Source organism: Agelaius tricolor, unplaced genomic scaffold, assembly GCF_023055355.1.
Source record: "Agelaius tricolor isolate 1412-34295 unplaced genomic scaffold, bAgeTri1.0.p SCAF_26, whole genome shotgun sequence".
Taxonomy (NCBI): domain Eukaryota; kingdom Metazoa; phylum Chordata; class Aves; order Passeriformes; family Icteridae; genus Agelaius; species Agelaius tricolor.
In genome coordinates, this window is record NW_027269286.1 from 8399978 (window position 1) to 8544156 (window position 144179).

General features: G+C 36.6%; 1 long non-coding RNA gene across 1 annotated transcript; it reads left to right on the forward strand.

Moving 5' to 3' along the window:
* Positions 1 to 2041: 2041 nt before the first annotated feature.
* Positions 2042 to 79484, forward strand: LOC139600296 (uncharacterized). The gene is made up of 4 exons (XR_011682473.1): positions 2042 to 2419; positions 47584 to 47656; positions 76037 to 76079; positions 77183 to 79484. It is a non-coding gene; the product is annotated as an uncharacterized lncRNA (long non-coding RNA).
* Positions 79485 to 144179: the final 64695 nt, after the last annotated feature.

Here is a 144179-nt window from a genome sequence, read left to right on the forward strand (position 1 = left end):
AATACTTCAAAACCAAAGCTCTTTTTCCTCAGAATTGCAGAAATGCTTGTGTTGCAAAGGGTCACTCACTTTATTTACCTGGTTGAGAATTAGAGGCTATGAAGTTCCCATAAGCTGAAGGAAGGACACAAGTCGTGTTTCTACCTCCTGGATCTGATTTCATAGTTAATATGTTCCCTGACACATTTCTTGATTATCAGCATAGGTGTGGGTGTGATCTGGAGCAGCCCTGGGTGCGAAGGACAGGGGGGCCATTCCATTAGCAGGAAGAGAGCTTCCTAGCTGTGGGGAGGCTCACTTTGCCTTGTCACTTCCCCTCATGGCCAGAGAACAGACAGTTTGACTCATTTCATACACTAGTATAGACATGCCCAGTGAGTTCTGAAAACTAAGTGTTTTACCATTTAGAAGGATTTTCTGCATTCTTGCTGCCAAAACTCCTGCTTGTTTTTAAATTGGCGTAACATTAATCATTTCAGGATAGCAAATGCTTTGCCAGAACTGAAGGTAGTGTCCCCTGACACAGCACTGATTATTTATTTTGAATCATTTTCAACATCGCTTCTTCTGTCTTCTGTTAGGCAGCCCTTACAATGTCATTTTTATAATAAATTAATTTATTATTTTGAATTCACAGAAGTAAAATATGAATCGGGTAGAATGAAGCAGATGAACAAACAAACAAGAAAGGATGAAAATTGAAAATTGTTTGGGAATACATTTTGAAATAAATGGATTTTAAAATACTCTCTTGGTTGCTTGAAAAGCAGTGACAACCCCAATATCTAACAAATACAGAGCAATTCATGTTGTAAAATAACAGTGGAGATTTTATATCTTCTAGATTCATGGGTGGAAAGGGGGATATGCATGATGGGGATTTTCAGGGTGTGGAGAGAGGGACTCTGACCTGATATTACCTCTCATATTACATGGTGAGTCATCCTAATGCAGAGAGTGTAACTACTTGGCTTTTAGCTTGAGGTTTACAGCACAAAGGCCTCAGAGACAAGGATTTCTTCTGGCTTTAGAGTAATTTTCACTTTGTATACATCCACATACAGCTTTGATTAAGTGACAAGTGAAAGGTGGTTTCTGAGGGTGCACCGAGGACCTACTTTTGTCTCCTTGACTTCACCCTATTCCTCAAAACCTTGGCTTCAGGCAGATGCATAGCACACACTGCAGTTTTGCAAGGCAATGATCCAGTGCACGGTTGGATGACCTTGGCTCCCATTGGAGTCAGGGGTCCCATACATACAGCACAGCACTAATGCCCATGAGTAGTCTGAATACAGAGAAATACACACACGATGGGATCACCTCCATGGAGCCCCTTGATTGTGCAGGGATAGAAAGCAATTGGCCTCAGCTAAGGGAGGAATCAGCCCTGAAGGCCTGGAGCTGTTGACCTTGCCACTGATAATACACTGGCTGTGTATGGAAGGGAGGACAGGAAGGGAAGGAGGAAGAAAGAGGAAGGAAGGAAGGCAGGAAGGAAGGAAGGCAGGAAGGAAGGAAGGAAGGAAGGAAGGAAGGAAGGAAGGAAGGAAGGAAGGAAGGAAGGAAGGAAGGAAGGAAGGAAGGGAGGGAGGGAGGGAGGGAGGGAGGGAGGAAGGAAGGGAGGAAGGAAGGAAGGAAGGAAGGAAGGAAGGAAGGAAGGAAGGAAGGAAGGAAGGAAGGAAGGAAGGAAGGAAGGCTTAGGGCTTCAGGACATCATGGCGATAGAAGAAATGACTGTCTATTACCTATTCCCCCCAAAGGGAATAGGGCTGCAGATGGGCCATAAAGCTGCCCTCCTCTTGCAGCAGCTAAAGCTACATCTGTGTAATCCAGCTCAGACAAGTGTTCTCATGTCCCATTTCAAGGGAAGCAGACAATGATAAATTGAATGAAGCAGGTGAATTGGTGAGAGAGAATAATGGGTGAAACAACATGCAGTGGGGCAGAATAGTCCTACAGCTCTCTCTGCTTTGTCTCCTTTTTCCAGCAGCTGGACTTGAGGAAGGATGTGACTTAGGTCTCAGTAGAGATAGTAAGGGCTGAGCATTATTTGCATTAATGTTTTTAAACTTCTTTCTCATTCTCTCTTTTTTTCTTTTAGTTGACCTGAGCCTCATATTCTCAAAGATCCTTTTAGTATCTGCAGAAAATAAGCAAAGCACATACACTTATATTAGTATAGATGAAAGCCATTTCTTTGGATTTTTATTTGTTACCTTTTTGTAGGTATTATTTTTTCATTTATTTTCTCTTTTAATCCTGTTTTGTTTCACTTGGCAGCTGTAGCAATAGTTTCTGGCTTCTGGCAAGGAAAACAGATGAGCAAATATTCTGTCTTGAAGTTAAATGCATTGCTGCAGCAAAAGGCCTCTCCAGCTTTCCAGCTACCATGAATCCTGAGCCTACTCTTAAACTGGTAAGTCAGCAGCCATGCCAGCACAACACATTGCCAGAATTGTTCAATCAGGCCAGTCTATATCGATTTATTTTTAAATGTATTCAGCATCAGTTCCTCTGTTTTCTGTCAGTTAGCGATACTGTCACTGCTTTGATTCACCACCCCTTCTCCTGCAAATCCTATGAACACATTATCAAGCAGCCAGTGCACCTTGGTTTTGAGGCTGACAATAGAGGATCAATGTCCCAGGGGTTCAACCCTGAATTTCAATAATTCAATTAAATTCCTTGAATACTGGATTCAGCCGGATCGATTCCACATTGCTTGCATGTTCACGTACAAGACATTCTCCACAGAGAACCTGCATATAGTCCCCTTGTTGGTGTATAACAAAAGGAAAAGAGAAGATATTGAACTGGAGGAAAGATAATCAAGCATTGAACCTGCTGAGCCTAACAGTAAAAAACTATTCAGGAGAATTCTGCAGCAGCTGAAGCCACTGGAGGATGCTGTATGTAAAATTGGGGTCCTATTAAAAATGTATAAACATATCCAGGATTAGGTTTTAAAGCTATTGCTGTAGGTATGAAATGAGCTTAACTTAGAACTCCTGGGCTCCCTCTAGGCTCATTTACAACTAACCAAGGGAAAAAATAAACTCTTTTATTGCTTGAATAATTCTATGCTACCTATAACAGTAGTTAATAGTTAATAAGGATTTATGCCTCTCATAACTGAAAGGTGTATCTAGATTCTATAAGTGGATATATACAGATGCTAAAAATTCATCACCTGTACTTTGTTCACAAACAATATAGGAAGAAAGAAGAAGAAAGAAAGAGTCTATGCAAGCCGCAGGTTGTGACTACATAGAAAGATTCTTTAAAGAATGCCCAATCTTCCAGACCTAGTTCCAGACATCTGTGTATGTGTTCCTTTGGATGCAGAAGCCTGGAATACAGTGCCCTCCATCATGCATGGTACCCTGTGTGAATTCAGGCCAGGTGTAGGTGCAAAAACCTCCCTCCCACCTTAGATTAGCAGCAGATGCAAATCTATAACTTCAGGATGTTCTGCTCAGGGATAAATGCTCCTCATTAGTCTGCAGCTGAAAGTTTCTTGGGACCCTCATTAATTGTTGGTGGTTGTTTGTATAACATCCAGAATGAGAAGTTATGGTTTTATTTTAGCTGCTGCCCTTGTGTAATGGAAGAAGGTAAAATAGCAATAATTGATAACTCTGTGAAATCAACTTCCCAAACAACAGAAAGTCTGACATGACTAGATGTTCTATATGTTTTGGAGAGGGAGAGGATATTTGTCCTTATGGTCTAATTCACTGGCAAGTTTTCATTGACCACTAAGGGACAAGCCAGTCCTCTTTAAAAAAATTTACTAGGAACTCAATTAAGAACGAATTCCAATTGTTTCTTATTAAGCATTATGGTTTTTGAACACTTAAGCAAAAGATCAAATAATAATAATATTCTGTGATAAATGATCCATACAGGATATGGCATAATAATACCCTGGAAAATAGTCATTTATAGGACTTCCAGTATCAATAGCCAGCCCTGGAATAGCCAGCAACAGAAACAAAAGATCACTTTAATTTTTAAAGGAGAACTTTTTTTTTTTTAATAAACTAAAGCCATTTCAATTTCATAGGTTAGGTTCCTTCATGACTATTCTATTTCTTATTCATTTATTTCTTATTGTAGCAGACAGAGACCCATTCTGAGCTATTTCACAAAGACTCAGAAGCCCCCCAAAATTATTTGTATAAAGCATAAATGAAGATCAATGAAAGCTGTAAAGTATAGAGATTGGAATGCATGCCATTATGAGAAGGGTAAAGCCATTTACATAAACAGAAATGAGCAATGTTGGGTAAAATGAACTGTGTAATAGTTTCAACTTAAAATTTTATTAACATGATGAAGGGGAGTAGGATAAATAGATGACTATTTTGTTCTTTTCAAAATAATAAAAAAATTAATAAATTCTTATTCATTTTGTTGACTTATTCTCAAACCAGGGTGAAATTTTCATTGACTCTATCTCTAGGGTCACCATTTTAATATCTTTTGACAGTGAGTACCTTCCCTCTGACTAGCTGGCTTGTGTAGGATAAGCCTCCCTTCTATACCCTATTTCACCATATAGTTTTTTCTTTCATTTCAATCATCTTATTTGCATCCCACAAACTGAATTGTAATGTTGATGCTAGTAATAATACTTGTTTGAATGCAATTCCAGGATCAGTCCCCTACTATAAAAGTGCAGTGATGGTTCATTATACAAATATGCCTGTGCCTCAAAATGTTGTCCTTTGTGGCTGAAGCAGAGCTAATCCAATTAATTTGTTCATGAAAGACAAGCTGGTTTTAAAACAGGGTCTAGCACAAAGAGGAAAGGACAGTTTTTTATTAACTTTCTCCCTTGTCTCAAGACATATTTATTGCTTTCTGCTCAAGCAGAAATAATAAAAAACTAAGAGTACAACAACTTGCATGAAAAATCTTTCAGCTCCTGTGCATGTAAATAGATTGGACTTTTGATTGAAAATACGCATTTCTTAAGGCTTAAACTTTAAAATGCCTAATTTGGAAAGATACCAGTATGTGCAAAAGAGTGACTTTCATAATACATGGCAGCAACATTATTAATTAAAGCAGAGGACACTGCAAGGATATGTCAAAGCAAAATAACCTTCAGCTAGCAGAAACAGACTGAGCTATAGGTCAATTTTATTGTGTTATAGAGCAGACACTGTTTTTCACATTGTGTTACCAGAGATACCAGTGAGATACTCAAGGCAGGTTTTTGCTAAACAGAGAGCCCACCTAGAAAGCTTCAGTCGTCACACATAGAAATTATGTGATAGATCAAGGATATTTTTTCTTACTCCATTATAAACACTCTTACCAGTGATGATGGCCTTTATGTGTCTCTGAAATAAAAGTTGAACCCAGCAAAATGGAGTAAAAGGGTGAGTGTACATTTACAGGGCACAGAGGCAACATGCATTAGCAATTGCTCTGCTGGGAGAGCTGTGAATTTGAGCTGCAAGCTCACAGTCATAGAAGATAATCTCTTCCTGGGTGCTGAACATGTACTCTGACTGGCTGAAAACTTCCAGGAGGATGCTGTTGGTGAAAGTGCTTTTTCTTGGTCCTAAAAATAAAGACATGTTTGTCTGAGTGTCTGGCAGAAATTTCTTTCCCTCTGTGTTATGACACTAATAGTCATTAGCAGGTTTAAAAAGCTTTACCTACTCTAGCAAGGTAGGAGACAGGAAGGTGGCTGCCTCAGTATATACTAGTTCAGGAGTTGGAGTAGTAGTCCCAAATGTATTATTGCATTCAGAGATAGGGTCATGCTCAGAGAGTTTTATTGTCTGTCTAAAACAGCTGCTTTGAGAAGTATTTGTCCAGTTATGAGCAAACGGGCTTCTCTAAGACTTGTCCTCCTTGACCTTTATATATTGCAGCTATAAACAGGACAGAGCTTCTGGCTTTATTTGCCATGGGTACACTGAAGCTCAAATACTTAGAAAACTTTCATCAGGCATAATCTGCACTTGTGTTGAGAACACATTTCTGTCACACAAACAGGCTGTCCTGAGCTGTTCTGTGGCACCGACTCATGATGCAGTCCATTCTGGAATGTTGCTAATTAGGAGCTGCTGGAAACATTGATTGATTGGCTGATACATGGCTTTCAGGGAGAGTGTATGCAAGCCCACAGCACAGCCTGAAGTATGTAAGATTCTGCTGTCTGGACTATGATGTGGTTCAGGCTGCTTTCTTATTAGGAGCTTTTGACCTGTATTGGGTACATTAAGTAAATATCATCAAAGATAATCCAATTGTAATACTCCTGTAGACTACTGTGTGAATACCCCAGATCTTCTTGATTTGGAGATAATAACAGAAAAATAAAACCCTAAAGATAATTAGATTGCCTAAACTTTGATTTTGAAAATAAAAGGAAACTAGGTAACATTCTAACAATAAAATAATTATTTAATCTGTCTGTGGAATATGAATATGAAAGTATTTATATGTTTTCACAAGTCATAACCAGAAACATGGTAACAATATGGAAGTTGAGGGGTACATGAGATACACAAGCCTCTGACTTGTGTCTGTGACTGATTGAGAAGACTGGATCATCAGAAGCTGCTCGCCTATTACAGGTGGGCACAGCTACACATCTTGTAGGGAGCCACCTCTTGTGGGGACCTCTTCAATACCTGTGCATATTTTCCCTTGCTTGGCTGAGCTCAGTGCGTTTTGGATGAAGTGCACAGAAGCGACAATTCTGTACATAGTGTGCAAAATGTTTATCCAACCCTACAACATCCCTGTGTAGACTCAGTCCTGCACATGATTCTTTCCCCTTGTGTTCTGACCTGTGTCACTTGCTTTTCACTTACACTGCTGGCTGAGGGTCATCAACCACAGGTGACTGGACATTCATTTTCTGAGTGCCTCAACAGCAGCAAACTTGTCCAAATTATACAGCAATCCATTTTCCAACAAATGCATCCCCTTCTCTCTTTCTGTGGCCGGGTTGTGCTTAAATCTATTTCCTCTGCTACTAGCCTTGTTTAGAACTGCAGAGATGAATACTGAAGAGTAAAAAATTGAGAAATATTTAAATGGTTACCTGGTATACCTCATCAGCATTAGTTAAATAGTTAAATAATCTTATTTTACATTTCAAGGAAGCTACTTTCCTCTTGGTTCATTGTGGGCATCTTTTTTCTCTCTTTTTATTTTCTCATCTATAGTGACATCTTAGACCACTCATGTACAGATTTTTGTGAGCATCTTTTCTGTAAATACTTTTTCCTGGATCTACAAGTTTGAGTGGAGTGAAGAATATATTTTACAGGAGGTAGGGCTTTGAAGTAACAGATGTTCTACCATGTTGTGAAATAAATTCTTCTACTAATTGATAGCTTTATTGTTAAAAAATCACCTACTGCTACTCTAAATTTGTCTAGATTAACTTCTAAACCAGTGGAAGATTTTTTAATCATTGTTTGCTAGCCAGAATTTTTTCCCTGACATGCACAGTGATCAAACCAACTCAAAATGTTTCCCATGTACATTAAAAGGATTCAGCTTTAGGTTTCTAGGAAAAGTGAGATTTTCCAGGTCTTAGGAAGTTATTTCACATCTTCACTAAACATTTCTAATTTATAAGCATCCTCTTTTGCAGCCAACAGATTTTTTTTTTTGCTATATTGTTAATATTAATATTGGTTATATACAGTGGAATAAGTAGCTTGTACTTCTCGGTATTATTTTTAATTTCTGAATATGCTTGTCTGAACATTTCGGAATTTAGCTTGGCTTTTTTTCCTTTTTTTTACCAGGAGGTCGTGTTGGAAACACTGTCTATTTATCACTTCAAAACCAGCACTTTTTCAAATACATTCCTTCCTTCATCTTTGACCTAAATTCCATTTTCACAGATGCTTGTCCTTAAATTCAATTGCTTTAGAAAGCATAATGCTCAGATGGTCTCATCTTGCTAAGTGAACTTGATTGCTCTGTCAAACTGACCTATCCTTATCCTAATTTACCCCTTTACTGCTTTTGTGTGATCTGTAGACCTTACCATTAATGATGTTTTCTTCCAGATCATTGATAACAGTATTGACTAGTGTGGAGGCAAGAAGAGATCATGGTGAGATGTGACTAAAAATATTCCTATTAGGTGATGGTTATCAGCCACTTTTAATTCATTGAATATATATATATACCATAATGAATTTTTTTGGTAATATATCAAATTTATTATTTAGAATGTGATGAACTTCTGTGTCAAATTATGTACTCTTAGATGACTATGTCATATTTGTGATCTCAAAAGCAGTTCCTGTCAGTGAGATCTGTTTCCAATTAAGCTCTATTGATTAGCATTAAAGGTACTATGGTTTCTTTTTCATCCATATATCCACCCACCTATTAATGTTCCCCAGTATGCTTTTGTAGGGTTATATCTCCAAGAAGCTGATTCTAGGTTGAGATTACTTTCCCTTAGGTGAGTTTTCAGGGAAGAAGTAGAGTGTGAGGGGAAGTAAGAACTGGATAGAAAGGTTACATGACAGTGTATCCAGCATGCTGCCTTATTTTCATTTTGCTCCTTGGTGAGTTGTTTTTTTTGTTTGCTTTGTTGTGGGTTTCTTTGGTTAGTTGGAATTTTTTCTCCTCTTAAATGTTTTGTGGCTCTGGTGCTCTGAACTGGGACATCTGTGGCATTTCAGGATTCTTTTCAATAATTTTTCTAATTCTCAATATCCCACAAGAGTAGGTACATCAGTACATGTGAATACTAACCAACTTGCAAAGGAGTAATTTTTCTTAAAGTACTGTGAGCTATATCATAGAGGTTTCATAGCTTAATGAAAACATTCAGTTCCTCTGCATAATTTTACCACCTTCCCACTCCCAATTAGAAATAAATATTACAGGCTCCTGTAGGTTTTCTTTAGGAAACAATCTATAAGAAAACTGAATTTGAGTAGTATTTTAGGAATTTATTATAGACACATTACAGTACAAACATTCAATTTTAAAGACCTTTTTTTCCCTCCCAGCCACCCAACTCCTAATAATCTGGCCCCAAACACCACCTCAAAATGACATTTCTGGCTTAGGAAAGCCAAGAGCCACATATTGCTGGAGGCTGAGAAAGCATCATTGTGTGCTTGACCTATTTTACTCCTTTCTATTGGCATCTGTTGCTGGCCATTGTTGGAGATGAACTGTTGGGTATTTGGTTTAACCCAGTTTATTTTCCTAGTGGTCTACATTTCTCCAATAATTAATACATATTCTTTAGGGGTACTAGCTTATTAACTTCAACTTGGCTGCACAAGTTTTTAAGCCCTGACCATTCAGGCTAAGCACAACACTGTAGCACTAAGGTAATGGCTACATGTTGCATGTATTCCTTTTTTCTGTTGCTACAAATGCAGTTTTCATTAAAAACGGAAGCACCCTACTTATATTGCATGTTTCAGAAATTCCTCTAATCTCAAATATACTCAAAATCTCTTCCTATTTCCACCACGCAGAATAGCTGTCATTTTTTCTGTATGTATATTTTCAGAGAAAAAACAAAGTGGTTTTGGGATAAAAAGAACCACATAGAAGGCAGGAAAAAATTATAGAAGATGTCATTTTATATTAATGGAAGGTATCATTAGCTTACATATTTCTTAGAATGCAACCTGAATAAAACCCATGCTATTGAGTTAAAAGCAGAAGTACTTATTATACTGCTTTTACCATCCTCCATGATCTATGATTTTGTTCAGTTTAAGTTACTTGCTGGTGGATGTGTACATGAGTGCAGTGGTACCCCTAGGCTCATGGTTTGAGGACACTTCCATGTGCCACCTAATGAGACAATTGTTATGAAATTCAAGTCACCAAAAAACTTTGAGAAAAAGACTTTGAGAAAATTCAGATGAAGAAAGGCTTCAATTTGGCTGTTTAATTTTTTTGTTTTCAGTAGCAGTAAACCCATCTGGTACAGCTCACTGTTCTTGAGCAACAGCCATCTGAAAACTGAAGCAAATTTGGTATAATTTAAATGGATCTACAATTGAGTAAAACAAATAATCTAAATTATATTTTCTTTGTCACTTGATTAGAGATATGCAAGCCATCAAGATACAAACACACTCAGCAGGAAAAACCACCAAATCAATAGAGCACACTTTAAAGGAAATGTAGCAGAGTCACTATCTCATAGTCCTTGGCAGCCCATACTATTGGCTTGTACCTTTAGTACTCAGGCATACTGATGTAAGAGTGTAACATTGCCATGGGTCTGTAGGTACCCAGGTGTGGGCACTGACAAAAAGAGAAGTCTTAACACAGCAGTAGAAACCACATCCATGCAGTGATATTGCTTTGTCAGTAATTTTGACTATTCCCTTTAGAGAAAGGAACATGCTATATTCATTCTTTCCACTTCCTCACAAATTTTTTTCAGTATGCTGCTTAGGAATCAAAACATTTCCAGTTTCTATTCGCTGCCTTCAAAAGGAAGAGTGGAAAATGCAGCTGGACATTCAAACCTGCCTCTCATGCACATTGAAAGTTCCAGCAGAACGATTTCTGCACAATATAAGGATGTGGTTTATGCCTCTACTCTCCTACTTTGCACTGGCAAGCATGCTGTGCTGTCCTTTGCTTTCATGCAAACTGTAATCTGTACAAAATTCTCTGTTTTCATATTGATAACTGAGGTACCTATTTACTTCAAGCTTAGAAGAAAGTAAAATAAACAATAGAAGTCCATGAATATGAAAGATTGCACACAGGCTTATTTTCCTTCCTAGAAGCCTCATACAGAGTTAAAAGTGTGGCAGCCTGGCAGGAGGACAAGAATTTTTAGCTGTTCTTAATGTAATTAAAGCCAGTCAGACACAGACATGAGGTGGCTGTCCTGCAAATTGTTATGCACATTGATAATTACAGAATTTTATATGAATATATGTCTGTGTTTGTATCAACCCAACAAGCTGCTTTAGTGAAGCCAGTGTGAATCTATTTGTATGACTAGGGTTCAGCTCTGCAGGTCCAAGGAGAAAGAATTCTGCTGTATCTTTTATTGATGGGAACTGTGAGACATCTTTGTAATTTTAAAATAGCCTTTGGAAGAAAAGCAGAATCTATCAGTAGACAATACAAAATTTCTTTTCTACTTTCTTTTCTTCTTTTCTTTCAATCTTTCCCTCGTCTCCAAGGCAGCAGGAGAAATCTTAATTTGGTACACCAAAAAATAAAATATTTAGAATCTAGACACAGACTATTTCCTGCTTCTGTACCCATTGCAGAATGGATCATGTTGGAAGGGACCACAGGAGGTCATCTGGTCCAACCTCCCTGTTCAAGCAGGACCATCCCAGAACACATGGCATGGGATTGCAGCCAGATGATTCCTGGATATCTCCAGTGAGAGAGACTCCTGAGCCTCTCTGGGAAATTTTTTTCAGTGCATGGTCACCTGTACAATGAAGAAGTTCCTTCTCATACTTGGGTGGAATTTCCTGTGCATCAGTTTCTGCCCATTGCCTCTTGTCCTACTCCTTGGTACCACTAAAAGAAATCTGGCTTCATCCTCTTGGCACCCTGCCTTCAGATACTGATAGATATTGATGAGATCCCTCTGAGTCATCTCTTCTTGGTGCTGAACAGGCCCAGCTCCCTCAGCCTTTCCTCACAGGAGAGATGCTCCAGTCCCTTGTTCCTCTCTGTAGCCCTACACCAGACCTGCTCCAGGAGCTCCACATACTGAAGAGCCTGGAACAGGACACAGTACTCCAGATGTGGCCCATAGCAGGGCTGAGTAGAGGGACAGGATTCCCTCCCTCGGCCTGCTGGCAATGCTCTTCCTAAAATAAGAAATTCTTATTCATGGCTCAGAAAACAAAGAAATACTCTGTAAAATATTTTACTTCAAAGTAAAAAAAAATAGAAAAAAATCAAGAGATTCTGGTTATGCTGCAAAAGGAAACTTGGCTCTTACTGGTAGGGCAGTGTCTGTTGGTCTCAAAAGCATGGCTTCTTTTGAACTAAGCAATAATTTTGTAGTCGAAAAACTACAATAAAGCAAAAATTTAATAATTACCCTCCTCCAGCTTAAGCACTCTAAGATTCTTTTCTTCACATATTTTGAGGTTTTTTTGCCTTTGGATCATCACTTCCTTACTTGCAGAGTAGCTCAACTTTGTCTAGAAAAGAGATAGAAACTAGTTATATATGTGGAAGTATCTTACATATCATGCAGAGTTTCAACACTCTTTAATAAAAAACTTAAATAAACCTGTCTCACTTTTAAGACAAGTTTTGCAGTGAAAAACAGTGCTCTCTTATGTGTCTGGGTGGTTTTACTTTCCTTTTGGTTCTCAATGTTTGCTTCCTTCTGGAAAATATTGTGATGTTAAATTTACTTTGTAATCAGCTATAAAAGTATGTTATTACTGAATAGAAAGAACAATTCCAGAAATGAAAATTTTAAACTGAAAATGGTAATGTTTGCTTTGAGTTGCAGTAATTCACTTGTGCGAGGAAAAAAAATCTGAGCTCTATGTCAAATTCTGGTATTCACATTTAATAAACTAATCATAAACCACATAAGAGCTACAAGTTGATATTATAAATTATAATTTTTAAATTAATCCAAAGATTGTTTAGCTGTTTGCATAATGTGTATCAAGTCACTTAGGGACCTGGTCCCTGACCATGCAATGCTAAAGTATTATATTTAATAATCAGAAGGACAACGAAATCCAACAATTTATCTTGTGTTTCAAATAAGAACTCCAGTTGCTTAGTGGTCAAATGCAAAGTTTTAGATTATATCTTTTCAACAGCCTTTTGCTGAAAGACTTAAACTCATATATGACTAGAATAAAGGCTAGATGGATACTGCTCCCAGGCAAAAGAGAAAGAAAACAGCAGATAAAACCAGAGCACCTGTATTGTAAATGCTTACATGAGAATCCAAATAAACATACAAATCATCTGGGCTTAGATCACTTTCAAAGACAATTGTAGGACTTCAGTGGTTTTATGGGTTCTCTGTTAGTCTCTTACTCTTGAAGAGTGGCATCACTAGTGAATGGTGCCACTTTTTGCATAAAAGTGTTCTTGAGTAATCAGGTTTTGTCATTTCCCCAGTAAGGATTTGTAAAAAGCAATAATACTAAAACTTGCAGTGTTTCCACAGAGCTTCAGTCACCTCTAAGCTTAACTGAAAACTAAGAGACAAAGCACCTCTGAGAACATAGTCTTACAATCCAGAATTGGAAGCAAAAAGATTTGACACTGAAGTATCAAATTCCTTGGACATTTCTGACAAGTTTAGCCCATTATTTAAATGCTAATATCACAATATGAAAGGTAGAAGTTTTTTGGGGTTTTCTTTTTGTCTTTTTAAAATGTTTTTTATTATTAATCTCAATTTATAAACAAGCAGTGCCTGAAGACAGACTCCAAAGTATTTTGCCATAACTTAAATGGGACTTGGTGGAATTTAGAACTTAAAATCAGACTGTTTCATTAGTATGATACCATGGTTCTATGAACCTAAATTTAAACTTGCACTTATGAAAGTGTTGTCTCAGATACTAAGTTTGCATTTTAAGGTATTTCTGTGAGTTAAGAAGACACAAGATTAAGATAATTAGCCAACATATGTCTTTCTCACCAAGCAGCTAGGCTAAGCAATCTTTTAAGGTTTTTCCTATGGGAGAAATGTGTTGGTTGTTTTTTTCCTTTAACAAATGGTCAAATATGAGAATTTAGTTAACTGAAGAACTGAAGAGTTACCAGCAAATTTAGACCTTTTTCTCTCTACATCTTAGTGCAAAACATTTTACTCAACTTGAAAGAAGAATTAGTAGGCAGTGATGTTGCAAGATTGAGATGTAGACTAATTTCTACCATATGGTGTTTTTGTTTTTATCACCATCTTTGGAACAAAGGGTAGAACTTCCTAACTTGTTTGGGTGTTTTTGAAAAGATTTAAATGGCTGACTTAAATACATAAGTTCTGTTATTTTTTCCCTTACTTTTTTTTTTTTTTTTTTGGTAGCTTTCACATATTCAGCACTGCATAAAAGACCCATTTGTAATTATGTGTAACCTTTGTAAAGCCTCTGGGTAAGGTCTACTCATTAATCTTTAACCTGACTAGCCTTGGGGGTGGTGAAATTGGTGCAGCCATGTATTAGAGACCCAGAGACCACAGACTAGAGGTACAAAAGGGATAATTAAGTGATAGTATGAAAGGAAAGTGAACAAAACTAAAGGGATAGGATGATATTATGATACATGCCAGACAGTAGTAAGGACAAGGGAATGCAAATTGCTATAGATAAGAATCAAAAAATAACGACCTTTTTCAAAACAAAACCTATTTAATGTTCTCATTTCTTAATCAAGCTCAGATAGCCTTCACTAAATTAGGCCTCAAACATTGTAGCAATCATACAGCACAGACACAGGGTTAGTTTTTAATAGTGAGCCCCTATTTATCTTTTGTTTGTCTGTTTAATGAACAAGCTGCCTCACAGTAACTGTAAAAGGTGCAAGTTATAGTATCTCAGTATGTCTCAGCAGAAAACACCTGGACAAGTGTCAAGCTGTAACTGAGGGGAAAATCCTGTCCCTGGCTACCAGGCTGTGAATAACACCTGGCTGCTGGGCATCTGCTCTGTGCTGATCCCTCTGTGGGCTAACAATGAAGGTGATCATCAAGGCTCTGAGATGTGAGGCATTTTTGGGAAAGGAGACAGGGCCAGGATTCAAAACATTAGCTCTGATGAGGCTCTATGGCTTTTCCAACACCTTGGCAGGGAATTCTTTGAAATTGTGAAAGCTTTTCTCTTTGCTGTCCCTAAAGGACAAGGTCCTGTCATCTTTTGACTGCATGTTGAGAAAAGTGTCTAATTCTAAATTTAATAATTATTTCATTAAGTACAGATTTCATTGGGTACAGGTCTCTCCATTTGATTAGACACTTGCCTTGGCATCCTTCTCGGTCTGATCTCCTCTGACCAGTCTCTAAAGTGCTGTCATTGAGTGGTGATTTTTTTCCCAATTTCCTACAAAAATCCTCATCATTCTGTTGAGATATTTAGACTTGGCTTCAGGGACTGGGTTTCCTTTAAAGAAAATTTCATGTTATGCTTCTGTAATCCTTCAGTGTGTTACTGAATACAGCAAGACTGTCATGCATTCATAAACTGATAACATTATAACCAGTAAGTTAGAATCTTCTGCACTGGGTAAGGATGGGGTGGGATAAAAAATTCAAGCATTATCAACTTTTGGGTTTTTATGTACACTTTCACAACAAGTGACGATTACTTTCCAGATGGGTAAAGCTGTTTTTATCAAGAGGTTACATGAGAATCTAACTTTTCATCATAAATAAAAATTAATTTTTAAAAGAGCTATCCTTAATGTTTTAAAAGAGCTAGCCTTTATGTTTTCATAAAAGTGATGCAGCTGTTCAGAAGACCCAGCATGGTTGTCTGTACCTCTGCCCCTGTGCATGAAAGGAAAAGTCCCCATGATGGGCATGTAGTGATAGGACAAGCGGGAATGGCTTTAAATTGACAGAGGGTAGGTTCAGATGGGATGTTAGGGAAAAATTCTTTGCTGTGAGGGTGGTGAGGCATTGTCACAGGTTGCCCAAAGAAGTTGTGGATGTTCCATCCCTGGAAGTGTTTAAGGGCAGGTTGAATGGAGTTCTGAGCAATCTGGTCTACTGGAACTGGATGATCTTTAGGACCCCTTCCAACCTAAACCATTTTATGATTCTATGATTCCACAATCTCCAGCATACTGGAGTTGTAATTTTGACAGTCCTTTTAAGGAAGGTCATATGCTCTGTGAGGTGGAGGTCTATTAGGAACTAATTCTATATTTGAATATGCATCTAAGTGACTCATTAACTTTTCAAAGTTGATGTATATCAGGAATTTTATTTTAAATTCTCAATGAAGATAAAATACTTACACTCTAAAGAGGAAAAAATGTAAAAGGAAATGTGTTCCCACTGTACCTCTCTATGTGTTTATCTAGATAATTATGTATGTATGGGAAAGTAGAAAAAGGTTTGGAAAAAAATAAAGAAGAAAATAATCAAAATGTTGAAAAAAATGCATCTTCATTTGCCTTCTCAAGAGCAAATACTATAATTGCAAATATAACTAACGCTCCTTTTAAAAAATGCAACAGAAATGTTAATGAGCTGGTAGAATGATACTTCACCAGTTTGCATAGGATGGCCTGACACACAGTGTGGAAATAGCCAGCTTTGCACAAAGAGTACATAGAAAATCTAATAAATCACACACTTCAGTTTGACAAGAGTAGCAAAAAATAAAGGATTAACATTTTGCATTATTTTCTTTCTGCTTTACTTCTTGCAAGGGGCCTAGGTAACTATAGTAAGAAGACTGAGTACCAAGTGCTACCTTTGTTAATGGTTGAAATAGTCTCTCTGTTACTTAAATAAATGTATAGGTTTTTTCAAGGCCAGCAACCAGCATTTTTAAGATCAAGATCTGAAGTGCACATTAGTGAGGCACTCTTATTATGACAAAGTGATTTGAAAAAGTAGATTTATAGGGAAAAAGTAAGATTTCGTCCAGTAATTTTTAAAAATTTCATTAAGGATGCAAACCTCATATACTGAGAAGTATTCAACTTCCTTGGTTTTGAATGAACTCCAAAGTTTGTTGAATGTAGTTACTTTAAACAGTTAAACCAGAATAAAACCAATTTAACAACATAGAGAATTATGCCTTGGCTTTTGAAAAGATCAGTGTAAATAGGAATAACCCTTCTCCTCCTTTCTCCCCTTAACCCAGCAGTTTTCATTCCTTAATGAGATAGAGTACATGTGTAGGACCTACTATGCTTATCTTTCTCAGTCCTTCGGGGCTCCCAAGAGGAACTAAATCAAAGCTAATCAAACAAATTCTCACTAAATTTAACAAATAACTAGGAAGCCAGAATAATGGATGCAACCAATATGTGAACTTCAGATATAACTGTAAGACAATTATGGGAAAGAAAAGTAGGTCAGAAAAAATAAGGCAGAAAATGCTGCGTTTTTAATGCTGTATTTATTAGCTGTCTGGGTCAGCTACTTTATCTCTTTCTAATCATCTGTGTAAATAAGACTAGCAATGTCATATTCTTTCATTCCTGTGCTACACTGACAATATTCATTGCTTAATGAGATCGAATATTTCTGGGTTCTACATATGTATACTCATTCTCCTCAACCCTTCAGGGCATCTTCCTTCCCATGATGAAAAAATCATCAAAGAATAACAAATAGTTTGTCGTGAATTCAGCAAATAAGTATGATATACATGCAGTGCTTTAAATTTTCAGTTATAATAAAGTTACACTTGAAACATGCAACATAGATCACTGCTCGAGATGCAGAGTGTTACAAATCAGTGCACTGGTCATTTACCCTGGAGTCTACAGTGTTGGCTACTGTTGGATACAGAATATTGGATTTAATAATGTTTCTTTATGAACACAGTGATAAATACTGTGTTACCTTAAACAGGAGTAGTCTTTTTATCAATATAAATAATTGCTTATATTGATACATGGTTATATTAATAAATGGTTATATTGATAAAAGCTTACAGTGAAGATTTTTAAAATGAACAATATGACGAAAATATAACAGTATTCACCTCTGCACTTTTCCTACTTCCATGCAAAGCAGTTTACTCATAACTTTCTTATAATTTATTTTCTTGCCTTTCTCAAAGTTATCTTGCAAATAGAGCAGCTCCTTTGATTCACAGTCCAAACAATTGAAAAAATATAAAATATCATCCTAAACAAGAATCTTTTCAAGACTCTGGTGTAATGTTCCTAGAACAAGTTAAGGTCAACATGATGCTTTATTTGCTTGGAGTGGAAGGGAAGCAGAACGTAAAATATTTAGACTCAGAGGCAGACTAAAATAACACAGAAAACAAATATCCAGGAGCAGCGAGATTGGAACCACTCAGAGTTGAATATTTCCATGAGGATAGGCATAATCCTTAGGAGAAAGTAGAACTCCCTGTCTAAAAGACATTAATATCAGATATAGAGATGCTGATATTATCATAGGGATGTTGGTAGTGGGGGGAAGAGAGGAGCTCTTAATCTAGCAGAGTAAACCACATATCTTACAAATCATAGGAAATGTGAAAAAATAGATTCCTCTTTTTGTTCTAAATATTAATTCCTGGAAAGTGTCTGTAAGTCTCTCAAACACATTTGGGGCAATTTTGCCAGGAACAAATACTTCCTACCTTGGAGTTACCCATTGTAACCTTCATACAATTACATTTTTAGGTTTCTTAAACACTGTCATCAAAGGCTGACTGGTTAATTTGACAACTGTCTGGAACATTAATGTCTTTTTGCTGTCCTTAGTCTACATTTAAAATTTTTTTTCAACCTTTTTCCATTCACATAGATTAGTTAAATACATAAAAAAAGAATGATTTGTCTCTGATGATGCTAATTAAGTTAATACATATTTCATTATCACATTTTATATGTACCTTTTAAACTGGTTTTACCCACTCACATGCTTAATGACTGTGACTCCTAGATCTTAACCTAAGTTCTCTCTCTAGGTTTGCCTCCCTCTGCTTATTTTATCAAGGTGATGCAGAAATCTGACATCTCCTTGTTAGATTGCTGCCAGTTTCAACTTTACAAGTCCACGTGTGATCTACTGTCCTGCCCTGTGACTGCTTTCACTCCTCCTCTTTTTCTTCTGTCACTGTCACCTCCATCATCACACTCTTGATCACTAAGCTCCATAAATAACCCATTTATTCTCTTTAAGACTTCTTTCTCTGTGGATCTGTACAGGTGTACTACTTCCAAAGGTCTCTGTTTTCCTCATTCAGATAATTTTCAGACTGTAGATTTCATTATGTCTACCTTTAGGAATTGGGCATCTAAGCTAATCCTAGACACCCTAAAGACTTTCTATAATCATTGAGACAAAAAGGCGTATACAGAAATTGACTTACTTCTATCTTAAATGTCTCATTTAGGTTTAGATTAATTACCCACAACTAGCACTTACAGGGAGTATTAGGTGATCTTTCCAGACTTGGAAATATCAAATTTCTAGATTTAGAGCATAAGACTTCTACTCCTGATGCAATTTTGCTCAGTTAATAGCTGTCCAACTTTATCCATGGCTATACTTCTAAAATTTATGGTAAATATATTTGTTCCAGGTTAGCAATACTGTTCCTGACCCACCTCAGCACAACAATCTGTTTTCTGTAACCATGGGAGGATTTTTTTTTGCTGTTATATTTCTTTCTACAATGCACCCTCTGATTTTGACTCCTTGACCATAGATGGGCCAGAATTATGTGTTGCCATGGCTGCAGGGATGACATGAGTTCAGACAGGTGGAAGACATAACCAGTCAATAATATCTTTCATCCCCTGGGCTTACTGTGGACCTGTGATATCTGGGCAGCTATGACTTATCACAGCAGACCCTGTGTGGTTGGCAACAGGTGAATTGCTTTGCTATTTAGCACTGATAAATTAAAACATGATATAATGCATTTTAATATTAACATAACCTGTTAAAATTATAGGCTGTTCTGGGCAGTTGGGTGGCCAGGGATGTGGAGAGAAAACTGGCTGAGCTACCTGGTTCAAAGATCACTGGCACTAAGTCTAGCTGGAGGGCAGTCACCAGCATTGTATCCCAGGGGCCAATATAGATTCTGTTTAACACCTTCATTGATGACCTGGATGATGATGGGATCAAGTATGCTGCCAGCAAGTTTTCAGAGAACACAGAGCTGGGAGTAGCGGCTGATAGACAATGTGCTTGTACTCTTATCCAGAGAGACCTACTCATGCTGAAGGAATGGGCAGATGGGAATCTTATGCAGTTCGGCAGTCCTGCAAGGGAGGAGGAAAAGCTCCATGCACCAATACATGCTGTGGGCCCACAGACTGGAGAGCAGTTTTGCAGAATAGGGCCTGGGGGTCCTGGGGGGCAACAGGCTGCCCATGAGCCAACTGTGTCCAGAGCAAACAGGCATAGCGGGAGGAGTGCTGCCAGAAGATCAAAGGTGGTGAGTCTTCCCCTCCACTGATGAGGGTGAGACAATGTGGAGTGACTGATCCAGTTTGGGGCTTCCTCATGTAAGAGAGGAAGGGATGTAGTTCTCTTCTCATGTAGAGAATCCAGGGAAGGACTACTGAGGTGATTAGAGGACAGGAGCCTCTGTCATATCAGGAGAGGCTGAGTGTGCTAAGTCTGAGCAGCCTGGAGACAAGAAGGCTCAGGGGATCTTATCAATGTGTATAAACATATAACTGGAGGGAAAGAAGACCTAGCTAGACTTTTGTCAGTGGTACACAATGACAGGGCAAGAGGCAATGATCATAAATCAAAACACATGAAATTCCTTCTGAACACAAGAAAACACTTGTTTTTACTATGACAGTCCTCAAGCCTAGAGAACTTGTATGCTTTCTATCTTTAAAAATGTTGAAGACTGTTTTAATCATGGTCCTAAGCAACCTGGTCTTTGAATATGCTGGGGATTGGATTAGATGATCTGCAGTGGTCTGTGTCAACCTCAACCATTCTGTCATTCTGCAAAATTGGAATAGGATTTATTAAGTATAATACATGTAATACCCCACTTGCCATGAAGGAATAGGCCATAAATTATCATATATTAGTGGTATTTGGACATTTAATTTTTGTTGCAATTCAGATAATTACAAAGTTCCTGAATTGATAGTGTTAGAGAAAGTGTCACAAATGTTCAGGATGGTTTGTGCACCACTTAGAAAACTTGCATTATTTTAATTTTCTGATACTTGATATATAAACATAGTTATTGATGTACATGCTCTTTTGAATTGGGGCTCATATCTTGTCTTCTGCTAAAGGAGAAATGGATATATGTGATTTATAGCTGTTATTAATGATTTGGAAATAGATCTTTTGAGTTGTGCATGTCTTATTCAGAACCTGCTACTGTGGAGAGACATAAGTGATAGTCTGGACAAAATTCTGTCAAATTTGTTTATAGTGAAACAGAAATGTACATTTTACTGAGTTTGCTTTTGATTTATAAGATTGGAACACACAAGTTGATACTGAGGCATATGCAAATTCATAGCTGCTACTGTTAACAAACACAGCCTAGGAAAGACAAGACAGAGAGGGAAATTACAGATTCCTTACAAGGACGGATGCTTCCTCACAAGAATTGAAGTGAGGAAGGAAAAAGAGGCTCTGATCTCTTCTCTCTGGTGACCAGTGACAGAACCCAAGAGAATGGCCTGAAGTTGTGTCAGGGGGTTTAGGCTGGGTATTAGGAAAAGGTTCTTCGCTCAAAGGGTGATTGGGTACTGGAAAAGGATTTCCAGGGAAGTGGTCACACCACCAAGCCTGACAGAGTTCAAGAAGCACTTGAACAATACTCTTACACACGTGGTGTGATTTTTGGGGTTATTCTGTGCAGGATGAGGAGCTGGACTTACTGGTCCTTTTAGGTCCCTTTTAGCACAGGATATTCTGTGATTCTGTGATTCTCAGCTGTGACACAGGAGATTTTATTTGCATGCTAATTGGTATGTAAACACCTAAGATCATACCTAAGGCCTGGATATTGATCATATTCTTTAATTTATTATCTCCCATCCTATTTTACTTGTATTATGGCTATAGATACAACAATGAAAAAAGCCCTTTCTGGACTAATCCACACAGTCTATTGCAAAATCATTCACATCTCTCATCACAGGTTTGATGCTTATAATTAATCATGAGCAAAATAAAAGATATGCTTAAGTGCAAGGTCACTTTGAAATTGGATCTATACATACTACTTGCCTGTGATTTAATGTCTCTGGCCCTATGACCCTCACCTTCCCTCTATGATCTCCGACTACTTGCATTGTTTCACAAATTAGATCCTGACTCCTTGACTGACTTTTCCTGTCCTTGGACAATGTCAGTGTTTGGTGCTACTGAGTACCATTATTCTGCAAATGAACAGAAACAGGAATATCTGATGGATATAGCCTATGGTTTGAAGCTGAACAGTTCAGATTCTGTCTGGGAGAGGATTCATGAGCTTTGTCTTCCTTTGTGCTCTTTTGGCCTAGTCTATAAATCTTTATTCATGTCTGCAGTATCTTCACCTATACAAGATCTGGGTCATAGCACACAAAGCTATAAGTGATTTAAGATAAACTGTTATTAGTCAAAATTTTTTATTATTTAGATGTGAAATGCAATTAAATTAAGATGCATTTTGAATCTTAATACTTAAATCTGAGCTTTGGATCTTCCTTTCTCATTTTTTCTGATGGTGGGTGGTGAGACCAAATAAGATTTTGCTTTCTCATCCATCAAATTTACCTCTTTTCTAATTAATGAGTGTGAATATCTACAGAACTTGTGACTCATGGGGACATTTCATTTATTGGTGCATATAAAAGCATTCACAGCACTAAAGCATCATTCCAGATGAACTTAGGTGAATGTCTGGCAAAAAAATTCCTCCTAAATGAGCAGACCAGAACAGTATCATTAAATCACATCTCCTCTTCAACACTCCTCTGTGGCCTCATACCTCATTGCATTTTAAAGACTTTGGGTTGCTGGACTTGATTGAGCACAATACAGAGGCCACATTCATCCTGTGTACTTCACATACATAACCAAGATGACTGAGTCAGAAGTGTGTTGTCTTTTGCTCTGTCTGTGGGCACAGAGGCAGGCACTTCTAGAAGACAATCCAGACCTTAGGTGTGCTAAATCACACTTTAGCATGGGCTGTTCTCCCTATATAATAGAAATTAAGGCTAAGGTGATGATGAAATGCTTGCTTCAGCTTTTCATTGGAACCACAAGAGCTGCATAGTTAACAAGTCAGTGGAGTTCATCCTTGGATCCTCTTAAAACCCCAGATGCTGTGTAGTTACAGATGTTGGGAACAGATGTATTCTGTCCATCAGTTACAGTCTTTGAGAACAGATGTGCATTGTCCATCAGTCAACAATGTTGACTGCCAGGTGGAGCATCCCACATTGCCCTAATGGAGATAATGCATCATAATGTGACAGTAGCTAGTCATGAATGAACAGTTCCTACAGCTGTTTGTACCTTCTCATGGTACAATTTTTTTTCTAATTCCTAGTGCAAAACTATTTCATCTCATGAAGTCAATTTATATAAACTCCCCAAACATATGGTTGAAATTCTCACTTGTGGTACTTTATTATGATCTTTACTGGTTTTAGCTCTCAGGTTTTTCCTCTTGTTGATTTGCCTTTTCCATATCTTCTACTGCTAGTTTCATTCTGCATTAGCTACATTCAATATCTACTTTAAATCTGTAACCTAGACAGGCAGAATTCTAGCTATCACATGGGCTTCCTCTTGGCATATTTTGTTCCCTGGATGCTGTTCAGAAAGGTATGAAGATTTTTGGTTTTGTTTTATTTTCTTTTGTCATGCTAGTTTGTTTTAAATGTCGAGTCAAATATGGAAGTTATATTGATAGAATAATGATATTTATTCATTATCTGAGAACAGTCTATACTCAAAAATGCAAGAGGTCTGAATAGGTATTGAGAAAGGCTTTCTTACCTTCTTCCTTTAATTCTGCTTTCTTTTCTTTTTTTTGTTTAAATGAGCACAGGGTTTGAGGTACACTTTAAAAACCTGTCATCTTGATGGTAGAAAATATTGGTGCTCTAGTAGGTGAGAGCACGAGAGAGTTATATATTTTTTGCTGCTATTTACTGCAAAAGTCATCAGAGGTCAACATTCATCATACATGTAGAAACAAATTGTGTCATTTAGGGTATGTTTACACTCCTGGGTTCAGGTAAGTGCAAGAACCTTTGTTCATGCTTTGAGTTACAAGTAAAAAAAACCTTTGAACTCTGGTCTTCTGGCTGAATCAGTAAATCTTGCCTCTCCAAAGGACTTATTATAACAAGGTTATATGGCTTCCGAAGTGAGGCTGAGGTAAGGAGAGTGACATACGGTCATAAGCATCTGAGACAGCAAAGTCCTTGGGTACCTCCAGTTGCTGTCATAGGCTGATTTTCTGACACTAAATACAGTAGTCCTGTAGTCCTGTGTTCTTGATATAGCAGAATTTATCAAATCAGTAAAGGAAAGAAAGAAAGAAAAAGAAAGAAAGAAAGAAAGAAAGAAAGAAAGAAAGAAAGAAAGAAAGAAAGAAAGAAAGAAAGAAAGAAAGAAAAAGAAAGAAAGAAAGAGGAAGGAAGGAAGGAAGGAAGGAAGGAAGGAAGGAAGGAAGGAAGGAAGGAAGGAAGGAAGGAAGGAAGGAAGGAAGGAAGGAAGGAAGGAAGGAAGGAAGGAAGGAAGGAAGGAAGGAGAAATATTTACATCAATGAAACCCAGAGGAATATTAGTATAGATCATTAAAGAGTTATGTACATGAAGGGCATACATACCCTACATTTCAATCCTATAAATCACAGAAATTTTTGTGAGCTAAAAACAACTCCATGAAATCTATCCCATAATCTACAGGCAACCTTTTGGCTCTCACCTCTGAAGCAACTGCCGCTAGAGACTGGAAAAGATCTACTGGTTTAAATAAAGTGTCATTCTCATACAGAAGGTTTTAAGAACAACTACTTTATTTTGTTTTCAACTGTTGTAACAAAAGTGACAAATAACATTACAAGACAGTAGTTCCCATGAAACCTTTTCCCATTGCTAGCTTTCTCCTTGACAGTAAAACCTAAGTGGGAAAAGCCCCCATTAGGTAGCAGGTGCTCACTGAAGGATGTGGGTGCACAAAGCAGTGTGTGGTGCTGCTACTCCTCCTTTCAGTTAATTGGAGGGAATACAAGCTGTTAAAGTTTTCATAAAATGATGCTTTCACTTGGCATTTTTCCCTTCTTTCAATCATGCTAAATGATATTTAGTTAGATGGGGCCCACAGACATGATGAGTCTGTCACCACATAATTTCCAAAGTACAGCATAAATAATATTATTTTATTTGAGCTAGACACAAACAATTTATTTCTTTTCCATGTTTAAATGGCAGTTGGTGTTTTAATTTTGGCTATACACAGTTAGTACTGCATTTATCAGAAAATTCAAAGGAAGGTTCAGCTTAACCATTTCTGTAATTAGTGTGGACTTCCCTAAAGAAAGAAAAGTAAGTGTTTCAAGGAAGAAAGAGACCAGCAAATGCTTCCATCAGGAAGTTCTGCCACAGTAGAGATGGGCATCAGAGGTTTCTTTTCTAATACCTCTTCTGTGGCTCAGTACTAAAGTCTTCCCATCAACTTTTTCTCCTCTTACCCTTAAAGGAATGCAGCAAGTGGATTAAAAAGGTAGCTTATGCTGCCAGAGACCTTGACTCACTAAATTTTGAAAACTTAGGGTGTACTTCAGGAGTGGCCCAACTAAGGTAATAGAATCCTGAAATTTCTTGACTTCTGATGCCCTGGCCATAGTGGTGACTAAATGCATTGGTCAAACTGACTTCAGGTTACATCACCTGGAGGTCATGTACACTGGTTTTAGACTAATAAAGTAGTCCTAAATATGAAGCTCATAATTATTAGTTGTTTATAGATTATTAAGCAGAAGTACCTAAGTTAGATCAGTTTTCTTCATTGCACATCACCAAAGAATAATTGAGGTCTTTGATAGCTGAAAGTCTCCATTCACTCTGCAGGCAACCTGCACACTTACACTAACTTAAATATCTGTTCTGAAGGTCTAAATATAAGTGATTTAAATGACCTCCATTGTCCCTGGAAATATTTTTTTCATTAAAATTTGCATCTGAATTAGAAATACAAAAAATCTCAGTTGATTTTAATTATCCACGTGCTTTATTTTCAGTGCATTTTTAATCTTTGGGACAAAACATTAGTGGGGATTATAACCAAATGCTGTAAACTGAAACTTGGTGGAAAGATTGAAAACTCTAAAAAGAAAGGAGTAAATTCATTGCACTATTTCCTTAAAAATTCTATATTTCTTACTAATAAAAGGAATAATTTATCTTTATAATGATTTAAATAATAAAATTATCCCTCTTATGTTCACCAAAGTCACTAAGCTGGAAGGTGCTGTTAGAGACTTAATTGCATAGCTTATAAAAGCTTACACTGAAAGAAAAGGAGAATCCCATGTAATTATTCCTAAATATTCCTATTAATTACAGTACACCTGTAAATTATGTATTCAGAGTTGTTCGATTTTTGTTTTTTTGCATTACTCAGGAAGAATTTGAATTTTGGTTTGAATTTTCATCTCATAAAGCTCTTAAAAAGAAGGAAAGAATCAATGGAATTCCACAGTATACAAGACTGAAATATGTAGGACAGTCAAGTACAAGCATCCGCCTCAGAGAACAACCTTCAGCAATATTTCAGGGGACTTCTAGTCACATTGTATGCTCCCATTTGGCATGAACAACTGAATACCAGTGGCAGGTCACAGCTAAATAACTTGTGGACATGCTTGTCAATATGGTATGTTTCAGAAAATTAATGGCAGAAGACTGATGTTAAGAGAGAGAGTCATTAGATCATGTAGTCCCAAATGAGACTTCAGTTTTCAACTTCTGGTATGTTTTCACTAAGAACATCAATTTTTCAAAACATCCTTGATGCTGGATGATAAAATAAGTATTCAAGGAAGTAGATTTTTGAGTTAGTCCTTAGTCCATATATTTAACACATTAAAGCAGGAGATTTCAGGATAGCTGTTAATCTACCAATTTACAACTAATTATCATGTCAAGAAACTCAACAGAAAAATACACTGAAGGAGACAGATTAGGAAGAAAGAGAAAAAATAACAGAGTGGATATCACTGGCCAGACACTGGTTACTAGAGGATGCAATATCTGTCTGCAGGCAATTGACTTGTGTAAACACCTAAAATGCACAGGATTTGCTTAGAGAGGTCCAAGGGAACATAACTAGGAACTACTGAATGGAAATGAGCCAAGAAAAATGCAGGCTTTACATCAATGAAACTTCCTGTGAGGACTATTAGTCCATAGTAATCTCCCTGAGGAGGTATTTGGAGCCCACCGTGTGAATAATTTAACACTGTACTGGATAAACCACTCAAGAATATACTGTAGGAAACAATCATGTACTGATGGATGAACTCCATGCCTACACTGCACGGAGTTCTCATGGATTTGAGGGCCAGGCTGCTCAGTGTGTAACTGGACTATGGTCTAAACTAGACTATGGTGGACTATGTTTCCACCCTGCAACAAAAAACTCTTTGGGTCTTAAAATATGAAATGTGCTCACTTGTTGTTTTCCCTTCCAGTATAGTCCACAGAAGGAGAAATGTTATCCTCAAAGTTACTGCCTTTCTTTTTTTTTGTCTCTGGATGCCTACAGTGTTAGATTGGTGAAATGTGTTGTGGTGTCAGGTTATTAATGTTAGTATTTTAACAGTTTTACACCAACTCAAAAAAGCTGATCCTCCAAAACTCAGTAAAATTCAGGGAAAACAGTACTTGAAGAACTTTTTAGAAACTTTGGTAAAATTCCAAGGTATGTCCTGGACTTTCCAGCACAAAATTACCTATATTTTTAATATTGCCAGCTCTATGGTTCTATTGTGACAATTCCCATTTTGCATGTTTCTGTCCCAGGGAATTTATATTTATCATTGTCCTAAAAAGATTTTGAATAAGTGTGGTTTCCACCCACTGTTTTCTACAGGAATTACATATCTATAAAGTTATTTTAATTGCTAATGTCTATTAGCAAAAATGTGTTAGGATATGGTCTAATTTAAACTATAAACACACTTCTAAAATTCAGTCCTTGTCAGCCTTTAAGTTGAACTAAAAGTGCAGCGTATCCAACTTTCAAATAGAAAGTGTTTTTCAGTAAAAAAAAACTTTGCAATGTTAAAGTAGCAGGAATTTTTGGCCTGCCAAGGGTTGTGCATTTTTTAGACTAACGTGACCACTGGGGATCACATCAAGGATGTCTTCATTGTCTTCTGCTGCAGCAATCCCAGGCTGAAAAGATATGATTTTATGCAGACTCAGGGAACGGTGACTGCTATGACTGGGAGGTCAGGACTTGCAAATAAAACAAGCTAACTGAAGCACCACCAAAGCATATTTGCAATTCTAGTTTTGGAATACTTTTGGGAAACAGTTTAATCACAATAAGAAATATGTCTTCCACCTTGTAAAATAAAAAGCTAAAAATATTGATTGCAGAGGGTACATCCAAAACCCCCAATGCAATTCAGTTCTTAGTTTAGTATTATCTGTGAGGAGATTGACCTACATCCTTTTCAGTTATTAAAGAAAATTCTATAATTTTGGCATGGGCTATTTTCTCTGGATTGCATTGCAAATGGAAGTAACAGATTACCAAAAAATGGGCAATGGGTTGCTTTCTAGCACATGGCATGGGCAGGTAAGTGCTTGTCCATCTCCAGGGAAGCTCCATCACGTTCACATGCAACAAACTGGGAAGATAAATGCTATCACTCCACATTTCTCCCCCTTTCTTCTTCTTTCTTGCAGATTTTCTTGCTGAGCTTATTGTCATAAGATCTGGAATATCCCTTTGGCCAGCTGTGGTCAGTTGTCCCTACTGTGTCGCCTCCCACTTGTGCACCCTCAGCCTCCTCCCTATCAGGAGAGGTTGAGAAACCACAAAGGCCTTGATGCTGTGTAAGCACTGCTCAATGATAGTTAAAACATTCCTATGTTAACGATGCTGTTTTCAACACAAATCCAAAAAAATTGCATGATATAAGCTTCCATGGAGAAAATGAACTCTATCCAAGTCACAATAGTACATCACTGTCTTAAATACTGTAACAGTCCTGAAGTACACTGACGTTATAGTAAGGGCAACTATAGCAAGAGACAGTCTTTCTTGTACCGTATGGGAATTACAGGAGTTAATCCTTCCAGAAAATACTCTACAATGATCAATTTTTGGCTTCAATTTTAAAACCTTACCCTTGTCCTACAAACTGGTAATAGTTTTGCTTAGATTTTATTATTACCTTCAGATGAATTTGTAGCATGCTCAGAATATTCAGTAAAACATGACAAATTTTCTCCAAGCAGGGTGATTTCTTCCTTTTTGTCAGAACTTGGCAAAACCAGTCAATTTCAGTATATTCCATCAGGTACTTACGAATTTGAAAGTTCAATGATATTTTTACTCATGTTTAATTTTGTATTTTACAGAAAATAGAGCACAAAGTTGAATGATATAAACAAAATTGAAATTGCTTGTATTTTAAAAAACTTTCTCTTTTGTATAGAAGTATTTCTTGGATTTATTTTCTTGGTAGATTAAAAAAGTTTTAGAAACTGAAGTAGGTATTTCTTTGCCCTAGTTTTTTAAGTGTCCTTTAATGGTTACAGATCTACTTGTAAAACTCTTTCTTGATATGGGAAGAAAAGTCTATTTCTACGAGCAAAATTTGCAGGGTCAAGGCTTATAGTTATAGTGGAATACTCAGGCAGAACTAAATAACAAAGAATAAAGTGAAAAACACCAGTAAATTAAAATAAAGCTGGAATACACTCAATTAGCTAAATTACTATTGATATCTGTCATTATAAAGTACCCAGGGCTGTATAATTTTCTTCTAATCCCCTAAATGCGCAACTAAGCAAGTGAGAGGACATATATTCTTACAACCCCCAGTGGAGACATTGAGATTATGCATGCTCTCACTAATTTAAAGAGGGACTTTCACACTGGGATACATTTTAAAAAGAGAACATTTAAATAAAAAGCAATTTAGTCTGCCTGTAATTGTGTTCCCCTTGCTGTTATTGCTAATTATTGAAGATATTTGTGCTTGAATGTGTGAACTTCTTTCTTTTCTATTTTTTTTTTAATTTTGAACAACTCTGTTTTTACTTTCACTCAATCCTTCTGAAATCACAGGATCAGAGTCTTTCTTTCATGGATTGGTTTATTGGTGTCAGTGTGGTGGGCTGACCTTGTTGGGACATCAGTTGCCCACCAAATCCATTCTATCCTTCCCCTCCTCAGCTGTACAGGGAAGAGATAATGTAATGAAAGACTTATGGATCAAGATAAGGACAGGGAGAAATCACTCACTAGTTACTGTCATGGTAAAAAACAGACTTGGCTTGGAGAAAATTAATTTTTTTTTGTTACCAATCAAATCAGAGTAGGGTAATGAAAAATAACCCCAAATCTTAAAACACCTTCTCCCACCCCTGCCTTCTTCCTAGCCTCAGCTTCACTCAAAAATTGTCTGCCTCCTCCCCTCAGTGATAGAGGGATGGGGAGTGGCTGCTGTGATCTCTCATGCTCTGAGAATTAGTGAATCCTTTCTCTCTTTGTTTGCCCCCATATAAAGACTTTGTAGATGTCACTTTATTAACTCAAGCCACATACATGCTATTGGACTCAACAGAGAGGTGATTATTTTTAATGTACAGTTAGCTAATTATCTGTTGGCCATTTATGGCATCAGAACAGTATGGTATAAACTTTGACCTCACCATAGTGGAACTGAAAAGTGATGAGAAATACATTTAAAATTACTACTCTTAAAAACATTAATCCTTATTTAATTCTATAAATTGTGTCTAATAAAAAATACCATCTTTTTTCTCCATACAGACAGAACAGCAGAAAGAAAGACATTGTGTTGAATGCAGCCCTGTAATAAGAGTGGGGGTTTGTTAATATTCTCATCCAGACCATAGACAGGCTTTTTTAGTTTTTTTATTATAATGTGAAGTGTGAATTTTTGAACATGGTGGGCAACCAGTGACTCCTCAGCAGTTCAAGAATTCCCATGCTGGGGATTCATCACACAATGATCAACAGAGAGGTCTTGGCTCAAAGCTTCTGAGTGAATCAAAGTCCCAGCTGTGGGAGAGTGTGGGGTCCTCAGAATTATCAGGCCAATGTTACCAGGTTACCCCTGTCCCCTGGCACGTGCCAGTCCAGTGAAGACTTTGCAATTCTTCCATTGTGAATTACTCACTGAGTTCCCTTATTACTATTCTGAAATTTGGGATGGATATTATATTTTTCCAGCCATATGAGGGTTTTCAAATGTGGTTAATAGGATCAGAGAGCCTGGCTGCCCTCCAAATTAATATATCTGACAGCTGAATTTCAGAAAGCATATTTTTAATAAAATATTCCAAATATTTCCTAACTGAGTTACCAGATATAGCAGTGTGCTAGCATGCTTTTAAAGACACAGGCACTCCACTTCTCAGGCAATTACATTGTCTTTTAATAAATTTAATTGTTTATCCTGATATATTATATACATACTTAAATGCTACACATCTGAACACTTTCTCAATACATTTTTGTTAAAAATAATAATTTAGTAAATCACCACATTTAAGTAAAGACACCTCATCTGGCTTTAGTTTTCTGCTACATTAGCCTCAGTTCTGGCCCTTAGATTATTTCTTAATACTGCAGCTATTTTATGCTTCTGGTGATGTGGCTTAGCAATTACATGAACAAGGTAAATAAACAAGAATTAGGGAATGTGAAATGAAAAAGTTATGTGACAGTAGATTAGGAATGGTCTGAAAACATTGGTTTTAGTACAAATCGGGAGTAAACTGGATAATTTCTTGCTATATTTAGAAGTCTAGACTAGACATGCTAGATATAGATACATTTAGATTGTAATTTTCTGGCACTGAGGCTAACTGGCAAGGAACAGCTAGTATTTGCACTAAAGTCTTGTAGCCTCCAAGACAGAATAATTGCATCCAAACTACCTATTGGGAATGGTCTAGCTTTGGAATAGTTAGCTTGTCCTTAACTCCCAAACTGTGCCTGGGAATTATTTGAAAGAGACCTAGATGGTACAAGCCAAAACTGTGCTAGCAACTGTTGTAACAGCTTAGCAGATGATGTAGTTCCAGTTTGGGAATATTTTCTGGCTCTGTTTAGTTTCAAACCAGTGACATAGTCTACAGATGTTGAAAACATAAATAGTTAAAAAAAGTGATTGAACAAATAGTAAAAAATTACAAAGATATAAATAAAATAAGGAGAACATATTATCTACAAATCTAAGAAGCAATGCTTTTCAAGCCACAAAGAGATGAAGATTAGAAGGATATCACTAAATGCTTCCTTTAGTCTTACATTTCTCCCTGGGGATCATTTCTTGGCTATTCTCAAGATCAGAATAATAGGGTGCAATAGAAGAGGCAAATCTTTGGTGTTTTGCTCAACAAATGCAGTGGCAGATGCAAACAGTGGTTAGTGGTTGAACTGAAGGTTGTTCTGTGAGAGGGGACTTTCTCAATATCAGGGCATATATTAGGCAAGAGGACAACATGAAGTTTAACTTTGAAAAAAGCAATCTATCCTAGACTCTTGGGAAATTCTGCTTGTGGGTGATTTATTGCATCCAGCATATAAGATTGTGGAGCCAGGCTGATGTTGCAACAAAATGCTGGGAAAATGAATTGTACCTATGCCATAGGAACAGAGCAGGAGACAAGATGTAGTAGGTGGTGTATGAGAGGGAATTAAAGGTTCATGGCAAATCTATGCCTGGAGCTCTAGAAAAGCAATTACAGAGGTGAGCTGATCACTTCCCCTTACAGATGAACTACTACAGCACATAACCTTGCCACTCTAATACTTTAAGGAGCAGCTGTATGGAAAATATGAGATAACAAGAATATCTGGTGACTAAAGATATACAAAATATACCTAGTTTTTTCAAAATACTGAGATTTAACATTCAGTCAGTCCTTTGAAAATGTAAAGACTTTGGAAAGTGCTCTCTTGGAAATTCCCTTTGACTGTGTACTCACATGTATATATGTATGTATATATGTGTCCATATATGTATGTGTTTAGCTACCTATCTGTCTCTCTATATATAAAATTTGCAGCAAAAACCCCAAAAAGGTAATTGATGTAGTAAAATGTGTTGTAAAAAGGTGGGATATTGTGCATCCCTTACAATTGTGAAGACAGCTCCAGATAGCATTGTTAAATAAAACAGTTCACCTCTATATTTTAAGGTGAATGTCACAGTTTTTCATGTTAGATATGTATTTGCTTTTAGATAGAGGACTGTTTATTTTCTCACTGATATTCTTTTCTATATTTTGCCATTTAGTTTTCTGGTGAAAGAAGGTATCCTTGTTCTGCAGCCACAAGCAAATCTGTACTTTTGTGTAAAAGACACTGCATGTAAAAAACCCCATCTTAGTGAGGGTTTTAAATTGCAGATGAGTCCATGCCACAGGCCTGATTCCTCTTTGTCACTGCTGTAACACTCTGAAACTCAGCACAGCTCCACTAAAAACCTGTGCACTTGTTACTAGAACTAGTCTCTAAAATAAAAAGTGTCACTTTATGATTATTTTACTTCCAAAGGTATTTTATTAGCTTCTTTGATAAACAGGCAATGTATTCACTGTTGATAAAATGGAGAGGAGCAGTAACATTCAGCAGAAGCAGACTTGTCAAGTGCATTTTGCAAATTGCACATTTATATCCAGCCAGCTTTATACTATACAGAACTTAAGTTTGCTGTTTCATATATATCTCCCTTAGAAAGAGACTGTAAATTATTGCTGTATTTACCTGTACTTTCTAAACTGGCAGGTATGAACAGATAATAAGTTGTTGCTCAGGGTGTGACAAGTGTTACTAACCAACCAGAAAAAAAAAAAATCCATTGATTTTAGGTGGATCAATATTAGCCTTCATCCCAATTGCATGATCTTGGATGTTGCAAGAATGCATCTGTAACCACTTGCAAGGGGGACACTGCATATTTATTAAATCTGAGACAGCACCATTGCAATCAACTAAAACCCAAGATCCAATGAATACTTGAAACTGTAATTTCCAAATATCTTTCTTTTCTTAATTGAGTTTTGTTCTGCTGACAGACGAATGCACCCTCAGCTGAATTTGAATAGGGCTGCTGCAATAATCAGTGATTCCACTCAAATGAAAAAACCTGCAGCCTGGCTCTCTGCGTGGTTATGTCTAAGAATGTCTCTCAGACAGACCCGACTCCTACTTTTCCTAATTAAAAGTGGTAATAACTGTTTTATTGGATCTAAATTACACTTTTATATGACAAACTTAATTTAAAGTGTGACCTATCAACTTAATGACATTTTGAAGCTGGGCACAACTACACATAAATTAGAAGAGAGTGAGATGCTTTGCTATAAAGAGGTAAAGTGAAGAGGGAAAAAAGCTCCAAAATACTAATGAAGGATAAAAGCACATCAAAACATTGTAGCTAACGAGGTTTGCTGTTTGGAATGGAATCAGAGCTAACTCTGCAGAATATTGCTTACCAGGCTAATGGCTAATATAAAATATATGTAACTTTGAAGTTTCTGATAGGTGTGATTTGATTTCTGCAATATAAATGCAGGAAGTTTAAGAATTGAATTTGCATATAAAGAATAAAAAGCTTTGCTTAGTTTTAGAATTCCAGCAAGAAAGGTGTCTCCTTTTTTCATGTGCTTTACATCCACAAATCTTTGAGCACTTTTAAATAGGCATCTGAGTACCCTCATCCACATTGTCCAGATGAGGGAGCTATTGAAATTGTACTAAATCTTGATGAATATTGGGAGTGACGCCAAAGAGCCAGATAAAGTTACATTCAAAGAGGGATCAAGATAATTTGTAGGGAGTGGCATCCACCACGTCTTCTAAAGAGCAGAGGACAAGGACATTGCCTTTAAGAGTTATATCCATAATAAGGATTCTGCTAGGTTGTTATTTCTGCAAAGTTGCTATTTTTCCAGCTACACATTGATACTGTATCATCATTAGTCAATCTCTGAAGATTTTCACAGAATTACAGAGCAGCTGAGATTGGAAGGCACCTGTGGAAATCATCCAGTCCAATCCTCCTGCTCAAGAAGGGTCACCCAGGGCAGGCTGTGCAGAACCATTTCCAGTAGGGTATGGAATGTCTCCAAGGAGATTCCACAACCTCTCTGACAGTGTTCAGTCACTCTCACAGTAAAAGGGCATTTTCTCCTGTTCAGATGGAATGCTTCAGTTTGTGCTCATGGCCTCCTGTCCTGAAGGAATGGCTTCCAATGTTTTTTGAAAAGTACAGTGAAAACAGGTTGATGCAGTGTATGTATCTTCCTGGGAAGACAAAACTGGGGTTTTTTTTGGTTTTTTTTTTCTGTCAATGACAAGTTTACTGAATTTTTCAGGTAGCTTGAAACCATATAGTCATGATTAGTAGCTGAGGGAAAATATTCTGGAAAGTATTGTCAAGAGAGAAGAACAAAGTTCCATATCACCTAATTCTTGCCATAAATTTTGAGCTTATGTGGTAAGGACTTATAAATTCAAACAAGCAAAGGAATTGTATTCCTGCTATGATCTGTGAGTAGTAATTAAGTTATTTGGAAAACAGTTAGCAGGTCACTTATGGTGACACTCAGAGCTTGGCAAAAGTTGTCTCTTATGGACCTTGAGTCTTTTTCTTTTTGTGTTCTCAGTCAATAACTATAAAAACAATAAGCAAAAAAGAAAAAAAAAAGGAGAAAGCACATTATTTTTCATGGTGTCCACTATATGACTTTCTTGTTAATCTGGAATATATTCTTCCAAAACTTGGTTACTCTTTTTAGCTTGAGTGCAAATAAACACACATGTTCCCATTCATATAATATACAGGGAATTATTTCCCAGAAGAAGACATAAATTTCTTTCCTCTCAGTATTATCACATGTTGAACAAGCTTAGCTTATCTGGAGGGTAGAGTTGCAAACTCTGCAATCAGTTGTTACTTCGAAAAACTCCAATGAAACATTGCATCAGCCTCACAGCTCAGTCCGCAGACATGGCCTGAAATATCTCACCAATAGCTCTGTTTCAGCTTGTCTTGAGCAATTTCCTCATGGAAAAATCATCAAGTTCAAGTTCTCTAGGCTTGTTTCTAAAGCTCTGACATCTAAATCCCCCTTTAATGACAACAGTTTGTACCAGGCATCTTGGATTGACTTAGGACAAAACTGAGATAATTCATACTCTCTTTCTGTTATTACTATCACTGAAATTCAACATAAGAAAAAAGTCATTGGAAAAATTTAAAGGCATCAGAGGGATGTGAAGTAAAAGATGTGTAACTTCACAAATCATAGGTAAGATGAAAAGAGGCACTCTAATGTAGTTACTAGTGTGTTGCTGCTTGCTGTTTGAGCTCTCTAAAGATGTCTCCCTATCTTAAATCTGCATCTTCAAGAATCTCCTATTAAAAAAAAAATGTTCTTCCCTTTATTTTATAATGGACAACAAAGGACAAAAGTATATACATAGACAGTGTTGATGTGAACAACACCTTGCCTGGGTTTGAAGGCAAATGTGCTCATTATTAGGATTGTCTTTAGGTAAATGCCATGAAAAATAGGCTGCTGGGTATTTTTGAGGGGAAAAAAACCCCAGGAGTGTTTTCTAATTTTAAGCACACTCTCTTTTCCTAGATTCCTGGGTTCCTTTCCAAGAAATTCAGAATTTCATTATGCCTGAAAGGTAATTAAAAAAGTTAAAAGTACAAAGAAAAGCCTAGACTTCATGATTTAGGACTTCTAAACTAGGAAGGCAATGCCTACAGCACTAATGTGAATTTATTCAAAGGTCTTCAAACCAATGACAACACTTTACTTACACCAGAAGGAATGTGCTAGTTAAAATAACATTTGGGGGTTTGAGGGTTCTGTAGTTACTGTTGTATAAATATTTGGGTTTTAATATACTTCTGTTGTGTCGTATTGTCTGTTTTCTTTTATTACTTTTCTTTGATTTCTTTTCTGGAGGGGAAAAAAAATCAAACATCACCCCGCAATATTGCATTTTTACCACATTCATGAACCTGCAGAAATGACAAACTATGATTAATCTGAATTGTGGGGCTTAGTGTGTTTTCCCTATATGATGTTTGAAGATTTCTTTGGGAAATTAGAGGTTTACTTCTATTTTTACTGGTTGCAGTGGTTTTTGACAATTTTTTTAAGCAAGTATAGGAAAGTATGTAAATTCTTGTGTATTAAAATGAAATTATCCATTCCCCCACAAATTCACATATTCAAATGCCACCAAATGACTTTATATTGATTTCTCCAGCAAATGAGGGATTATTTCTTCCTATATATAAGACAATCCTAACAGTAGGAAGTTTGAATACACCGATAAATCAGAAAACAGGGAAATTTTATCAGAAGAAGAGTATCAGTGTGAAGTGGAATTTGGATTGCTGTTCATTACATAAGCAGGAATCCCAGCTACCCAGCTGAGAAAAAGATTGAAAATAAAATGAAATGTAAAAGAATTTTTTTTCCTGGAAAGCTTTGAAGACAAGAAAATGGAAAATAAATATGCATCTTTTTCTCTTTCTTTATATCCTTCTTGTTTATATGTTTGCATGTGTAGATAGAAACAGACCAGAGGAAAAAGAGTGAGGTAATGTGGATAATATCACACTTTCTTTAGTGCACTTTAAGGAGGGCAAAGCTGGCATTTGGTATAAGAAGGTACTTATGCTCCTTCTTCCCATGCATAGTCCTTGGGAATAGCTGCAATATCAGGGAAACACAGCTTCTACTTTCTTTTGGTATCTGGAATTAAAAGCCCAAAATTAATGAATGGTGACTGACCATTCAGTGGTCATTAATGATGACAGACTGAAACTAAGCTTTTTACAGAAAAGCTTAGTTAAGGAAAAGGAATCCCTTGCAGACCATTTATAACCTGCAGATTTGCAGCAAGAGTCCAGTGGATTAGCATCTCCTAGTTTATTGGTATATCCAGTTTGTAAGCACCTTTTGCTATTCAGGCAGCTCTGTGGGAAGGAGGCACTTTACTCCATTCCTGTTTTTTTAAGGAGGAAACTCCTATGTTTCTAAGTGTGCATGTGTGTATATAGTCCTATTGACTTCATATATGAGTATGCTTGTATTACATCAAGTAACTTTAACGTCTTTTATTCTTTTTTATTCTTTTTTTTTTTTTTTTTAATTCCAGACCAATTTCTACTAAATTTGTGACTAGGAATTACCATATAGATATATCTGTGTATGTGAGCATATATATATATATATATAATTATACTTCCTAGGTGTTTGATGGTGCTAATAGGTACATGGTAGGATTGTTCAGGACAATGATCATTAGTCAGTAGAAACTATATTTCTTATTTACCTTTGTAAGCCTGTCTTGAAGAACCTTGCAATAATTCATTGCTATGTGTTCTTTGCTCCTTCCCTCACTAGAGAAGCAATATGAAAATTTCTACCATGTTGCAATATTTGCTCTGGAATTTAAACAATGTTTTGCTGCCATAGACAGATTTGGTGGTTTTGGCAATCACTTCACACTTTTCCATTTTAAAGCACAGCCTTGGCATTGCTATTTTTGTGTAGACTGGGAAAAATGCAGTCAGAATATCACAACCTATTCATTATGCTTCAGTAGTTCTAACACATTTCCTTATGGTTTCCTTCTTCTCCTTAATATCTGAGTTCTCCCAAAGAAACCTTCAGAAAATGGTTGGATCCACAGTTACCTCAGTAGCTGCAAAAGCCTGCATTAACTGAATTTACTGATTATCAAGAAACATTATTCACCCTGAGATGGGGACATAAATCCATGAAAGTAGTCATCTTTTCCTACCTTTTTGTGTGAATAGTACTGCTCTGAGTTGGAATTATAGAAAATAGAGGCTTTCAGTTATTTTTTGAAGTTTTTACTGAGTCTTGTACAAGGGATAAAGTCGTTGGGGTCATGAAGGTGAAAACGACTAGCTATAAAGGGACAGGTAAATAATTCCAGTGGCAGGTTACTAAGGATCCTAGTGCCTGTCTAAAATAGACTTGTGAAAGGTGTTGAAAACTGTTCACAGGATCTTGCTTAGGACAGTGTACATGTGTTGTCATTCATAAAAGGGTTTCAGCTTTTCCTTGTAGTACTTTTTCAGGACTTGGAAGAAATCACACTGAGGAGTCACCTGGAAGGAGATCACGTGGAAAGCTGCATTTTCCTTGAGCTACATCTTCTTGCAGAATTTCAGAAAAATTATTTTTCTTTGAGAAGGCTGGGTTTTTTTCCCAGTACGGAAGAGGTTTTCACACTAAGTAGGATTTATGATTTACATAATCATAGAATTACAGAATCATTTAGTTTGGGAAGAACCAACAGAGCTGTTCTACTTTCACTCTTGTTCCAAAGAAGGTAGGGGGTTCAGCTAGGCTTGGTTGACCAGGGCCCATTCTAGTTGAGGTTTTTTTTGTCTGAGGAATATGTTCCTACAACCAGCCTTTCCAGGCAGCTTGTTCCAGTGTTTGATCACCCTCACAGTGATGGCTTTCTTCCCCCACTTATATCTGCTCAAGTGATCCACATGTATAGACTACTCTTCGTGTTTGTGAGGTGAGTGTGTTTATGTGCACAAAGGAGTAGAAAATGATAAATAATATTTAATTTTTGTTCTGTCTACTCACAGACAGCAGCATAATCACTGTCACAAAAGTAAAAGGGTAAAGTTTCATACTTATCTTACCTTGTTGAGGGTCAGTATTCAGGTGGTGCATTTGACCTTCATCCTGAGAAACTATGTGTGTGCTATTTAAGAGTTTCTTTCAGAAACTTAAAAACTACTTTCCCCTTAGTTTGTGTTCATTTAAAATTGCTGGAAATGAGGTAAACCTTCACACAAATCAAGATCAGTGTGACTTTTCATGTTGTCATTGGTGGTGTCCTGCTTTTTAAACAGAAGATACAGATTGACTGCAGCTAAAGATTAAATAGCTATATGATGATATTAAAAACATTTTCAAGTATTCTCTTCAGAGAAGTAAATACTCACAGAAAGCTGAAGGTGGCTTCTAAGGTGCTCTTCAATCTTCTAAGGTAAAAAACCCCAAAATCCAAAATAATATATGAATGTAAGTTATTGTAAGACAAGTCTTGTAATTTCACTGTGGCTTTTGAAATGCTCTGGGATAAGTGAAATTACAACCTTGGAATATATTGTGGGTTAAACCATTTTATTATTTTACTATAATAGAATACAGTATAACTGTACATATATTCCTGTGTTTGTGCAATTTTACTTCAGAAATCCCTTCCAATCCAAAATATTCTGAGATTCTCTTCAACCTGAACATACCTGCAGCAGTTTATGTAAACCAATATTCTTCAAAATAGGCTTCCATAAGTCCTGAGAACTCATTTACAACATGATGAAATTACCTGGGGCTTACAGGGTCTCTAAACAACTTGGTTACAACCTCCACTGAGTCTCTACCTCAGTTACAAATGCCTGCCAATCCCTTTTGAGAGCCATGAGAATTTATTAAAGCTTGCAACAAGTTACTTCTATCTAAAACGTCAGTGGTTAGTGTATAACTGTGTTAGGTTAACTTATAGCCAGCTTGAAGAAATTTATGGCTTCTGTATGAGGGAGTGATATGGAATCTTATTATGCAAATTTGTTAAACCATATTTCACTTGAAAGTCTTTTCCTCCTCTCACGACCAGCAGACTGAGCTAGAGACATGGCACACCCCTTCCTGACACACTTGAACGTGCTGGTCATATTGAATATTCACAGTTGTTTTAATGTGCTCTTTTAATTTCCACAAAGAAGTGAAGCATTTAATACAACAAGTGCAATGTGTGGAGAAAGAAAACTTTTGCCTCTGCATGACACAAAAAGAAGACCTTTAGTATATCTCATTATCTTGGAACTGTTTCACTTGTCTATTTTTTTTTTTACCTTCACTTGATTATTTAAGAGTTTTATGCTTGCCATAACTCATCTGTAATATTTAATTGATTCCTCCAGTTGTCTCTTACTGCAGTAGGCATTCTAATCAATTAAGGATCTTCACTGAACTGCAGCCTTCTATTTTCCCTCCTCCATGTTTCATCTATTAAGTCTCTTGAGTGTGACTGCATGCCTACTTTTGTTTATGTATGGATGTGCTTGTTTGTCCTCTGAACTTAAATCAGGTTCTTTCGTTTCCTTTATCTTAACATTGTTTATCTCCACCTGAATTTCTTCAAGATTCTATATTCTGAGGAGTTTGCTTTAATTTCCAGCTAACCAAAAAGCTGCTTGCACAGCATCCAACAGTATAAATAATATATCTGCAGTGTTTATCAGGCAATCTTGTGATATTATTGCATCGATATATCTATAATGATTCAGTGTCATAACCAATGTTATCATCAGGAAGCAAACACCTAAATAATCCTCTAATATCCCATAAAGCTTTTCCATGTATTTAATACTTTCTACATCTCTAAAATGCAACTGGATAGCTAAACTTCACAGGTTTTCTTCCTTTCTTGTAAATTGCTGTTTCTTTTTCTCATCCCATCCCAAAAGTATTTGAGAAACTAGCTTTTGATTGAATCTCTGCGTACTTCAGAGCTGCAAAATTTCATTAACAATTTCTAATTGTTAATGCCTTTACTGTGGGGTTATTGTCCTTCATATCTGGCATGCTGAATATTTAAACTTGAGGAGTCAATTCACAGATATGCCCAACCTCTGGCCCCTGCATCTGAAAAATGTTGCACTTCAATTATTATGAACCAGAACCAGAATAAATTCCATTAATATGGTCATCTTTTTATAACCAAGGAAGAGGAACAGACTTTGAGGATTAAGTAATTTCATGTTTTGCTGTGAGGTAATGTAGTTTGTCTACCATAAATTTTTGCTGGCAAAAATCACAGAATTTTTGCTTGCATTAAGGAGGTTGATGTGGTGATTTTGCAATTTATGTACCATGAATTAAGGGGCAGTTTGCTTATCTGCTTTTTCAAAGGGAACCTGCAATTGCCAGAACAGAAAGCAGCTTACACTTTTCAAATGAGACAGTACTCATAGTGTTTCCTTCCCCATTTAGCACCTGGAATCACAGGAGAAGCTCTGCTTCTGGAAACACAAGGCCTCCCTAAGGCTCCTGATGGGACAACATTTTTGTGTGACATGTTTTGCTCTAAATTTTTCTATATTTTACTCTTGCACACTAGTACTCAGGAATTCTCCAGGATGAAAGTATCTGAGGAGATTTAACTAGTTAACTTGAACTAGAATTTGCATTAGATCAAAGTCTAGGCCTTCTTCACCACCACTGTATATATATATTTTCTCTTCCTTAGCCTCCCTAGAGAAACCTTAAAAAGTATTGTAATACCAAGCTGCTGGCTCAGGCTTTTTTCTCTTTTAGGGATGGCATTAAAACACTTTCCTCTGGGGATTTTTGCTACTGTTAGCAATAAGAAAATTTATCTGATACTCTCTTTTTTTCTTTTTTTTTTTTTATAATTGCTAAGCTGGTAAGCAATGATTCTTTTCTTCTTTTCCTCTGAGTTATTTTTTCTCTCTGTTCTTTTCTTTGATAAAGTGGTAGAGAACTCATGGGAGACAAGAAAAGACCTAAAAGACTTAAATTATTTGACTGGAGAATATGCTGCTTTTTTATTACTTCAGCATCTCAAGGAAAACATATTTATTTTACTTTTATGGAAGATAGCACAACACTTACTGGATTAAGATACTTTTCAGTGAAGCACACTTGTGTCATTAATTGAGTGCAAATCAAATTTATTTTGTAAGAGCAGATAAAGTGTTCATTTAGAATTTAGGTATTTATACAATATTGTTTTCCATCAAATATAACCAGCTGCACAATCCAAGCTCCCAGCACACATGCAGGCAACTCAGAACAGACCTTGGCTGTGCGTGACTTTACTGGACAGGGTTGGTAGTCATAAACACTGTGCTTATGGACAGTTTCAGACCTTCTCCATTTCTAGAGACTGGGGATGATGAAAGAGACTTCATGACAGCTGTATATTTCCTGAGATTCCTCCTGTGTGAAAGCACAATGTCTGGTATGAGCTAGTTGTTAGAGGTTTTTGGTGCCAGCTCAGCCCTGCTGCAGCCCAATATCTAGTCTCATGTTTATTTAATCTTTCAGTATGTGCTTTGTCCTTCAACTGGCTTCAGAGGCATAAGAACAAAACAGTCACTCATATGTAAAGAGCACACATATACCCATACAGCTGGGTGTGTACAGGTGTACTCTCCTGCTGATTTAAAGCCAGGATCAAGAACCAAAAGCAAATCCCAAAAAACTCACCCAGGGCACTTGAACATTTCAACACTTTCTTCTTAGAAACAAGCCAGAGATAAGACATCCTACCTTGAGATATGTATAATGAATTTTTAAAGCAAAGAACAATTCACTGTGTATGTTAAATTAGCCAGCCAATGGCAAACTAGCCCTCCAGAATAATTCCACAGGCAACAGACAGACCAGCATTTCCAAGAGTGCTACACAGCTGGCCAAAATGATGGTAGGGATAATTGCCCTATGACGGCACCTGTCTCTTTCATTAGCATTAGAAGAAATCTTGAAAATTATCTTGGGCTTTTGCTCAACTTTTTGGCAGGCAAATTTAGATGAGATAAATGCTACTACATAAATCATTATTTCAAGCTGAAACCAGCTTCAGGTATGCCATATCTAGTTCCAGACTTTCATTTAAATGGCCTCCATGCACAAAGCATGCTATGCCATTGACAAAAAATTAATAAATCCTCTGGGCAAAGAAGTTCTGTTAAGATGATTGAGCAACTCCAGAGTGCTTTGCTCTACACTGGCAAATTAAACTTCCCTATCTCTCTTTGTCTTTGGAAATATAACAAACTCAGGGAATCTTCCCTCAATCAGAAAACAAGAGGCTATGAAAAACCTGTTTAAACCAAACATAGAAGATATGTCAATTAAAAAATAAAAAAGGATTTATTACATCATGTGGCAGAAGTGAAATGCACATCCAGCAGGGTTAAGACGTGAGCCTTACTGCATATGTGATGTGCAATTGGTCTGTGCAGTCATTCCAGGAAGAAAACCACCTCGGAGTAACAGAAAGGCACACACAGCAGCACAGAGGTGAGACTTTTGTAATTTCACCAGTCATCAAAGATCATCCAGTTACAGAAGGGAAAACTTTGACAGGTTTTAGTGTTGAATTTAGAGTTCTTTCCAATAAGGAATACAGCTGTGCATACTTTACCTTAGCTGGACAGAAACCGTAAGTCTGCCATTCTAAAGCTGCTAGAACATGAAAATGAGAAGTAATATAATATGTTTGCAGCATTCAGAATTAAGTGCCAAAAAGTAAACAAACGAACAAACAGCTTCAATTATAATAAGAAAATAAAACTATAAATCAACTCAGATTTTTTTCCAATTTTTTTGTCACAGTATGAATAAGGTTTGTGTTTAAATAATGTCTCTTTACAGAAATTAATATTTAAGCATAGGGAAAAAAGGTGATGGGTGGGATTAATATCTTTTCACTGAACAATTAATTTTTTTGCCAAAAAAGACAAGGTTCAAAGTACACAATTTGATGGTTTTTACATAGGGATTTTTTTTATCTTGCTCTTTATTAAAATCTGTTGTGAAAAAAATTATTTTTTACACACCCATATGGCACAATTTCAGTTGAGAATATTGTACCTACAAAAATCCCGACAAAAACATGAAATCTAGTCTGGCTTCTGAAAGCCAAATAGTATTTTCCTATTTTTGTTGGCAATTAATTTTGTAGAGTGAAATGCTTTCATTAATTTAAACTAAAATTAAAATCATAAGGTTTGGGTATTAAAAAAATCACAAGAACCACAGATTGAATGACTGTTCAGGAGATGAAATCTAGGGCTTTAGATCCCATATAAGTTCTTGGACAGTCGTCCTCACAGGACAGGAGATTGAGAGCCTGTTCCTGACTTCCCCTTTTCTTCTCCTTCTTTCTCATTTTCCCACTTTGCCTTCACCCTCTCCTCTCCTCTCCTCTCCCTTCCCTGCCATAACTTCTTTTATTCAAATGGCATTTGTGTCACATATATAAGTGGGAAAATTTCAAACATCAGGTCCCTTAAATTACATCTTTTTTTGACTGAAAATCAGTGATTTTCAAATGGGCATTTTGTAAAAGATGGTATGTAGGCATAGAAGACTTGATTGCAGTATTTCACACACACTGTTCTGCACTTCTCAGATTGGTGTATAATTTTGCTTTGTAGGTACTTAGAGAAAATGGCTGGTGAGATCAAGGGGGTGTGCTACTGTTTATTTTAGCTGAAAATATCAGCAAGCATTACAATTTTCCATTTGATAGATAAGTTTTTTTATTGTAATTTAAGAGCATGCCACAGTTCCTTTTATGATTTGTCAGACTACAGGCAGTTGGCTCTCTTTGCTAACATAAATACATTGGTTAGCTTGCAAATCCAGTTAGTTATTGGGAGCTGCTCTGTGAGGAATTGATGCTGCTATAAAAGAGGAGCTAAAGCTGTAAATATGTAAGATTAGAAATAACATTGCTACAACTTGTAGAAATCAACATATTTGGAGTTTTTGTTTCAGCCAAGTAATACAGTAAATCCAGAATATTCCTACAGAAAGAAAATCTTGTTGATGTATATTAACAACCTATAAAATATATATCCCTCAAACTGAACTGGGTAATAAGATATCACTTATATTCTAAAAAATACTTTGTTACTGGGGAAATTATTTTAAAAAGAGTAGTCTAAATCTGAACCAAATTATATCCTATAGATTTGTAGTCTGGATCTTCTGATACTAATAGGTGGGAAGAGCAAAACTTGCCCATCTAATATCCATCAAAAACCTGGTGGGTTTTATTTAGGACCATAGAATCAAAGAGTATCTGAATGGTAAGGGACACACCAAGACCATCAAAGTCCAACTCCTGACCCTGTGAAGAATCCCCCCAAGAATGATGCCACATGTCTGAAAGCATTGTCCAAATGCATCTTAAAATCTTGCAGGTCTGGTGCCACAATCTTTTCTTTGGGGAATGTCTCCCAGCACCCAGCCACATTGTGTATGAAGAACCTTTCCCTAAATCTCCCCTTACACAACTTCAGACCATTCACTCATGTTTACTTTCTGATCACCAATGAGGAGATATTGGCTTGTACCCCAGCCCTTACTCTTGTGAGGAAACTGCAGCCTGCAAACTCATCTCCCTTCAGTCTCTGTCTATGGTAAACAAGTCAAGTGATCTTGCCCTATCTTCATATAACTTCAGCTAATACCACTGGTGACCTATATTAAATGTGAAGATAACAGTGTAGGAATCCTGTCATGATCTCCTTACAATAACTTTTTCAAGTCCCATTTTCCCTGGAGCTCTAGGCTCTGTGGCTCTCTGAACCCTACCCCAAGCACTAATGGCATCATGGTGCTCAAGTCCGCATTACCACGTGCAGCCCAAGTCTGAAAGGAGTGGAGGCAGCAATGTTGGTACCCTGCTGTGATCCCCTTGGCATGCATTTTTCAGACCCAGTGTCTCTGGAGTTCTCAGTAGGATTCTTAAGGTATAGTGAAATGCTGCCTTGCTGATGTGGCAGATGATCTTTTTTACTTCTATGTATCTGTTCTGTTAATGGCACTGTAATTCTTTAATATCTCCACCTATCTACCCTTCCCTTCTAATTAAACATTAGTGACATGGTTTTATACTCTCTAAAGCAGCATAAATTAGCACCAGCTATGGGCACAATAGAGTCTAATTGCACTAATTGCAATCTGATGACTAACTGGGAGATATATACTGAGGTTTTAAGATTGGATAGCTTCTGAGAATGTTATTCTGCTATGAAGAACTTTTTAAGTCAAAAGTTTAGTATACTTTAAATCATTCCATGTAGGTAGGTGAAATAAATACTGGAACACTATTTTGTCATACATCTACTGTTTGAATTTTACCTGAATCCATGTGTTGTTGGTGGACACACTGTAGGGGCACATTACAAACAGTCATCTATGGAAACATTCTCTTCATATACTACAGAAGCTAAAATACACTTCAAACCATACAGGCAGGGTCTGACACAAAGTATATTTATTGCAGGAATATTCAGCCTTTGGGGACTAAGTCACACCTGTAATGATCACTGTAAGTAACTACACCAAGTGTCATAGTTTCCCATCCATCAGTACAACCTACATTTCACAGAACCGTAGAGTGGTTTGGGTTAGAAGAGACCTTTACAGTTAATCTAGTCCTCAACACACTGCAATTGGCAGGAACATCTTCAACTTGATCAGGTTGATCAGAGTCCCATTCAACCTGGTCCTCAATGTTTCCATAGATGGGATATGTAGAAATCCTCTGGATAACCTAGTCCAGTGTTTCCCCACTGTAAAAATTTCTTCAACATATCTAGTCTGAATCTACCACCTTTTAGTTTAAAACCACAACTCCTTGTCCTATCACTACAGGATCTACTTAGCAGAGAATGAGTTAGACAGGGCATTGGGATTTGAAATAAATTAACTTAATTAACTCAAAGGGTAATGAACTGTAGCCATTTATGATATTGATTACTCTTTAGATGTATTTAAATGTCATATTTTCACAAAGTTTAATCTTGTCTTTCTACTTCCCAGTAAAAAACCCACAAAAATTAAGACTCTTATTCTCCTTTCCTCAGATGAGAAAAGTGCAAGGAGATGGACTTTATTGTTGGCTAACGTGGAGTGCTCCTGCTCTTGGCAGCCTTTGAGGTGAGCATTTACAATCACAGGACACTTTCAAAAGACTTCAGCCAAAAAAGTTCTGGATGCTAAGCCAAATCTAGGACTCACTTCCACTATTGCCTCTCTTGTGCCTCATCTGTCAGATGATATTTTTAGTGCTACTTGAACATGATGGTATCTCTGTCTTGCAGAATTACTGACATTATAGATCACTGAGACATGCTGTATACTTGCCTTGTAGTTTGGCCTGTTTTATGCTTTTGCCTAAGCTTTCAAGTCGGCCCATTACTGAAGACAGGATACTTTTTTTGGAAGGAATTTTTGTTTGGCAGAGAACATTATATCTCAGCTGTGCAGCTCACAGTAAACTTACATGTGGTAGATGACTTTCATGTTCACTTTCTACATATTTGTTTGGCCTTTGGCCACAAATTTCTTGTGACAATTACTCCTTCTGGATTATCTGGAAAATGCTTTGTGCATCAAATTACAGAAACAGCAATAGGTGCATAATTCTGTCACTGACAGTGTTCAGTTAAATCATTTTGAGCTCTTTCAGACTAGCAGGTAAGGACAATTATGTTTAAGTAAGTTAACCTCCACTGTTCTAAATGAGAATGTGTCCTGTATTCATACATTGCAGGGATGATGCTATAAGCCACATAATGTATTTCTGGACAGGAAAAATAATCAACATGCTGATATGTGCAGTCTTGAGCATTATCTTTTGGACTAATCTCCAAACTATTGAGAAAGAAAGCAACATCTTTTCTGCTAACATAAAAGAAAAAAAAGCACTAATTTCAGAGCCTTGCATCAGTTTCTATGTGTGCTTATGTATCAGTTGTTAATATTCATAACAGAAAGGTTAGTGTTCACAACTTTCATTCTTTTTTACTCTTCAAGTTTTCTGTTTTAAGTTTCATATGTCACTTTTAAATGGATCTCTTCAGCTTATAGCTGCTGACAAATTTGGTTTTTAAATGTTTTTGAGTAAAAGGCTCACAGTCCCATTCTTGTCAGCAACAGCAGCAAGAATTATCAGTTTCTTATGATTTTCTGAATTTTTTTTTATATATTACATATTAAAATTCATTCCATTTGGAATTTGTAGGGCAAAAATATTGGCATGTCTGGGTGGTATATGAGCTAGCTGTGGATATGCCACTTATCATAATATAATTTCTAATGAATTACAGGTCAAAGTCTTGTATTCCAATGTATTTATTATGAATGTCAATCATTTATTCTGTTCCAGTTGAAATACGTAGACATCTAGGCAGACCTTTAAGGAATGCCCCAACTTTCCCTTAAAAATTCCTTCTTTCCCTGTCTCATCTGGTGGGTCTTAATGATTTGAAGTAAAAAAAAATTGAAATAATATATTTGAAAGAAAGACCTAAACAATCATACAGGTTTTGTTACTGTTATCCACAACCTCCTAAATTTATAGTGCAATTTGAATTTTTTTCCTCTCTGTCCTTTTCAAATAAGCAGAACTTCCTTGATTTTCAACAGAAGGTCACCTTAGCCTTTTAAGTTCAAAATAAAGGACATTATTAAAGAACTAACAGAATCCTCAGCATAAAGGAGAGTTACAGCAAGCTATTAAGTGGCATCCTCAGAAAACTCAACAAAAAACTCAACAAAAAACTCAACAAATTAAACTAATTTTGTGGGTAGTATTTAAGATGCTATTTAGGAAGCAACTTATGATAAATAATTCTCTTGGTTTTTGTTGTTTTGTTTGGGGTTTTTTTCAGCAATATCTATGACTAATTCAAATAGTAAATTTTTAAAAATCTTTTTAAGTGCTGTTTTATTTCTCATGGCATATCTGTGGGAAGCGTGAAATGCACAAAAAAGGATCCTTTATATAGAATTCTGGAATCATACATGTAGAATTTCTTGCATTGGAAAAAACCTCTAAGAAAATGGAGTACAACCATTAACCAAAGGTAGCTCTTTGATATGATTCATTGGAGAAACTAACCATTGTTTCCTGAATATCTCAGTATTTAAAAAACTTTTTTCTTAAAAGTTTATTTCTTCAAGTATCTCAATTTAAAAATAGCATAAAAACCAAAGAAACATCCTTGTTTTCAATTTATGATCCCAATTAATGAGTATTTATAGTACATCTTGTGATTTGAGAATCATCTGATCATCAAGGTTTGCAAAAGTCTGCATTTAGTAAAAAAAAAAAAAAGTCAGAAGTTTTCACTGCATTACGTAAGTTTCTGATGAACTTACACCTCTTTGTATGGTATTTTTTCAACATATTCAGTACTTCTTGACATCAATATTTTTTGTTCATCTTTAGCAGGTGAGATGCACCAGCAAAGACCTGACACAGTAATTGTGGGGAGCAGTTTTTTGAAGTGTTTTGTGTTTATCATACTTTGTTTCCACTGAAAGCACTGGAACATACACAAAACAATGAATTTGCCAGATCTGGTACTTTAAGCTTTAGAAAATGAAGTTTCTGGTCACTTGAAATTTTGTTGAACTTTATGGAAACTTCCATTGCAGTTTCAATTTACATGGAACTGAGCAAAAATAATATTTCAAGATTTAAAATGAGTTCCAGACATGTCAAAATAAAAAGTATTTCTCTGTTAGTCCTATATGTCTTTAGGTACTTGTATTAAATTCTGCATGATTCAAATTTTATGTAATTTCTCCATAATACCTTTATACCTTCACTCTTCTGAAAGTCTCATTTCTGGTCAACAATTTCAAATTAAGTTTCATGTTAACTGTCATGAAAAGTAGCTAGAATTTAAAATTACAAACTGACATTACTGCATAGCATCATATATTAATTTGAATCTACTTGGAGAAAAGAAAGGTTCTTCTTCCTTTGTGTTCAGGCCCTTCTTTTAATGCCTTTATGGAAATTAGGGTCTCTCTAGAATCATTCTACTGTGCTGCTCTTGTTTCATAGACAATGATATTTATGAGGCATGTTACTTATGTGAGTATTTCTGCCAAAGTCTATGAGACAACCCTTTGCTGTAAAGTTGTGTAGAAAGGGGAGGGTAGAATTTGGCCTACAGACTTTACTGGTTACCAAGCACCCTAGCTTAGAAAGCAGATAACTTAATTATGTAAATCAACAAGAGATTGACCCTGCAGTGAATTTTTAATAATACACTAATTGGCTGATTGATAAATCAAATTAGACTTTAGTGGCAAATCTTCATCTCAGCATGCAGGGAGTTATATTCCTAAATCTTTTTACTAACAGAAGAATTGCACATAATTCTTGAAGCAGTAGGAGAACAATTGAGGATGGAATTTTTTCTATTTATAAAAAGAGGTAATATTGAGCTTAAGTCTGTCTTGGCCCTTAACTATTGATCTTAAGAGAGACCTTCAGCTACCTTAAAGTGTTATCTATGGTAGTCACCTACAGCTTATAAATTGGTCATGAGATGAAATAGTCCAAGCATTTTACACAAGATAGTTGTGCAGTAGAATAAAAAGCTGTCTTCCCAGAGAAATTCTGTGAAAACAAGGAAGAAAATTCTTCCTGAGAATAAATAACTATTCTAAAATTCCATAAAAACTCTTCTGAAAGTTTCAAAAATTACATTTTACATTCTCTTTTTACAATTTGTCTTTAGTTATAACAGACATGTAAAATAATTCTGCAACTGCTATGTCACAATAATGAAATATGCTATTTGTATAATCATTTTTTTGTAGCTACTACTGATAGAAGCATCATCTGGAGATCAAAGTGTCTTTTGTTCTCTTCTGAAAAAAGCTTCAAACTGCTGCTTGAAACTTTTCAAAAATATCTTTTTGAAGATATTGGCTTTCATATATAGTCTCAAAAGTATCTGGTTCTTTACCTAAGATCCTGAAAATTTTAATGTCATAGCTATTCTGATTCTTAGCCTGCTAGTTGCTAATATCAGCAACTGGCAATTTATGATTGAACTAATCCAAACATAATTATCTTAGAATCATGAATTGGATGCAAAAAGATTTTAAGGTATATTTATTATCACAAAGTGTTTAAAGAATAATTTTGGAGATCTATTGTCCTGCAGATCTTCAGGATTTATTTGACTTATTAATACCTTCTTCTCAAATACAAAAATTAGAAATTATTTTCTTATTATTTTAAAGCTGATATTTTATGTGACTTTAGGAAATGGGGTTCTAAAAAGCTAAAAATTAAATATCATTAGAATTATGCTAAGATTATTAATGGTAGCCACACTAAAGCTGAGAAAAATAAAGTAATCCAAATAAGATTTTAGTCATCTGCTATGTCTGTTTAATGCTATTTGACCAGGTAGACATCTATTTCTGTTAATGTCAATGATACTACCTATTAAAATGCAACTCCAAGAAGAGAGAATGATTAGAGTTTGATTTCAAGACACTTGTAAAACTTCATTATACACCAGGACACACACCTCCTTGATTCACTCTATGGTGGTTAAGAAATACATTTAACAGAGACTCATCACAGTTTGTAATTTAGACAAAAAAGTAATGTTTAATTTCATAAACTTCTCTGGTTTTGGCTTGGTATGTTTTCACAAAAAATATGGAACCTCTACTATGATCGATGTTAATTTACCTGTACACTCAATTTGCAAAATAAAAATGTAACTTCTATGCATCAAAAACATAATTTGTAAATGTTATAAATGCTCTGTCACTGGAAGTGTTCCAGGCCAGGTTGGACAGTACTCTGAGCAACATGATCTGGTAGGTGATGTCCCTGGTCATGGTGAGGGGGTTGGAACTAAAGGAACTTTTAAGGTTACTTTCAATGATACTCTTTCTACAATGTCTATGGTTTCCTTATAGAAAGATTTAAATGAAATCTTCTTTCTTTACACAGGATTAAAAAACTACTCCATTATTATCCAGAAGCAGTTATATGATTTAAACAATTAATTAGTAAATTGTCTCCCTAGCACAGATTTTGATTTAACCAACAGATTATGTGTTAAGTGGTGGCTGCAATATTTAGCTGTATTAAAGTGTAAACATTTATATCTATTCCAAAATTTAATCCACTCGATAATTCCCCTGTTTTCACTGAGCAATCACACTCTTAGTCAGAGCCCCCACAAAATAATCAGCACTGATTGCTGGTAGTTTCTGCCACCTTTAATACAAGAAATGGAACAAGATTCTTCTTCCAGGAGTGTCAGCAGCAAGGACTTGGCATCTCTTTCACCCCTCTCTCTTGCACCAGTTGCATCATCTGGAGCTTTAGGCAATCAACAAGCAGCATAGCAGTGGTGACTTGCAATCAAACAATTATTTTGACTTGTGTAGTATTTTGAAAAACATTCAGATGGCAGTTATGGATCAGCTGGCAACAATGTTTTAGATATGTTTTAAGCACAAAATAATAGTCCTGAACTATGCTTGTCTCCATTGGTTTCTTGTGAAATAATCTGTCTCACTTCTGGCCTGAGTGGTAGCTGAATAAATTTCTGAAAGGCTCTCTTAAGCAACTGTGGATGGGTTGTAGTACTGCTCTGCTTTATCCTGTGGCTCTTCTAATTCAGAGTTTTGCTACTTTTGATATTCTCAGGTGATGCTTTCTCAATATACCTCTGTCTTTATTTCCTGTTCACAGAGTGGCTCTGCCTTTAGTTACATCTAATCAACTTCTTCAATCCTCATCTGAATTTCCTCTCCTTTTCCCTTTAAAGTTTGGAATATTTACTTTAAAAACACTAAGTGGTTTGAGACACAAGTTCTTCAGGGACTTTTTATTTGTTCTGCCTTTTTGTTGTTGTTATTTTCATTCAGGATTTTGATTTTTTTTTCTTGCAGTAGAACTAAAATATCCTGTGGTTCAACTTGATATTAGAATAGAAAATTACAGCATGCAATGTTCAACATCACTATTCATTTTGTTTACATTTTCTACATTTTTCCTTCTCAGTTAAACTCCTTTGTAAATATAGAACTTCTTGAATATGTTGAAAGCATCGGCTAGTCACTGAGGCTAACTTCTCAGATGTGCAAAGGCCTGCCCTTTGGGATTCTACAAAATTCAAAAACATTTCACAAGACTTCCTCATGACACAGGTTTAGTTCTGGATTCACATTTACCAGTTCTTAAGAACCTTGCAAGTACACCTGTTGTTCTTCATCCAACTTGATTCAACCCAATCTGACTTTGAAGGCAGTTTACTCTTACTGTAAAAGAAAACTTTTTGTTGTATTAGGCACATTAAAAAGACTGGCCTCTGAAAAGGAAAGAGGCTTTTTAAGAGAAAACAGCAGAAATCTCCTGAGAAATGACAAGTTGACACCTCAATAATAAAAGACAGAAAACTTGATGACCTACTTTTTTGCATTTCAAGGTACTGTTTTACATTCATTTCAGTCTGAGATGGTTTGATCCAATGTCATACATACTCTTGGATTTGTATCTGTATCTCTTCCTAGCCTGTAGGAATCTGACCAGGAGATCTGTTATGTAGCAACAAGTCTGAAGTTTCCTTATATGCAGTAGGTTGTGTTTAGGGATGCTGTGCTAGCTCCACCAGCTTTTTGTGTCTTTTTGGTTTCTTTTTCATGAGGAAGACTTGTTTTCTAATATGTTTATGGTACACCAGAAATAAGGCGGCCAAAGCTGACAGGGAATATCTATCCCCTCATGAGTCAGAGAGGTAAACATGAAGATATGCAAATCTACACACATATGTGTCCCATGCATGTATATAGACACACGCACACATATACACACTCACATATATATATATATATATATCTGGGCATGCACACAGACACACCCACAATTATGTAAACATTCCAGCACATAGGTATATATGTATCTAAATACAGGCCACATACATACCCATAAAGGTTAAAACGAAATTCTGTGAAAAAAAACCCAGGGACTAAAGCCATTTGAAGTAATTCTGAAAATGACTGAGGTTACATGTCCTTTGTATTATATGTCATGTCATATATTTGAGCCTGACAGAGTGTTGTCATCTTGTTACAAAAATTCCATACCTTCTTGGTGATGTCTCACAGGCAACTCCTTGCAGCACTGACTCCTTTTTCTTCACAGTACATCTAACAAACACCAACTCTCCTCTGGAGCAGCTAACCCACTCTTTTATAGCACTCTTCCTTACTAGTCACAGCCGTGGCCTATCAAGGGCAGGCTGTTCCTAATCTTTGGTAGTTAGTACAGCTGCAACTCCTCAGGGGCAAGATTACCTTCTGCCCCATCTTTATTTTCTTACATTCTATCCCCCCAAAACAGAATTCTTCAAAATTCTGCAATTCTTACATTTTGAAAGTATAGCATTCCTGTTGTACAATAACAAAAAAAACCCATTATTTCAGATTTCATTCTTGTAATCCATATCAACAGCCATGATGAGTCATAAGAAAAAAGAATGAATGGACTCTTCAGTGTTTTCTCTGTAGCTTGCAGACAGAACACACATCCTAAAGAAAAAAAAAAGGAACAAAGAAATAACCCAAAGCTTCAAAATTAGAAAAGGAGACACCTAAGAATAGGCACATGAGAATAAATGGACACTATTTGAGAAACGTTCTTGTACTTGTTTATGTTAAAAAATTTTTATTTTTCAGACAGTGTTGACTCACCAAAAACCTCATCTGAAAAAAACCTGATTTTACATTCTAATAATTATACAGCCAAATTATTTCTGGACAGATATATTTCAGACAGCAATAATTAACCCTCACCATTGCCTTCGACGGCATCATCGGGAAGAATGACTAACATTCATGTTAGTTATAGCAGTTGAAGATGCATTGAATGATTCTGAATTAATTAGTGCTGCTCTGCAGTACAGCTGTTGGATGTGCACAGGCAAGACAAGCACTAACAGTCCATGTATTGTTACTGTTCACAAGTATTCATTTTTCAGCTTTGCCATATGCATCTATTATGTGTAATGGTTCTGAAAACTCCTTTTCACAGATCTTAATGATATTGTGCCTCATGTAAACTGAAGTGAAAGAGGAAAGAAAAAGACAAAATCAATCAGATAAGCCTCTTTGCCATTCTACTTTAATACCTCCTTTAAATCTCCTTTTTGCTGTGATGCTTACAAAATACCAGCTGCAGTACTGAAATTCCAGGCTGCCTATCGTACTCCTCATATTCCTCCCATGTCTTTCTCTATCTCTATATCTGATACAGATTACCTGATTGAAAATATATAACGTTAATGCAACTATTCAGTTCTGTGTTTAAATCCTATCTGTTTTTAGAGTCTTGAGCTACAAATAAAGTAATAGCTAATAACAGAATATATGGCATAATATCAATTTGGATTTTGTGAAAGCTGAAGAAAGAATCTGATTTCTTTAACATGAAAAACAAAGACAGTTAATCTAATGCATGCAAATAAGCCTTCTTATGAGCTACACTTTAGGGAAGTCATTGAATTTGGTCAAAATTCTTGTTAAATAGCTATTCTTTGTCTGAACCAGAAAAAGAATCATACCTGCTGTCAAATTTATACTGAACATTTTGTTTAATGTATTTTTTATTCAAAGGACTAGGCATCAGCATGGAAAATATTGTCTCAGTGCAGAAATTTGGGTCCTATGTTGTTCATATCACTGAGTGATAGTTTAGTTGCCTCTAGTATGCTATGGAAAATGTATCAGACATCATGCTATGAACATGAGGGAAAGCACAGGCTTTTTGAACCATTTCTTTGTGGAGCCAGACACCTCAGGATTTTTCAGTTTCTGCCAAGGAACAGAAATCATAAAATCATAAAATCATAGAATATGCTGAGTTGGAAGGGAACCATCAGGATCATCAAGTCCAGTTCCTGGCCCTAAACAGGACCCAAAACTGCACACAGCCCTTGAGGAGCGGCTGCCCCAGCTCAGAGCAGAGCAGGACAATCCCCTCCCTTGCCTGCTGGCCATGCTGTGCCTGGTGCCCCCAGGACAGGGCTGGCCCTCCTGGCTGCCAGGGCACTGCTGACTCATGTTCAAATTGCCATTGACCAGGACCCCCAGGTCCCTTTCTATGGCACTGCTCTCCAGCCTCTCATTCCCCAGTCTGTCTGTACATCCAGGGTTGCCCCATCCCAGGTGCAGAATCCGGCACTTGCCCTTGTTGGACTTCAAATGCTTGGTGATTCCCCAGCCTCTGATTTGTGCACATCTCTCTGCAGGGCCTCTTTGCCCTTGAGAGCATCGACAACTTCTCCCAGTTTGGTGTCACTGGCAAACTTTTAGTTTATATTCCTTTGGCCTTCACTGCTACATCCCATAGGGCTTTATTCAACTTTTAACTCATTTCTTACAGATTTTCACTTGCTAATGCCTCTTTTCCTGTGCTGCCTCTTTCCTCTATAGAATGCTCCATTTCACAAATCTAGGGCCTGCTTCTTTGTCTTTTACTCAAGTGTCTACTTCTTACTACAAACATAATTGGGAGTATTATTTGCACAATCAAATCTACTAAAAGAACCTGGTTAGGGGACTTGGGGGAAAACAAAAAAGCCAAAACAAATAGGATTTTTTTTGTACTGAATATAGGATTGCACTGAACATACTAATGGTAAAATATATGGTCTCCTTGTCCCCAATCTCCCTGATAACACAATTATATAATCTCCATAAAAGCAAGGTTTATGATTGTAGTAGTTTTTATATATATGGTGGCTGCTGTGGTAACTGATCCACAAGTGGAGAAATTATTAGATACCCAGTTAACTCAAAGAGGTATTATGTATTTTGAAGTTCTTGTAAGAGTGCATTAGAGAGACCTTTGGCTATTTTTCCAGCTTGCCTATTTCAAAATCAATAACTTTTTTGATTATAAAGAAAGTGTCTTCTTTTTTATTTTTTTCTTATGTAGTCGTTCAAAAAGGTGAATATCAACCTCCTTAAAAAAATTATTTATCTCAAGGACATTTATAGATCCTCAACCTGAATTACTATACTGGCACAAAGATTTGTTTTGGAAGAAATGACTTGCATTCAGACATCCAAAATGTGTGACTTTATGGAAAGACTTCACAGAATTTTCTGTTTCCTGAGAAACTTTCTGTCCGCTGCTTGTGTGCATGTTTGGCATGAGAATTATTCTTCCACCCAGTGCACACATTTGCTGTGTGACAGGAGTGGAAAATGTAGAGCACAAAGCTGGACATGCACAAGCTGTGGGCTGTAGGCTCAGTCTTAGCCAGGCAACACTGAACGTCTCATGGATACCAATGACCAAGGCGGCAGCAGGCAAATTATATATAAACCCTCCAGGTTATAGACAGTGAATCTAAAGTAGCACATGGCAGCAGCCAGCTACAAATCCTTCTGTTCAGGACTTGGAGCCCCGAGTGTGGCATCTGGGCCCAGCAATTGCCAGCTCTACTCTCAGTCAGCATCAAAGGTTGACTCATCTGCAAAAATAGGCAGAGGAAAAGGAAGGCCAAGGGGTCTGTGTACAGCCAGCCTACTCCTGCCAGCTACATGAGGAGAGAGTGCCAAATACATTTTAGTAGTATTTTAGCTACAATCATATTGATGAGTCCAAGGATTTAAAAATGCATTAGTGTCAGATAAAACCTGTGTTGTGTGTATTGGTTTTATTAAAAGAGTACTAGATATTACATTCTCCAAACACCGCATATTTGAAATACTTTGTGATCAATCATTTCAGTGCTTAGAATAGATATCAAGCAAGTCAGGAAAGATGCTTATCAAAAGACCAAAAAAGGACTGAAGATAAAGTCAAAGCAGTTTAAATATAAGAAGGAAATACACATAATTTCTCACCCCAGCTCCACTATCCTTTTCAAAAGTATAGAAACCATGCTGACATGAAAGATTTTAAAAACTCCAGAAAAAACCCCAAACCCTCACAAACCAAACCCCAAGCCAACCTGCTCCTTTTGCCCAAAACACCCAAGAAAACAACTAAAGGATGGATTCTAGAAGCATATCACTTGAATTATGTCATGGCACATAAGAACATAGTCCCTTCTCTCTCCCAGTGTTATTTCATTCAATAGAGAGCACATCCAGTCCCTTTATATTGGACTGCATGAACTGGAATGACTGACTTTCATCTTTTTTCAATGTTGGTAACTGGGGGCATTTTCTAGAGCACAACTGCCGTGGAAGATGATAAATAAAAATCTTGTATTCTCAACTACAACTTAGAGTAGTGTTGCGTATTTATGTGCTAATAAAATAAAAATATACAACAGAATAAAAATCTTTCTGTGGAATGCTGGAACAGGGAATCCCAAGCATTCCTCAGACAAATGAAGACACGATCACTTATAATGAGGAATTTAATCAATGATCAAAGAATGGATTAAGATTCAAAGTTTTTGGGTCAAATTCTTCTCTTAAGGCTGGAGAAATGCTGTTATTTTTTTCCCTGGCTCTTTCTAAAAACAGAATAAGAATTTTCTCCTTCTTGCCCTTACACAATAAAAATTACTTTCAGGTAAATTATTTCCTTAGTATGGGCTGGTCTAGAAAATAAATCCTTGACTTTATTTGTTCCTCTAGCTGTCACTGATATTTAGACAGATAACTCAGAAATTTATCTAAATTGATACTTTGAATTTCAGTTGAATAAAGTGGGAATGCTCTTTCTCAGACTTGAGGTTTAGGCTAGTCATCTAATCAGTGCAGAGATGAACTGCTCTATAAGAAACTCAACTGTTTTATGCAGATGTCCAGGATCAGAATCAAACATTTTTTTAGGGCACTTTTTCAGTGAATAAATATGCCTAGACTATTGGCTTAGTCTATTGGTCTTCCTTCCAGAGACCAAACAAGATCTGAGACCCACTTTGTTCATATAATTTTGCAAGGTATGAAGATGCTCCAGGAAGTACTGCAATACTTAAAATTTCCAGCTAGAAATACTAAAGTAAAACAAGGCCTCTCCCAAAAGCATATCTGAATTCAGAGTTTTGTGCTGAAATTTGAAGTAATATACCTCAGTAGTACTTGAAGTTTGATATCCTCAGTAGTATTCATTCAATCAATATGAAAAATTGGAGCTTTTTCCAGAAGGATATCATTCATTAAACCGGGCTGCTAGTGACAGCTATGCATCAATCTCTCTATATAATATGTAGTCACCAAACAGTTTGACCTAAAAATTTCGGTTTGCCCGTTGTTGATAAACTATGTAACCCAGAATTAAATACTGGGTTAATACAAAAGCTGGTTAACTATATTATTAGAAATTTTGGTGAAAAATAAACCCTTTTTAAAACAACAGTCCCCTAGATATTCATGCCACTTGAAAAAGAAGCTAGTCCTGAACACTTCCCCTTAATAATCTCCTTTCTTTGTCACATTTTGTCAATGGCCAGCACATAAAGGGCTGTGAAAGAAGAGGAACATGAAGTATTAATATAGTTTGTTTCATTTGAAAATTCAGAAACTGAACCCACAGCTATATCTAAATGCTAATGAAATACGTTACAAATTGCTGCAGAAGTATATCATATGGAAAGGTATATGGCAAGTTTTGGACAGGAATCTAATCTAAATGGGACTCCTGTGTTGTTCTGATAAAGGATCACAGTTCATGGTAGAGAGACATAAATCCAGTATCAGGGAGACCTCAGTCTCTTGAAGATGTCACTAAAACCGTTCTAAACCTTATGGAAAATTCATGTAACTATTTTGGTTTACTTTGTGTTTTACTCATTCACATGTGCCCAAGATTCCAGTAACTATATTAAAAGCTGATAGATTCTGTTCTTGTGATATTCTGATCATTCTGAGTATCTGAGTGAAATTAGTAGATCTGTTATCCAAAAAACTTCCTGCTCATTAGAAACAGCAGTGCTGATTCCCAGTGATTTTCAGATCACATGTCTCTGGTCTTAAAATCTATCTAGCTAATCCTTTTGGACACCACAACACAATTAATTCAGTGCCTACTATCAGAGATTCTGGTGTCTGCTGAAGTATTAAACACCAAATGCTACTACACACAGGAAGCATCTAGAACTTCCTGTAGCTATTGACCTGAGATGCCAGTGACTGAACTCCTGGCTGCAAAGCTATGGCATCAGCACTCAGCCCTAAATTATGTGTTTGCTAGAAAGTGCTTAAGTTTTTCATCATAAAACTGCATTTTGTCATGCACAAGCACTGCAAATCACTCATACTTTGCATCTGACTACACTTTAAAAGTGATGACAAAGGAAGGAAAAATAGTGATAGAGGAAATAGAAATGCAGAAAACCAGCATATAGAAACCCAGCAAAGCTAAGTATATTTCAAAGGGACTTTATAGTGATGAACAGTCACTGGTTATTGAAAATTCAGCCATTTTTGTTTTGGAAGAATTTTTCCTTAGGTAATGGTGACATCTAGAATGATGATTATCCTGTTTGATTGAATCCACTTTCTAAATCATCCCTTTCATGTAGTGTCTAGTTTTCACAGATTCTTTTTACAGACCATATCTAAGAAGTGGCTTTGCTATCTATCTCCACAGCTGAAATATCTCACGTCTCAGCTTCCGAAACACCCTTTTTTCCTTCTTCCTTTGACAAATGCAATCTTAGCTTCTGCAAAGATCATTTTCCTGGCCTGTCATTTCAACCATTTCACCTCTCTCCACACCTTCCTTCACTAGCTACTGCTTTTCTGACACTTCAAACACAAGCTGCTTGGCTTCACCTTCAAAACCCTTCCACGATCCTTCCCCACCCCACAAATGATCTTTACATTCAGTAAAGTGTAGTTGACACCTGCTATCAATTGGTACACAAAACCAGCCTCAAACAGATTTTTAATCAAGTGCCAGATTTCTTCTACTATCTTTATGATTAGGTGCTTCCCATAATCATTTCCCATATTTGGTCATTTCTCCTTTTTTTTTCAATCATGTCGTTAAAATTTATCTCGCTATCATGTCCAGACAGATCTAAGGTGATAGAAGTGTCAGAAGTACAGTTTTTTATTCCCCAGTATCTCATTTTTATTTTCTCATTTCTGGCTGTCTCTCTGAATGCAAGTTCTTTGCAAAAGGCATATTCTGAGGTTTATGTATTTCTCCTACACTGGCATCCTAGTCAACTATTGAGATCCTTTGAAAGTACTAAAAAGTGAGAGATTTTTTTCAATGCTTTTCTACAATTTTTGCATCTAGAGTGATTTGAGCAATGCTTCTATATTTCCTGGAATTTCCAATCCTTAAATATTGCTATTTTTAGCTTTTGATTTCCTCTTCCAGACTAAATATTCATCAGACTCATTTGAGCCACCTGAAGATTTCACTTTCATTACAGGTTACTGATAACTGCCAAAGCTGAGACCATCATCAACATTTACACAGAATGGCCAGGTGCTTCTTAAATGTAGAAATTTAGGGATAATGATAGTACCTGAAAAAGAGATTTCCTCAGAAGTGATACCATATGTGGTGTAAGTGGCCAGCTCCTTCTGTCTTTCATCATTGCTCAGATGTAAATGAGGTAGTTCAGGTATTTTATGGGAAGGATGTATTGCCTATAAAATTTATTTCTCTCTTCACATGGTGAGAAAACCCTCTAGGGTATACCAGAGAACAAACTTGCCTGGATTATAAGGAACAGAGCACATTGGATGCAGACCATTAAATTAGTGCTTTCTAAGCTATATGATCTGATGCTGCAAACAAAATTGACTCTTCCCAGTATTGGGTAAAAACATATTTTTCCCCTTCTTTCTCCCTTGCTCTTACTTGCATTTTTTAACCATGACCTTAAAGGAATTTGTAAGGACAGAGGCTGACACATCTATGGATGAGCATATGATAATGGGCAATACAAACCCCAGAGTGCTGTGGTTAATAGTGTTCAGATCCAGGATGTTCAGATCCATAATATTTTAATTATTGTCTTGTAAGGGCCGTGCCAAGGAAAATCAGATTTTTCTTCAGATAATATGAAATAGAAGGTTGAGTTGAAAAAACTCCACCAGGAACAAAAAAGCCCAAACAACCCACAATCCCCAAACACACCTCCTAAACCACCAAAACATCTGTTTTTCAAGCAATGGTCTGAAGCCACTGGATGGGTACAGAGGTACCAACAGAAACTCAAACCTAGATCTCATTCTAAATCATATAATGGTTTTAAATGAATTGTTGACAGTGATATATGAAAACTGGTGTGTACTGGTGAGTATCTATATCCATAGGCTTTTATCAGCAGTTTGACTTTTTTTTTCTCAGTGTTACTGAGATAGGAAGGGGAATGTTGATTTTTCGACACACATGAGTGAAAATTTTGGGTTGGATATGAAGCTCATTCCAAGGACTGGTAGTTTTCCAAACAGCACTAAAAATTTTTGATGCCTCATGCAGTACATCTTGGTGTTCTGGACTTCTGATCTTGCAGGCCCCTTATTTTGTATGCCTTCTGTGAAAAGAATAAGGAACCAAAATGTTGTGTGTACATATCTGTATTTATATAAAGTCAGTGCATACATAGGAAGAATTGAAGAACAAGGAAGACTTTCTGACATCTTTACATATTTGTAACCTGAGTTCAGTGATGATGTCTGACCCATTCATCTGGAGAATGTTGATGTAGAAGGTGAAGCAAGCATTACTTGTTGCGAACTTTTTCAGGATCAGTCTCAGTCACAGTGTCTCATGGGAAGATTAAAGAAAATATAAATTTTTATTGCGACAAATACTCAATTTGTACTTAGATGCTCTACTTTGTAGTTTTTGATAGTACTGTAGAGTCAAGACAACTGTGAGAAAGTGAGTTCAATTATTTTTGCTTGTACATCTGTTTTATTCAGTCAACACCATGTCCAGAACCTTTTCTCCTCTTGGTGATGTGCCTTCAGAGTAAAAACCAACTTTCACATCTTGAGTAAATTATGCCTGAAAGTCATCTTAAGTATGAATTTCTTGAGCCACTGCAAGATAGGAAGGATGACACTTCAGTATGAGTATGACAGTACTATCTAGAGAACATTTACAAGGAAAAAAAAACCAAGAAAAAACAATAGTAAGAATGGGATGTTCAGTTTCCGGAGCTGTGATTGTAACTGCACAGATTTGTGTGACTTGAACAATCTTACTGAGTTTTTAAATTTGTTTGTCACTGATGAAATGCAATCAGATTCTGATTTTCCTATGGCATTTGTGTTCAGCATGAGTCAAATGCTCATAAAAGAAATTAGCAAATTTTTCCCTTGAACTACTCGCTTTTCAGTGAGGGGCGTCCTATTCTAAACACTTCTGCATTCCAACCCTGTTCTGGAGACTGAAGCTTCAGCAGAGACATTGATTCAAAACAAGATGCAAGCAGCTCCATGGAAATTTATGCTACACAGAAGAATTGGTAGAATTTCAATGCAAAACAAACAAATAGCTGTTAGTCAGGTTTTCTGTGTTCTCTTAGCTGTAGTAATTATCCGCACATCCCTTATCAGAAATATTTTTCTTGTTTAGAATATAAATAATTTTCTAGGTTTTTTGCTTTGTTTTGACTTATGAGAGAAAAATATTTTTCTAATATAGTGGTCAAATTATTACACTAGAGATCAGAATGTGTCCGAAGCCCTAGAAAATCAAGGAGGATGTTTTGAAATTCAGAGAGAGCACAAAGTGATCTTTTGACCACATAATTAAGCATACTTAGATTTTTAAATTTTATTTTCCTTTGCATGCAATTTGTGAATTTGACTTAACACCTGGCGAAGGTGGATGGCGTGACACAGCTTGACAATGTGTCTCTGGGCAGTAAGCATATTCCTGAGCAAGTATATTGGTTAGAGGTGGTATGGTTTTCTTGGACCTATGTAAAACAGAGGATACAATAGCTGTTTGGGGACACAGCTACAACAAAGCCTGGTTGAAGTGTCTTATTAAAGTCTTGGAGGACATTTACTCTAGTCCTTTCTGATTTCCATGCATGATGGGGAAAACCAAAAAACAAAACTAAAATAAGAACTATATGATTTGGGGAAATCTGCAGTGTTTCACATGAGGTGCAACAGAGCTGCCTCAAGTTCCTTCCTTTTCTCTGTAGAAGGCTTAGTTTCTTCAGGGGAAATCTTTCATGGTTCACAGTAGCTTTTGAACTTCGTGATTGTTTATATTGATATAAAATTGTGGGAATCAAAAGAAGCCCTACTTGCATGCACATCTAGAATTGGTACATCCCAAATATGTCAGAAGTCACCTTGGTGATATTTCTGAAATAGGAAAACACTCCTGTGCTTAAAAAGTTTATTTTTTTCCCTTATTTCAATGGGATCAAAGTACAACATTTCCAAATATATTACAATTTCATGTAGTCATGCCTATGGACAGTTTAATGCTGCCCTGTTTTTAATTTTTTTTTTTTTTAAGTTTTCTCCATGAAAAGGGAAACTAAACTAGGCTTAAAGGGAAAAGCATGAACAAAATCATGATCTTGACTCCAGTCATCTTATTAAGGCTGCATCAAAGATCAGTGGTATAACCAATTTTGTTGTAGAAATGAAGGCTGCTCTGTATTAAAATTACATATGAACCAAAGAATTTTCTTAGGTGTTCACTAAGCATTTCTTTTGCTATTTTTGATAGGGAAGAAAGGAATGAGATGGACAGGGTCTTGAGCACATTGCAGTAATTCTCTTCTCTTTAGTAACTAGAGTTCAAATTTAATAGTCAAACGCTAGTTTAACAGCACCCATTCTCTAAAAATCTGTTAGCTTCTGTTAATTATGTCTTCTATTAGTTATGACCTGAGTCATGAAACAGCTGTTCCACTATTTCATCCACAAACTGGCATGCACATAATTACTTGTGTTGTGTGTTTAGTCTTTTACAATGTCACAACAGTAACTTTGCTCAGTCAATGAACATGATGAAAGACCATGTCGCTTCAAATCATTTTTCAAAAACTTATACAAATCAGGCTTTTGTTAAGGAAGAAGCTATGTGACCAATGAAAACTGCATTTGTTACTCTTTACATATTATTCTTTGTTTGGAAATAGAAAAGGTTTTGAGTATATTCTGATGATTCTGTGTATCAAAACTAATGTGATGAAAAATATATCCCCTTTGCACCCAAGTACTTAAAAGGAACTGACTTAATTTGGGGTGTACAAGAGAAACATGGATGAATCCTTAGAAGTAATTTGCTAAGATTAAAATTAGTTTCAAGTGAAACATTGGTGGAAAGAGCTACATGCAGAGAAGCCCTATACTTGAAGAGGCTTAGAATGGATACAAATTAAACCATGCTTCCCAGGCTTGATTATCTAGAGGCAAATATCACTGCTTTAACATTCTTTCCAAATTCATCTCCAGGGTTAACCATCCATGTGTAATCATTGGTAATAATGAGATTTGTAAACTTTCAAAAATCCCTTAACCAGAACTCTATGAATAGGTTTATACATAAAGCAGACTGGGATGAAGGGATGAATTTGCCCTTTTTATTTTTTTTAATCTAAAGAGGAAGAGTTGATTGGCTTTTTTAGCCTTCACTTCAGAAAATTTCACTATGCAAAGAGCAAGCTTGATATGCCAAGGTGGTGGAGTGAAAGCAATACAAAAGAAATGCTAAGAGGCTATTCAGCTTCTTTAGTGTCTGAACATTTCTCAGTATAGTGATTTCTGTTGTGCAGGTAGTCAGAGTACACATCTATCTGACTGTTTCTTTTTTCTTCCCTTTGAGCTTTCAAGCTATAGAAAAAAAATTCTGAGTTTGAATCCACCTGGACTTTGTAAATTTTAAGTCTAATAGTATTTGGAAGGAATGTGTCTATTCTTTTAAGAATATCTGGACAAAGGAATCATAATAAAACCCAACCAATCAAACAAAAAACCCAAACAGATACAAACTTGACTGAGACATGGTAAGACAGGTTGCAATAAGAACAAACATGGATATTCACACTAATTGGTATGGATATCTGATGTGTAAGGATGTTTTATTGTTTTGTGGAGGATAGGGAAAGGAAAGGGAGGAAAACAGACATAGAAATAAAACCAGCCTTAAAAAAGACCAGCATTAAAAAAAAACAATAGTCAGAAACAAACCTGGTCAGTCAAGGTAACTGATGGGCTCCAGACAAAGTGAGTTCACAACAGATGAAGATGCAAGCCACTGAGTGGCGTGGGTGCTGGAATGGCTTGGTGGGATTGTACCTAGAGCTGAGGCTACGTGCAGAAGAGGGAGGTGCCAGAAGGAACAAGTATGGATTAAGAGAAACCAGTGTAAAAGGCTCCAGTCATGTGTAAAATGGGCCCAGTCAGTATGGTTGCCTAGCTGAAACCCTGCACCTGATGAACCCAGCTGTCCTCTTTTCTTAATGGATGATCTCCCAACTCTCTCCCTGGGGGATCTCACCCTTTATGCTGTGTATCTGCATGCCGCAGGAACTGCAATTGCCAGCTCCTGCTGAGAGCCTTGGGAGCGTGAGTGAAATGTTGGGCTTGCTGCTGTAGTCAGACATGGGGGTGTTGTTGATGAGCACCTATACCATCTCACAACTGCTGGGTGTGTAGGGGGTGTGCCTGTGGGTATGAGCCTCTGGCCTATGTGGTTAGCTCTTCTAAATGGTTGAACCTGCAAACAGGGAAGTGTCAGCCTGGGCAGGAAGGAGAAGGCAACTGGACTAAGGCAGCTGGAGAAGGCAGACACCTTTATCATCCACCTAGCACGAAGCTGGACATGCATATATTTATATAAAATATTATAGACATGCATGCAATTTTGTGCATCTATAATACAGGCAGGTTTTTTTTGAAAGTATGGAGGCACACAGAAGAGCAGAAATACCATGGTTAATTTGAATGCAATGCTCTATAGTAGAGCCTGAAAGAACAGTCTAGCTCAGATGCCACTTACCTAAAGGAAATACTGACAACAAATTAATGAAATTTGGAATTAAATGCTAAGCAATTAATTTTGTATCCCTTTATTAATAATTTGTTGGGAAGGAAGAGTGACACAATACATAGCTTTCAAAAGGATGATCAGAGAAACAAAATATTTATATATTCTTTTGAGAAATCAAAATGGGCAATCTAGTAAACACATACACCTATTCTTCTCATTATACAGAAGCCTTTTCTGACAAATAAATTAGCTTTATTTTGTCACCTCATTTATCACACAGAAAAAAAAATCAGGCAACAATACCATACCTTGCCCTAAGCCTTTTTGAACTAACTTCAAATTGACATTGGAATTCTACTTTGGTGTTGTTCTGTCTAGTGATCTGTTTCTTCTTCACAGCTTCTAATCTTAATTACTACAGCTGTATCTAAGACACATAGTCTGTTGGAACAAAAGTGTTCCTTGGTGTGCTTGTTTGGTAGCATCCCAGTGCAGTAAGATGCCAGTTAATAGTAGCTTGTGATGGGTGTTTTCTCAAGTCAAACTATTTTCTTTTCTTGAGCTAAAGTTTTGCAATATAAAGGACTAAATGATAGAATTTCTAGGCTCAGTTCTTGAGTTCTTCGAGCAGAGTCCTTTGTCAAAATAGCTGCAAAACTCTATTACCAAGGTCTCATGCTTTAGCCTGAGTTGTTAGATCTGATGCCAGTTGGATAATGTGACAAGACAGTCAAGGCTACCTTTTCTTTTACTTAGTAAAAGACCTTGGTTTTCCTCTAACTTCCCATGACAATTGTCATTGTCAGCCACAGCCATGTTCTCCCACTTATGTCCTCATCAATGACAAAAAGAATATCCCTGACTTTAAGGAGATCTTACACTCTTCTGCTGAGGCACCCCATTATCCCTCACCTCAACAAGGTCCTGTCACAGGAGGTGCTGCTCACACCAAGTGCTGAGGGCCTGGTACTTGAAGCTACATGTCACGGACAAATTTCAAAGCAAATTTGTGTCTGCTTTGCACTAGGGATATGCAACCAGAATACATTCTAGGGGATGTATAGCAGGTAAGTGCTGTTTTTAATCCTTTCAGGCTGGTATTTATTCCCTCAGGGAAGTTCAAAGAGTCTCTGTAAGGGCAGCAGCAGTGTGCTCCAACAGGCTGTGAAACCATCATCAGACAGAGTTAATTTATTTCTTGCTTGTTTTTTTTTGTTTGTTTGTTTTTTGTTTGTTTTGTTTTGTTTTTGTTTTTTGGTTCTGGTTTGGGTTTTTTTTTGTTTTTTTTTTTTTGTGGGTTTTCTCTGACTGGTTTTCCTGATTTGGGCAGTTCTGATTTGCTCCTTGCCTCCCTTGATACACCTGTGCCAGCAGCTGGTGTATCAAGGAGAAGAGGTTTTCCTGCACAGGCAAGGCAAAGAGCATGTAAATGCCAGCAACTCTGTCTTTCTGCATCTTGGGATGCTCCTCAGAGCCCTGGTCTATTTCTCTGTGCTCTTCTTTCAAGGTGTTTTAACTGCTCCTGCTCCATAATCCATCATCCTACGTGCATAGCCTGTAGCTGATTCATTTCAAATGTCACTGGGTAGCACTGTGGCTTGTATAAGAATGCGGTTGATGAATGGGAAGTGTATACCCACAGCCTTCAGACTTGTAGGCACTTTTCATTTAGAAGGGAGAGGTTGAGTCCCACCCCTCTGATTCTTCCTCCTCTACCTTCCTCCTCAGCTCCTGTGGATGGTGGAGGGTGTGTGGGAGGAGGTGCTGACTGCTGCCACCATAGGAGTAGGTGTGCTCCCTTCAGCCAGTCTGCTCTTGGACCTTGGGAGAGACAGGGTCAGCACTGTGGGAAGGGCAGCTGACCCTCAGGTAGAGGAGCTCAGATGTAGGATCTCAGGTCTATCAGATACAAGACTTAGGGAATGGTGCACAATGAGGTTTTGAGGTGAGGAACCTCAAGTCTTGTTACTGCCCTGAATGCTGCTTTTGCATCCAAGGAGATGTTTAGGGGCAGGCTATACCTATGAAAATACAGTTGCTAGATCTTCTTTTATGCAATTCATCTCTTGAAGAACAGTTCTAAAGTGCTTTCTGCTTTCAATCTAACTGCTTCTACTTGTTGAATTAATCCAACTCATTCGTTCATTCATTTTTTGGTCTGTTCTTTTTTACCTCCACTGACTATTCTTATCTCTCTGTGCCTCTATAAAGCTTTGTGCAATCCCAGATTGGATCTTTGGGATACATTTCTTCTAATTCACCAAGCTACTTTTTCTCCTAATCACATCCTTCTATTGCTTCTTTCATTTCCTTCTGTCTCTTTCATTCTTTACTTTGCCTTTCTGTTTCTACTGCTACTAACTACTTTCAGTTCTCTCATCTTTCTCCTCTGCTGCACGTAAACCTTCTTTTACTCTTCCTGCTGTGGTGCAACCTTATTTGTTTTGATGTGCTCTTTTCCTTTCCCAGACTTTTCTCACTTTTGTGAAACTATTCTCTGTTTCAGAGCTAAGTAATCCCTACAAATTCTTCCTCCTCTTTTGTACTTCAGGAATATCTGCTTACTCTCAAAATGCTATAAAATTATGACATTTTAAAAACATTTAGCATGAAGTTTTCTTCTTTTTTGCAGCTCCTCCTTTGTGTAGATCCTTCTCTTCCCCTGTTGTTCTTTTCCTGTACTCTCCCATATATCTTTATTTTCAAATTGTAGGGGCTGAAAATTTGTGTTTTTTTTCCACCTGTCATATATAATTACTATGAGAATTTAATATTTTGTTTTCTATGCAATTACATTTAGAATCAGTAGACAGAGCAGAATTGCTTAAATTAGCACCTCTACAAATTCCTAAGAAATGTGATCTCTGTGTTTGATTTATACAGCCCTGAACAAAATGAGTGCAGACTTTCTTTTGTTTCCAGTTGTTAATCTTCCCAGAAACTAAGATTACCTAAAGCAGGATTGCATCAGCTTTGATACTTATATACAGGGTGATATTGGGAGGCAAAAATAATATTATTCTTAGTCTGTTGTGGCATTATATCACTATAAAATTATGTAAATTAGAGGTTCCTGTAACCAAGGTGTTTTTTAAAGAGACTGGGGCTGGGAATGGGCATTACAGGCATCATAATCCATTTAGATATTATATTTTATTCCTTATCCATGACATCAAATAAATTCAAATTAAATTTGAATTATGTGTGTAAACACTTTAATATTAATACAATAATTTGTTGAAATCAATGCATTGGAACAGAGATTTTCACTACATTTATGTTTCATGATATCCTGTGCTGTAGATATTTGTATGACTTCCGCATGATTTTTGTATTTTTATATATATTTGTGCACACACATATAAATAGGTTGGATTTCATTATATAGATTAATATAAGCATATTTATATATGTGTCTTTTTATAATTTTTGGTTGGATTTCTCTCATGGAGAGAACAGGATTTCAGTCTCTGTGCTCTTTGGTTCTCTTTGACACTAGTAGAACTTTTTCATTTGTTACTTCCATCATCTTTGAGTACTATCAAACAATGACAGCCATTGATCCTCCTATGCATGGATTTGAAGTTCTATTTCTGTGGTTGGATCCTGAAAAAATAAATTTATTTAGAATAAACAGCTATTAGATTGTGGTTTTACCACTTTAACATTTCAAATTTCTAAAGACGAAATATTAATATTTGAAATGATTCTGGTTTTGGTTTGGTTTGGTTTTTTTTTCTGGTGGCATTCATACCTATATGGCCAAATCTCATTACTGCCCTATATTTTTGGAATCTCTGTAACAGTAATAACTCCTGTAACCCTGAATAATTTGATTTAAGTTCACTATCTTTAGGGCAATCCAATAAGTCATTAATAAACTGCCAAAGTTCATCATGAAGAGTATCTTAGCTGTCATTTCTGGGGTATTATTCAAATTCTTATTAAAAGATGAAAATGTTTAAGAAACAGAAAGAACTGCCTACATGTTTCACAGAAATCTTTAAGAAAAAGAAAGGGCTTTAGAAATTAAAGCTATTCAGTTTGTCAAAGAGTACTTTAAAATGTGTATTATCATGTATTAGAAATACACCTCTAGTAATAGATGTTTCTTCATTCTTGGCAAAATACATATTGATATCCAACAGCTGCATGTGGTAGCTAACCATGTGCAGGCTAGAAATAAGGGATTTTTTAAAAAAAGAAAACTATGTTAATTATTCATTGGATGAACACCATACATGATGACTTGGATGAATACTCTGCATGTAGGGTAACTTCTGTCAGTTGTTGTTTAAATCAAAAATAATGTGTCACATCTGAAGGTTCATCTCTCTCTATTGACTGAAGAAACCGTAAGTGTCCTAAGTGTCCTAAGTTAGGTAAAATAAATCACAAACTATGACTATCCACTTAAAGAATAAAGTTTTCTTCAGTGTTATATTCAAGATGAAATTTAGGACCTTACATGCATCATTTACTGGATGCAAAACAGAAAGTAATTTATGGTCTGGATTTCAGAGGTGTTTGTCATGTTGAAGAATACCTTCACAAATTCCAAGACTTAATTCTGTGGGTCTTTTCAAGTGATTTGTACTTCACCAATATGACTAAGTGCTTCATGTTCTGCCCTGAAGTTATTTAAAGCATCTTAAAATTCTACTCCTTACTTTTTCAGTATAATCTATAAGTACTTTTTTGCTGTCCCATGGTGTTCTTTATGACAAAGATCATAATACAAATTCTCATTGGCTAAATAGATCCCAATCTGAAGGGCTTAGCAATTTTGTCTAAATTCCAAAGCATTGTGCAAAGGATTTGCAGAGGCTCTAGGGAAAGCCTCTTATCTTGCTCCACTATTGTCAAACTTCAAATTTGCACGATAAAAATTGTAAGCAAAGAAAAAATAAAAGCCCCTTTGGTCTCAATGTAAAAGTAACTCTGGTGGAAAAACAGCATCGGGAAAAAAAAAACCCACTCAAAAAAAGGAAGGGAAAAAATATTGAGGAAGGAGATTGAATATACATCAAGACATAAATCTAAGAAGCTGATGGAATTAATATAGCAACAACTATTTTACAATGGCACCACATGCCACAAAGGAAATAAACCATTAAGTGTTTTCATTTGGTGTTCAGTGAAGAAAAAATCACATGTGGAACTGTTTCTAATCAACATCTAACAAAACCTTCCCTCATCTTTCACCAGTTTGCTGTACAAAGATTGACCTGTTTTGCATTCTGAAACTGATACTGGACTGAAATTATTTTCAACCCTGACTGGCACTGGGCCACATTGAAAATTATTTGGGATCAAAGCCTGACTAATTAAAGCAAAATGATTTAGAAGTCATCATGATAATCACTAAGTGACTCCAAAAAGTGGAAACAAGTTGTGAAACAGAAGCAATAAAGAAAAATAGGTTGAGTAGTGAAGACAAGAGCTAATCTGTGTTATCAATGTGCTGCATCCCTTGTTTTCCCCTTTGTTCCTTTTATCTTTCCGGATTCAGCATATTGAAATGCTAAGGATGAGTTAGAATTGCAAATAGTTCTATATCAGTTATAAGTTTTGGATGCTATAATAAGGGGTTGGGTAGATATTGTTCTTGTTTTTCCCCAAACCCCTGTCACTCTTGCACCTCCAGTCTCCCCCATGTGTGATACCAGGAGTTCATTCAAGGAATGGAACATAAGTTTATATTATTTTTTATTTCTTGTTCTTTTACTTTACTCAGTGATAATATGTAAAATGGAGGGACAGATAGATTTATTTCTGGATGAAATTTCATCCAAGAAGAGGGCTCACAGCCCTTACACTTAAGGTTTTATGACATAATTACACACATAGAAAAGCGCAGCTGGAAGGAAACAAGGAGGAGGGAAAGATTAGAAACATTAGTACCATCAATGGCCAACAATTCTGAGTTGCACTTCTTCAGACAAGCAGATGTGGCACGTCTTCAAAGTGTATTGAAGTTCATATTTGGGCATGTTAGATGGGCCAAATGTACAGGAGAGTAGAAAGAGAATGAGTTGAGAGAGGTGTTTGTATTTGGGCTGCAAATCCGTAGCTGAGACTGAAGTGGGATCTAGAAGTATATATCCAGATTGAGGAACTTAAAAGAGAGATGACATTTTCTGAGGGACAGGAAAAGTGAATCCTGCAGATGTGATGAGGAAATAAGCAGGTGGTTTTACAGAGTAGCAAGGCTGTGGCAGGTCATGTAAAGGAAAATCAGAAGGCACATTTGAACAAAGTGACCAACTAAAGCTGAGACTGTTGCCATTGACAAAGCATTGACAAGGGCCTAGAGCTGGGGCAGTCTCCTTTTTTTATAAATGCTCTAACTACTGGGAAATTATATAAATGAAAAGGATTGCTATTGTACTCAGGGCAAAACAGAAAACCAAGATCTTCCCACTAAAATATTATTTATATTTATATTTTCATGTTAATTTCAGTAAAGCTTGCATTGTGTTGTTGTGTGTTTTTAAAGAATAACTATATCTTGTTGAAGAGATGGCTGCAGTTCAGCATGAAGGCATTCCTGGATATTGTATGCTGTTTGAATGATCCATATAGCATGCTAACAAAGTGTGTTAAAATCCATTTCTATGACAAGTGGTAGATGAAAGAGTAACCTCTGTAATGCAATTAGAGTTTCTTCCAGATTAAATGTGCTCTTTAAAAGCAAACCCTGAGTTTTTGGTTTTATTCAGATTATTAGTGCTTGGTGCATTATTTAGTGATGCTTCTGATTGAATGACAAAGGTATTAGCGCATAATTTTACTGAAAAGAAAATTTGGTATTTATCAGGTTGCTTTATGAGACAGTGAGGAAGGAAAGCTGATGACTTTTCAACAGTATTTATGTCCAAAAATATTACATGCAGATGTGAAGATCACCAGCAAAGAAATATTTTAAATGCTATTCATCCCATTTTTAGGACAGGCTCCTACCATTTCACTGACATCTCAAGTAAAATTGTGACAGGTGGCCATGTAATTCAAAAAACCAGTGGTAGTTCTGAGCCCTGATAATATAGAGTTCATGTCATTTTCTCCTCACAGATTTTCCATTTACACAAATGGTGTAATTGTACCCCTCAAAGTTTTACCTCTGGAAGCTATTTTTATTTTCTACAAGAGCATCTCCAGGCAATAACAGCAGGGGGGCAAATCCTTTATTTTATGTTGTCAAAACCAATATGCTGTGAGTTATTCACATCACTTTCTGAAGTGCCAGTCAACGGCTTTGTGTTTGGAGTAGTGCAAACCACTAAGAGACTCAGAAAAAGCAGTTTCTAAACTCGCAGCACCAGAGTGGGTGTTAGTATGGAAAGAAAATAAAAAAAATAGAAAAAAGCATTAAAAGGATTTTTTTCTTTTTTGTTGCTGCTGTTGAAAGTTTTCTAATGAAAGGAGATGAATCAGGAACTTTGTAATAACATGTGCCTGACCACTTAGCTTTAGCAGCAGATTGGAATGACGCTTACTCAGCACAGGCTTTGGACCTTTTAGACCTATGTATCATTTTTCATCTACTGAGCTTCTCACAGTTGTGCAAAATAAAAATGGGAGTAAAAAAAAAATCAAATTAAAAAAAAAATTTGAATCTAAATAGAATACACATATTCACCCAATAAAATTTTAGGAAAAAATGTAGCAGTGAGTCTGACTCTTTGCTCTGAAGACAAAATTATTTGTCTTCTGAGCCATCAATTTTAGAGACTGATACTCCTTTTTCTGTTTTTTTTTAAAGGGGTTCAACTGAAAGCATAGACAAGAGAAAGAGCAAACACTAAACAATGAGACTGTAAAGGTGATATCTGCCAAATTCCTTCACTGCTGGCTGGAATGCTGCTAAAACCTGGTATTGCTGTTACATTCCATGCAGAGAAGCAATTCTTCAGGTCTTCTGACAATGCAGTGACCTCAAGACAACATTTCTGGAACTTACAGCAGTCTTGTAGCCATAATAAATGTCTTCAATTTTTATTTTTCTTTAAGGGCTGAAAAAACCCTCACCTTGCTTTACTAAAGGGAAATACTGAGAGGTGCTGAAAAACCTCTTCCAGCTGACTGCTGAGAAATGTAACCCTCCTAAATCCTACCTTCAGGTTGAAGTTGACAGGAAGATCTGCAGAAAATTTACCATTTTATCTAGGGAGCTGCAGCTCAGTGGAATATAATATTTTGTACATGAATTTACAGCACACCAGTCGTCAGAGATAGATAACTTGGTAGGAGTCCAGCAAGCTCAATTATTCAGCGTGTCTGAAGTACCAAAGGACGACAGGAAAGACAAGCACAGATGCTGCTCTTTAAGTGACTTATGCTGACATGGTTTGCTTTCTTACTTAGAGTGTTGAACCAGGGAGGCGACTTCCAGGTGCCAGCAGCAGGGGTTTAGAAGGTGGGTTAGCAGAGGAGTTCACATCTCACAGTTACAGACTATTAACCCAAGGCTGAAAGATTTTCCTTGGTCAAACGGGCAATAAATGTATACTTATTTGCAAAAGGGGTAGCAAAAAGAAACTGCATTTGATGAAAAGTACATTTTTTTTTCTGTTTTGCAGGAATTGGTGGGGCTGCTGTGATACTCTCTGAAAAAAATATTTGGTAAGTGATGTAATGCTGATCTCCTACAAGTGTTTTTTTCAGCTTAAACCCTGATGGGGCCAAGGTCTCCTTGGCTTAGTTATAAGCCATACAGGTCTGTTTTTGTAAAGCAGCCACTAGGATTTGGTTCTTCCTCTGCTATTGAGAGAATTAGAATAACTCTGATTTAATATTTTTCTTGTCTACTGTGATGCATAGAACAAAAGGATTTTTTTTTTAGAAGCAGTAAAACAAAGGAAGATCAGAAGGAATTACAGAAACACAAACAGCTACTTTTGAATGAAATAAAAGAAGCCTTGCTGCATAAATATTGAACTGGTTTTATTGTTTTGTGTTTATAGACTGATGTACACTTGGTAAAAAAAATATCTTGTCTGGTCATAATTATCTTTGAAAGAAAGTGCTGGAACACTCTAAACTGAAACCTTTTTTGGCAGTGAGTTCAGAAATGATATTTTGAAAATTATTTACAAATGACTTATCAAAATAGCCATCCTAGACTTCCATCAAATTAGCTCTTCTCTTCTAGATAATTCTGTATTCAGTAACATTAAAACAAATTTTGTGCTTAAATATTTATATTAAAAATAGTAGTCTCTTATAAGACATATAAGAGACATCTCGTATGAAAACATCCCAAATCTCACAATGAATTCAGTTTGAGTTGCTCTGAAAATTGAAGTTAATTATTTTGTTTCTAGGAAAGGATTCATATTGCAGAAAAATAATCAACTCTTTATAGAAAATGTTCGTACTCATCAAATGAAATGTTGAAATTAGGTTGTGCCACATTCAAGAAAAGTAAAAACAGTGTATCCCCATTGCTGTGACTTAATAAAATTCAGACACACTGGCACCAAGTGAATCAATCATCATTTTTCAGGAAGACACTTAGCCAGTGCATTTCAAACCTGTTGGAGACAATGTTGCTTAAGCACATGGTTATCTTCTTTCCTTCTAGAGATTGGTGCTATGTCCTCATTTATCTTTTATTATGATTTCTAATATATCCTTGGGGAAAAAATGATAGTTAAAAATAAGTTTTTCTCTTAATGTGTAGTTCTCACTCAATAGTCACAATTTCTTTGCCATTAATGTTAAAGGACAAGGGTGAGCCAGTTTGAAGAAATGGAATTACAGAAGATGAGATCACCAGGTTAGAGAGGAATCATTTGAAGTCATCATACTTGAAGGTGCTGTGGTAATAAGAAGAATGATTTGTTTGGGTAAAAATTCTGATATCATCTATAAATGGTGATGCCTTGACATTTGGTACTTTTACAATTGGCCTGGAGAGAAAGTGCAACTATCAGAAGCAAATGGACATTGTCTTCAGGTTGAAGTGCAGTTCTAATTTTACTTCAATTTTTTAATTTAGCTTATTAGAATTAAGAATAGTTCTTCAAGAAATCCTCAAGAACAATTTACTGAAAAAACCAAATAAATATGGATATATATCTTTCCATCAACTAAGACAGATGGGGACAGCGCCCATTTTACAGTTGCATAAATGAATAAGTCATTTGAGCCCTGTTCAGAAGTGAGTGAAATTCTTAATTTTTAGTATTCTGAGCTTTTTTTTTTAAGAAACCACAAATTGTTTGCTAGCTTCAAAATGAAAACCTGTGGGGGCTTGCTTGCAATGATAAATTGCAGGGTAAGTACAGGTCCGTATATTGCCTACAGATACAATGTGTGCTTCTAAATTTCTTAGGAATGTTAAAATACATATAGCTTCAATAAGGTCATCTGCCATACAGTGATTCAATGCCAAAGTGTTCCATCCTTTATTTGAACATGTAATTGCATTGTTCTTCATATATTAGAATCCTTGCTTATAATAATTGATTGTGATAATACGGTGAATTAACCCTAGTCACTGTTCTATTTAACCATAATATTTGAATTTCAGGTGTGCAGGTAAGTCATCTAGTTAAGTGGAAGTTTGATAACCTAATGTGATATCTTTGACATCAGAGATCGGATAAAATCTTTTATGTGTCATTGGCTCTGAGAATCTGCCTGGGCAGATGGTGTTGGTTTTGTAAGGCAGACATACATTGCCTAGAGAATTTCAGAGAAATATGGGCATTATTTTCAAACTCCAGTAAAGAAGAAAGGTGTCGTTCCACTGACAGCCCCAGAGAATATTTCCCTGCTATTGCATGCTTGACAGATGCCATGAACAGATTGATGTGCAGAAAAAGGAAAGGTACAAGGAAATTGTACATTAAAACTCATTAACTTTAGATAGCAAAACTCTGTTGGGAGCAACTCCAGAGCATTTTTTGATGTACAGTGTATGTTTAACATTCTAAATATATGTGTTATTTAATGTGTTGGGAATGCATTTACATATTTGGTGTAAATATGAATGAAAATGAAAACTGTGACAAGATAAACACAAGAGAAAATGCATCAGTAAAATGAATCATTAAGAATCTGAAGGGAAATACAAGAGACATTTTTCACACTCTTAATTTTAGATCTACCAGGAGCTATAGGTCTGGTATTTGGAGTGGATCACTTGAATTCCAGTATTAATTTTCTCAGGAAAAACATTCTCTTTTGTTTGTAACACAAATTTTATTTCCAAAAAATCATGTCTGCTTCTTAGTCCAGCCAAAACCTTATGTATAGCCTTAACTTTTAACACTGGAAAAGGAATGTGGAAACTTATTATCTGATTTACCTGGTCCTGTGTTGTCTACCTGGTTCTGTATTGTCTCCTTATTCCATTGACTCCTTCTCACAGATGTGGCAAATTCCTGCATTAAAATTTATGTTTAAATTGATTTTTTTTATGTTAGGTGTGAGATGAATTCTGTAAAACAAATAAAGCACTGGATGATGAATACAGAAGCATTGCATATTTAAGATGGAATTAAAATTGCAATATTACATATACATAACTATAATGACTTCATTATAATAATTGCTATTCCTGACCATTGAATGGGCATGAATTTGAAGAGGTATTTTTTGAGGATTTAGAAAAACCACAGATTCACAAGGGATGGGAGATATATGTGCATGTGAGTAACACAGGCATACTTAATTTTGTTATTCCTTCATTTGAGCACTCAACTTTTCAACCTTAATATTCTTTTAAGGTAGATCTCATTGGGAATTTAATTTATGTAATTCTTGTTTTGATGTAAACAAATTTGATGGTAATTTTGTACATGAAAACAGATTTTAAAAACTAAACAGCATAGCAGAAAGAAACATTTGTAAGAAATTCTATTCTCAATGCAAATACAACAGTCTTTAGTGAACTGAAATTGGGAAATAGAAACAAACAATTACATGTTCTTAGTGCGTGAATATCTAATTATTCTATATCTTCATAATAAGTTTGAAAAGGCTTTTTTTAGACAGGTGGAACTCAATTATTTTGTGAGAGCTGTGTAGGTTTTAAATAATTGAAATAGTTATGCATAATTCAAATAATCACTTCCATTAGATACTTAGTCTGATAAATATCTGACGGAAATGCAGATTGAATATGTTTTCCTGATATAAAAATTGTTTTAATTTTGAATTCATGGTCTGTTTTGTTAATTTGCATAATGATATCACTGTAACAGCAGGTTATGGTTGATGACTCGGACTATGATGTTACATGATGCAAAATGACCCATTTCTTACCTAAACTTGAAGGCAGCATAATGACATTTAAAACTGCAACTACTGCGTAATTATAAAGATTAAAATAAAATATCTTGAAATACAGTGGCCAATTAATGCTTATTTTTCCTTGTAATAAATGCAAATGCTTGAATGAGGTACCATGAATGTCTGTGCTACTGAAGTTTACCAAGACCTACTTCCTGTTTCTGAATAAAATAATGTGTGGCCATCAAATAACAGTGTTTGAATGACTTCTCAGAGTTTGCTGATCAACTCTGGCAATATCTGTTACATGTGGTTTGTTTTCCCTCTCTTATACACATATCCTCTCCCCAAGAGAAGTAAATGAACAGACAAGATAAAAAAAAATGCATTTGGTAAGACATACTGTTCCATCCTAAATGAAGTCACTATATCTCTGATTAAAAAGGCAAGATCCTGCATTTCAAATATTATACTATTGGGTTTAAAAGGGCCCCAGTTCCTGCAGCAGGTCACAGTCTCAAACTGCCATCCTTCCCTCAGGAAGTTGCTTCTCCCATGAGGTAAATCTTTACCCCACGGTGAAGGTTTTTCTGTGCTTAGGGATTAGAACCTCAGAGTTTCAGCTACACATAACAGAGAGCTTCAGAGTCTCATAGAAAAAAGGATTCCATGTTGTTTATGGTTGAAAAAATGCTTAAAAAAGAAGCACATATACCTTCTGGTAGTTCTGCATCTCTCCGACCTAACAAGGGACTTTCTCCAATTTTATCAACCTGCAAGGCTCTTTTTACTGATGATATGCCTTTAATCACCATTCCTACCCTCCTGTTTGCCTTTCTTTTAATGTCTCAGACAAAGAAATGCCTTTTCCTTCTTCACCCTATAATGAAAGTGCTAGAAAAATAAGGTTCATTTTTTTTTAAGAGTATGTTTAGTCCTGAATGGGACAAGTGAGGCAGAGGAGACAAAGAAAAGGAAAATGAGGAAGGGGTTTCTTTCACAGCTGAGTGCCTTAATAGAATTTTTTTTAATGCCTGTGGGAAATTTCAAGATATAGGCAGAATTGACTAGGGGATCAATAGAGGGCTAGGCCATGAACAGAAAAGTTTAGGAAATATGAGGATTTACATTTCCTTGGTGCATTATTGAAAGGGCCATCTACTTATTGTGTAAGTCATCACGAGAAAAAAACCCACAAGGTTTTTTCAAGATTCAAAGGTCATGTAAAAATTCTACCATGGCTTTGCAGATCTAAATATTCTAAACAGAATTGGAAGCATAAGTTTGTTTATGTTTAAATTGTTTAAATGACTAAGGCAAGATTCCAGTGATTTTGAAACCTCTTCATCCCTCCATTTTTGAAACAAATAGAGTAAACACTAACCAGAGGTGCTGACCACTCCATTATCCATATTTTTTGCCTAGGTGAGTAGATACTAAAATTTTCTGGGAAATTCTGAGAACTACATTAGGTCTTTGGTGCAGTTGTCAGGAAACTCAGGGACCATAACAAATTTGTAGTGAGTCAGTCTCCTATGGTATTGCTGGACAGAGTGGAAAATTGTTGTGTTCAAAATAATTATTTTTTTAAGCACAATAACAGTTGTATTAATGAGGAAGAAGAACTGTAAAGCTGTCAGGAAATGCTGTGGCAACAACATTTCTTGAAGGAGCATATTAAATAGTAATGATGTCAAACATCTGAAAGAGTGAGTAGACCTTGCAAGCACAGTTTTCTAGTCATAGGAAATTAAAAAGGAGTTTGGAATGTTGCCAGCTGACTGACTATAGGGTAAAAAAAAGATCCATAATAAGCAACAGTTGTAGTTACAATATTTGCTGAAACCAACACACATTAAATAATAATGAAAGCAGCCATTTAAAAATGCTGGCAGCTTATATGGAACAGCTGAGCTGAAGAAACTGTGAAAAGGATAAAAAACCCCCAAACTGGTACATAGCCAATGTGCTGTCAAAGAATAAAAAGCTCCATTGGAGATTAAATTGTGAGATAACTTCAGACGAGTATTCATAAAACAAATAATTTGAAAGAAACTGTGTTAATTCTTAGATAGTGTTAATGAAAATCTTCACAATTAAAGGGATATCTTCAAAGAACTTACTAAGTAGAATACTAATATTTTTTATTTGCTTGAAATTTTTTAATTAAGAAAAAATGTGGGCAGGGTTTACATTTTTTAACACACTGAAATGCAGCATGATTATAGTTTTGTACAAGAATATTATAAGAAAATATTTTTTAAATTTATGGAAGACATTAAATTTCCTTTGGCCAAGAAGACCTTGTTATTGCTACAACAAATAACTTAAACATAATAACCACTGACACTGGGATCTTAGGTTTTCTTGAAAGAATTGAAAGGGAACTCCAAGAAACAGGACAGCTGGGGATATTTTAAAAGACAAGCAATGCAAGTGTTGAGTTGAATAGGTGCTATGTCTTTTTGTTTGTTACTCTATACATATTAAGCAAATATTGGATTATCATGGCCATTGGGAGGGGGAAAGGTCTCATTTTCAATGTTATAAAAAGGCCAGATAAATCTGTTAAACTCACTGGGATTTGATTTTTAACAACACAACTTGAGATCATTATTAAGTCTTATGATTACATGCAGAATATACGCTTCTATTAAAGAAAATATACTCACAGTTAAAACGGAAATGAGGGCTTGAAATGAGCAGTTTGAAAGTGAAGTGTACGGCTTAGATCTTCTCAACCCCTGCTCTGCAGTTGTATAGAAAGGAAAGTGCCTAAATTTAGACAGTACTTTGAAGGTAATTGACTGTTCTCCAGTGGCTCACGTTCTGTTCTGGACACATCTCCATCCTGGTATGTTCCTCAGTCTCACAACTCAGCACATTGGTACCAGTACTCTCAGTGACTGTACTGAACATTTATAGAGAGCTGAGGAATGTTTCTGCCCCTGGGAGAGACCTTGCTTCCACTAAGACTTATATCAGTAGTATTACTTGCATGTCCATACTTGTAGATAATTTAAAAATGTTTGATTATAGAGAGCAAAATCCCAAAAGGGATCACTCAGCTAAGAAGATTCTTAGATTCCAAGCTCAGGTCTAGTACAAACCTGCCTACATATTAGTATGTATGTGTGTAAACAAACATGTGCATACATCAAGATCCCTTTTGATCTCAATTCCATAGAAGGATCCCAAAGGGAGATAATGCAGACAATCTGAATAGGCAGAGCACATGGTTTGAGATACTCTGCATTACACAAGCTAGAGGATCAGCCCAAGGTCACCTAACATGACTAATGGGATGTTCTCAGCATTGTTTGAACCTCTGTCTTAGCAGGAGGTCAAAGACAATGTCCTTTAAATGCTTATCTACTATGAAAACTCATTCTGTACATCTTTCTTTCCCCATTATGATATATAAAACAAAGAACGTGCAAAATATCTCGGTGTTGAAATCCTCTGCTAGAAGCCAAACTGTCTCGGAAGACCTTAAAATTACTCACAAAAACTTCTGAAGGTTATGACAGACCTCCTGCTTCTTTGTTCTTGGTGGTGGTAAGAGCTGGATCCATGCCCAGTGCAGGGAACATAGTGTAAATAGCGTTGCTGCAGATTGCTTCTGGATTGTTCAAAACATCAGATGGCGAGAATATGTTATTATCAACAAGCTGTTTACTGGCCAATCAATTACAAACTCTGATGGAGCACCAGGCATTTTATTGTAGGTTAGCCAAATGGATGGAGAAAACATATGTCAATCTCTCTGTTACTTTAAGGGGCAAATTCTGCTCTTTTGCATCAGTATGCTCCAAAGCCTCCCACAATGGAAGCACAATGGTGTTAGTAGAGAAGGGTAGGATCTAAGGCAGTGCTGTGGGAATCACTAGGGTAATGCAGTTCTCAGATATCTGGGCAACTTTATGTCAACATACATTTGCATAATAAGAGTACAGCTGAGGCATCTGTGAGTAGTCCTCCTCTCAAAAGGATTTCGAATGCATGAGTTTGTCAGCCTGTGTGCAATATACAAACACTCAGGAATTGTTGAATGGCTCTTATAGTTGTGCTGTTTTTTACATGAAGTGAAGTTTTGAGTCTTTTATTCACCTTCCACTTATGTTTATTTTCCCCAAGTCTATAAAATAAAGTAACTCCATTATCATCAATCCCAAACAGGAAAATGCTATGCAGAATCAGATACTGCAGGAGGAAATTTTTGAGTTTAGATAGGGAAAAATATATGTCTACTCCCAGCACCTTGATCAGTAATATATAATTGAATGGAGATTTTTTTTTTAATTCCCAGGTTCTGGGAATTTCCTTCATATTTTTCCAGAGAAGATATATATATATATATATATACACACACACACACACACACACATATATATATATATGTGTGTGTGTGTCTGTGTGTGTTTGTATATATATATATATATCTCCTGTTCAAAGGACACTTGGACAATGACTAGAAGAAAATGGTCTCATAAATGTGCAGTCATTTGGTATGACTGCTTGTGTCACAGTGTGTCTGTGACTTGCTGGCAGTATTGGCACTAGAGGTTCTCACCTGCTAGAATTAAGTCAGAAGTGACCCAAACTGATCTGATCTGGAAAGGAGGAGACAAAGCTCTGTCTTTGAAAACCTATTAAATATTGCATGAGATAACTTGGGATTAAAATTTTAAAAATTTTAAAAATTCAAAGTGTTAATTCTTCAAAAACATACACTGAAAAAACTACATTATGTGAAAGGCTAAGCACATGAAGAGATCTTTCTTTCTACCTCCTCTTGGCTCCACAACCAGTAATGTGCTAAAGGGAATGAATAAAAATAATTGAGGAATATGGGATATCTGTGTTCCAAAACCATCTGGTTGAAAGTGTTGTAAAAGTTGAATAACTTCTTGATTGTTCCTTTTGGGTGTTTTTTGCCATCATCTGTGAAGGTGAGCAGTAAGTCATTCTGCAAGTTGATCTTGAAAGTATCAGGAAAAGAAAGAAGAATCAGTTCTTCAATGAACTTGTCACCACAAGAAACAGGGGACCAGGGCTTTTCTATATTCAAAAGAAAGAAAGCCTACCTTCTGTGGAGATGATGAATTCTAGAAAAAATTAAAAAACATAAAATAAAAGCATACTTTGTTTTCAGTAAAACATGTAGATGGATATGTCCTGCAGAGAAAAATTCAAATCCTTGTTCAAAACCTCACTACTTACTTTTAATTATTTTTAAATGTTTTTTAATTTGAGCAAGAAGCAGCTACAATGCTAAGTTTCCTCTTGCTTTAATCATTCAAAATTGCCTAAAATGAAGCTGCATCTCTCCACAGCAGTTCTATTGGCTTTAACAGACCAATCCCAATGAGATCAAAAAGGCCTGGCCTAGGTAAGAGAAAAATCACTGGTACTTAAAGTACATATCACCTACGCATAAATATAAAACCTCTACTTAGACTCTATGAAATATTTTTCTTCAGAACAAGTCTGATTACATTTACTTAAGTAGATCTTGAGGAGGTGGGAGGATATGAAAATTGTTGAGCTTCAAAATGCAATTTCTCAAAAAAGAAAAGAAAAAAAGAAATTTTAGCCTTGGCTGTTTTAAACAAATATAATAAAAAACTAATTCAAGTAGATCTAGTAATGCTTATAAACAAATGTCTGTTAATATATGCAAGCCATACGCTGTGATTTGTCAAAGAGTTTTTTCAAAGGAACTTTTCCCAAAGGAATTGTTATAGGGATAGAAGAATGTGTGTTGGGATTTGAGAAATAGATACAGTTTCAACACATGGGATAATATAAAATATTAGAAGAATGGAGAGCAGAAGTGGATTTTGGAAGCCAACCTTTCAGGACTGTTCACTGAAAGATCTCAGCCAGATCATCAGAGATTGAATGCCTCATGCAAAAGTTTTAGGGTATTTGTGCATGCTGCCCCTTTCTGGACAGTTACACTTTCACTGGCATCAATATCTTCAAATGAATTGGAACCCATAAAATCATTCAAGCATGAAGGATGGAAAAGAAGGGAGGTGGTGAAGGTTAGTGCAGCAGGGTATTAAAAAAGTGGTAACAGGACTCTGAAAGAGAGGAAGAGAAGGAATGGATAGTGGCATGTGCCCTGCTGACAGCCCTAGAGCACAGAGGTGTTTAGAAGTGGGAGGAGGGGGACACCTTGTGCAGCTGATGGAAGCTGGGGAAGTGGCACGAACATTCCCGGACTATCAGTTGCTTCAGAAGAATGTACAGGGCAGCCCTAGTGCTTGGGGTAATTATCTCTGCAGGAGCTGGTGTTCTTTGAGGCTTATTATCAAACAGAAGATGGACCAGATTTATATCTCTTCTTCTCCTTCTGCTACAAAAGTTTAAATAATAATTGATTACTACTAGACATGCAAGATTTTAAAGGTAGGATGCATATTCTAAATTTCATTTTATTCCTATCAGTACTATGACTTGGATAAAATTTGAAGAACTATGCAAAAGACAAGCAAACATGGCCACAAGCAGAAAATATCCCAGATAAAGCAGTAACTTCCACAATACAGAAGCATAGAGCAGATACAGAAACAAAACTTTGGTTGATAACATTGCACAGATCTGCTTTCCCTTTTTCAACAGTTAGACGTTAATGCAATTGAGAGGCTTTCAAATTGAAATCAATGGGAGTTTCATTATTCACTTCAATAGGAGTGGGATGAAGTTCTAAATAGTAAATGGAGCAATGAAAACCTAAGAAAACAAGAGGCATGCTAATGCGTGCTTTGTTTAAGAATTCTCAGTTTCATTGGCTCTGCTTAACAAGCAGTTGAAAGCTGTGTGCTTGGGGGGTGTGAAAACATATGTGCCTCATGGGAATAGTTGGATAGAATGTTTGATAGAATCAAAACTTGAGGGAAATAATTTAGCCTGCATGCAGAAGGTGTTGGAACAAGTGCCTTCTGAAGAACAAAAAAAAAAAAAAAAAAGAAGAAAGGTGCACTAAGTGTTGTTTGTGTTTTACCAGCTTGGGTTTTTTGGAACCATTAAATACAAATCAAATGAATAATTTAATATTTTACACAGTATGAACATCTTGCTTCACTGAGTTTTTGGAACAGTATCACACAGAGAAAATGCAGTGGGTTCATGCCTTGCTGTTCTGTAATTTTACCTTGTCCTTACTTCAATTATATTTAAAAGTAAATACTCTTCCCAGTTGTGAGCTGAATTTCATTTTGGTGAACTAGTGGTTTGCTTTGTTTTTTGGTTTGGTTTGCTTTTCTGTTTTAGGATTTCAGAGTATGAAAATACAGAGAACAGAGTGAATATTTCTGACAAACTTAATCTAAATGTAGATTTATCCCCTAATTATTTCTCCATCCAGGTTCATTGGTGCATAGACCCTCTTTTACTTCACACTGGTAGAGTGTACGGAACACTTTGCAACAAAGGTGTGTTTACAGATGCTTTGTCTGGCAACAGCCACCCCAGATCTCTCATTTCTCACATCCTACACACTCTTTCTGCTCTTTATCTTCCCCTCTGCACAATGTCCACCTTCACAATTTCGTTTTCCCTTCCTTTTGTCCTTGATATGTTCCTTCCATATCCTTGATATGCAAAGTCAAGAGTTTTGCAACAGTCAAGAGTTTTGCAAAGAAAAGCTAGCCACTTTTTCTTATTTTCATAAATGTCTATAGGAGGATCCAAAGGAAAGGTTCTTAATAGAACATTGTAAAAAAATTGTTTCTTTGTGAAGACGTGAAGTCAGTCTCCTCCTGGAAGGAGTTGTTCTAATTCCCAAGTTTTCATTCTGTATTTGAGCAGACAGGGATGTGCACCAGTTCTCCATGAGTCTTGATTACTTGTGGAAGAAACCCACATATTATGGGCTGCAAGAGAGCTATAGAATAGTCTAACCAGGATCTGAGCACAGGCTTCTGACCTACAAAAACCAGAGGGACACATTTCTTGAAGGGGCCATTGGCTCAGTAGTGTGAATTAGAAACAGGCAAGACCAAAGACATATTAGCTTATAGGATTGATGAATCAGTGATCAGTTCAACCAACCTCCCATCGCAGTGTTAAGCTCAAACATTGTAAAAAATCCACCATATTAAGTGTTGAATTTCAATGAAATAAATATTGCATCAAAAAGTTTTTGAACCAGAAATAAAAAAAAATTGTTCTTCCAAAAACATAGGACATAAAGAGAAAATTACTTAAATAGCAATGACACTTTTAGAAATTATGAAAAATTGAATGCTTTGATATACTCAAAACAATGTTCTTCTGCAAATTTTAATTTTTCCAGAGGTTTCTGAATGATGATTCTTCAATCCTAATATCATATTAAAAATTATGTCTGCATCTTTAAAATCTCTATGGATATATATGACTTTTAATTTCAGTTATGCCATCAGTCCTGTAAAAGATTTTATTTTGCATACATATGAGCATGCATTCCAGTGGCAAGGTTAAGTCTATTAACCTATTGTTTAGATAATTTGAGTCAAGAACAAAACAAGAAACTCTGCTGTGAATATTACTATTTTTAAGGTCTCTAAACTGTTTCTATCTAAAAGCACATCTGCTTATCCGCATGTTTTATTGACAATAAATTGCTACACTTAAAAAATAATGCATTTTTCTAATCTCTATATTATTTTCTTTCTGCCTGCAAAATGTTTGAATCCCTGAATTGAGTAAGAGTCTAAGTTGGATCCTACTATGAAAATGGGAAAAATACTTTCATCTGGAGAAAATGGTGGAATTAACATTACTCATAACTCTTCTAGGACTTCTGAATACTACTGTATTAATCACTGAGACTGCTAAGTCAGTAACAAGACTGGCACCAGGAAAAAGAGTCTTACCCTTTCTTCTTGTCCAATTTAGCATTTGGCATTCAAACTCTCTTCCTTTCAGCAGCAATGGTTTTCCAGAGCTTGTTTTTTGGGTCCTGTAAGATCAGTGCAAACTCTGCCAGCTGTAAGCACTGAAATAGCATGGTACTGAATGCCCACCCTCCAGGTCTGAGTAGCAGAGCAATCAGCATCTTGTATTAGCTGCATTTTTTCTGCCTGGCCAAGACCCTCACCTCCTCCAGTTGCATCAGTAGCCCAGCATTTTTCCTCTCTCATGGAAGACAGTAACTACCTGTTGCGCAACCCACAAAAAGACATGTTTTGTCTTTTCTTTGCCTGTGTAGAGTGTAGGCTCCATGATTCAGCTGTGATATGAACTACCTTTCATCAGATACCAGTGCCTCATGCCAATGGCACCCTCAGTGGAGCTACTCATGGTAGCTCTCATCACCCTTCTGGGACCTGAGCTTCACTATGGCTTGCATCAAAGAACTTGACAAGAGAAAGGCCAGGAATATTAAGTGGACTTAATGAATGATTAATGAGTTGGCAGGAGCTGATCCAGTCTGACTTTTGAAATGTCTTGATCCAGCCAAAATGAAGGCAGGAGTAGAAAGGAATGAAAGTGCTCAGCAATCTGTTCAGAGAAAGTCATTGGGCAAGAAAGTACAGCACAGAGACTGAATTCATGTGTAATTGGACTGGGAAAGATGACAGAGGAGTGAGCATGTGGCTGCAGCTTTCCTGAACCTGTTCATACTCTGAGGCCCTGCTGTAGTTGCTGTTGGCAGGAAGAAAAGGAGGGGCTGCAGCAGCAGAAAAAAACACGATAGGACGTGTTTCAACCATATTCTTTTCACAAAGGCAGTAGTTTACTTTTCAGCTATCAATCTAGCTAGCTACAGTGGCAAGTGCCAATCCATTGTTAACAGAGGTAACAAGACGAATTACTTTGGGACCCAAAGTATCAGAAATAATAAAAGCTGTAAATTGTCTGACAGTCAGCATCCTGCTACCAGTATGAATTTTATCTTCTAAAGAGTTTAGAATTTATTATTTGGCAGGTTATGATAAGGGTCTATGTGGGATGTTTTGAAAGAATTTGACTAGCTTGTGTTGTGAGTTAACACCATTTGCATTGTAATGAAACATTCTTTCAACAAAGTGTTGAAGGAAAACAAACTAATTAGTTTTTTGAACAGCACCTGACATTCATAGGCCCAGTGGTGATGTTGGCTAAATGCCTGCATGACTGATGCCCCTTTCTTAGAGCTGGCCAGCATTTTTCTGTCTGTGAATTTATGAGAAAAGAAAGCAAACAAAATTCTCTGCAGTCCCACTACAGCTCCTTAAAATTATACTAAGCCAATTTGATGAAATTTGCCATGCATCCCTGTCCTTCCTTATCTCTGCATCTCTTTTGCTGACTTCTTTTTCTTTGATATATAAAATGTTATTTCATTTTTGCTGCAACAGACCTACATTACTTTTCTTCCTCTATTATTTTGTGTTCTGTATAGAAACGATGACTCCTACCTCCTTGTTTCCCCCTATGATCTTTCCTGCACTATTCTCTGTACTCCAGGAATCACCATGGCAGCAGAGTAGCTGCCAATAAGCCGCTGTCTCCTATTTTCATGCAAGTGACCTCCAAATTGCTGACCAGTGAGAGAAAATAAGTTACAACAAAAAATGGGCTGGCACAGGATAGTTCCTTGCTGGGGTTTCTGGGAGCAGCACAATTGTACTTAGCCCTTTCCTGAGGATAGAAGGTCAGGTGCCAACCTGCTCCACAACGGATAGAGTGGCAGAATAAATAAAGCCAAAATATTTTTTTCAACCACCATAATAAGCTCTCACAAACACAGGTGTATTTTTCCTGAGGGAAATTTTCATGCTGGATTTGGCTACCCTGTAAATATTTTGATATCTTTCCTCTGTATATAGTTCCTCCTTTCAAGGAGAGTATAGCTATGAACATGATAACTAATGAAGAAATTGAGATAATTCTTTTAAATTAACCACAGGGGAAGGCTTGTGGCCTTATCTGAACAGGCATCTTTTGCACATGTGACGTTTGTTTTACATCTCCATGATTCATTGCTCCATAGCTGGTGTCTGATCATGAAAGAAAGACACTAAAAAGCGCTATAGAAACATAGAACTGTGGCACATCTGACCTAAGGCAGACCTGCAGCTGCCATCTGACTCTGGATAGTCAAAGATGTGTCCACACTAGAGGCCTTCACAGAAGGTTTTGCCATTTCTACAGAGATATCTTGAACACAATGGTGCATGAAATAACTGCAAAGGAAAAGTAAATTTTCTATAATTATGTATTAACTGAAGATATCAATTGATTTGATTTAGATGAAAGATTGATTTTTCAGCTCTTAGCTGAGTTATTGAATCCCCTCACAAGACACTGCCCACAGTGGGTTCAGCTACTGCTACTTAGATGGTGGCAGGTGACTGAATGACTTTATTTACTGTGCTTACACCTAACCAATTTAACAATTATCAACTCTCCTGGCTGGAAGGATGTGATTCCTCCTTTACCATGATTCATTTGGTAGACTAAGATAGAGCAAAAATCCATTTATTCCTACTGGATAGGGAACGTAGTTGTTTTAATTGTCTCCACAATACACTGATGTAATAACAATACTTATAAATTGGTTTCCATTTTAACCTGCTCTAAGAATGCTGTGAGCACTCCTCCAGTATGAAGAGAATGGCTGTAGTACAGCTGAATAAAGCACCAAGCCTGTGGGAGAAGAGTCAGTCCTTGTTGCAGTGCTGCTTCTTGCCGCAAACTGTGGGAAATGCTCCAGACTCTGGCCACTGCCAGGATAGTAGGCATAGACATCTGTGGGTAAGTTATTCCAGCAAGTGTGCAGCAGCTCAGCCAGCTGCCAAACAAGCTACCCACAAGTTGTTTGACTTTGGGAGGTGTTAGAAGACTGCTTGGGGAAAGAGAGCTCATAGCAAGCTCATGCGTTCTTATTATTGTACTCACTCTCTATAACTGCTTTTCTTTTAACCCACCTCTCAGAGTGGGAATTCTCAGTTATATAATTGCTGTGGTACTCAGCAGTGACAAAATAATGTGTGGTCTGTTTTCTGAGGTGGACATCCCCCCAGTCTTTGAAAACAACTAATTCTATTTATTTTGCATGAGAATGATAAGGAATACATAAGCAGCTGTAAAACACAGGGTGTCCTTTCACATTTGTCATGTCCAGGCAGGGTCTACGACAGCTACCCTATTCAAAAGGCAGGAGAATCCTCTCTTGGCTCTTTTTCTTGGTAAGCCCTACATCAAATCCAAGACCTTCCAGCTCTCTTTTGGAGTTAACTTATTTTCATAATACTAATAAAAGTGGAATAAGGGATTAGGATGGTTTGTACAAACAGAAATTAAAAAACACTTTAAATTAATTTCTAAACAGCTGATACTGTCATTGCCAAGAATATAAAAATTGGCATTTTTGAAAGTCTTCATATGTAAAGCTTGTTTTTTTAAATTTGATTTTATGTTATTTTAAAGCATTAAACACGCAAGCTTTTTACACATATTTATTTGTAGCACTGATAAAGGACTGAGAATTTTACAACTGCTCACAGCTTCTCTCTTTCATTTGAATTTTCTGAAAATAATAAGCGGAAAAGTCTCATTGTCCTGACAAGCTCATTCAGGCATGGGTTTCTGGCTGTAATTTGACATTATTAATTGGTGCATTCTGTTCTCACACAGGAAAGGGCTGAAATAGAGCTGAAGTACTTTCTGCATCATGAAATAAGTCAGGTGAAAAAACATATGTCTAACCTATGTGTTCTGTTTATTTAGCAAGCTGGTGAGTCAGTCTATGCTAATGAAGACTAAAAGGACTGTGAATAATGATCTGTTATTTTTATTCAGGATTTATAAAATCACCAAGACTACTGCTCAAAAATAAAGGAAAAATCAGAGGCTTGAATAATTTTGATTTTAAAATGAATAAGAGATTATAGAGCTTATTTTGACTGCACTTAGAAGAAGACAGTTACACAGCAGGGATTTTGATGCATACTGTAGAGTTAAATTTCTTCCAAGCTAATGAAAGTGGATGCAGTGCCCTTGCAGGCAGGTTTATTATGTTGCTGTTTAAAATCCCACAGTAGAAAATTTTGGGAGGGTGAGCAGGGGCCTGTTAAATGTTTTATATGGCAGCTTAGGGAGTAGAGCTATCACAAGAATACAAAGGTACTCCTTAACCTGAGCTGAGATTAGTGCAGAACTAACCATAAGAGACTTCTTAGCTATATGCTTTCCATTTACATTTCATGTACCACAGGCACTCACGAAAACAAGGAATGTGGAACAGTACTACAAAAATTTTTGTAACGAAATTACTTTACCTTAACTGGAAGATTTGTGTGATCTCTGATGAGCTATTGACACACCACAGACAACATGGTAACATGAGCTGTTGAGACACATGTTTAAAAGTTGCTTCAAAATCATTAGTATCATTCCCAAAAGTCATTTGCAGTGTAACTGTGTCATTGCATACTGTGATCCTTGACACGGTCTCATGCAGAAGAAGAACATCTTTTCTAAGGTCACTTTGTCTTCTGAAGTGCATTTAGGAATCTTTGTGAAGTGTGCTGCAATTATACCTGGACATAAACCACAGCAGCAGGGTCTGAGATCTACTGATTTTGAAGATAGAAAGGACATTAGCTAATAGTCTTCCTATTTGCTGCAGCCAAAGAAATGGCATAATGCAGCACTACACTTAACTGATCTGTCTCTATTATCTGATATTAGATCAAAATTGAACAATTAAGGGAAAAAAACACAACAGGCATTTAGAGATGCCGAGTGCTGCCATTACTAATTTTAGGCTGGAGATCTTTTTAGCTAAGAGCATGTCAGTGTTTGAGGAAATGTGTAACAGAAGCAGCCTATTTACAGAAACCTCACATTTAGTGCTTCAGAATCAAAATCCAGTGCAAGGAGCTCACAAAATTTAGTTTACAGAATTTGATATTTATACTGTATTTGATCTGGTACATTTTTATATAAAGTAACATTTCTGTCTAGGGAATATTCCATACTGGAAAAACTCTCAGGAGGTCAAAATCACTGAGCAAAGTTACATTGTAGTACTGAAGTGCCTTTTTGCAAAGGATTCAAAGATTCAAGGATGGAAAGCTATGTGAAAGAGTTATTCATTAACTTTATTAGTTTACAGTAAGAACATGGTTCTAACAAAATTTTCTCTGCTTATGAAGAATTCAAGAAGCTTTTAATTGCCAGAGCATAGCTTTCTTTAAGACTAACACAGGCACTCCTGTCTTTTTAAAAATCTATTTCAGGACTGAAAAAAGATAACTTAGTTAAAAATGAATGAATACAGAGGACAGTATAAAGGTGAAATGGATAAGAAAGTTAATAGAAAGTGACAATGTGACTTACGCATAAAATATTTTTTATTCAAAGAGCATTTTTTATCACAATCTGGTGCTACTAAGTATGCTCAGATTACTTCAAGTGAAATAATATTAGGTCATTGAAAAGGGAACCTTGAAACACTTTCTTTAAATTCTGCCCTTAGAAGTACCTACACAGATCACAAAGACAGAATTGTTGAGTTGTTCTCTGGAAACACAGCAAAATTTCCCAGTAAGTCAGAAAGAGAAATCAATGTGTCTAAGTTCAGGAATGAGTTACAGCAGTGTCTCTTTACCTTTGTTGTAGAATAAATATGATGTGTTAACCAGGAGTCATTTCTGGAGAATGTTCCATGCAAAAATGAAAAGAGCTCCAAGCTGTATTTGCCTGCAGATGTTATCCCCACTCAGGCGTTAGAGTTTAGGTATCAGGTTTGGTAACCTGACACAGTTTGTCCTAAATGGCACTTTCTAAAACCTTTGTCATGATGGGGCCTTTGTGAAACTGAACACAGTCTAACAGCACAGATGGGAGGTCCATATACACCCTGAGTTTATGTGAAAGATGCTACCTGAACATTTCTCACTGGGATCTCTGGATCAGTGGTCTCCACATAAGGATGTCTCTCCTCAGGCAAGGACTCCAAAGCAGCAGCTGAGGAGTGGAAAGGACAGCAGTCTCTGAGTGACTCCCTTCAGCAGCCTTGCAAGGCTCCACCTTGCCCTGTTGCCTCCTTGAACCTCTGCATAAGCGTTCCAGCCACTCACTTATGACTTGGAGTTGCAACAGTGCTTTGGCATGCCTGGGAGTCAGCAGTCCAGGGCACAGTAATGGGAAGAAAAGGAAAAAGATAACTTCAGGAATTACTGGACACTTATAGCCTAATTTTTCCTTCTCTCAGGAACTGTTCTGACATATTGAGGTGTTATGAGACCTCTGCTTCAGCTGGTCTCTCCGGGGTCATCCATTGTGAGGATGAAGACAAAACCAAATATTTAAATCAAATATTCTACTATGTCAGACTTCTTTCTTCTCAGGAAAATATCCAAGATTCCTTATTTATTAAAGAACATCATGAGGACTTGGCTGGAAAAGTATAAATACCAGAAATTATTTTGGATCCTGTCTGCAATGAAATCAGAGGTCATTGTGCCATGGAGCTGAATGATAATTGAGATTTTACCTCTGGTCACTGAAAACCACTTCACTTAACTTTAATTAATTTTTCTCCATCAACAATACTAATTTTGAATAATGAGATATACGAAAATAAAGATTTAATGAAATTATTTTTTCTAGGGAAAATTGGGTAGCGAACATTTTGAAGGAAAGATGTTCATCAATACTTAACCTCTCTGAGAATTATAGGAGAAATGTGTTACTGTCTTAACTTAGAAAGTACAGATAGTTACTTAAGCCTATTTAATATCTTGTAATCTCATCAATGCATGTAAGGGTCTCAAACTGGGTGCCATGAGGATGGTGCCAGACTCTTTTCAGTGATGCTCAATGACAGGAAAAGTAGTCATGGCATAAACAAAAGCACAAGAAGTTCCACCTCAGCATGAGGTAGAACTTGGTGGCAGTGCACTGGAACGGGCTGCAGGGGAGTGTCCCTTGCTGGAGACATTCAAAACCTGACATGTAGCTGCATAACCTGCTCTTGGTGACCTTCCCTTCGCAGGAGGGTTGGGCTGGTTGATTTCCAGAGGTCCCTTCTAACCCTAATAGTTCTGTGATCCATCATTTTTAAAATCCCAAAATATTTCAAAGGCAAAACCTGTACTCTAGCAATTCCTCTTGGAATGTATATCTACCCCTGAGCATTGAACATGTCTATCTGTAATATACAACCATATCTTTGATTGTAGAAGAAAGCATTCTAACTCATACCAAATGAAATTAAAAAAAAACCAACCCAGAACTATGATGCAGAGTTGGATCAAATTTCTGAGAAAAGACAGGGAATAAAGTAAATTTTAAAAAAGGAACTAAGTATGTACAAAAATACCTTTTCTCAAATGATAGTGTCCTAACTCAAATATTTACAGAGAAGAAAATCTTCTCAACAATTACAGTTATAAAAGCACACTATATTGTCTGAATTCAGCCAAAGTTTCCTCCCTTAATTTTCCTAGGAATGTAAGCACAGTACAATATTAAATGTGTTTTGTCATGTAATTCCCTTTGCAAGGTGAAAAGTAATTTTATCTTATTTCATTGTATATGGAAGCTTTAGCCCTAAATTTACATTTAAGTAGCTAAAATGGAGCTTGGTGTTAAGAAATCAAATAAGACATACAGTATACATTTGTCCCATTTACTGAAACTTCAACACAAGCTTTAAAGCTCAACAAGACTTTGAGTGCTATTTTGAATAGGGAACCTTAAGCTGATGGCTTAAAACTTGGAAGAAGGTTGTTTATAATATCCTAGAGCCAACCCATGCTTAATGAATGTCAATTTGCAGACCACACCTGGGTGCCTGACTTCATGCAGCAACTTACATTTGTCAGCTTGTGCAGATGGGTTTTGAGGGTAAAATACAGAGCAAAAGAAAACTGAAAAAACTAAATAGACAAATTGTCCAGTTTACTATGTCAGTTTTGAAATTCACAATTTTTTTAGATGAATGCTGTTTCGGGGGACTTTCAGGGCACACATGATGAGATAAACGAGATGGGGACATATGGATTTACACATTTGTTGATTTTTCTTGGTTGGTGACATTTGTTCTCCAAAGCTGGATTTGATTGCACAAAAATGTCTTTGAAGCAAAAACATGAAATAAGATCCTGTTCTCAGGCCTTCTTCTTTCACACCTCTTTGACAGTGTGAAGAGGCATGAGAGTCAGTGAAAATAACAGAGGAAATTCAAGCTTGTTAATTACTACTGAGCATATTACTTGCTCTCATGAGTAAATCTACTGGAATTGGGGTATAAATCACTGTGCTTGGTTGTAAATGTTTTCAAGACTGAGAAGTCTTTGGAGTCTTTGGGGATATTTTGCTCTGTGTGTGTGCCAGTTACACTTTTACAACTCATCTCTCTTGTGTGCATTTTCCCATCAGCATCTCCCTTTCCTATTAAGTTATGCTGGCCCAGCAGGCCCTGGGATGCTCCTATTAAGCAAGACACCAATGGGTTATGATCAGATTGGTCTTTAAAGAAAAAAATATAAAAGCTTTTGGAGGCAGTAGGGGGTTGTGGAAGAAATCCTTCATTCTCCAACTCCTTCATAAGAAGTTTATTGACTGACCTTGCTTTGCAGGAAACATCTCTGCAGTAAATGCATGCAGAATAATGCAATGCCAGTTCACTGAGTTTCGTGCAAAGGCAAAGGTACAGGATTAGGAGAAAAGTGCTGGGAATACCTGACACTGTCTCTTTTTTTTTATGGTTGTAGGTAACACTAAAATGCTTTTCATTTACTCACACTGTATAAAAGGAAAGAAAGAAGGTGGCTTCTTTTTTAAGGAAGAGAGCACTCTAAACCCCACCGTGGGCTTGAGGCCATAAATAAAAGGCTTAATGTAGAGAATAAAATACTGAGTAAGTTAGAAAAAATAGTATTTCTAGTTTCTAAACATGTTTTTCTGCTTTCAGTGCATATTGTTCAGTATACAACAGAGAGACCACGTGAGTTTATACATAATTTGAAATCACTGAGTCTCACCAGTGGTATCTTCTAGCTGACCTGGACTGAGTGATTTTCATTGAATTAATGTATACATGTATGATGCTGATTTTTTTTCACTTATCACTTATCTCCTGTTTAGCCTTTAGCTGGGGTATATGCCTTCTCCTGTAAGACAAGGCTACAGTATTATCTATGGGCATATGGTACTGAGCAGTTTACTTCTGTTTCAGGTGCATTCAAAACAAGCTCCTCAGGCCTAAATTAAACTCTTGCTCCCTCTCTAGAGAAAATAAAATTAAAAAATCACAGCTATATCTGGCACTCAACAATTTCATCAGAAGACTGGAAAAAATCTATTCATTATTAGAAAAATTGTCTATTGTTAATAGAGTAAGCAATGGATTCCTACTCTCATCTCAACTGGGAATGAAGCTGGCATGTCTGTTTGAAAAGAGGTGACAAAAACCATTTCTTGGTTGAATTCACACAACATCTGGTTGTACAATCAATCCAGAATATCCTTATGCATAATACCATACTAATTCTGTATTGAATTATTTTTCTGCGCCCAGTGCCAACAGAACTTATCATTTGTACAGTGACAGCCTCTTGCTGCACATAATGTAAACTTGGGGCATATCTTTATGTCTCTGAATACCTTAATAGAGGACAGACATATTTTTATTTGTTTGCAAGTATCCTTCATTTTTCAACTGAAACAAGATTCGATAGTCAGTTTCCATTTTATTGAGTTGGTATACTTCTGGTTTGACCAAACTCATATTCAAGAGGGGAAAAAGAAGTTTTCTTAATAATTTCTTTTTCTCTCTGCTTTCTTTTGCTTTTCTAAGATATTTATTTTTAGTTAAAATTTCATGCAGATTAGGTTTGATGTAGAATGGATTTTCTTCGTAGTAGCTTCCAGGAGGCTTTATTTTGTAATTTTTGTTTGTTTGTTTTTGTTTTTTTGACAAAACCAGTGCTTATAACACAGGGATGTGTTTATTACAGCTGAGAAGGGCTGACACTGAGTCAGGGTCTTTTTGGCCTCTCACTCCACCCCACCAGAGAGAGGGCTGGGGTGCACAAGGACCTGGGACAGGACACAGCCTGGACAGCTGACCCCAACTGACCAGAGGAACATTCCTTCTACATGGCATCATGCTCAGACTATAATACTGCAGGGAAGAAGACGGAAGAGAGGATGTTTGGACTGAAGGCATTGGTTTTCCCTTGTCACTGTTATGTGAGATGGAGCCCTGCTTTCCTGTCGATGACTGAACCTCTGTCCGTCCATGGAAAGTGGGGAATGGATTCCTTGTTTTGCTTTGCTTTTGGGTGTGTCTTTGGTTTTACTTATTAAACTGTATCTCAACCCATGAGTTTTCTCACTTTTACTCTCTCACTTCTTTCCCCCATCACATGGGTGGGGAGTGAGTGAGCAGCTGTGTAAGGCTTAGTTGCCAGCTTGGTAAAACCACAACTTTATTACAAAACATACAAGTGACTTCAAGATTTTCAATCAGAACAAATAAGAATTCAAAAGGTTTCCTTACCAGCCCAGCACTTTATTGCCACAGTCTGTGATTTCCTATGCCACATTTAATATATTGAAGCCTTAGTTAATTTCAGTGTAAAATTTAAGAAGTAATATATTTTATTTGTAGATAAAAAGCAAGGTGCTTTAAAAAATTCTCTGGTACTGGGCCAAACCTTTGTGTTGTATCAACTAGCAATATTCCACTGACATTTGGCAGATAGATATTAAATTGGAGATGGTATTACTGATTAATCTTAACTGTAATACAAAAATAACTTGTGACTGTAAGAGACAGAAGTCCCTCTGCATTAGTGACAGTAAAAAGGGATGGTATTTCAAATTTTTACATTTTAATTAAAGAAAATAAGATCTAATAGAAGGCGAGAAGTTACAGACAGGTAATAGTATGTGCTTAAAACAATACAGCAGATCAAGTCTTGAACTGTGAATAAAACCTGTATTTTCTATGTTTGTGGCTAATGCTGTCTCCACTCTCTGATGCTGCCTGTACAGTAATGAAATGTGTGCAGACATGCACCTTTTCTTTCATCTACTTCACTGTATGACATAAAGGTTGGAACATTCTCAGTGAGGTTCTCTGTTGTGCATGGTTGAATATCTACCAATGCCTGTACATTTGTGCAGACAGCAGAGTGCTTGATTTGCAAAGGGATATCAGCACATATAAATGGATAGAAAAATGCAAGCACTATCAGTCCCTGTAAATACCAGGGAAGCATGCAATTGAGGTGACTACATGAATGACACAGATGCACTGTTTTGCAGGTGCAGTTTTGCAAAGCCAGGTGAGGGAAAAGCCATAACACATGAATAATTTTACTTATGACTATAACTCTCTGTTGTCAATTCCAGTTCTGTTTGTCATCAGACAAAGGCTCTCAAGACAGTAAACCATTACAGCTCTGCATTCCTCTAGCCCCAAGGGGGCCTTTTTAAAGAGACAAATTGATTTTTGCCACCAGACAGTGAATCATGCATACAAACTAGGAGAATAGTTATGAATCCCTATATTCATTTCCCCATGGTGCTTGGTAAGGTGTGTTGTTTGCCTGATTTATTTAAAAATAGATTTCAGGACAGAAAGAAAACAAAGTGAAACACAAAGCTCAAGGTTTTTAACCCCTGCCTCAAGAATACAAATTATCTATTAACATTCAGATAAATCTTTTCACTCCCTATAGAGGGCTTAAATTTTTGGTTTACACTGAATTGATATGATCAAATGCTTTTCCAAGTGCTGTGCGTAGAACTTTTAAAACAATTCTTTGCTTGGCCATATTCAGGAAGAAAAAGAAGAAAGGGAAAAAGAAAACCAAGTAGGCAGGAATGCTGCACCGAAGCATTGAATGCCTTTGAGATACCCTAAGTTCCAAAGTATTCACTGGAGCTGTGTAAGACATGGATATTTTTAGACAAACAGTTGGAGTCTGGTGGTGCACTACTTCCTGCAGAACCACGTGGATGAGGAGAGATTCGGACCTAGTAATAGAAATTGAAAGCAGACTGGTTAAACTCTACTCCAAGACCAAATCTGAAATTGTCCTTCTTTTCAAATTGCGGTTTGCTAGCTTTCAACAATTTTCACCTTCTCAAAAAACCCCACTTTCTTGCAGCAAGAATATTTGAGTTTGTTACTTTTATTGTTTAGAGCTATTTTTTAGTCATTTAATATAAATATGTGACAGTTTAAAATACTGAATATCAGAGATAATGTTACTGAAAGAGCTAACTTAGCTTTCAAGTTAGGTTTGTAAGCTTTCAGGGGTACAAGAAAACCACCAGCACTGAGAGCAACAGAACTGCAGCACACACTGAAATTTGCATCTGTTGATAGAAGATAGAGCAAAAATGGGCTTCTAGGAGAAAGTAGTAAAGGCTGGAGAGAATGTTAGTTTCTGAAGCCTGCAGCTGCTTTAGCTTTAGTACTTCATGCCATAAACTCTGCATGCCCTTCTTGTCTTCTTCCTTACTCTTTTTTTTTTCCCATCAATAACCATCAAATGTGGATAATGCAAATATGCACAAATAATGCATTTAAACTTTTTTTCATTTCCCTGTAGGGGTTCACATTCCAACATCGTGATACCCTTAGTTTTTAGCCAGTGTTTCACTTATAAAGACATATAAATTTAACCTAAATATCCCCAGCCTCTCATATAAGACATTATTCCTTCAACACAAGCCTAATACACATCTCTATCCACCACCTTGCCCCAGCTTCCACCTGATATGAGTGCTCTACCTCACTTCTGAAGGCAGCCTTTATTCAATTCCCTTGCTGGAGTTTACCAAACAGCTAAACCTACCTGAAAATACCCACATACAACTGGCCAGAGCTCTCTCATTACTCAGCTCTAATGACTAAAGATCACTTTTCAATGGAAAAGTGGACTTGAAGTCTATGACTCACACTTAAAACCTATCTTTATATACCTGTCAACAGTAGGTGAATCCTGGCCCAGGTTTTTACAGTGTGAAGTTGACTCTCAACCTTAATTAAGGTCAGTGAAATAGACACTGAAGTCAGTTAGAAAAAAAATGATATAAAACTAGGACTGAATATTTTTTGTTTTTACATTTAAACATATAACACCACACTGAAAAACATAAACTGCCATTTTATGCCTTGAACAAACACATTAACTTATTCCAGTTTGCATGTTCCTAAATTCTGAAGTAATGAATAGATCAAAAAGATGCCAAATGATATCAACTTTAATGTAGGGCTTGAATGCACATCATAATTATAAATTATGAATACTGAGATCTGTTATAGACATGTCAATGTACATTTTTCATATGCTATATAATAGATTTCTTTGTATATATATGTATTGTGTATGTATGCAGACCTAGATAAGAGATTGAAATAGTTTTATTTAGCCTGGGCACAGAAAGACAGGCTTTGGTCCACCTGGTACAGTGGGTAGAACGTATTGTTTGCCTCTGGAAAAATTAAATTCCCTGTAGAAATGCTACTCAGATGGTGCAAAATATCCTGGTTCTCATCTTTGTGCCCTAGATGATTTGTACCCATTGAGGATTTGGTGTTGGGTAAATAGCTACCTCCAGCTGGCTGGCCATCAGCTGGTGAGCACAATGCCCCCAGTGTGACACAGGAACCATGTTTCAAATGCCCTGCTATTTTTTCCTTTGCTTTAGCAGACATTGTGTTTCACAACACAGCAGCTTTGCCACAGGACAAAGGAAGTAGAAAATGCATATCTAAAATCACTCAGAGTTCTATGGGAAGGTAGGACTCCAGTGCCTATTTTTCTTAAACCTTCTCTGCATAACCCAAAATCCAGGCTTTTTATTTTATCTTTCTTCTAGGTGTTTTATATCTATACTCTTTCCTAAATTCCCAATGATCTTAAATATTTGAAATATTCCCAGATCCTAAATCTCAACTAAATGCAAAGCATAAAACAGCTACAAAAGTCAAAGGCAGCTTTATAACACAAAGACAGACAGAGTTTTATATTTACTCGTATAATATTGGCCCTTGAGTTTAAGCAAACATGGGAATACTTCAAAGGATGACTGAATGATAGAAAACACCAAAATGAGAAGGAAAGAAAGGAATATAAATCTGTAGACATCTATCAGTAAGTTGTTTAAAAATACAGAAGAGCAAATAGGATGGAGAAAATAAAGTGAGGTGAGAGGGTAAAAGCAGAAATGAGCCTGAGAAACAGAAAGAAGTTAGAAGATAAAAAGATACAGAGCAGTCAAGAAATTAAAAAATAATTAAGAGGGAAAATATGGAGGATCCATACTTCATTCTTATTAGAAAGATGCAGCTGTGATGTGATGAGGACAAAATACGAAAAAACCAACAAATTTTTGGCCCAATTTATGCCATTCATTTGAGAGCAGGTAATCCTTCTCATGTTTTCAGGGGAAAGATATATTTTACATTTTGATTAAGATTCGGATAGGAAGTAGAGTGGTAACAATACTCCCAGGCAGGTTCTGATTTCTTTACTTCTTTTTTTTTTCCTCTCCTCTCCTAATATTTCTGATAGGGATGGGAAGTATGAGAGCTATAAAAAGGAAGTTATCTTGGGATTAGAAGTAGGTAATGGAAGACTAAATTGTTGCAAAAAAACATAATGCTTTTTACAAAATGCATTTCTCCTCATTTGAGTTTCTAGCTGGAAATTGTCCATATGAAGGCCAGAAGTAGCAGATCAAGAACCATATGAAGAATTTCTCGCCATGTGAGAGTCCATCCCAGGTTTATCTACCACTTCTTGCCAGCCTAGTGATGGCTTGAAGACCTTGTTTTGCTGATGCATCTGCTGTACAAATTCTAAATTTTTATTTTACTTCAGCATGCAGCCTGTCCAAAACCAACTCAATTTTTAGTATGGTGGTTCAGTGAAACTTGCCCCCTGGATATCTCTCATTTACTTCTTTCTTAGAAAAAAAACAAAACCAAAACCTTCTATGCTCTTATCTGCCACTATATTTCTCCCATTTAGTTATGGTGGTAGCATGACAGCTTCATGTAACCCTTTGGATGATTCCTTGGAAAAGTCCTACTTTTTAGTGGACCATCCTGAGAAATATGTATTTTCTATTTTCCAAGAGATGATTTTGAGGATGTGGGTGCTTGTTATGTGTTGATGCTGACCAGCAGCTAAGCACCCACTCAGTCAGTCTGTCAGTCAGTCAGTCACTCACTCACTCATTCACTCACTCTGCAGGATAGGGAAAAGTACCAGAAAAGCAAGAATTTAAAAACTCATGAATTGAGACATGGATTGAGTTAAATAAGTGAAGAAAAGCTACATTCCCAAGGAAAGAAAAATAAGGAATTCCTTCACTACTTTCCATTGGCAGGAAGATGTTTTGGCACTTCCTGGAAAGCAGGGCCACAGCATGCAGAACAGCTACTTGGGATGACAAATGCCTGTATGCTGAAGTCAATTTTTGGCCAGTTTGGGTCAGCTGTGTTGGCTGTTTGCCCTCCCAACCTCTTTTCCACTCCCAGCTCACTTCCTGGGTGAACAGCATGAGAAAGATATGAAGCCTTGATGCTGCACTGTTTGGCAATAGCCAAAACATTGATGTGTTGTCATCATCATTATAGTCACATACCCAAAATATAATAAAGGGGCTACTATGAAGAAAGTTAACTTTATTCTAGAAAGAACTTTTCTCCTGTAAAGTAAAACTGGGTAAGTTCTGCTGTCACTTTTACAAATTATTCAAATTTTTAGGCAATTAATTTGGATTTATTCAGATAGAAATATGAAGAGGTATAACTATTGTCTTTGAATGATTACTTCTGGTTAGATAGGTAAAATGAGTGGAGAATTAGGTACTTTTTTTTTTTAGATAGAAATCTGCTTAAATTAAAGTACAAGACCAGAAAATGCTTTAAAGAAACAGTCCTGAAATAATTCCAAGTGATATTCTCATGTAGCTGGGGAACATTTCCACATTTATTTCAGCTTTAGGAAAAACCCCAGCCCATCCAAAAACCAAAATCGATTCTTCATTACTGTAGATTAACTGTATTTATTCTAATACTTTGCAATTTTATTGTAGGGTTTTGCAATATTATATTATCTAGAGAAATGCATCATCTTCTGCTTGAATAGGGACAGATTACTGAGTTTGGTCATCAAGGAAGCTGAATGTTAGGTCTCTGCAAAGAGTCCAAGTTTCCAAATGACATTGCTACTATAAAACTTTTCAGTATGTCCGTAGTCCTAAATGGTATGAGCTGTAACATTTGAACAGAATCTACATCACTAATCTAATAAATCTTTTTTGCACCAAACATAGCTCCAGAGGATGGGGGAAAATGAATCAGGTCTAAGGGGCTGGTTTAATACTTTGAGAAGAACAGTTATAGAAAATGTCTGTGGCTAATACTGAACAAATTAATAAAGTAAGTCTGTAGAAGATAGTATTTTACCCTCCACATGCCTAAGATCTGCTTTTTTGTATGATGAATATTCTTGAAGATATCTGTTAAGGATATATTTATTTTGATATCTGCACACCTGAAGGCAGTAACTCTACTGTACTAACCTCTACAAACAAGGTTTTTACCCTCATCTTCAGTATAAGAAAGAAGGTTCCTTCTATAAAAAGTATTTTCCATGTTCGTTCACTCTTAATGCTTATTGGAATACTTATTTGGTTTAATATATGAAACAAGTACTCATATAAACAATGATTAAGAGTGTTGTCCAGATGCTGCATTAACTCTGACAGGCAAATAGGAAGAATGAGAAAGCTCATGGGGCAGAGAGATCACATAGCAGTTACTGACATAGATACATGACTCTGAGGAATTTGACTTTGTTTATTTCCATATAATATAGATATTTGAGTACTGATTAGGTTATTGGGAAAGAAAAACAAAGAAGGAAACAAGGACATGCTTACAAAAGCACCTCTGCTTTTGCCAAACTGTATTTTAATCCGAGTCCTTTCAGTGGGACAACTGGCAAAGTAAGCTGTGGTAGGGGTTTTTCTCTGCTGCTCCTCCTTTCTCACTCTTCTTCTACAGGGTGCAGTCCCTTTGAAGGTGTAACTGTTTTTGTATGGGATCGTCCATATACTATATTCCCATTAGGGAAATTTTTCTTCTGCAATGTCCTCCACAAACTGCTGTCCCTGCTGGGGCATGCCTGCCTTGCCATGAAGCATATCTTGCTCATCTGAGCATGGTGCTTTACTCTAATTCCCTCCTCTTTCCCTCTCTCCAGTGCTTCCTTGTCTTTCTTAAATATATTATTACAAAGGCATGACTACCTTTTCTGATGGGCTCAGCTGTGTCCTGTGTGGTGGGTCCCTTGGGGAGCTAGCAGGAATTGACTGGAACCATTTGTGTCCAGCGCACGGAAGACCCTGGCCTGTTCTCAAGAGAATACTTGTTTGATTCCTGCTGTCCATCTATCTAGTCTGTGCTTTATTTTGTCAATAAGAAAGTTATGGGAGAAATGCTAAAAGATGTCTGCAGGTGCATCATAAGAAAAATTCTTTTTGAATTTAAATTGAAAGGAAAGGAAAGAAAGTCACAATAAAAGGAATGCACTATCTCTATATCATGGCTCAGAAGAGATTAGGTAATTTTCCTAAAGTCTCTGAGGAGGTCTATGACAGAGGAAGTCATTAAGCCCATGTCCCCCGAACCAGTTCTCACATCACAGAGGAACTTTTTCATTTTGTAATCATTTTTCTATTTATTACCTACTCTGCCTTGAAGCCTTGAAGCTGCCCTCATTCAACTGCTTTTTGAAACCAACCTTATAGTTTCAATATCTCATAGCAAGATATGGTCACTCATATCTTGCATTTTTTACGGTCCTGGAAGAGCCTGAGTATCATTCTCACTTCCCTTTTCCCTATCACACAGAAAGTGAACTGCAGTAGTTATGAAGTACTGCTGAACTGACAGGTTAGAACTGCTGCTGACACTGTAGAAAAAGACTTCCCAAAAGGTTAAAACCTACATTTTTATCAAAGAAAAAAGCAATGAATTATTTGAACTGTTCTGTCTTGAACTACAGGTCTTTGAGATAACATATGGAATCACTTAATCCTTCTAAACCCATCTTATTTTAACTTTTATATAATCACCTTCAAGTCTGTAGGACACTTCGGGAGCTGTTAGAGCTGGTAGTAAGACTGATGGGCTGTGTGTGAGCTCAGACTCAGAAGATTCAAGGCAAAAGCAGAAGCCTCAAGTTAAAGAAAAGTATGTTCTTAGATTTTTATACTTTTTAATGGGCCCAAACCATACTTATACAAGTTATTTGTAATAGGCATGAGTACACTGGTGAAAAAAAAAAAAAAAGTAATCAGCCTGGTGAATATTTCTTTTTAAAAGTAGTAAAGGTATTGACCGAACCTATCTTAGGGAAAATACTATGATAGTTGTACCACATAATTTTGAAATCAATTGGACTTGACTGCTGTTCTCATGTGACACATTTAGAGGAACAGATTGATCTGTTTTGTGCAAGGTAAGTACTTACAATTAGGTTTTGATTTTGTTATGTTACCAGCAGTGAAATAAAAGGGTAAGAGATGAGCAGTAAGATCCTACTTTAAAGTATCAAAACCTTGTTAAAAGAATACGACCCTCCATTCTATAAATATAAGAACTTCAGTCATCATTCAGCAAATGAATCTGAACAGATGTTCTTTTTATCTGTGCATATGTTCAAAAATGCTGAACCAACATGATGTAGGCAGTTAAGGATCTGCTGGTCAAGAAGGCATGGAATACACAAAAAGCATCAGAACCAAATAAACTGTAATCTGATAGTCACAAAATACACTTGTGTCTTCCTAGCCTTAGGATCTGTCTGCGCTTAATCAGATTTTCAGCCAGTTAGTGACATGGCTTTTCCACAAAGTGCTATTATACAATTGGCCAGGGCAGGGGCCCATGCCTGGATTATGTATGAGAAATGGAAGGGAAAATGAAAAGAAAGAGCAGTTCTAGTTACACTAGCTTTGCAGAGTCTGGATTATTGCATGTACCTCACACTGAATATTGAATCTTACTGTATGAAAAAAATACTGCTTCCCAAACACAGTATATACCTTTCTTTACACTTCACTACAACTCATCATTAGGAATCTATGAAGCAGGAAAAGCAAAATTGACAGAAAGGATTCATTTTAGAGTACAACTAGACACCATGTTCTCTCACTCAAAACAAAATGAAGCAATAATTGCAGCGTGAGCAGAACCTGCAGAACATAACCAGCTACTCTAACTGAATGCTGACTTTCCATTATTAAAGTGAGTGAATTTGGCATTTGCAACTTCTTTTACTTGAATCAGCACATGAATTTGTCTTCTTCTGAGTCAATTACTGAGCACTTTAGTTATAAATGACAGACAAACTGACAAGAACTCTTGCTCTACAAATGTTTACTTTGAGGACACAGACAAAGTATAGATCTCATATCCAAGAACTTCTTTCATATTTTTATAGATATTTTAAATATAGTTAAATTGATTACCCCCAGTTCATGATAAACCTGTATTGTAAGAAATAAAAAAGAAAACCACCATCTTCCTCAAACTTTTTCAAAATCAAGAAAGTTTTGCTAAAGGATTGAATCTGTTTAGCTTCATGGATCAGACTCAAACAGAAAAATCCACTTCTGCTTCATGTATATGGAAATGCAGTGACAAAATAAAGAAGACTCTTTCACAAATTTTGTTGAATTTCGAATCACTGAGTTACCAATAACAGCACAAAATACATTACCTAGAGTAAAGTTTGCAATCAGGTCACAAACCAATTGTCTTGCACTGGATGGATACAGCCTTAAAATTCCATAAAAATAATTCAGGGATACAACAGATCTGTTTTGTCAAAAAAGCGCAACCACATGCCCACAAAGTAGCAGAGAGAGACAAAGGCAGGTGGGGAAGCCCAAAGGGGTATTCTGTGTGTGTTTGCTGGGAACAGTCTTTGCCTGGGGTGGCAAGGGAACATGGAGCTGCAGTACCTTCCCCACCCTCACTGTCACACCCAACATTGTGTGCTTTCCTCTAGCAAAATGCAGCAAAAATGGCAGTGTAGTAACGATGGAAGTGATAGCATGAGTCCTGAGTAACTTAAGTTTTCCTCTAGTTTGTAACACATACAGACTATTTACAGCAGAACATAACTTCCAATTTGGCATCTAGCAGTGGCACTTATCAGGGTAAAGTAAAAATGGTTTCAAAACCCTGGCAGAAAAAGCCAGTTTTCAAGTTAAAAACCCCAACAAAACAACAACAAAAAAACAACTGTTCAGAGCAAAACCTCGAAGTGTATATTTTTAGGTGAAATGTACTTAGCTTACATCTTGTTTTTAACAGAAATACCACAGCATAGTAAAAAAAAAAGATAATGTATTACCTATGTGCTCTACTGTAGTCCTTCAATAGCAGTATAATTGCTGTTTAGTTAATAAGCTTAGGTGCCAGTGATAAGTGAATTTATATGTTGCATAATGATGATAATAGCTGCAAAAAACATTGCCAAATGAGACAACAAAAAAGAAATATTACAGTCCAAATTGTACATAACTATTTTTTTTCCTTTTAGTGCAATCAGGAATTGAATACTGTACAGTTGTTTTCATCTCTATTCACTATAAAATGAGAATAATAACTCTATATGATTCATGACAGATGCCGGTGACACCAAGTTACACACCTGTGGAGAGCAGGATGTTATAATCCCACTGTGATTAAGAAGATATATGCTTACTGTTCTGCAGTGAGGATGGATTGTTTACTTTTCCTATTAGGTCTGTAATTAATCACCCATGTTTGATCTGTGTGATACCAAATGGATTTAGTATCCAACGTTGCTTAAGTAGCATGCTGGTTTGCACAATACGCATTGTTTTTTATTAAGAGATACCTCTGTAAAGGACACTACAATTTTTTTCCCCTTACATAACCTCTATTTATTTGAACAGAAAATTGTACTGCTGTGAATAGAAGTGATAATCAGAGAAAATATATCTGTGGAAAAAATGTTTTTGAGTTAGCATTCCTGCACTGAATAAATAACTTCCTTTTACATAATGCCTTAAAGTACCCTTTTACAAAGTGCTTTGAAAAAGAACTAAAGAAGAATAAAAATTCTTATAGTTTACTTTCTGTTGCAAGACTTTGATGGAAAAAAAGTTAGATGTGGGTCAAATTACCCACACCTTAATTTACTATATCTAAACTTTGGAATAGTAGAGCTCTGGAAAAAGTGAATAGAACTTACGACCAGCTGGGCCTAAAGTCAAATCATTACTGGTTGTCAGAGTTCAGTACTCTCTGACAAGGTTGTTTTAGACATTCAACACGTGGAGGGTGTTTAACGAAGTTTATTCTAAAATTTGCTTATTTGTAGGTTATAGGTACTACATGGGATAACTGATTTAGCAGAGTAATATAAAATATATTGAAATCACAATGACAACTTCTAAGTTACACTTAGAAAAATATAGTAATTGTAATACATAGTTCAATCATACTACCAATGTAATTTCCATTATTGAGTTCTGTAATATTTTCACTCTCATCATCCTGGGTGTTCTGAGTTGCTTGAAAGGATTATGTGGGTTAAAGCCAGCTCAAGCCCACTGTTCACTACAAAATTCTTTTCACAGTTGTCCATTTTTTATACATTATGTTGGGCTAAACTATTATTTGCTTTCCTGGTGCTGGGGATCTCTAACTTAGAGAGACGTTCAAAAGGTTTTAATGAACTTGGAGAGAATTATTCCTTTACTTTTGTCACCCGCTTTGCATGATACTGTTTGCTGAGTGTATCTAAAGAACTGGACTGGAATTTGATTTGGATTCTGTATATGTATGCTAGTTCACCTCAAAATGGTGAGATCATTCTCAGACAGCTCTGGGATTTGTTGTTTTTCAAATGAAAACAAGGTAAACTATTTTTTTCTTAAGAAAAGATGTACAAAAAAAAGTTCTTTACTGAGGTTTTATTCCTTGTTTGTCTGCTGCCTTTCTGAAGGCAATAAAGGCAAAGCCAGGGCACTAAACAAATGAAACTTTGGTTCATCAGCAGTACAGTCAAGAGACTGTTTACCATCACATTTGCTAAGTCCACACACTTACCTTGCACATATCTCCTGTGTCCCCTCTCCCCTCTATACATTTCATACCAGTCTCCATCAGCTCGTTTTCCTCCCCTGCCTTGCTTTACATGCAAAAAGGATCTGAGTGTTTTATGCTAAGAGAAATGTGGCTTGGCTGTGTTGGATCAGGGGAAGCAGAACCCTGGATGAACTCTGGAGCTCATGAGACGTCAGGAGAGATACAGTGTTAGGGTGCTGGAGAGGGAAAGAGGAAGTCACTGACTCCCAAGTCAGTGTTTGGATTCAGGGATCAACATTCAAACACAAGACTGGCTGAGAGTGGGGGTATATCCTAGAAGGATTTGTTTCAGTGGATTATTATTGCTTATGCTTAATGATAATTTCAACATCTACTCAAATGCATTTTGCTTTCCTGTGTTAGAAAGGAATGATTGTTGATACTCCTACAATCCTGTGAGATAAGTGTGAGCTTATTTCCTGAAGAGAGGAGGCTTTAGATTATCACTGATATATTTTTTTTTTTCCTTTATTGAAAATGCAGCAATTGTCAGAATTAACTATGAACACAGACCATGCAAAAAAACCTAACAAAACAGATCAAACAATGTGTACAAAGAATTCTGTGTTGAATAGCTAAGTGATAGATTTTGATTTTGAAAAATTGTGGGCCAAATTAAGATTGTACGCCTACAAAGAAGAGACCACCACCCCTTTAGGTTCATCCATATTTCTAATCTGACTTGGTGCAGTGCAAAAACGTTTGAAGTGGAACTCTTGCATTGCTCATGAAGTGAAGACAAGATGATAACTATGGTGATATGATATTGACTTTTGCAAGTATAGGGCAAGAACCCTGTGCTGTCAGTATTTTTTTCCATCATCCACTGATAATGAAAAGCCCACAAAATGTTTGGTTAACTGAAATGAGAATTTCAAGTAGACTTTCAAACATGGAATTTCAGGGTAAGAGGGGGAATTCGTTGATAGCAGAAAAATAAAGAAAATATAATATTAAAAGATATTATTCCCAGGAAAATGCTAAACTACTGCCATGAAACACCTCCAGAGTCACTGATGGTGTTAAGAAACCTGCTGTATTTTTAATTGGTAATACAGTTACACTTGCCTAGATGAGATCGGTTATTGAATTTACTATTCAAGAGAAATTAAAAATATATTTATATTTGTAGTTTAGAAAATGTGTCTATTAAATATGTGGTTTTAAAACTGGGTTTTAAAAGAAAAACATCAGTGGGATGACGTAAAGTTTTCTGAATACTTTATGGAGAACTGGGTATTTTTGTCACCCTGTTCACTGTCATGTTCTATTTGCTTGTACTTTCTTCATTTCCTTGGCTCTTCAGGAAGGACTAGGAAATTATTTTCTTTCCTAGTGAGTTCAGAGAGGTGCCTAATTCTTATTTCATTGCAATTTAGATACTTCTAGACTTGCTGACAGGTGTCTCAGAAATTCCTTTTGTGAATTGTGCTATTGTTGGCATACAGTTGCTTTATAGGACAGCTGAGCCGTTGCTGCTGCATGGAAAAGTTAGCAAACATTCAGTCTGAATCAGTGAGGATTGTCCCCAAATCTTTTGATGCTTCAAGGCCCCTACATGTCCCCATTCTGGACATTGCTTTGACTAGAGAAGTCCAGGGCTCTATCATACTATTGCCATGTCCCTGTGTTGTACTGAAGAGAATAAAGAGATGTGTCAGATCAACTGTGAGCTGTTAGAAGGCTAGATGCTTAAATTAAACACAGAGGGATGAGGAAAGAGCTAATTTATGGATGTGTACAGCCTAATTATCACTCTACTGCCAACAGCACTGCAGGTGAAACTGAGTAGAAATTTCCCGAGGAAAAATGAATTGTATTATTGTATTGTTTTTGAGTTTGGGTTTTTTTTTAACTTTTCATAATAGTATGACATTTTATCACCTGTTTTAGAGTCCAAAATTTAAGTCACCTGTCTGTCTTTTCCAAGACCTCTGGCATTCTAAAAGAAGACTAAAAAGGATTGGGTAAGCAGAGGATTGCACATCCCAAAGAGATCACTATAGCATAAAGAGCAGGAAGGCCTATTTTAGGAGGTGGTCCTGTGGAATGCATGCATGAGTTGAATTTTTTGCATGATCTTCTTCAAAATGTTAGAGCTGAAATACTAGCTACACTCAGTATATTCACAAGTGAAAATGATTAATGTAGAAATCCCTGGGAGCTATGGAGACAGAAATAAACAGATTTTTTCCACTAAAAATCCTTTCCTTTCCTTTCCTTTCCTTTCCTTTCCTTTCCTTTCCTTTCCTTTCCTTTCCTTTCCTTTCCTTTCCTTTCCTTTCCTTTCCTTTCCTTTCCTTTCCTTTCCTTTCCTTTCCTTTCCTTTCCTTTCCTTTCCTTTCCTTTCCTTTCCTTCCTTTTTCTCCAACACCTTCAATGAGTGGCTTTGTTCATGTATCTACACAAGAACTTACAGACTGAATGCTTGTGTATAATTTCATAGCTAAAAATATTTCTTCCACAGAGTTATGAATATTTGAAAATGTATCTCTACCACAGAGATGAACAACAATGCTATGCATCGCCCTGATGATCAGCAATCACTGCAATGCAATGGAAATAGTATTTTCCACCTGCAATGCTATGAACTATAAATAATTTAACATGTTATGAAGTGACTGAGATATCAGAGGTACTTGGAGGTGTTTTCCAGGAATGACTTCAATTTTATAGCAATTGTAATATCATTTCCAGAAGCAACTATCCCTAAGAGCACAAGGACTCCAAGTAGTGACACTGACCAAGTGAAGATTAACAGCTGATAAACACTTACATACAATCATACATATCTCCCTAGTTCACTGTGAGTGCAGAGGTATCAAATGGATACCCCAAACTGATCCAGAACTAAAATCACACTTCCAGCTCTGAATATCAGCATCTCATCTGATTTCTTAGAAGTTGCCACAGTACCAAAGAGCTCATTAAATCCAGCAGTCCATCTTCCTGCCCACACAGGAATGTTCTCCACAGTATTCTCTGTGGTATATTTTCCGGTTTTTGACCTGTGTGGGTTTTGAAATTTCCATGCAAAAAGCATCACAGTGTTATTTTGGGGGACTAAGTTCCTTGGGAAAATGTTGAACTAATTCCTTGCAGGAAAGTCAGTAGAGCAGCTCATCTCAACTGAAGTAAGTGTTAAGGAAACACTTGCGGCAGTGTTAAGGAAACTTCCCAGACTGATGAGGTAAGAGACTCCCTGGCAGTCCCACTCCCACCACCCCAGACTGACACTGCTGGGACCAAAACCCTTTTGCTGAGGGCAGCTCCAATGACTGACATGTCCCCCTTGGCTCCTCACACACCCACTCCAGTCAGACCAGGTTTCCTGACCAGTTCAACCCCAGGTTTCCCAAGGCAGATGTCTCTTTCCATACAGCCATTTGAAATGCAGCTCATGACCTCTTGCCTTGGGCTCCAGCCACCAACCTGCAGCTGAGAGAGCTCAGCCTGCAGCTTCCACTGCATCTGCACCCCCACCCTGAGCTAGCTGAAATAAAGGTATTCCTTAACAGCAGCTTCAATTTATATTGAAGCTAAAGCAAAATGGACTTAGAAGAGTTTCAGAAGAGGAATTTAACAGGTGGGTTGAACTGGTAATAGAGCTGGAAGGTGAACAATAGGTGTGGAAAAAATCCCCCAAAATTACCCCACAACAGCAGCAAAAGCAGTGCTCTTTGCTGCTTATTTTTTTATGCAAAAAATAACCCTTACCAAACCCTCAAACTTTTATCATGCCTTCATTTTTTCCTCTCCCAGGTAACATAATTACTTCTCACTGCTTTCTTGGGGATAGCAGAAAAAAATCCTTGAAGGATTTATACAGTGCCAGCTGATAAATCTTCATGAAGCCATAATGTAAGCATTGAAATTCTGGTCAGTGGAAATAGTAAACCTTTATTCTTCAAATATATTGCTATAGGTAGGCAGTCACTTAGAGTGTGCTACTCTCTGTGATCCATGCTCAGCTTTCTCAGATGAACAAGTGTCATGTAATTCAGATAGCTTAACAAATTATTATGCCCACCCAAATGTTACCACCTTGAGTGGAGTCTTTCAGTCCTCCTACTCTATTTCAGTGCTGGGTATTACAGCTTATTGTAAACTATCTTTGCCCTTAGAAATTATCTCCTAGATATGATTTGGCTGTTAATGATAATGTTTGACATGTTATTTGGGTTACAGTCAAGACACAGTATAATTTTGGCTATCCACTTTGATCTGCAAGTAGATACAATCGAAAAGCCCTGGAAATACTTTGCAGGATTATGTTCTTTTAGCACTGACTCTTCTTAAAATCATCTGAATAATCCTTGTTCACAGCCATGGATACTCATAGAAAGAATTTTTCAAGTTAGTGTGCCTGAAAGTACTTATGGTTACATTTTTATTTTTTTTAACAATGAAGGTTTATTCACATCCATGCACTTAGTTTGAATGTAATGTCAAAAAAACCCTTAAGTATTAAAGAAACTTCTTGCACCATAATCTTAGCTGTGGGAGATTTAATACAATCCATGTTTAAGAAATACTCTTACTGACTCAGGAGAGGACAAGCCAGAGTTTTCTAAGGTTCCCTAAAGGGTCCCTAATCCTCCTTGTCTAATACCTCTGCTTAAACAGCTGCTTTGCTCCCCTTGTGTTTGTGAGAATAGAAGTGTCACTGACTATGTAGCCATCATCTACCTGCCTACACGAGTGATGACTTTTTAAATGGACGGAAGAAGTTGCATTGGGAGGCCAATTATACATTTATTAAAATAGCTTTTACATGTATTAAAGCATATTTCAAATGAGGCACAAGAAAAGCTAATAAAAGCCAAACAAAAACCAGTCAAATAAATCAGCCCATTAAAATAAAGTACAGTAGAAAAGGGTTCGCAAATCTTTCCTGTCTAAATGTCTGATACTTGGTTTTAGATGGGGATAGTTCATAAGACCCCCAATACCTGCAAGACTAGTGTTAGTCTCTGATTAATAGTTTTCAGTATTGCTATTGGCACAGATTATTCATTCGGTGACAAATCAAAAGTGTAGCATATGCATAACTTGACTTGGTTAAGCTACATTTGCCAACTAAGTACCATGCAGCCTCTTGCTCAGACTCCCCACCCTGCCCAGTGGGATGGGGAGGAGAATAGGAAAAAGGGTTAAACCCATTGAGATAACAGTTTAATGATTTAAATAAATAAATTGAATGTAGTGGTGATGATGACAATGATGATGATGATGATGATGATAACAATGTTGTAGTAACCATAATTGTAATGAAAAGGGAGTCAACAAAAAGAGAGAAAAAAACCAAGAAAACTCCAGAGAAACAAATGATGTGCTGTACAATTGCTCACCACCCTCTGACTGATGCCCAGCCCATGCCCAAGCAGTGATCAGCCCATCCTAGCCAACTCCCCCCTCTTCATATACTGATACCATGATGCCTGTGGTATGGAATATCCCTTTGTCCAGTTCAGGTCATCTGGCCCAGGTGTGCTCCCAGCTTCTTATGCAGCTCCCCACTGGCACAGCATGGGAAACTGAAAAGACCTTGACTTACAGTAAGCACTGCTGAGCCACAACCAAAACATCATTGTGTTATCAACACATTTTTCTCATTCTAAATCCAAAACACAGCACTGTGCCAACTACTAGGAAGAAAATTAACTCTATCCCAGACAAAACAGGATATAAAGAAAGGTCAGTTCTTTGCTCATTTTGCTATTGCTCACTGTCATTCTGAAAACTGTTCAGGGTGGAGGCCTTCAGCTGCTAATAGAAGAGACAAGAGGCAATTTTAGTATCTTGTGGGTCACATCCTTTATGGTGATCTTTACTTGAATTCATAGAACTTCATGTTCAAAATAAATAGCTTTTATTTTGGTTTTTTTTTTGTTTGTTTGTTTTTTTTTTATAGAAGGCTGCACAGCCATGCAGAAATGTCAGCAGTTTTGTTTTGCTCTGGCTTTTACTACCCATTTAAATTTCATATCTTATGAGGAAGCAAACCTCATAATGTTGAATTTCTTATGAAAATAAATATTTGTGGGAATAAACTCCAATGGCACTCTCCTGATGTTGTTGCAGGGCCATTGGGGCTTTGATAGTCCAATTGTACCTGCTGGCCTCCTGAGGCCTCTCCTGACCCTGTCACAGTGCAGGACCCCATGGCAGCCCCCCAGGTCTGTCAAGACCTCCCCCAGCAGTGCCACAGCAGGGCCAGGGCACTGGGACAGGACCTGGCTGCCAGGCACTGCCCTGATGGGGAGTACCCATGGGGGTCTCCATAGCACATGGCCCCATGGAGACTCTGGCATATTCTGCATCCTGACAGCTGCTTTTCTCCATCACACCTAATCACTACTAATAAATAAACCTGCCACATACGTTATTGTACAAGAAAAACACCCTGAGGGCCATTTGCTGTCTCTAAGGGCAGGTGTTATGGCCTCCTGACCTTTGCACGTTTCAGCTGTGTCACCTCCTGAAGCATAGTCCCTGTCGTCAAGCCTCTGGCTTAGGAGTATTTCCCTTTTTTTGTGCCTCCACCATAACATGTGTTGGTGCTGTCTGGGAGAGCAGCAGCTAGCTCAGACCAAAGCTCCACATAGAAAGCTGTTGCCAGGAACACTAGAGTTAACCACATGGGGTTTTTTAGGTATTAATATCAATTTTATAGTGTAATTCTTGCTGTATATACAAATTGAATACTCCTGAAGAGAGAAATTTAAACAAAAAAAAAAAGGCCACTAGGAAGAAATGCCTAATGTGGTGATGTAAGTTTCAGCTTTAGAAGAAACGTGAGTCCCCTAGTAATGGTATTAGAAATGACAAGTTGGAGCTTATAAGTGTCTTCTAATACAGTAAAACTAGCAAAGAACAGGGTGGAAGAGAAACTTCTATCCCCAGGAAACTTCAGCTGTAGATTCATGGAATCACCTACTAGTCTTCCAGCCTACTGTGGTCATGTATCTCTTCATATGGACTAACTAGTCTTTTGCTAGTGGCTTTTCTTCTCCTCCTTGTCCTTGGATGGATGACTGCAAAGTATTTCCTATATCTGTTATTTCTCTTGCCATGATGTCCTTAGAGAATGAATCACTACAGAAGGAGCCAGAGAAAAGGTGATTGATTGAAGGAGACACAGGTCTTGACAGGACCATAGGTAATGTTTCCCTGTCTCTGTTTTAGAGAGACAGGAAACCTCTACTGCCTCCATTTTGCAAGAAATTTCTCCTATGTGTTGAATGGAAAACAGCAGAAAAGTACTGGAATGAGAAAGGCTGCTCTCCATTCACTCCAAAAAGGTTTTAAAAAATTATAACTATTCTGAAGACAACATCTTTGTTGAAAATTAATCCTCTTTTCCCTTTGCCTAAACTGGACCTTTAAAAGCCACTTCTAATTGCAGTCCTCTCATACATGTGAAAATCCAGGAAAGACTATTGGTCAAGCTCTAGATAATTCTGTAGTTGAAATTCAACTGGTGTTTAAATATTAGAGTCTGACCCCTCATAGGTGGGCTTTCACTTGTGAGTGAGTATTTTGATGTTCCACTTTCCCCATCTTACTTGACATTGTAACTCAACAGGTGAAAATTGCAGATAGACTCCTGTTCAGTTGGACAAAATATTGCTGTTAAAATATTTTACAGAAGTTTACATTCTATTGTGGATCTTTTTGGTTTAGTTTAGCAGGTTATGGACATTGTTGATCTCCAGTGTGTTCCCAAGAAACCAGGATAAATGATTCCTTCTGTCTGTAAAAGAAGAGGAAAACTGCTGATTTTATTTTCACTCTAACATTAAATTATCAGTCAGAGTTGCAAAGTTATGTATATGCATTATCTTTATAGTTCTTGGCAATTTGTCAACGTTGGAAAGAGAAATCAGGGAAGAACCATTAGGAAATGGACATATTGGAAAATAATTGCACTCGTTGTGGAAGTGAAATGTTCTTTGTCTTTTAATGCAAACTCGCAGGGTTCAAAGTTGAGATCTAAGAGGCCACCAAAGTCAGGATTTCAACAAGTAAGAGATTCTGCTAGTATGTCAGATACTGAAAATATGTCAATATGTTTCGGATCCATATAGTTCTTCTAGAGGCATGTAGCTATTTTCATAGCTATATGGTTTTCAAATAAGCTTCTGATCATATATGATTATGCTGATTAGGATGATTTGCTAACTGTTCACCAAAGCTTTCTCAAAACTATAAAGCCCAAGAAAGTTAGCACTGGACTGTGGTAGGTGTGCAGATATTTTCTGCTTGGGTTCTAAATCTCATCTCTTTCTACTTATATTTTAGTAAGAAGAAGTAAAATGGAAGCTTTCATTAACAGGAACAAGCTGGTGAGGAAATACTTTATATAGATATGCATGAATGACATAAGTTACGACTGGAAATGTGATGGGCCCCCCCTGGGCTCAGCACATCCTGAGCTTCCTTGACCTGCTGAGTGAGCTGGATTATATATTATCACCCTTTGTACTGTGTGATGTTTGAAAACTTATTTTCTAAAACAGACTCCTTTGATGCAGCTGATATTTTATGTTACAATTTCATAGCATTCTTTCAGGGAAAATTCAACAGCTAAAGTAATAATAAGTCCTCTTGTACTGTCTTTTGGGTTTGAATCTTTCAAACTGATGCAAAAATGTCTGATTCATCTGAACCAAAAAAAAAAAAAAAAAGGAGACAGGAAAAAGTCTACTTGAAGTGGAAAGTAAGAAAAGCAAATTGAGTTTATTCCCCCGAGACTGGTTTTCAGAAATTAGGAAGAAGATCACAAAACATTACCTTACCTATCATTTGAATACAGAGAGGTTCAGTTTTTGAAAAGCCTGAAAAATTAATTCTTGCCCTGAGCTGAAGCAAAACCTGTTCACCACTTTAAGCACTGCAGTGATTCCATAATAATTCCATATTTTCCTACTGTGGTAGTACTTTAGGATTATGTTATTTGCATTTTGTTATACACACAGCCAGTAGAAGAATGGGTGATTATTATGACTTTAAAATTTCCACAACTATGTAAAACTTTGCCTTCGATAGGCTTCTAATGTAAATTGTAAAAGCTACTGTAACCACTGAGCTATGATAATTTATATTAGCCAAAGGCTACTGCTTGGATAAAACTTTTAAAAAGAGGGAAAAAAAAAAACCTGTTCTTCTAGTAAATTGCTTTAATATTCCTGTCACAAATGGGCAAATAATTTGTTAAGGGATGAAATAACAAATACATAACAGAGCTTTGAATTCTACAAAGATTCATGAGCCCAGTTTTTTTATAAACTTGATTAATTTCTTAAAATCCAGAAACTACTCTTATAAACAGTCTTAATTATATCAAATCACTCTTACTTTGAATCTAATCATAATGATAGTTATTTTGGTGTGTCTCTTACCTCTGCTTCTCTCCTGAATTGATATTTATGTTTGACAATGACATGGTAGACTTCAGAATTATGTTGAAAAAAACACTGAAGTTTGGATCTGGATTTCTTTTCACCCTGAAATCCTTTGCAACATTAATGAAAATAATCTTAGCCCTCAGGAGATGGACTGCTAAAGTAAAATTTCGAATAGTAACTGATTTCTTTGGGTTGAACAGATGAATGGCTATATAAATTGCATTCTACAAGGGACAATTCAAGGGCTAATGCTGTTCCATGTCTTCATTGGTTAAGTGATCAATGGAATGGAGGCACCATCATTGGGTTTATACAACACAAAATTGCTGCAAGTACTCAGTACACTCATGGCAGGACTCTCACTGTGAGGGACTCTAAGAAGCTGAAGGAAAGAGCTGATAAAAGCTTCACAAAGGAAAGCAAAGACATTAATTTTTACTTGATGTATGACTATTTATAGCTTAATTTTAATCTGAGATGCATTTCTTCATTTAATTTCATTGGAAATTCCATTAACTTATGGACACATCCCACGTGACTCACACATATGGATAAACAGAGTGTATAAGAGGTTGACCTCTTTCATATCTTAAAATTTACAGTTTTTAAAGATGTTTAAATGTGAACTATTTTTTTTTAATTACCTATCCTAGGATGTGCATTAGAAACTCTTAGACAAACCTACTGACTCCTGTGCCTGCAATGATAACTTGAGAGATTTCTTTCTAAATCAAGTTTACTAACTAATTTTCAGATAGGATAAATCATCACTTCTCTACTTTCTATTCTTATGAACTGAGCTGCAGTGAATTTTGCCTTGCACCTCTTTCAAATTCAGGAATATAATTTCTTTTTTAAGTTCAAAAACTTTAAGGTTGCATAATACTATGTTTATAGTGATCCTATTATTTAAACCTGCTGCAAACTATCCTCTGCTATCTCACTCCAGTTCCTGAAGTCTGAAAGTGCCTACTTTCTCAATTTGTGATGCAATTCACAGGAACAGCTGTCCTCAGGAGATTTATACTATTCTGACTGTTGGCAATAGCTGCCCTGTTAGTCTAATTAATTTTTCTAAAAGATAACCATGAGCAATACACAGCTTGATTTGTAAAGAATGAATCTTACCAGGCTCACTTTATTTGCTTTGTATTGCGCAGAATTTTTAGGTTTGTGAGTGAAGTGGCAGATGCACTGTAGTTTGATTTTAGTAAAGCTTTCAAATCTCTCACAAAATCTCACCCTCAGATTAATTTGTGGAGACTCGGGTATGAATACTGATACGTGGATTGAAAGGGGGCTGAAGGACCTTCAGTGGAGATTTTTGATAAGCAGCAAATAATAGGGCAGCAAGGGGGATTCTTAGAGGCTCCCCAGAAGACCTCCTGGGTCTGCATATCTTCAGTGGTTCAGAGGTGGATATCAGCCACAGATAGCGAAATGCTCAGATGACATTTAACCAAGATAGGCTGTGAAATGTATGGAGATGTGTTGATTTGGCAGTCTGAGGACAGAAGAATATAAATTGATAGCACAACTGAGCAGCAAATAAATAAATTAGGCTAAATTGATTTCAAGATGCATGTTTATTTTACAGCTCAGAAAGGTAGGAAAATATGTATAAGGGGAGCCTGATGCTGTTGGCATGGAGCATTGCCTAGAGGTCTGGATGCTGCATTAACAAACACATTCATGAGTTGAAGACCACTCAAAGGAGACAGCAACAATTAGGACAAGGTGACTGTAACTGATTTACAGTAAAACATTAAACATGAAGTTAAATATTTTAGTTTTCATCATTTCACCCCTAGAAGAAGATTAATGGATGATATATATTTGAGCTGGAATCATAGTCCTGAAATACAAACTTCTCTGAAAGTATGGAATTTCATAGCAAATTTCTTGTCTGAAGTTTCTAGTCAGAGAAGAAATACAGAATTGAGAATTGTTATTTATGGGAGTTGCTATTTCACTTTTTTTTTTTGCAAACAAGTTCTTTTTCATTTATATTTATGAACATAGGACTATGTGGATAGAAACAAAACATGCTAATAGGAACATGAATTAAAGTACAAATTGAATTATATGGATTCAAAAATGTAATCTTTGTTAGTTACAGTTGTGAGCACAAATAAATTGCTTAGAAATGTAGCAGGTAAAATCTTATTTTTAATTTACATAAGCAAACACTTTAGAAGATTGCCTTCACCAGATGTGTGAAGTTAGTCTTCCCTAAGATTCAATAAAATGCAAATACAACCAGCTTTCATCACATTCTGTAAACATTAAAATTAAGATAGTAGGAAAAGAACAAAAATAGAATATTTATCTTTTGGAACACCTTAATTTTCAACCTGAGTCTAGGATGAGTGGTATCACACCATCTTGTGCCCCGTTTATAGGGCTTTTAAATATAAAGAAGTATGGTAACTCACAAGTTTAACTGAAATACATTCTCTCTTGAGGATTCAATCACCAGTTGATTTACTGTTGCCTGTTTAATCATATTATAAACTACTTCAACAAGATGCTTGTGTAATTGCCTTCTTAGCAGAAAAGGATAAAAAGCATACCTTGCAATTTTGGTTGCATTAAACAGGATATTACAACCCTATGAACACCAAAATGTTTGTCAGCATTTCCATTATCAACCCCTACATTCAGGAATTCAAAAGATGTCCATAAAAATATTCTATGGGCTAAAAATTCCAATAAAAAGGCTCCTCCTGGAAACAAACTTCCTCTTCTCCTCCTCTTCCTCCCCAGCTAATCTTGTACCTTTATAATGCATTATTTTTTGTGGGCCAAATCCAGGTTTTCCTGTTACTCTGTATCTCTTACTTATTGCATAGCAGCAACAAGACATAAAATTTTATCTTTATAGACTTCACTCTGTATGTGTGTAGCCTGATACTATTCCTGTTTTCCTATGCAGAATCTTAAAAATTCAAGGACATTTAGAAAAAGGTGAAATAATTACGAGTGGCATTAAATTGAATGTTTTTCAATAAGCTTAGCTTTCTTAACAGGTAAGGTAAAAATATTATTCCTATCTGAAAATAGAAAGCTATACCAGGAAAAAAAATATTCATGTACTACTTTCATTATTTGTTTATTAGTTTTGCATTCTCTTTTGCCTGGTAGCACATTATAATGAATGCCTACTCCTGCTTGCCTCAGGTATGTGAAATGGTTAAAATGATGATCACTGAAACATTCAAACATTATTTGAACACAATGTTTTGTGTTGCTGTATTTATGTATTTTATTTAATTTGTATTTTATTACAGTTATTTTCTTTTTAGAGAAGGAGGAGAAGGAGTGAAGTAGCAGTGAATCAAGGAGAGAAAGAATGACAGAGAAAACAGAAATGACTCTACAGAGACCCTGTAGAAAGCCTTCATTGAATGAGACACCCTGCATGCTTTGAGTCATTGCCAGGCCTGGAAGGAAGGAATCCATGAATTTTTCTAAACAGTTTTTCAGCCCCTGGGGAAGGTCTGGTTTCCATTGGCAAAATAAATGTAGAAACCGTTATCTCTTTTGTTTGGCCTTGGAAGCAAATCTTCTTGTCAGAGTTCCTTTTTGTCAAAACTCCATTGTTACTGTATACTAGTGCTCTCCCTCACCTTCTGGAAAGACTTCAGAAGAAGTATCAAATTCCTGGCAAAGAACCCATCTGCCTTAGATGTGATGATCACAAGCCTCAGAAGATACCACTGCATTTGCCTTCCCTTACACTCAGCAAATGCATATGAGAAAATTGTAGTGCCTTTCCTCCTAAAGACTTCTACAAAATGTAGCTGACTGCAGCTTTCTCTTTCAAAAGTGATCTGCTTTTTTCTTTATTTTCTTTAATTTCCTGTATATACACTTTCCAACCCCTAGCAGGCTATGGCAACATCTTAAGAGCCTGCAATACCAAGTGCCCATTGAAATCAGTTGTACAAAAAGGGCTGGAAAAAGCAGGCAGCAACACTCCTTATTTCTGCTTGTTCAATTCCCAACAGTCCATAAAGGATACACGCAGCTCTCAAACTCTTTCTAATTCTGTAAGGATGCTTTCAATACCTCTAACACTGTCTTTGAATTAGTGTGTAAATATTAATATAGTGTAAAATTTCCTCAGTGGAAAATTACTGTATTCTCCAATTTGCTCTCAGACCAAAGAGGAGTTGAAGAATAACTGCTGTTCTTCCATTCTGCAGCCTCTAAATTCAAAGCAGGTTTGACTTTGGTGCTGATTTAAGATGGAGTGCATCTTCTAACATGATATTTCACAACCATTTGAACAATGGAGTCCAGCACCCGAAGTGCAAACCTCCATAGTTCTGCAGCCCCTACTCCACTGGTTGCCTTTCCACTTCTTATTTTTCTTCCTTTTCCATTTTGACTGTTTTGTTGGTTTTGAACTTGGAAACTTTCTGCATGCTCAGATTCCAAAACCAGTTTGGTCTGTTTTTAAAATTTTTCAATGTCACTGACTTTTTAAATTGTTTATTTCAAAAATAAATTTTCTTTAAATTTCAGCAAAGGCATCTATCTCCTTTTTCTCCCTCTCCCAAGATGAAGCCTAACAAACCATTATCCAGTCGTTTGGGTGGTAAAAATAGCACCACCATATTTTGCTTACAGTTGTCTCTCAATTCCTCTTTATGACAAGAAGATACTGCCCAATTCATGAAACAATAAAATATGACATGTAATCTTCACTCTGATGGTCTGAATATCTAGAACCTGTACATTCATGTCTAATGTAAAGTGAGGCATCTGTCTTTTGTTTGATTCAGATGTAGAAAATTTTAAATTCATTCAAATTTTCCTGAATTTTCCGTTTAGTAAGGATTTACAGCACAGAGGTTTCTTGGCCAGGACAGTCCTATGACCATTGCACAATCCTGTGCTGTTTTTTCTCCTTGAGATTTATGGAGATGCAGGGGGTAGCAAAGTATCTCTTCAGCTTGATGACCTTTTTTCTGTTCCACACTAAATCCTTCTTACCATCCTGTGCCACTGTGTACAGTCAGTAAGAAGACTTCTTCCTTCAGCCACAGGGGCATCCATCCATTGATCATCCAGTGCAAAATGCAAGAAATTTCCTTTAGGGCATGATAAGATTTTTTTTTACACCATCTTTTATGTCAATAACAAAAAATAAAGATAGCGTAAACATTTTTCAGCATTTGCTTCTAGGTGGCAATTACAAATATAAAAATAACTTTGTAAGCAAGAACTTTTTATCTACATATAGGTATTATGAATACATTTTATCATACTTTGTGGTATTCCCTAGTACTCCATGAGGGGAGAATAATCCCTGGTTCCAGGGGGGAGAGTAATGCCTTTTCCAGCACTATTGTCATATTTATTTAGAAAGTGTCACAAAGTATGTTCGTTTAAAAAAAAAAAAAAAGGCTTGGATCTTTGTCCTAAAGATAAAGATTTCCATTTACAGAAACTTAATCCTTCATCCCAATTCCTACTTGTGGATGAGACAGTGCTGAAAGGTGTTTGAAACAACATTGATTACACTATTACTTTAATAAAGCAACAATAGTGTCATTATACATCCTTATATGCTGTTCCACAAAGTTTTAGACACAATGCCTTTAACATTTTTGTGTTTACTTGGACACTCCACATTCTTGTTACTGTGGCTTACACTGTTGTAGGCCTGTTGTTTCGTTCTTGCATGCTGCTATAAGGACTGTGAGGTAAGGGGCTTAAAAATGTTGTGCTCATTGAAGACATAGCACAAGATGAGACAGGAATGTGGATTAGCTGGGGACTTCATTCAGCTTTCCTTTGTCCAAAATCATTGCCCTTCTTCAAAAAATGGAGCTGTTGAAACCATTTTTGCAGTAAGTTACATCATGAAACTAACCTCTGCAGCCTGCAAGCCAATATAACATATGGCAGATTGAATTTAATGTGAGTCTTGCAGCTGAAAAACCTACACAGAGATTTGAAAATTGACTGCTACATACCTGAATTCCATTCATAAAAGGAAAGGTTAAAATTAAAGTCTCCACTATATATTTGCCCAAAAGAATCCCTCAGTAATGTGTACCTACAAGTTAAAAGCTTGTAAGTTCAAAGTCTGCAAGCCACCAAAGAAAACAATTGCCTACAAACCTGATGTCAGAAATCTGCAAAAAAACACCTGCTTTACATGGTGTGAGCTCTCTGTACTTTGGACATAAAGTTAGTTCCACACTGAAGAGCCATAAACTCCAAAAATTTTTGTAGTCTGAGGAAGTCTGTGAAAAGTCAAAGTATACTTGTACTACCCTGGAAGAGCCCCTTCTGAGAGTGGAAAAAATAATTGAAGAAAGTTACATCAGCTGTCAGTAGCTCTAAGTAATAGCTGCAAGAAATCTGTAGTTCAGGATGGCAAAATGTAAATTCTGTAGTGGGTGATTAAGCAGGCAGGGGCCATCTACAAACACTGTAAAGACCTTGGCCTTCCATTCAGGCTGTGAAGGGTTCAGAAAAACTGTTTCAGCAAACCAAGCCCTTTCTTGCTCACCTTTCCCAACACAAAGGATGCCCTGCATTCAACCCCACAGGTTTCAAGCATCTCACCACAGGCATCACAGCTGTCAGGGACTGTGTTAACAAAGACAGGTATTAAATACCCAGGCCTTGGGGTATGTAGGGCATGGATGAAGTGCTTGTTCCATTAGAGAGTTACACATGACTATCCAAGGCATCAAATTCCTCAGGTCTTTTTTTTTTTTTTTCTTTTCCTCCTGGTAGAGGCCCCTTTCAGTCCTCAGTTGAAAATAAACAGCAAATGAAATAAATGGTCTAATGAAATTTATGAATTCCTTCTTCAGAAGTCAGCATTTTGAAACTGGTGGAAGAGCTGTGTCAGTTACTGCATATTAGGATGAGCAGAATTCAAGTCAATTCATTAGCCAAGGGAAGTACTTTTGCTTCCTGTCTGTTCACTAACGTTTCCATTTGCTTCATTTTTAAAACAACAAAATGCCTAGGTTTACTCATCTGTGTTATGTCTTCTGGGTGGCATAGTGTACAGAGACAGTGGGAAAAATGAATTTATTCTGGAGATTGTGGATGGTTAGTAGTCAAAGTTAGTGTTTATCTTTGTATTAATAGAAATCAGAGGTGCACATTTCTGTATGTTGAGATAATGAGTCTAATGAGAGAGACAAAATAATAGGTCCCCTGGGTTCTCCTTGTGTTTTCCCACAAAGCACTCACCACTTAAAATTTTTCTTCCATTTTTCAAATAACTTTAATTTAATGTTTGAAAATATTTCTATTTTGAAATGCTAGCTCTCCTCTTGTTTACCTGTTATTTAGGCATATTTTAATAATTGTACTTAGTAATTTCCAAATACAGAATTTGCTCCTAGGGTAACATATCTTTCCTGCCCTACCTATTCTAACGTCTCAAAAAAGAAAAAAGAATTAGGCTTATAAAGGCTTCTTTCCCCCATTAAAAAAAAATAAAAAAATTAAAGCATTTTTGAACAATTTGTATTAGTAACCAAATCTCATTATTTTGAATTCTGTAAAAGCTATTGCAGTTCTGGCTACTTAGATATCTACTTATACTGCTTGATTATTAAAAAAATATAATTTACATAAATGTATACTTTTTCTCCTTCGTGAAATATATTTTTTTTCCAGATATGTGAAAATTGAGTGCACTATCAATGCATTTTTCTGAAATTCTTCCTAAACTTAATTGCAAAAGGAAAGAAATAGTCCACACATTTATTTTTAGGTTGGAAAATTAAAATGTGTAAGCTCTTTAGAGCAGGAATCAGACCTTGCATTTGTAACACCTTCTTTATTAGGGCCTTTGGGTATTATAGCAAGATAAATACAAAAAGATAATGCAAGGGATGACAGCATTTTGCTGGAGGCAGCTACATATAATTGCTGTGGAAGGAGGGCTTATCAGAAATGTGACTGCATGTATGTGTTAAGTATTTTGAAATAAGTTTTTTGCAGTGAATTTTGCAATGCATTTTCATTAAAAACTAGCAAGTACCAGCAATAAGTATATATATTTTGCAAAGAAAGAGGAAATTAATTGATTTGTTCCTTTTCTTATGTTTCCCCTTTTTCTCTGCCTATTGTCTGCTTCAAAAAATAGTCACTAGTTTGTAAATACACAGCAAAAAAATAAAATGTTGTCTCTAGAGCTCTTATCAAAGACTAGCTCACGCCAAATATTCTAATGAGAGGTAAATGAACAATGAATCAAAACATGATAACAAATATGTGATGAACTAAGGACAGCATAAATCAATAATTGCTCTCAAGCTCTGTGGAAATTATACTGTCTTGGATTCTAGGAGGAGAGGAGACAATTTGCTGCAGTGTTTTGTGAACAGAGCTATCCTGTGGGATCAGGCTGCAGAGGACATTTCAGTGGGAGGAAGAGAGCAGTAGGAAGAGCAGTATGATTCATGTTCAGCATCTCAAGTGGAGGATAGAGCACAAGGATTGAATAATGAAACAAAGATGAGATATTCAGCATGCCAGGAAGGTTTCTGTTAGAGAGCTGTTAGAATTATTTAAAAAGGTTAGTCTATGAATAAACATGCTTCATCAAGGTCTCTTACACATGCAAAGGGAGATGCTAATGAATAATAAAAGAGTAATGGGGACTGGTGAAGAAATTAATGTTAATCTTATCCAAAGCAGATACAAATTAATATTGGAGAAACATTTTTGTAATCACTTCTCAAGGCAAAAATTCAATTAATGTGACTGAATCAATATTTCAAATCTCAGTCCCTTGAAAGTATACTTGTCTCTCTTCATATCAGCATGCTCTCCCGTGTGATCAGCCTGTGCTATTCAAGTTAATACTCGGGGAGACTCGTTAATCGTCTATTTTTGTGAAATTTGGTCCAGTTCTATGAACTACAATGCTGTGTTTCAAACTCACCTCGGGGTATTTTCTGTTAGGAGAGCTCAGTTTACATAGGATAATTACTGTACAGAAAATAGATATTTGAGCCAAAGATAGTTTTGCTTTTAGCTTCAGGGTAATTTTTATTCTTTTCCTTCCCAAGGATTATCTAGTACCCCCTCTTCGCACAGGATGACATGTCAGTGTATATGACACCACACTTCAGACTGTGTACTGAAACAAGATCTTCTGTAATACCTAAAAAGACAGAGGATAGAAAAGAGAAAAACAAATCCCAAAATAAAAGTCTTCAACAAAAAATAAAAATTGACTCTTCAGAAAAAACAACTCTATTTGTCTCAACTTCATTGTAGCATAGGTCATTTTATATGTCTCTGATAGGCAGCCTCCCTCCTTGTGTAAAACAAAGCTAGGACAGCAAAGATATCTTTGCAAAGATCAGAGGAATTATGACCTTACTTGTGTACTTCAAAAAATAATACAAAATATCACAAAGTGTTGCCAGTTTCCATTATTTTGTATTCTCTCTCCTCATTGGTGAAGCCCCTAGATAAGGGGTTTTTTTTCCACAAAGTGATCTTTCTTGTATACTATGTAGTATAAATGCCTGTCATATTTTGTTTAAGGTGTCAGGGAATTGGAAAAAGTCTATGAAACTAAATAGACTACCAAATAATAGCTTTGCAGCTCTGGTAGATTGTGCTGTTTATGTTGTAATGCCTTGACGCCTTGACAGGTTTATACAATCAGAGGTTCTAAAGCCTGTGATAGATTGGAATTGTTTGAAGCATGGTATGGTTGAAAAAAATAGGCTTCCATCCTCTTGCTTTCAAAACCAAATGGCAACCCACTCAGTATCATCCTATTAACGTAACTTTATGGACAATCTGACTTCTGTACTTTTAATAGCTAAAATATCATTCTCATAATGAAAGAAACATGAAATGGTTTCCATGCTGAATGAGCTCCCTGGAGATTCTGGGATTTGTCTCATTATATAAAGCTTTTCTATCACCATTGCTCTGCTTCTTCTCATCTTTCCTTCTCATCTGAGTGGAGAAATTTCCATCAACAGTATTAGTCTTGCTAAACCGGCACAACACTTGAAAGGAGGATATGCAGTAGATAAGATTACTTTTTTCTATTAATGTAAAAAATTATGCACAGTGTCCCTGCTTTAAAATGGATTAGTATACGATCTGGACAGCATTCTACTCTCTCATTAGAGGAGACAGATTACAATTTTATTCCTCTAAATAAATCTGGGTTAGGCAAGGAGATCAGTAATTTCAATGCAGCTGCTTTCACAGTGAAAAAGAAATCATCTCTTGTGTATTCTTATCAGAAGCTGTAGGTAACTTCAGCATTCAGTACTGATCAGAATAACTACTTGCATTCTGCAACCTACCACATGCCTCAATAATTTTGTATGCAGGAAGGAATATTAAAATAATGAAGCAAAATGTTATTAAAAGAATACTACTGGGGGAAAAAAATTTAAAAAGCCATAACAAAACAACAAAAACCCTAAGGAATCTGGGGACAAACCTTCTAGAAATATGTCCTGCATTTTCATCCTGCTTCCTCCCTTTATGCCACAGTTATTAAGCAGCTTATAGGTTCAGGACAATGAAGATTTTATTTCAGCATACCACAGACTGGGACCTTATGTTGGAAACAACTCCTGGGCAGCAGTAGATGAGCCAAGGGGGATCCCCAGGCTAAAAAACAGTCCATGAACTGTGATCTTCCATGGAAAAAGTACAAATAGACAGCTACTACCTCTGTCTCCTGTTTTTTCTAGATTTCTATATCTCTGCAAAACTAAATTAAGGCAAGCATGAGATGGTGGGTTTGTGTCTCTGACACTCTATAGCAGTAGGGTAATGTATTTTCACCACACAGAAGAAAGCAGGGATAAATTGACAAACTAATTTTCTACAGACCACAGAATAAAGTAAGTGACTAGCGTCAGTTGCTAAATTACGTGATTCAGAAAGGCTTTGATTTTTGTTGGATATAGCCCTTAAATCTGTGACTTATGGATTCAAGTTTATACACTGGGTCGTTTTCCCTGCCTTGGAGTGAATAGAATAGAATGTGATTCCTTCCTCTCTCTAAAAATGGTGATGGTGGTTTGATTTTCCTGACATCATAGACCTCTCAAAATGATGCAATCAGATTTCTAATGATGCTTCCTGCTCAGGGATAATTTCATGCTCTGTCAATGCAGAGGAATAAAAAGAAGAGCTATACAGGCAAAAGAGGATTAAAAAGTCGAAAAAACAATAAAATATTTTTTCATCTGAAACAGATGCCATCATTGGCCTTTAACAATTGCTTTTAAATTTAAGGAGAGTTCAGGCTCCAACACATCAGAATATAATATAGCCAAAATTTAGTGTGGTATTAAGGTATGCTACTCAGAAACATATTCTGAATTTCAATCTGTCTTTTTTTTTTTCCTGAGAATTACGCTATGTCTTTCACACCACAGCACTGTTCTTCAGTCATTATTATGTATCCTGCCATTGCATACTAAATTCCCACTTGGTTACTAAGAACAGTTTGCCCTAAGACATTTCCACAGCAATTATTATCAAGTCACAGGAACCATGAGAACTAGCAGAGTTTTCATAGAAACATAGCAATTAATTCTACTTGGAACAATGACAAAATCATTTGGAAATGTCTGAAAAAGGATAATATAGAAATGGCTTATTTGCAATAATATCTCATTCTAGAGACCTCTCTGCTATACTCTGTATCCAGTTTGCTCTGGTAATTACATGGAAACAAAACTATTGGATATTACTCAGTGAGTCCAGGTCCTGACTTCAGTTAACCAGATTAAGCAATATGATGCCCTGGAGATGCAAGCTTTTGTCCAGTACTGCAAATTTTTCTATCAGGGAAAAAAAAAAAACAAACACAAAAAACCCCAAACCAAAACAACAAAAACCCTACAAGCAAACAAACAAACAAACAACAAAAAAGGAAGACAAAACATGCCCACCAAACAAAAATGAACCATCAAAGCCAACAAAAACCCCAAAACCCCAATCAGAAAAATAAAACAAACAAACAAACAAACAAACAAACAAAAACAAACAAAAAATCCCCAACCAACCAACCAACCAAAAAAACCCACAGAAAGCCCCAAAACCCAAACAAACAAGAAACTAAAAAACAAACAAAAAACAAAAACCCCAAACAAGAACATAAAAAAAAAGAAAAGAAAAACATATTTTCACAGAAAGCATTCTACTGTCACTTAAAATAAGAGTGCTGAGCCTATTGTATCAACAAAAAGGCTGATTTCATTGGCTTACTTAGGTACATTAAATGTTAAGAGAGATCTGCCTACAATGAGGAAATGCAGATCACTCTAAAGCAAGATGTTTCCAGTTATTTGAGAATTTGTCTTGATTTTTCTCTATCTGTCTGCTTCTCTGGACATGCATCACAATGTTGATAATCCTGAAAAAGAGTGTGAAATGACCAGCTTAGCATACTTTCATAAACTGCACCCAATTTTCTTCCTGCTCTCCTGGATGGACTGGAATTTGGCAAGCTATTTAAAATAACTGTCAGGTTCTTTTGACCCTTTTGCAATCACCCCAAGAGACTGCAGTTTGTAGACCAAAACCCAGCCTAAGTCAGGGTCTTTCCTTCTGTCATCATTGGAAGTATTTTCAATAGATGAATAGATGAACAATGACCCCTTGCAAGGAGTCATGTTTTTCACTGGGAGGGGGTGCTGGACACTCATCCGGACACTTGTCTGCAGATGACAATCCCTTTGTCATCTGCAGATAGAAATAGACATTTCCATCATATGATTCTGCACAATCCATGTGTGTAAAGTTGAAGAGCTTATTTACTCTCATAGGGATGTATTAAATGTAGAGGCAACCTAGACAGCTAGCCCATTACACACCTCTTTGCAAGCACTTGAAGCTAGTCTAGAAACCAGTGAGATGTGGTAGATTTTCCTGCATTTATGAGAAATGTGGGTTCCTTCTTAAGTTTTGTGATCATTAAATGCAGGCTGCTGGAAGCAACTATTTCTTTTTATTAACTATTTAGCTAGCTTAAGCATCCTTGTGAGACTGGTTAACCTTTCAGAGTTCTGTGCTTAAATTGTTCATACATTTGCACCCTGAATCAGATGCCTATATTAGTCTCTTTGCTTGCAAATTGCAGGAAGACAAAATAAACTTTAAGGAGAATATTACAAAATAACAATGGTGAACATTTTTAATGTTATTTATCAAAGTTACACAAAGATGATAATTGGTGTTTATAAATACAGTGAATTAGATGGATAATTCCATTAGATTTTGTGGAAATTAAACCTTAAGGGACAATGGGCAAATTCTCCTTAGTAGATTCTAATGCTAAATACATAATTGCAATGCTAGGGAAAAAAATTCCAAAACCAAAACCTCCACTAATAGAAATATATACGAAAAATGGTAATTCTGTGGCAAAGAGAAATAAATTATTAAAACCAAAAAATAAAATTCATAATTTGGTTCAGATCCAAAGATTTTAGTCCATTATCTTGTTTCTTACTATAGGAATAGCAGAGGTAAGCTTCTTAAATATGTTCCCCCTGCTCCCATCAATTACTGCTAAAGGATTTTTTGAGCCAGAGAAAGTATCTTAATATTTGATAGCTCTTGATGTTGGGTTTTCTTCCCTCCCTCCCTCTCTCTCCTCTCCCCAGTCATGGATTTGTCTGCTCTCTTATTGAATTCCTGTGAATGTCTAGCATACACAATGTCTGGTGCAACACAATTCCAAAGTTTAATTAGCCATACTATGAAAAACTTCTTTGCTCTAGCCTCCTGTGCTCGTTTCGTTTAAGATTCTTTGGATCTTATATTAGAAGAGACAATGAAAAATCATTCTGAGTTCATCTTCTTCATGATAATTTTGCAGACCTTTGTTGTATTTTCAAGGCTGAAGAATCCCACATTTTGATCATCCTTGTTCCTTTTTTCCATTTGCTAGTTCTTTTATATACTTTTTTTTTAAGATGGGGGAGTCACACAGCACACAGTATTCAAGATAAAAGCACACAATAGATTTCTATACTAGCATGACAGTGCTCTCTGTTTTGTTCTGAATTTTTTTCCATTAAGTCATCCCATTTGAGTTGCTTTTTGACTGCTACTATCATTAAGTCGATATTTTCACAGAAACATATGTAATTACCCAAGATGTATTTCCTGAGTAGCAATAGCTATCTCAGAGCCCATCATTCTGTATGTAAGGTTAGAATTGTTTTCTCCTGTGTGCACCCCTTTGCATTTATCTACAGAGAACTTACTGTATCATATTACACTGATTAGAAATGTGAATCGAATGTTCAATTACATGGAAAAAAAAAATATAGATTAGTTGTATTATAGAGGGTTATATAGATATTTAAAATTGTGTGCGCCAGATGAGGATTTAGTAAATCTGACTCTTGGTTTACATGAAACTCTTCCTTCATTTATAAATATATGCTTACTAGACTAGACTGTAATTAGGAGCAATTACAAATTAAGACCCAATAATACCCTACATATTACTGCAGGGTTGTGTGTCTTTACAGATGTTTGTATGTGCAAAACTCCCATTAGTGTTAAAGCATTAGGCTATTGATTGGCTTCTTACATTAACTCTGCCACCCTTTAAACACAATCAAAAAGGGATTGTGATGTGTTTGCTTTATGTGAAAGGCACAAGCTTACATGAATCATGCAAAAATTGGTAGGAAATCTACCGTTATAGAAGTAGATCAAACAAAATCTGTGTTTGGGGCTTTATAGGAGATGGAGTTCACCTTACAATACACCTATAAATTGAATTTTTACAATGTTGTCCATACAAAGTATTTTGAAACACTTTACATTAAAAATGCCACAAACAAAAACTTAGGAATGTTCTGAACTTGAAATTGAGACGTAAGTCTTAAAATTAAATTTAAGTCCTTTTTTTGTTCCCCAAAGAGCTGTGCTGACTTTACAGTTCTAATATCTGATAGAAGTGAATCCCACAATCAAGGAGTGTAAAAAGCAGAAGACAAAACCAGTATTGAAAGGATTTAGGCTAAACTAAGGGTCAGTTGGCAACCCCTGAACAGAAAACCTGTACAATGCAGAGGAGAATACTGATTCCTATAATTGAAAATGGATGAAAAACCAAGGTCATGAATTGCTTTAAAAAGAAATAGGGTAGTTTGAAGAAGCAGAGAGGGCAAAAAGCAGATGGGAAGGGATCAAGGAAAAAGTTATCTAGAGTGAAGTCAAACCAGGGGAAGTAAACAGCATCTTTAAGGAGTTTTGACTTGAACGGAACAGAAAAGGAAAACATTTTATATTTTCCATCCCTTCTTCCGCCCCTTCTTCAGGATGGAACAGTTAGGAGGAAAGGAAAATACTTATTTCTCCCAAGAGGAACTACAAAAAGTAGTAACTGCAAATGTTTCCTAGTTAAATGAGGGACAGCAAAGTATGAATATTAGCTAATAAAAGAGGGGACTAAAAGGAAAAAAAGGGGTAGGGATAGATAGATATTGGGAAAGCAGAACTGTCTGCTCTTAAAGAAAGCCTGTATTTGGGCCAATACAACAATTTGATTTCTATAGCTATAACTCTTGTAAAAATATTACAGTCTTTCTGTCCAGCAGCTCATACTGGCAATGAAAACTGACATATTTTGACTACTTAGGTCACTGAAATAGTCAATTAAGAAAGTAGCTCAGATAAGAATACATGTGTGTGTTCTTCATCTTGTTTCTTTTTGTGTTCTGTCTAAATTTCATAAGCAAGTAGAGGTGATAAGGAGTTTTGAAATACTTGTGTTATTTTTCGTAACTTAGCTTGAGCCAGACAGTTTATTTTTAAGGCAAGAATTGACTTTGTGTCAACAAACATCTAGATTTATGTTCTGAATCTGATTTTTTCAGGATGTGGCTTTGCACCTCACTCTGTGTACTTTGCTTTGGCCATGAAATAAACTTGCCAATATGTTTTTGACTGAAGCATGAGGAGCATATGCTAGAGGCAATCATCTGAGCACTCATGCTGACAGACAGGGTTTGAAGTTAAGGAAATCAGGGAGAAAGAAAAAGAGATAATTTTAAAGCCAAATGTTGCAAAAGTTGTGAAGGTGTCTGTATTATCCTTTCAAGCTGCTGTTTCTAGGCATCATTGAAAATCAAATGGCTTTTTTATAATATTTTCTAAATACAGGCTTAGTTAATGATTTTGGGTTTTTGCACACTCCATGTCCACAGTGTGATTAGGCAGCTGAAGGCTCAGATATACTATATACATACACAAATAGTTTTCTATGAGAAATCCATCTGTAGAACAGTATAAGCTATACATCAATGGGCAGGATTGGTATAAGGTGTTTTTTTTAGTTCAGGTCTCTTAACTGTAGTAGATTGAACACTTCAATTATCAGCCAGCTTCATGAAAGAATTGGGAAAGCAAAAGTTCTTTGATGACAGGTCAGTCGTTACTTTGATGATGACTTTGATGACTTTACATATGACCTTAACTTTAACTCCTTGATTTGTACACCTGTCCCTCTGAAGATGACAGGTCAGATTTCTATTGAGCTTTCTCACAAACACTGAGCTGTTTCTGGGAGTGGAAGCAAGCCTGCTTCATCAGCAGCTTCATCAGCCTTTTGCCTTTTTCACTGTCTTTCGTGCTCACCCTCATTCATGTGGAGCCACCTTGGGTATATGATACATTTCTGAAAGCAAATTACAAATGTACAAATTTTGTCCAACCAATATCCTTTTTCCTCTGGACAGAAGAGCCTTATTTGCACTAGACATTTGGAACATTCCCTGTATCATGCTAACACCTTAAAATGTGCCCAGATGTTTGCTGTAAGGGTATTAGCTGGCATGTGCAAAAGTTGGATAGGCAGTTGGATTGCAATGAAACAGTATGGAAAATCATGTCCCACGTTCAGCCATGAATCAGTGGACTACACAAGTTGGACTTGCTGTAATAGCCATAGTAGCACTGTGAGCATGCCTGTAGTACACAGTAGCAGTTTTAGTGATCTCTGACTCAGCCACGTATGTGCCTTCTGTACAGCATCACAGGAATCTACAAATTATCAACCTAAATACCTCTACCTTAAGCTAAGCACTACCTAGAGAAACTAATATCATCATGATGTGGTCTAGCTCCTCACAATAAAAATATGTAAATATTTATTATTTATTTTATATTATTCATAAATATTTCTTTATAGTAAATATAGTAATATTTAAGGGATTTTAGGGAAACAGTGAGGAAAAAAAGGGATGAGTCACATTAGTTATACTGTCTGAGGCCATGTATAACAAAAAAATGCCCTGCAAGATGAGAACTATAGTCAACTGCAATAACATATGGAAGAACACATATGTTTCTGCACAGACACTACACACTTTAGAAAAGCAAATTAAATAGTCTGTGCTACTGTGCATCTGTGAAGTGGGATCTGAGAGGCAGGAGCTGGTCAGTGATAGTCTGTTTAGAAAAGATGCACTGTGCCAGAATTGGAAGGTATTGATTGATTATTTCTCCACCTCATATACATTCTGAATACATGTAACAGCTTTAGGTTCCACTTATACCACCAGTTTGTCACACAAAATCCATACCAATCCTCTTAATTGTAGTTCTCTGGATCATGTAGACACATTCTCCATATTCTCTTTAAATGCCCCAGCATTGCCTCATAGGACCTTGCGGTGTTGTTCAGGAAAAATGCATTAAATATTTAAACCAACTAAATAGATTCCCTTGATCTATCAGCTTGGATATATTGAGCTTATCTAAGATGGTAAAAGGCTCAGATCAGAGAATCTAAAAATATTTAAAAGTCACATTTAATGATACTTCCATTATTAAAAGAAAAACAACTAAAATTGTGGCACACAGAATGAAAACAATACAGTATGGTGCTTTAAAACATCACCAACCAGATACTTTCTTCCATTTCAGAAAGGAAAAAGGCATTTATTATTAAATGCAATAATGCAAGCAAGTAGCTTTCATTGAAGCTGTCCTCTGATATGTAAATAAGCTATACAGTGCTGATAACTGCTACAATCTATTACAGTATATTGTGAATCTAGTAGTGTTCAATCCTAAGGTCAACATGGGTGAAAGGTTGGAAAGATAAGTTTTCTGCTGAAACTGGTAAATGGCTGGGTGATGGGGTTTAGGGAGGCTGTTTTGATTTCTGTAAATAGGAAAGTAACTTCAGGCTCAATGATTTACTCAGTTAGGTGAATGTCACCCCTGTTAATACTTTTTTTCTATCAGGTCTCAAGAGATGACATTCAGTCAGGTCTCAGTGCATCTATTGTCTGACACACTAAGGGTACATTTTGACTGCATTTTCTGTTGCCCAAAAGTCATCTGTTCATACAAATGAAACACATTCTCACCTCTCCAACAGAATCATAGAACCACAAAGACATTCATGTTGCTAAAGACCTTTAAGAGCATCAAGTACAACTAATGTACTTATACATCAAGTGCAACTGTGTAAACTCAGAACTGCCAATTAACTAACCCAGGTCCCAAAGCAGCACATCTGCACGTCTTTTAAATACCTCCAGGCGTGACGACTCAACTGGACTCAACTTCACATTCAGCTGGCTGTGAACCAACATTCTCTTTTCCATCACTCTTCCTCAAGCCTGTAGCATAGCTGTGACCCAGGTGCAGGATCTGACACCCTGCCGTGTTGAACCTCATATGACTTGCCTTAGTCTACTGATCCAGCTTTACTAGATCCTTCTGCAAATCCTTCTTACCCTTCAGCAGATCACACTCCTGCACAACCTGGTGTTGTTGGTAAACTTGCTGAGGATGCACCTCATCCATATCATCAATAAAGATGTTGAACAGGACTGACCACGGCACTAAGATTTGGGGACACCAGTCTTAGCTGCCTACTGGATGGCCTCCAGTTTTTAACCTAGCAAAGGATGCACATCTCCAAGCCATGGGCTGCTGTCTTCTTCAGGAGAATGCTGTGAGAAATGATGTCACTTTACTAAGGTCTAGGGAGACAGCATCCAGAGCCTTTCCCTCATCCACTGAGTGAGCTATCTCATCATAGAAGGGCATCAGGCTGATCAAGCAGGACCTGCCTTTCCTAAACCTTTCTGCATATATCTTAGGGTGTTCTTCATATGAGCAGATGAAGTCTTAAAGTGAGGATACTAAATCTTCTTTTGGAGAACTGATGTTTCTTATACTGTAAACAATTTTTCTTCACTTCTTTATAGTTTACTTCTTCACTTCTTGTTTACTTCTTTACTTTATTGTATTGCAAATAAAGAGTTCTTCAACAAACATTACTATGGAACAACAAACCAACTTGTGAAAGATGCCTCTTAGCCAGAAGGCTGTAAGTGACCTACCTCCAGGGTGAGAGGGTACATAAGTTATTAGTTCAATGTCTTGGGCAGTGAGTAATGGAAGTTTATGTGGGAGTATGACAAATATGCAGTGGGGGGGAAAATGATGTGTGCTTGAAAGAATTTTTCTCAGCTTTTTAACATAAAAAGCCTCAAACACCTCTTTCACTTCTCTTGCAAATTTAAGAAGAATGCTTACTTTTGAATGAGTTATCTCTTTTTCAGTTGTGTGTGCAACATAATTATGACATCCAGAGAACAACAGTGGAGATAAAAGTCTACTGAAAACAGATGAAAATCTGCTGAAAACATTATTTTATCCATAGCAATAAAAATAAAAGAAAACTGAAGATTGAAGAAGAATTTATGATTCTGAGAGATTGGTCAATAAAATAGTAGGGGCAGAAAAGGACAATGAGGTGTGGAATAAAATCTGCAAGAGGGAGGCACAAATAAATTATGGCTGTTCAGCATGAAAAGGAGATGAGCTAGAGATATGAGAAGGAGAGAGAGGACTAGTAGACCGTAACAGCTCCCTGTCTCTTCCAATGCAAAAGACAGAAGTTATGAAGTGAAGCTATGAGGATTTAATTTTCTAACAACAACAACAACAAAGGAAAAAAAACCCCAAGAACTATTTCTGCAATCAGTGAGGACAAAAATGTATTGTGGATGCAAGAAATTTGCCTGGGTTCAAAGAGAAAGTGGACAATGACTTGGAAGAGAGATCCTTAGGGGGATGCTGGAAACACATCAACAGCCTAAGGTAGCAGAACATCATAAGAAAGTACACCTGTGTACTCAGCCTTACCTAGGAGTGCATCTGGGATCCACCTGAAGAAGGGAGACTGGGCTAGATAAACCCTTAGGCAAAGATGGTGTAAACATTCCCCTGAATATCATTCAGCCAATTCACCTCAAAACACCATTATGAAAATGAATTTTTTCGATCTCGTCCAACACAAATTATTTCCTGCCTTTATCCTCCCTGTTCCCTCAGTTTCAGAGTGGCAGATCATAGCTGCAGTAGAGCAGGATTAGATATAGAAGCCACCCATCCACCTGTGATATGTATCTTTGGGCCTTTTTCTGGCCTTTTCTTATTTAATTACCCTTCTGGGTTCATCTGTTTCCCCATTAGGGGTCTTCCTCATTTTCTCTTTAGTTTTCTTTTCATTTGGGGGGTGGGGGAAAAGTTATAGTCTTCTTTCTTGTGAAGGTTTCATTTTCATGAGGAAAATTTTAACTAATTTTAGGCTTCTTTCCTTAATATATTCATTACTGTTATTGATTTCTCTTTGCTTATATTTTACTGAATCTTCTTATGCCTAGAATACTTTTCCATTAATTCTGCATTATCCCAGGGAAATATTTTTGGACAGTAAGTGAAAAGACTCCACAAAACCTCCCTGGACCTATTTAGCAAATAATACTTGTTTTTTAGATTTGGATCTAAATTCAGCAATCTCACCCCTTATCTGAGGACTTGCCTATACAAACTTTCATTCACTTAGTGCCTCTGTGTGCTGTTGACTGGACTGTGTCTGAATATTTCTATATAGAAAGCAAATCTGTTATTGCTCTTTTCTCGGAGAGTCATGAGATCATTCTGCTCTGATATCACTCAGCACTTGTATAGCCTCTGTATCCCTGTGCTGAGTCTGATTTAGCAACTTACAACAAGGTTTACTTCAAGGAAATTTCATTCCGTCTTGGACTGCAGTCCTTCTGGTTGTCCTGAAGTCAGGCAGAGTCTGCTATATCTGACCATAAAAGTTTGTAGACAGACAATTCCAGCTGGAATAGTGAGGTACAAGGTTGTTGTATGGATCCCAATAAACTTTCTGTCCTTGCCTACTCTGTTACATGGAGGATTTGTTCAGCTTCAAAGTGTGAGTCACAATGGAATAAAATACTTTGCCATGAATAAACATCTCTATTTGGAAGAGTTTTTTTTAGAGACATTCTCTTCCAAATCTTTTTAAATATTGATGCAAATGTCTGGGCTTATATTTAGAGAAGAAAAGGAGTTTAGATCTAAAAGCAGAACATCTTGTATTCAGGTCATTTAAGAATATTGGTAATTATTTTTATTCATATTCTAATTAAATATGTATGTATCACTTTAATTTCAAATAGCACTTCATAGAGATTTAAAACCCAGACCTTCCCACCCTGGAGTTTACATCAGACAATACATCAGGAGCAGAGATGAAAGAATGTGCAATGCAAGATGGGGTAAGTCCTACTACAAAGATAATGAGAATCTCATGCTGCTGTAAATGAAACATGGCAAAGCCAGTGGTTTAATTTAAGAATGTGGAAGGCATGAGGATGAAAAGCAGATAATGATGGAAAGCTTAAGAAGAGGAGTTTGAAAGAAAAAGGGTGAGCGTGAGCCCTTCAGCAAAGTATATCTCATATGAGGGCAATGTCTTTGAAGTTGCTGCAGTCATTAAACCAGGGCTAAGCTTGGCCTACAAGACTAGACTAGAGCTTTGACTCAAAGCCAAGGTTCTGTGCATAAGTAGGTACAACCAGCAGGACATGTATTGTAAATGCCAATACTGTCTTCTGACAGCCTGGGAGTGCTGGCTAAGTCATTGGCCAAAGGGTGCAGTGGGTTCAGCACTTGAGCATGCCAGCAATTTTCCAGACAGAGGAACAGACAGACGGACAGCTGTACTGCAGGTTGTGGGTGGGAGCAGTGTGCATTGTGTTAATTGCTGTTACTTTCTGAATCTGATAGACCTCTCTTAATGAGAACTAAGCTTGCATGAGTGAAAAAGCTGAACTGTTCATGAATGTCCCTTAGACAAAATGCAGTGGTATCTGATCTGCTTTTTAATACACACGCAGTGTGTATTAAATTGAAATAGTATTGCTGCCCATCACTGTAGGACTGCAAACCCTGTACCTTGCTGAAAATTTTGTGTTCTTTTGGGAGTCTCATACTTTTTGATTGAAAAAGATCTTTCTGACAAGATTGAAATTCTTTTTATGTCCAGAGTTTATAAAGAGACTCGGTAAGTTTCTTTGTGGTTTCTACTCTTCCTTTTGCTCACATAATTGACCCTAAAAAGAGAAAAACATAAAGCAGAGATGGTTGAAAAATACTCCCTTTACAGAGGATTTTAGGAAGCATTTTATTTTTCATCTTTATTTTGGAAGAGACATAGGTAGACACAAAAATGGTCAGTCAATTATTGTAAAGAAAACAGTTTTCTTTGAGAAAAGTGAAACTTTGGGGATTTTTTTTCATTATGGAGTGCACTGATACATAATTTGTTTCTTTGAAACATGAAGCCAGCATCATAATTCTTATAAAGTGCTCTTTTTGTAATATTTCATTGCTTTGTATTTATTGACCGGATATAATACAACACAGTATTTATTGTACTGAGATTTTTTTTGGTACACTGCATGAGCAGCTTCACAATGCAGTTATATGGGTGATTTTTTGAAAATAGTGGATGTGTTCATCAGATGTTTATGACCCCACCTTGCTTTATTTTTAACAGGCATATAACCATACTTGGAGACAGTGCACACAGACAAACACACACACAAATATAGAAAATATTTCAAATATATATTTCCCACTCTCTCTCTGCCTACATTCTCCTCTAGCCTGGAGGCACTTGGAAGGATATCACTAGGGCTAACAAAAAGTGTTCAATAGGTCTGAGAATACTTGAAGTTTTGTTCAGTTGAAGTTCAGCTCAATTTCATCTGTTTATAAAAGACAGGTCCTACCTGAATCACCTGATTTCTTTCTATGACATGGTGACCCACTTAGTGGATGAAGGAAAAGCAGTGGATTTTGTCTCCCCTAGACTTTAGCAAAATCTTTGACAGCATTTTCCACAGCATTCATGGCTGGATGGTTTCACTGTTCACTGCACAAAAAACTGCCTGAATGGCCAGGCCCAGAGAGTGGTGGTGAATGAAGTGACATCCACTTAGCAACCAGGCACTAGCAGGGTTCCCCAGGGTTCAATATTGGGGCCAATTGTGTTTCATATCTTTATCAATGATCTGGAGGAGGGGATTAAATGCATCCTCAGGCAGCCTGCAACCAATTTGGGCAGGTATGTTGACCTCCTGGAGGGTAGGAAAGCTCTACAGAGCAATCTGGAAAGGCTGGATCAATGGGATGAGGCCAATTGGATGAGGTTCAACAAGGTGAATGCCAGGTCTTGCACTTGGGTTATAACAATTCCACGCAGTGCTTCACACTTGAGAAAGAATGGCTGGAAAAGCTGCCTGGAAGAAAAGGACCTGTGGGTGCTGGTCAAGAGCCAGCTGAACATAAGCCAGCAGCTTGCCCAGGTGGCCAAGAAGGCCAGTGGCATCCTGGATTGTATCAGAAATAATGTGCCCAGCAGGACTAAGGAAGTGATACTCACCCTGGATTTGGCACAGGTGTTGTGACTCCTGATTTAGGAGCCTACTTAGTACATAAATTTTTATTGAATGAGTGGTTTGGATTTCTCAAAGAATCACTATCAAGGTATTAGCAAAAGTGGTTTTAGAAGGAGTTTATGAAAGG